The sequence below is a fragment of the Salminus brasiliensis genome, chromosome 1, assembly GCF_030463535.1.
Source record: "Salminus brasiliensis chromosome 1, fSalBra1.hap2, whole genome shotgun sequence".
Taxonomy (NCBI): Eukaryota; Metazoa; Chordata; class Actinopteri; order Characiformes; family Bryconidae; genus Salminus; species Salminus brasiliensis.
This window is the reverse complement of record NC_132878.1, coordinates 64,463,179-64,607,357: the sequence shown is the minus strand read 5'-3', so window position 1 is coordinate 64,607,357 and position 144,179 is coordinate 64,463,179. Positions and strand designations below refer to the sequence as shown.

General features: G+C 38.5%; 8 protein-coding genes across 14 annotated transcripts; 2 read left to right on the top strand and 6 right to left on the bottom strand.

The window, feature by feature from the left end:
* Window positions 1-29,688: 29,688 nt before the first annotated feature.
* gja1b (gap junction protein alpha 1b) lies at window positions 29,689-33,905 on the bottom strand. Its single transcript, XM_072686431.1, has 2 exons — window positions 33,743-33,905; window positions 29,689-32,353 (listed from the first exon to the last, which is right to left on the bottom strand). Exon 2 carries the CDS (start codon window positions 32,335-32,337, stop codon window positions 31,192-31,194), a length of 1,146 nt encoding a protein of 381 aa, XP_072542532.1. The 5' UTR covers window positions 32,338-32,353; window positions 33,743-33,905; the 3' UTR covers window positions 29,689-31,191.
* Window positions 33,906-34,017: 112 nt separating this feature from the next.
* On the bottom strand, window positions 34,018-39,723 carry LOC140534991 (gap junction Cx32.2 protein-like). The gene is made up of 2 exons (XM_072656584.1): window positions 39,466-39,723; window positions 34,018-35,500 (listed from the first exon to the last, which is right to left on the bottom strand). The coding sequence occupies exon 2, from the start codon at window positions 35,475-35,477 to the stop codon at window positions 34,629-34,631; it is 849 nt and encodes a 282-aa protein (XP_072512685.1). The 5' UTR covers window positions 35,478-35,500; window positions 39,466-39,723; the 3' UTR covers window positions 34,018-34,628.
* Window positions 39,724-54,749: 15,026 nt separating this feature from the next.
* Window positions 54,750-58,676, top strand: LOC140534975 (gap junction Cx32.2 protein-like). The gene is made up of 2 exons (XM_072656582.1): window positions 54,750-54,971; window positions 56,377-58,676. The coding sequence occupies exon 2, from the start codon at window positions 56,390-56,392 to the stop codon at window positions 57,128-57,130; it is 741 nt and encodes a 246-aa protein (XP_072512683.1). The 5' UTR covers window positions 54,750-54,971; window positions 56,377-56,389; the 3' UTR covers window positions 57,131-58,676.
* Window positions 58,677-60,923: 2,247 nt separating this feature from the next.
* On the bottom strand, window positions 60,924-63,127 carry gja12.1 (gap junction protein, alpha 12.1). Of its 3 annotated transcripts, XM_072686409.1 has the most exons (3): window positions 63,011-63,127; window positions 62,442-62,519; window positions 60,924-62,359 (listed from the first exon to the last, which is right to left on the bottom strand). In XM_072686409.1, exon 3 carries the CDS (start codon window positions 62,335-62,337, stop codon window positions 61,585-61,587), a length of 753 nt encoding a protein of 250 aa, XP_072542510.1. In that variant the 5' UTR covers window positions 62,338-62,359; window positions 62,442-62,519; window positions 63,011-63,127; the 3' UTR covers window positions 60,924-61,584. The 3 variants fall into 3 exon arrangements, with proteins under 3 accessions (XP_072542510.1, XP_072542502.1, XP_072542520.1); XM_072686401.1 differs by having other exon boundaries at window positions 60,924-62,519; XM_072686419.1 differs by lacking the exon at window positions 62,442-62,519.
* A 1,199-nt stretch (window positions 63,128-64,326) lies between these two features.
* On the bottom strand, window positions 64,327-66,942 carry gja13.1 (gap junction protein alpha 13.1). The gene is made up of 2 exons (XM_072686390.1): window positions 66,787-66,942; window positions 64,327-65,950 (listed from the first exon to the last, which is right to left on the bottom strand). Exon 2 carries the CDS (start codon window positions 65,925-65,927, stop codon window positions 65,058-65,060), a length of 870 nt encoding a protein of 289 aa, XP_072542491.1. The 5' UTR covers window positions 65,928-65,950; window positions 66,787-66,942; the 3' UTR covers window positions 64,327-65,057.
* Window positions 66,943-67,366: 424 nt separating this feature from the next.
* Window positions 67,367-68,493, bottom strand: gja11 (gap junction protein, alpha 11). Its single transcript, XM_072656581.1, has one exon. It carries the CDS (start codon window positions 68,381-68,383, stop codon window positions 67,487-67,489), a length of 897 nt encoding a protein of 298 aa, XP_072512682.1. The 5' UTR covers window positions 68,384-68,493; the 3' UTR covers window positions 67,367-67,486.
* A 1,653-nt stretch (window positions 68,494-70,146) lies between these two features.
* hsdl1 (hydroxysteroid dehydrogenase like 1) lies at window positions 70,147-72,486 on the bottom strand. The gene is made up of 4 exons (XM_072686380.1): window positions 72,072-72,486; window positions 71,514-71,959; window positions 70,863-71,081; window positions 70,147-70,654 (listed from the first exon to the last, which is right to left on the bottom strand). The coding sequence occupies exons 1-4, from the start codon at window positions 72,289-72,291 to the stop codon at window positions 70,583-70,585; spliced, it is 957 nt and encodes a 318-aa protein (XP_072542481.1). The 5' UTR covers window positions 72,292-72,486; the 3' UTR covers window positions 70,147-70,582.
* A 246-nt stretch (window positions 72,487-72,732) lies between these two features.
* Window positions 72,733-121,087, top strand: tbc1d32 (TBC1 domain family, member 32). Of its 5 annotated transcripts, none has more exons than XM_072686343.1 (35): window positions 72,734-72,819; window positions 73,209-73,313; window positions 73,591-73,789; window positions 73,880-74,041; window positions 74,286-74,463; window positions 74,703-74,774; window positions 75,779-75,904; window positions 76,228-76,306; window positions 76,407-76,510; window positions 76,601-76,662; window positions 76,993-77,143; window positions 77,283-77,342; window positions 77,574-77,676; window positions 80,570-80,707; window positions 80,839-80,931; window positions 82,558-82,700; window positions 83,089-83,216; window positions 83,564-83,765; window positions 84,966-85,078; window positions 85,856-85,994; window positions 86,135-86,222; window positions 86,900-87,018; window positions 87,617-87,736; window positions 89,319-89,407; window positions 95,146-95,268; window positions 96,816-96,924; window positions 98,383-98,476; window positions 99,387-99,512; window positions 101,834-101,917; window positions 104,044-104,113; window positions 105,798-105,913; window positions 107,209-107,363; window positions 110,912-111,052; window positions 113,688-113,876; window positions 119,610-121,087. In XM_072686343.1, exons 3-35 carry the CDS (start codon window positions 73,635-73,637, stop codon window positions 119,727-119,729), a joined length of 3,951 nt encoding a protein of 1,316 aa, XP_072542444.1. In that variant the 5' UTR covers window positions 72,734-72,819; window positions 73,209-73,313; window positions 73,591-73,634; the 3' UTR covers window positions 119,730-121,087. The 5 variants fall into 5 exon arrangements, with proteins under 5 accessions (XP_072542460.1, XP_072542444.1, XP_072542452.1 ...); XM_072686351.1 differs by adding an exon at window positions 73,431-73,506 and having other exon boundaries at window positions 72,734-73,313; XM_072686359.1 differs by lacking the exon at window positions 73,209-73,313 and having other exon boundaries at window positions 72,733-72,819.
* The last annotated feature ends 23,092 nt before the right edge of the window (window positions 121,088-144,179 follow it).

Below are 144,179 nucleotides of genomic sequence, written 5' to 3'. Positions count from 1 at the left end.
GTGATCGTGTCCCCAGGGGAGCATAGGCGATGTGTTTGGGGGTGCCGAGCTGCACATCATAGTCACAGCCGACCCTGCTCCTCTTCCTGTTGATCCCATGTCGGATTCCTGACCCGCTGCTTCCCACGTCGACACAAATACATGCAGAGCCACGTGACATCCTGTGTGGAAGTGTCAAACAATAACGGACACGTACATCAAGACTCGGGAACACACCGAACATCGGAGTCACACCTCGGACCAAGCATGATGAGGCCTGAGACCTCGTTCCCATCACCTAGGGCAACGGCTAGTACTTTAGCATACACGGCACACAGTCATTTCTAGTTTGAGAGTCTAACTAGAGTGGGAACAGAGGTTGTGTTTACATTACAAGCCTTTTTTTGTTCCACAATAATTATTTTTTTGCTTCTGTCATTAGTGAGACCACACTGCAGAAGGACAGTGGATGCATCAGATTAGCCAACGGCAGGGATGTAAAAGGTAACACCTGTGGAAGTATGGAACAGAACTTTAAATCTCCAAAACTCAAAACTTTACAGGAGAGAAAAAAAAACTTTTAATGGAAGTCAGTATAAAAAGATTTTGTTCCAGGCAGTTTTGGTCCATTCATCATAAAATTTTGATACAATGTAAATAACAACCAGATGCATGTTTGTTAAAGAGATGTGTGTGAAGAACCTTAACAATTGGTAAAGAACCTTACGTCATGTAAAGATTTGTTCAAATCTTTTCAGATTTCTTCACATTCACACATCTCTCTTACAAACATGATTCTTTATGGAACAAAAAGTGTATGTTTCATGACGTTTACTATTGTGTATTAGCACATCTAAGTTTTAAAGCTGTATTATTTATAGAAATACAAAGCATGGATCGGATTGGTGTCTGCAAATAGTCAGCATTAGGAGACTAGGTAAAAAACCTGGGTCAGAGTATACATTTGGGCTAGTAATACTGAGTCTGTTTCTCCTAGTGAGTGTTCTGTTACACAGAGATCTGCTGGTTGTGGAAAGGTTCCGAATTGGGTTGTTTTTTACCCAAGATTTTAAAGTGTGCAGTTCTACAGTCGAGATACAAATAAGTTGCTCAAAGCAGATGTAGAAAGATCAGATTTTTCAAATAGCTTCGATACGAATCACATTTGTATCACCTTAAGGCAAACACTTTAATCTCTGTAATGTGAACATATTCACAGTGTTAGGTAACACCATGTGACCAAACCAGGAAAACCCATTTTCCTTTGTGTGCCATAATTGCCAGTGTTTTGCTACCAGTGGCACTTTTTTAATGCCTTTTCATGGCTTTGTTGGTTGCTGTGTTTGTTGCCGGTGTTCACAGTTTCAGCCTCATCCCACAGACCTTAACTACCCGATGGCTGGGTTGCAGTTAGCACATTGCACAATCCTCCAAAAACGTGTTAAATAACAGCGTTGGAGCCGAAGCTGTTATGCTTCGTCAAACGTTAGACTTTTTCTCGAGCAATTAACTGCTAAGACCTGCCAAGATAAACAGGCGAGAACTTGATTTGTTTATGGTAGTAGCAATTTCTCTCTCTCTCTCCCTCTCTCTCTCTCTCAGAACTATGATAATGGAGTGACTCTGCAGTGTGACTACCCATCCTGTGTTGTTCCTAAATCTACCTTGGACCACTGACACCAAACATTATAATACCATGAAGGGAAAACAGCTCCTGCGTATTGTGAACTTAACATAGGCCTTTTTAAACTTCCCTCTAGGCCACACATAGAGCTCTCTAAACTTGTTCTCAACCTTCTCTATCTGATGCAGGTCCTGTTCACTTTTCGTGCAGACCATTCATTTTCCTCTGATGAAATCTAATGGGAAGTTTTTTGCTGGTATGGAGTAAATTATTATTTTACTTTGCTACATTCACTCCAGACTGCTTCTTTGTAGAAGCACGACATGTAAAGTATTTGCAGTGCCATTATGGCTTGTAAATACTTTCAGCAATTCTTTTCGAGCTTTCGAGCTCACATGGAGTCACTTGTTGTAAGAAAAACATTGTTCTATTCAAAAATGCTTCGCTTCTTCACCACATGCAATAAATCTACTCCTCAGCTTTCGGAGAAATGGATTTGGTTAGATGTTGTTTTGACATATTTGGGCAATATAAATTGTTTTCAGTGTCTCTTTCAGTGTATTTGAAAGATTCATTCATCTCTGAACGAAGATGCTCTCCAGTGTGATCTAAGACATCTACTGATCAGTGATAGCCCTTGACTATATATAAAATAAGGTTCCAGACAAAGCATATGCATGACTGCCCTCCTCACGGAATGATAATGACATTTTAAAATGATAATGACAATGCTTTCAGCCTGGCAGAAGCGATTCCACATTTTAGAGTAATTAAAAAGAACCTGAGAACCTAAATAAATAAGTGTTCTTTAGTTAATCTGGCTCCACAGGGCCCCCAATATAAATATTTCATGTATCCAAAGTCTTATTAATATCTTACCAAAGTCTAATAAATGGCTACTGTATTTCACCAGTATTGCTCTCCTCTCAATGTGCAATGGGTGGTCCTAAAAGTGGGTCAGATTTATGTCAGTATATCACTTTCTCTTCAAGTCTGAGAAACCCGGTGAGCTAAAGCTCTAGCCAGAACTAGGGTAGTGGCTGCCCCACGTGCCCATCGTCCCTCACGTCCGGCACCTGGCGCCTCTCTACTTCCACTACTACCATGGAATTTAACGGCTGGGTGCCAGGGTGGGCAGGAGGTCCCAACACCATAGCCCGTAGCTATCTGGAGGAGCAGAGAGGCAAAGGGTGCCGAATGTGAGGGATGACTGGGCTCGTGGGGCAGCTGTTCCCCCAATCGCTGCACGAGCTTGTGTCTATATTTGGGCTGAGAACTTCATAACAAATATCTAAACCTCAGTAAACCCTAAAATCTGTGAAATCACAACTGCACTTAAAATGAAAAAGCTTAGAATATTAGAATATTAAGGCCAGGCCCAGACGTGCACAGAGAAGTTTGATGAGTGCAGTTTGGTGATTTTTGAGATGTGTTTTATCATATTTCTGCTTTGTGTTTTCTATTTAACCTTTGCTGAACACATTAAACCTTAGCTTAGTATTCAATATATAAAAAAAATCAGTATATCAAATTTTTTTCCCAAGAGTTTTTTGTGTCACATACTGTTGTAAATGGGTGACCCGTCTAATTTAAGCAACTCTTTGCTAAGCAGTAAGAGAAAAGGCAACAGAATCGCTCACACAAGGTCATCTTCTGTCCATTGTAAACTCTTCACTGCCAGACAGACGCATCTTACAGCAGCAGCATCTTCAAACCTACATTCCCTCCAAGCGAGCCAATACGTCAGTTGTATGGGAACAATGAGGCCAAGCCATCATCAGCATGGCCTCTGTGGGAATTATTGTCTAAGGCCACGATCCAGTGAGCATTGTGGTTATGAGAGGAATCGACCTGGGACCACTATGGAAAAGCATCTGTTCCCTGCTACCGGTCCACACCCCCCACCAGCAGCAGCCCTTTTGCTTGCAGCACAAGCCAAGCAGCTACCGCCACCACCACCAACATGGAGCGCGTTCAAGGATATGCACAATAACTGTTTTTGCAGCACAAGCCAAGCAGCTACTGCCACCACCACCACCATGGAGCACGTTCAAGGATATGCACAATAACAGACTTCACTTTTTCCTGCCTTTATATTTTTAAAAGGCCAAAAAATTCTTGCCTCAGACGGTCAACAGCATTCTGGCACAAGAACTGTGTTTCTCTTGGTTTTGTTGAATAGCATGCATACATGGTTTTTGAATCTTTGTCTGGTAAACACAGGAAAATAAAGCTTTGAATTTCAGTTCAAAGTCGACGACTCTGGGAAACTTGCAGGACAAATGCTTTTTTTCACTCCCCACCCCTTTTACCCAGACCCCTGGCATAGACAATAAAGTGAACCTGCTGCAGCTTCACAAGTCAAAGGTGCTGATGAAAAAAAGAAATGTTGAAAAAAAGTCACAATTTCCCTGAATATGAACATGAACATGACCATGAACCACGACTGAAGACCCTTCTTGCATCCAAGGCTTCATATAGATGCATAATGCAAGCACATAGAGACACTCGTTGTTCTCCCCACAGGATTGCATGGTAATTAGTGTGGATAAGCTGAAAAACAGAGGAAGGCATTTGACTTTTCTCAAGAATGCCCCTTCTGCCACTGCCTCTCCCCCCAATTAACATCTGTGCGTCTCTCCTTCTCTGTGAAGTCAACGCTTTTCTTTAGAGTTTTACAAAGAAGTTTTTAAAGAGCTGCAAGGACTCAGAGGCCCTTGTGACCTGCATGAAGTGTCTATTATGAGACAGAAGAGTTATAGCCGGTTTGGTTTAAAGAAGGATAAAGGTCTTTCCCCCATCTCTGCCTTCACCCCCTCCTCTAGTTCTGCCAAGACTGGCTTTCAAAATTGTTTAGTGTCCTCTGCACTATTTCTTTTTAGATCGTGGAAGAAGACTGTTTTAAGGAAAAGCCATGGCATAAAGGGACCAATTACTGTGTAAAACTAAGCACTTGGTTCATGAGCTTTTATTAAGATATTTGCTTATTAATTCACTTGTTGAGTAGGTCAGTTCTCAGAGAATCAATTCCTGGTGAATTATAGTGACTGGATCGTTTTTATTATATTGTAAAAAAGAGCTGTCAGTCACTTCATATGGTAACACGCAATTTACAATTTACTAATTTACTAGATCTATTCAACTTAAATAAAACTGAGAATGAACTAATGTTTTACTTGACATATTTATTTGAGGATAAAAGGTTGAATTGCTTGTTGGCCTTTTTAGCTGACCATTTTACACTGTATTCAGGTGAATCAATGGTTTCAGCAGCATCTCTTGTCACCAGATTTGTTTACTTAAGAAGAAATTTTCATTCATTCATTTCAATTTTCAAAATTCTTCATTATATGGAGTTATATGACATGCATATGCAGTAGGGTCCAGATGCCTGAGATCATATTGAAGTCTATGACCACATTTATTAACCACTTAATGATCTGTGACTTGTATTACACCTTAAGGATTACAAATGGTAACTCCATGCAAAGTGGCTGAGTTGTTTCTAAGTTATAACAGTGTAGGAAAAAAACAATAACCACTGGTAGTTCTGAGGAGTTTAGGATGTTAATTTAAACTTGGAAATAAAGAACAGAAAGTTCTACTTTTTTTTTTTTTTTAAATCATTGAATTCTGGCAAGGGTAACATGCCTGAACCCTCTCCTTCTCTCAATATCACATTCTAAAAAACTTTACCTTCCATGTGCATGGTAAATGTTGTGCACCACCCACCGCCCCCTCTTTCTTTCATTTAGATCAGTCATTTGTCTCAGTCCTAACTCCACTTATCAGAGCTCAAAGCAGAAGCCACCTGAACTTCAATCCAACGTTCTCAGAGATCCCTCCCTCTTACAGTCTTCTTACAAGCTGATGGCATGGTCTCAAACTTGTGAAGCACATGCAGCTTGAGTGCACACTGTCATTAAAGGGGGGCATCCCACCTAATACTGAGAAAATGCATTTCAAAGATTCTACATTTTTACCCCAATCATTGTGCTGGTAAAATAAGTTGTAATGGAGATATTTTCTGTTACATTATAAAAGAATGTAAAATAGAAGCTCATGACTTACACCTGTAAAAGGGGTTGGGTTAAGGGGTATTTAAGCTTTATTTCTTTAGTCTTTTTGTAAAAGCAGTAGTTAGAGAAACCATGTAAAACCATGCCAAATTGGGGAATGTTTCTTCATATTGTTCTATACAACTTCTATGAAAAAGAGTTCGGGAGTCAAGAACTCCTTTCAGTACTTTGTTTTTTGCTAAGAACTAGTGGTACTGTGGGACATCAGCCCCTGTCTCAGTCTCTTTCTCTCTGCCTTTCTTTTCTCTCTCCTCTCCCTGACTCTCATACCTCACCACACATACACAAACTTACACTCAGTGGGGGGACCATAGGCTTTCCAAGTCTTGCGATTTGAACCATACCCTCTAAGTGACCAATTACTGGGGCCAACTGGACCAGTACACTGACCATGCCGAAGAAGGCCTTTATATACTTTCCCCAGCCCACATCTAGGGGTCTGCATGTGCCATTCTGAACAAACACTGCTCTATGCCCAATTATGAATGTGGCTCTATCTGGGGATGCCTCCCACTAATCACATTGGCATTACACTTCAGAGGCTCTTTAGATATTTGTAGTTGCAATCGGAGTGCTGTTTAATACCACATGAGTACTATACTCAGTTCTTCGTGACTCTGAGGAAACTTCTAAAACCTATGTTTGGTTCTGGCCAACATACGATGCTACAGTGTTTGAGAGCAGCATGTGAGGTCTTGATTTGACATGGCAAGGATGCTGTGTGGCCTACTTTTTTCTGTCTGAGATGCTGTGTCATGTGGATTGCTATTGTTCTCAGTCACTCACCCCAAGCCCGACAAGGCCCGTTAACGAACCCCTTTCTCTCCATATAAAAGTTTGCCCCAGTGTCTGCCTCTAGGGACTGGGAATTTGGGATGGGAGCACATTCACGAGCGGGCCACAGCTGCTTTTTGCTATTGATTGTCACATAAGCCAAAGGCAGTTAAATAAATACATCCCTGGTGAAGAAAATGAGGTGCAATTTGTTTGTTTCTCTTGAAGCTTGTAAAGTGGAACCATGTGAAACGGACCTATATCTCAGAAGCCTTTAGAAGTAATTGGAAATTTCAGTTCTTACTTACAATGTTTCAAACATAATTACAAGCTGCAGGAATAGTCTGTGGTGCCAGATTTGCCCAAACTTTTTTTTTTTTTACATTTGCCTGCATCCCACACCAGCCAAATAAAAGGCTTTATTTTTCATATTTTTATTAAACTAAAACAATGTGTGGATATAAAGTTACACCAGAAAAAAACAACACTAATACCATCTTAAAATTATTTAATGATCTTTCCATTCCATTGTAAATTCTCATGTTAGCTTTGTTCCACCGCACGTTTATACATAACTGGTTGGTGGGGAAATAAATGTTTATACACATAACTTTAAAATACTGTATTTCATACAGAAAACCTTGTGCAGGTTCCTCCACAACAACAGCAAAATGGTCTCTTTAAGCTTCAAGTATGGTTTTCCTCAACACACCATCTTTCAAGACAAGAATCATGACTAACCTGGCTCTGTGTAAGTGGTATAGCATATTTTCACTGGCTTTCCGAACAGTACAGTCCCTGACTGTTCTCAAACACCAATTTAAGATCCATCTTATTGAAAGCATTCAGATAAAGACTAGTCTTGCACTTATTAAAATGTCCTGTTTGTAATGTCTATATACTTAACTGCTGTAAATCCAAATATAATCAAAAAAAGTTTTACGACATGAACAGAGAATCCCACTGCTTCTTCAAATGGAAGCCTCAGAGCTCTGGGGATCTTTTAAGCCTCTGATATTCTGAATGTGGTCTCGTTTACAACAGCATGCACCTCCTCCCTGTAGTGTGGCATGCAATACTTGTGTAAAACCGTCCGACAACATAAAAAGCTAACCAAAGTGTATCATTTTGTTGTATGCTGCCGAAAGAAACATTTTTATAATGGCATCTCAAATAAAATTATATGATGTGGTCAGTTAGGTCTGTAACTAGGCCAGAATATAGCATTTTTACCCTTATCCTAGTGTATTATGAGGGTTCATCAGTGTTGGATGGATGGTCAACGCCTGGTCTGGTTTCACTACAGAACAGTAAAACTGAGAGGTTAAAGTGGTTGGGAATGCAAGCACTTCATTGCTGTGCAAATACTAGAGTGCATCAAACTTTCATTTAATTCCATATGTGTCAGCTTTCCTATAAAGACATAAACACTTTAACTGCAGTTTACCAAACTAGCAATCTTTGAGCATGGGATGGTCGCTGGTGATATTGTGACAGGCCTTGGAGCCTCAGGAGACTGAATGAGCTAATATATTTTGCGTTGTAATTAAACAGTAGGCCATGGATCCCCACTGTGATTCACAAAGGGCTGGTGTGGATCTAAGCTTTTTTTTTCCTATGCAAAAGCTAACACATCTGATTCTACTATGCTGCTTTTTGTTAACCCCTTCAAATCTATGGGACTTGTACCTAGGCTTCCCTTTAAGGCTACCTAAATTAGTTTACCTTTTTAGTCACATTTGGTGTAAACGTGTAAAAGCAGATTTAAGTTTGGGTAAAGCGTGCATAAGCAGTACCCTCACCCCTGACAAGACTGTTGTGACTTATCCCACCTACACATTTGCTTTACCAAAACTGGGTGTTCCTTGTGGCCCCTCTCAAGAGAGCTGCCCTGCTATAAATAAGTACAGCCTAGCCCTCTCAAGCTGGTCAAGCTGGTTGATCAGTTCAGCTATTGACCAGCAGGGGCATGTTTACTAGTCTACTAGCATGACCAACCTGACCAAGCTAGTCAACCAGTATGACCATCCTGGCTGACAAGCTTGACCAACCTTATCACACTGTTTCACTAGTATGACCAGCTTCACCAAACTGGTCAACCAGCTTGACAGAACTAGTGATCCAGGGTGACCAGCTTGATGATCAGCTTGGTCAAGTTGGTCAGGTTAGTAGACTAGCTAGTCCATCACATTCAATTGAAAATGTACTCTACGCTTGTCAAGAGCTAAGCAGTTTTGACTGGATAACCAGCTTTTCTACCACCTTCTCCATTAAAGACTAGCTTAGACCATCTGAAACCTGCTACCAGCAAAGCCAGCAATCTGGTCATGAAAAGGGCTTTTTAGCAAGTTGGCAAGCTGTCTGTCTGCAAGTATGCTCTCTTGGACTGCTGGCCATGGATAGCTGTGGCATTACCAGAGATAGATATCCCAATTTAAGAATCACACATAGTACTCATTTTACTCATTGCTTCCCTCTCATGTTGCTGTGTTTAGTTCAGGATGAGTGTCATATCAAGCTGGGAGAGCTGGAGAGAAGAATGTTAGGCCGAGAAAGTCTTGCAATAGGTTTAAGGAGTTAAAAACAAGGATAAAAGGAAAACCAATTCATCATCATACATCATATAATTCAGACATTTCTAATAAAACATCCAACACCCTCCTCATGTACATAAAAATTAACATACATTCATGTATATTTCATGCAAGTAGGCAGGCTTCAGGCAGGCAAGTTTTCCCTACTAGGAAATGTTCCCCCAAGCCAGCACCATCTTGCAAAGTCCTAATGTCGTGCCAGAGTGGCATCTTATGTAAAGCAACGCAATGCAACATCGTTCAGGTGGACAATCCACTTTAGGAGGATAAACTGTCCTGACAGATTGACAAATGTTCCGTTTCTTCTTCGAGAGATCTCCCTCAATACGAGGAAAGGTTAATGGCGTGTGCAACAGCCAGAAGCACTTTCCGTTAAAAGGATAATTTCTTAGTTTCAGCTCCATCCTGCCTGCATGCAGTCCAAACAAAGATCAGCTCTTTTAAACAACACTCAGGCAAGGCATGGTGTGTACTGGACGTGAGGCAGAGAGCGTGAAGTATGGTGATAGGAATCGAGTACAGCCCGTGCAGTGCTGCCTCTGTCCTGCAGTCGGCGGCACTCTGGCCATCTGAGATCTGAGCAAATCATTTCAAATAACGTTGTGGCAGCACAGATGGGATTCCCAGATTTGTTTCAGTGTTTCACCTTGTCTCTTAGCAGGGACTCCGTATCAGCTAAGAGGACAGAGTTAGGACATTAAAATCTCTCTGTTGTCTGCAACATTAGCAAGAGATTGCAGGTAATAAGGGCCTGGATGACCATGCAATCAGGGGCTGATTGCTTTGGCTGTTCATGAGAGTGGCACTGCTGTTTGATCTACTGACCAAAGAGCTTCTGTCTGATTCGCTGCCTCATCGTGATAGGAGTGTTAAACAATGCTGAACCAAAGACGACTTTTGTAGACCTAAAATGTAGAGACGACACATATCCTCAACTCTACCAGCCCTGGTCTTGAAAACAAAGAATTTGTAGGAAATTGCAAATACATCATTGTGACAAATGCAAAAAAAAAAAAAAACTCTTTTATATATTGGTCAGGTTTCTCAAAAAGAAGTCTGCCTTGTCTTACACTGAACTACTCGGTCACTAATGCATGGGCATTGAAAATCCTGTTTAGTCTAGGAATAGATTTAAATTGTCTCCAAAATCTGGCTCATCGAGTATAGCCAGTACAAAGACTATTGCAGTGGAAAATGGACTTGCTGAGACTAAAATAAGCACAGAAATAAGTGCTAATGTTGTAGTACCTGAAGCTTATGAGCTTAAGCTCCACGTAGGCATAGCTCTTTGGCTGTTGTTGCACATTGTTTGTTTAGGCTGCAGAGCACTAAATAATCCACATTTCTGACTTTTGATACGTCAGACATTTGGCAGTAATACAAGCTCTGTTACGTTTAGATTTTCTAGACATCAGTCAAACGAAAACTATGCATATAATCTAAATATCTCAGAACTTTTTATTTCTTATATGCCATTATTATTATCAATTGATGCTAGAGAATAATATAAATCAAATGTTTAATCCCTCATGTAGTGTCGACTACCTTACAAATGCATCACCACCAGTAGTTAAATGAACTGCTGTCACCAGGGCCAGTAATTGCTGGATACAGAGAGAAGTATAATGAAGCAATGCCAAAGCCTATAATTATTAGAAAGATCATTTCTAGAGGTTACAATGTGTTATTGCACTGCATAGCATCTGGTGAAATGACAGTAATAGGTCATCTTAAGAAGCTGAAGCATGCAGGTTTGGATCCCTTAATGAGTAAACTAAATGTCAGTGACCTTCAAATGTGAGTACTATTGAAGATGACTCATCTCTTGTGATTAAATGATGAAATGTTATACAGGCAGACTGATAAAGACATTTACTCAATTAGATATGTTTTGTGAACAATATGAATTCATGAATTTATTAAACTCTCTAGAGCAAGGTCACCACACCTAATGTAGACGGTTGACTAGAGGGGTTCACAGACAGGGATTATGTCTAATCATGGACTATGTTTTCTTTTCATTTTAGAAAATCTCCATGTAAAATGTTGTGTAGTCCAAAACTAGGCTCCATCCTAATCTGGTAAACAGAACTGCAGTGCATGTGTTAAAAACTGGATGTTGTGAAATTGGACTTGCCTTGAAAAGTTTGGCTATTAAAAACTCCAGGGGTGTATCCAGCCAATTAAGTGTCATACCATATGACGTAAAGAACCGCCACGGGGGAACCTTAGTGCCACAAACCGAGCAACACAAACAAGATAGAAAGTTCAGACACTTTTTCACATGAACTATTAGCAGTTATCCTGTAAAGCACGTTTTTATTAGCCACACTTTTTACTCAAGGCATTTGGCTTGTTTTTTGCAGATTGTTCCAGTTTAGTGCAGGCCTTAATTCATCAGTGTCTCACATTGGATCAGTGGTAACTCATTGAATAAGAGCTGCGCACTGTGAGGAAACACTGTTTTCAAAGCACTGCGCAGTCTGGCCCATCAGTTATGCCGTGCCTACTAATGAGCTGCCCTGTGTCTCTCTGGTTTCTCAGAGGAATGTCCACAGCCAGTAGAAACAGCTCTACTTGTTTTTAAAATAGGACTTTGTGACTGCTAGCGAAAGGGCAAATGTTTTAGAATTCTCAGATAACGCCTCGACTGGTGCGCTATACTTTAAATGGTTATAATTTGGGGATTCCTGTGCAATCCTCATGATTACGTATGATGTTTGCTGTACTTTGTGCTTGCAGCTGAAATCTGTGACTGTGTGTTTTTGTTTTAAAGTGGAGGCAGACATGTCTTTACTCATGCCTGGCCACTCATTTAAAGCCGCATAAAAGAAGGCCTGTGACATTTTATTAAATAGAGGTGACACCGTCCACAGCTTGAGGGAGGCTAACCTGCTCAAGGCTCACAACAGACAGGCAGTTCATGATTAAACATTTAGTTTCTCCAGAACCAGACACCCTGAGAAAGTCACCTCATCTTCAAGAACCATTTTAGGAGTGTAGAAAGATTGTCTCTTTTTGTTACATTCATTTATTTATTTACCTGACTATTCAGTCGATGTAGGCTAGCAGTATGCATCATACCTCTTAGTCTGGTGAGGTCCATAATAGCAGGTTGACAATGGAGCCACTCTGGGCCCTAGACATTACAAGCCAATTTAATTAGCTGTCTGGCCCATCAGTCTCCATCATTATTGCTACCTCATCGCTCAGTCCTATCAGCAGACACAAAAGCCAAATTGGATAATAGCATGTTTTTTTTAAGGCAGCCACTGAATATGAACTGAAAATGAACACGAAAGCCACTATTTTCTTAGGGCGTTCCTCATAAGAGCAGGTTTGATTTAGTTAGCGCTGTTGTAACCCAGCTATAATGGCCTCTTACAGGGGCAGTTGTCTGACTGTTCTGACGGTCAGAGGAGGTGATGTTTACTCTAATGTAAGCATTATTGTCTTTGGTTAAATATTGGTATTTAAAACAATTTCCTTTCAGACAAACAGCATTTTGTTGTCAGGTTAAAGCAGTGTGCTGGAGTCTATTTTAATAGCCATCCTGTACCTAAATAGTTTAGACTTTTTCACTGGTTTAACTTTAAACAGTGCAATGACAACCTTACCCTCTAGCACCAGATTTGCTTGGTTAGATTAGATTAGATTAGCTTTAAATTTATTGTCATTGAGAAACTAAAGGAATGAGCCAATAAAATAAAGTGCAATTGATGTGCAAATGAGCTTACTGAAGTAGAGTGTATGGTACACGTATGGAACAAATAAGGTGCAGGTTAGCACTTGATATTAACCCATTTCAGATTTTATGACCTTTTTACATGGACTACTTGACAAAGTGACACAGCTGCACCATTAACCACATGCAGCCGCTTGGTGTGCTGGTCCAATAAAAGCGCTTGCGAGGCGAGACACGATGTGGGTCAGCACAGTGGGGGGACAGGTGGGAAGACACACTGTGCTCCAGGACCAAAATCCAGCCATCCCAGCAGGCATATGCCTAGCTACTGTTTATTAAGCCATTTTGTGAGCAGTAAAACACACGGGAAGGCTTATTAGCCTTTTTTTCCCCCAGGTCTGAAAGGCCCAGGCATAGTAGTCGAGTAATTACTGCTTATAAATGTTTTAATTTCTGTTCTTATTGCTAAGCACAGCAAAAAGGTAAGATGCTATTTGTACCAGTTGACAATGGCCAGTTATATAAATCATGAAGCTCTTATTCTCCACGCACTGTCCCAGTCCTCAAACCCTCAAGGTCAGACCTTCCCTATAATCTACATAAAGTGGTTTTCTTCAGTGAAAGACACTGATCAGCACTTCTCTGAATGTTATGCACTCACACACACACACACACACACGCATACACACTTGCTTACCATACTGAATCTGTGGGAAAGGACTTCTAGGTCTCACCACGCATTTGAGCTTTAAATCCATGGCTGAGGGGGAAGTGGTCATTAGACAAGATTTAAACACGTTTATGTCAAAACAAGATACTACCCAGTCGACTAACACATCATATATTTTGTGAATAATGAATGATTCAATAATGTCTGGTTTGAAATGGCCAATTTAATGGCTTAGCCGTGTGATTACAGTGCAGTGGCACATTGTCCTTTATTGAAAGCAAATGTTGTGGGTGAGTCTAGAAAAGTGAAAATCAGCACAAATCAAGATTCTGTGGGGTCTCATGTGGCAAAATGATATTCTGATAATTACTCCAGAAGTGGGAGATACCAAATAGCCTCCGTGCCAAGTGGCTCAGATTTGATTAAGACCAGATTGCTTGCAAGCCAAGGTTCTTTACTTTTCATATTCATTAGGCTGTGGTTCAAGTTTGACTTCGAGCTATACACCACCAAACCGGATGGTCGAACCAACCACATTAAGATGCTCACCAAAAATGATGAAAGATGGAAGGGTCTCTCCAGAGCACACTGCTGGGGTGTAGAAGCCCACAGAGAAACTGCACTTACAAGAGGAATTCCACCCATATGTCCACATAATTAAATGGTTAAGATGTAAACCGTAGTGGTTCGAAGTGGTTTGGCGAGAAATGCTTCATTTTAGGGAATTGTTCTCAGTGGCGGTGATAGGAACCAGATCTGAGGTATAGAAGGCCTCTAAAAGTGACCTCACAGAAAGTCATTACTTGCTTAAGAAGGGTTAAGAACACATTTGCCTGATGATTGAGAAATTGTTTTATGACAGTTCTGAAAAGGTTTTGGCTTAAAACATGGGTCGTAATTCATGGTGGAGAGGGACAGTCAGTCCCTTGTGAGGCAATGTGGTCCGGTACTTCTCCCTGTTCACCCACAACTGTGTGCTTCATCATCAAGTTTGCCGTTGACACCACAGTGGTTGGCCACTTCAGCAACAATGATGAATCGGTCTACAGGGAGGATTTCCGGAACCTGGGAGTGTGGTGTTCCTCCAATAACCTCTCCCCTGACACCAAGAAGACCAAAGAGTTCATATAGATCACTCTATATAAAAGTATGGATAAGATTAGTTATTAGACAATATATATATACAGTGCGGTGTATTGTTTCCTGTACCTGAATGAATGAACTTTCTACTAGCGTCAATGCCTTGTTCCTGCTTAAAGTTCGTAGCAAAGAGTGAGTGATTTTTATTCTTTTCGGGCTGATAATAGAGGTTCATAAAAATACACGTAAAGTATAACTGTGTCGATGCTCATGCAATCATTTACACTCAAGGTCAAACTTTCATCCATATGAAAAGTGAGAGGAGAAAAAAATATATGTGCACCTTGAATTAAAAAATGCAGTGTACATGCTCTACTGCTACTGTTTTGCGAAACGTAGCAAGTCTGCTCTTATCATGAATAGGAATGATAACAGAATCATATCAGTAAAATATTAAATATTGCTTCTGACAGATTTTTGGAGCTGACCGATATTTTAAATATTTATTTGTTGTACTCCAGAAGGGCAGAATGTTTAGGTGATTGTATTACTGTGTTTGTAACCCTACAAAAAAGAAATCTTATCTTATTGATCCAGGTGGATTTAGGCCACATTTGATAAATATTTGTGTGTTGACATCAGCAGATATGAAAAATACATTAAAAATAGCAGGTGTCCACATTGGCCCACGATTCCCATACTGGTGAATTACTACTCTACTACTTTAAAATGTTTGTACAAAATTTGAATATACTTAAAGCAAGCATACATACTGGTGATATTCTCAAAACCAACACATTGCACAGTAATATCCCTCTCTCAGTCTCTGTGCTTAGACTTCTATGGTCTAAATGATAACAGAAGGAGTATAAAGCATTTTATGTCCTTGGAAATGTGCTTGAGAAAAAGTTCAATTTTAGTAACACTTGGCTAAAGTACGCATCTTCCAAAGTAGTACCTCAGCACAGTAAAGAAGTACTAAGAATTACTAAGATTTTCTCTTTTTACCCTGGTACAGTGTATATGGGTGTGTGTATGTGTGGACATTCTGGTGCTAAACCCCGAAGAGACCTGCAGAAAGCTTTAAAAAGAGGTTTACAGACAGGAAGGAAGGACATAACATTGGAAGTAAAAGCGGAGGGCCAAATTAAACACTTGTCTGGTGCTGTTGGGCTTTGCTATGGTTACTGTTCTTTCACACATCTCAATGGCTTGTCGACCGTATGCACGAGAAGAATGCTCTTGATAAGCCAAAAGGGAGCAGTAGCCTAGCGGGGAACTGCACACTCAACCCTGCACCCCAGCTTTACAATATGTCGGATTTTTTCACAGCCGTTGTAAAACATGAAATTCAACATTAATGCAATGCTCTCTGGCTGTGGGATCTTAATAGGGGGTACTTAAATCATTATCAGCACGAACAAAAGTGCCCTCTCAGCTGAAGTCTTGCTTTAGCGCGATGACTCAAGCACAGGCATTCACACTTAAATGATGTCAGCTTCTTTCAAAGGGAGCGCAGTTCATTGCTCCTGGGCTACATAGCTAATAGCCTTTTTAGCAGAAATAATTGCAAAAGAAATAGGCAACGCTGATGAAATACATACTTTTGGATTTCAAGGTGTTTCTTTTAAAGTCTTCATAAAAGCACATAGAGCTTGGCACTCTGTTTAAGTACGTGTTGAACTCTTTGTTGCCAGTAATACGCAGCCCGACAGCCAGACCCTTCAGATACATGCAAAGCAGAAGTGAATCCTACGCATAGATCCATACAGTGAAAATCCGAAAAGTACTCTTGTTTTTGTGTAGCTCAGAGGAAAACAATTTCAGCATGCATTTAACAGTCTGCGCATGTGCTACCTTTAGCATCATTTATCTGTTGTTTTAATAGCCATGTCTCTCCACATGAGGTCCTTAAGACTGGTCAGTAGTCACACACCTACACATGCTAACCCAAGAGAAATTAACAAGCTAATTATGGTAAATACTGTAGGTTATAAAATGTGCATTCTGCACCCCACCCCCCACCCCCCTTCTCTTGAAAGCACATGTGTCTGGGATTTGAGTTTGCTTTCTGTTTGAGCTCTAAATTGTTCATTTTTTTACAAGCACATGAGGGTGAACTGAGGGCACTCCAGCACTGACGTCTGGGAGCGTTTTGTTCAGTGGTAGGTACCTATTAGCATGTCCACAATCCGCCAGTGTATTAACCATTGCATCAGGCCCTAATCCAGTGTGTACTTCATTATATGCTCAGGCTCAGTTAGTAGGCACCACCTCATTGGTTACATGCCAGAGTTAAGCTTTTATATAAAAAATATAACATTATGAAAACAGTTCCTCTAACCCTTCCCTGTTTCTTTCCTCTAGATGATCTTCTGTACTGGAAAGAAGGGTAAAAGCAAGCTGCTTTCCTCCATGTGTAAGCTAAAGGGTTGCAAAGTCCACTATGGTTAGCAAGCTATTGTTTGGCGTCCAAGCTCCTCCCTGAGCGCTCTGTTCCAGTGTGAGCTGATTGCTAATTAGCGACTTGTTGGGTTTGTTTGTTTGCTGTTTGTGCTTGGCCTGGATACCCTATGTTCTTGTTGCGTTGGCTACGTTGACGCCTTTCCTGCACCATTGATTGTGAGTTGCACCAACACACTGCAAAAAATTATATCTTAGCAAGTGAAAACTTCTTAAATCTAGTCTAAATATTTATTGATTATTTCTATTATGTCATTACTATCTCATTTTTACTTGTTTTAAGCAACATTATTTTTGAAATTGTCATAACCTTTTGTCATAGTGGTATCTGATCTCTTTGAAATAACATCATCAGCTTAAACCAGGATGTTGTTAAAGCCTGGTAGCTCCAAGATAAAGGACGGCAGGTTATAAAAGTATATTGTGACTACTGGCCGTGAAAAAAACAACAACAGTAGACATGAGTAGATAACAAGAGATAACAATGAAATCAGATGACTACCAGACAGTTAAGGATGCAGGCCCTGTCACTTCCTGCCAGTCTCCTGATTTTTGTTTCTATGACATAACACAGAATTAGAAATTAGTTCTTTCCAGGATATACACATAACAAAAATATGGTACAGAGTGGCGGGATTGCACAGACAATAAAGACAGTACACCAATTATCCATAATAGGAAGAATAGATAATACCAAGAATAACATTTTTTAGGTGAAGACATTTGGAGTAAATTGCAAATCTGACATATAATATATTGAGAAATCCTCAAAAATGGCTTCAGCATGCAGTGTTAGTTTGGCCTACAGTTGAAATCAGTTATGCACAACACCTTGAATTCTTATGTGGTGTGACAACCAACCAAACATTGTGATATTGCACCGCAGAAACATGATAATGTGCATTGTGGAGATATGACAATGCATTGTGAAGAATAGGGGTCATATTTAAGAACAGATCTTCAGTTCTTAAGATCTTTAAGGTCTTCAGACCTCAGGACAAGCTTCTTTTGGAAGCAATCATGAACTACTGGAAACAGTATTGAGCCTATGGGGTAAGAGGCCTTGATTAGTCATTTTATTTGTCTAACTTTTTATTTTGGACTACTCATAAGTAGATCATGCGACAATTGGATCAAGGCATTGTTATGGTGAGAATATCAAATAAATGCCAGAATTAAACCTGAGTTGTAAACCAGTTGTAGGGGCAAATCAGAGATGTGCTTAGAGATGTTCATTGCCAAGAGAGCACAACAGAGATGTTCTCTCTGAGGCAGCGACAGAAATGCTTCAGGCTACAATGACCTGCTTCAGGTCCTAATGATTCAGTTCTACACACAAATCATTGTGTCCACCTTTCCATCATCTATGACCATCTGATATGCATAGTCCACCTCACAAGAACAAGGCAAATTCCAACTCGAAATCAGGACAGTAAAAAAGTTCATCAAGTGCCAGTGCCTCAGGATATGCATAACAGCAGGGTCATGAAGTGTGCTGGCAACCCCTCTTACCCTGGAAACCACCTCTTTCAACTACTTCTCTTGGGAAGAAGACTTAGAACAATAAAAGCAGGCATAACTAGCCATGCTAACAGATTCTTCCTCAAAGATGGCAAAACAAAGTAGTTCTAACTCTAAAGCCAGTACTGTGACTAGAAACAGATTGTATCAAGAATCCAGTAACATGAATTGAATCAAATCAAACTCACAACCAGTATTGTGAATCAAATCAAACTGAACTGTAATAATAACAATAATAATAATAATGATACTAATATTTTATATGGTGCCATTCTTATTGCCTTTTTAAACCAGCAAACCTGAGACCATATGATGTGCAGATGTCCAGGGGATTGATAAAGCGTGCACCTGCAGCCAGGGAAAATAGGGAAATGAGATTGTACAGATGTCTTTAGGGCAGTTGAGGAAAACTGTTCAGAAGTCCACTGTCCTTCAGGACTCTCACATAAAGCTATGTTACATAAATGAGAAAGCCCTCTGTCAAATTAATGGAATTTTAACCCTCCTACATTCTCAAACAGCCATCAATCAGCATGCTTTATATCAAATGGCAGGAGGCACCATTGGGTAAATAATCCAACATGCGGTCGTCTCTGTCTGTTTTTACAATCACCAAGAGCAGATCAGCTGGGCCTTTTGAAGCTCACACATGCTTGCTGAAGAATGAAAACAAGCCCAGCTTGAATATGTGGATGTACATTTGGATTTGTTTGTTGAATGTGTCTGCAGCAGTTAAAGAGGTGCTATGTTATACTCGCTGAGCCCAGCTCTTGCATTGGCAGCAAGTGCACGCCTCAGGAAAGCAAGTTCTGCTGATTTCAGTGTTCCTTACCATCTAAGAGCCACTACTGCTTTGGCAAGGGCACTGTCCATTGAGCAAGAAAAATAAGATCATACACTGCTGCAACCTTAATGAGTTTATTAACAGCTTTTGCATTCTTGATGAGATTGTAGAAATACTTGTGAATTGATCTGGGGATGATGCATGAGCCTCGGGAAAGTGAAACAGAGGATCACTGGGTGTTACAGTGCAGCTCAGGTTCTCATACCAAAAATCCACCAAAAACTCAACAGTATATCCAACCATGTTGAACAGGGCAGCAGCTGTGGATTGAATGATTGTGGTGAGAATGGGAAAGCACACTCTAACTCCAGGCCTAAGCTCTGCTCCCTGGAGCGCTCTTGATGTGATGATAGAGCTGATCTCTTTATCCCAGCCTAGACTGAAGGTTAACAGACTGATCAAAACATAAAGGGATCAGAAATCCACTATACTGCTAATAATGGGATTTCTATTCAGGACCAGACCTGAGTTGGTTTCCTGTAAACAAAGGAAAGGCATGCACACGTTACTCTTTCATTTATTTAATTAGATAGATAGATAGATAGATAGATAGACAGACAGACAGATAGCTAGCTAGCTAGCTAGATAGATAGATAGATAGGGAGAGAGAGAGAGAAAAAAAGAGAGAAATAGAGAGAGAGAGAGAAAAAAAAGAGAGAAATAGAGAGAGAGAGAGAGAGAGAGAGAGAGAGAGAGAGAGAGAGAGAGAGAGAGAGAGTTTAATGATCCCAAAGAAAATTTAGCACCCAGTAGCAGTTACGCAATAACAGCACAGTAAATACGATACAATAATAAGGATCAATAAAATAAATAAAAATGATTAATTGAATAATGGAAGAATAATGATTGAATGACCTGCCCACACTGGCACAGCTTCTTTTGCTGCCCTCTTCTTCAACTTGATCCTCGTGTGACTGGTCCTCGTGCTCCTTCTCCGTTTCTTTCCACTTATGCTCCAAGGGCCAGGTTCCCAGTGCTGGAGTAAAGGGGAATTCCACAGATTTTTAAAAATGTATTCACAATTCAATCATTGAGATGTAAACAAAGTCATTCAGAGTGTTTTGATGTGAAATGATTCATTGCAAAGAAACTTACTGACTCAAATTTCTTTACAGTGGTGGTGATAGGAACCAGAAGTCGCTATGACTACAACACAAAAATAGAGTTAAATGATCCCAAAGAAAATTTAGCACATAAAAATAAAATAAAAAATGATTAATTGAATAATGGAAGAATAATGATTGAATGAATAATAATGTGCAGCAGGAGTGTGTATCAGTGGATATGACAATACTGAGTAAATATGTGCACATATGTGGTATTTAAGTGAAGTGTCAAGTGTCCAGGAGTGTAGATCTACAGGATGTACAGTAACGTGTTCATTTAATACTGTGTGTTGATTAATTGACAATGAATGCTGCAATTATAGTCTAATAGCAGCACTACATTTGATGCCTGTGTTTTACAGGGTAACAAAATGTTCTTCATGCAATTGAGACTTAATGTTACCAATGCAATCTATGACAGTTCAGTTTGACTACACCTACAACCATTATATAAAGACAGTTATTAGATTTGTTTCACACAATATGCCATCAGTGCAACAATGTCAATTAATCCTGCCTACTAAAATAGCAATGCATGCACTGTAATTAGACCATCATGTGCCTCAGGGTGCCTTAACTTTAGCAGATGAGTTAACAGGAAAGCATGCTCTAACTCATGCCCTGGCTAACAGAAATTACAACCCATGGTCAAATTACACCCTTGGTCAAGAATGTATACAAAACCTTTTTTCACCAGAATAGCAACTTTAAAAGCGGAAAATAAAACCTTAACATTCAATGGAAGTCAATGTAAAAGGATTTTATTCCATGACCTTTTTTAAGCAGTTTTAAGCACAATTTATTCATTTTAACACAACTGCCAGGTTCACACAATGTATGAACAGCAAAAACGGAGATGCATCTTTTTGTATTGGGACACCTGCTTATTCATTCGTTTCTTCTGAAATCAGTCAAGAGTTTATCCTGCTTTTGTTGGATTAAGGTCAGGATGTTGAATGACTACCTCTATTCATTCATTAATTAGTTAATTCCAGAAAAAGTTTAAAAAGTTAATTCCAGTCCATCAGTTTTAATGCATTAAATGGTTCAGGTGTTATCAAATCATTCAGGGTGGATTGAGTCAGAATTGTTTACACTTGTGGTAAAGGTATCCAGACCTCTGAAGATTTGAATGTTTCTAAAAGCTACATCACACATGGCTATCACATGAGATGGCTCTGAATACATTGCCTGAACACTGAGATGATATTTCCTGATAGATGTGAGATTTGGCCTAAAGCCTATTTTTCATTTACTAAACATACAAATTAGGTTTACTTTACTTTGGTTTTGGTTAATAAACAAAATAGCCGTATATGAGCTGTAGATGTTGTTATTCCTGGTTCCTGTCACCACCACTGTAAAGAAATGTGAATACAGTGAATAATTACACAATTCATTTCTCTGAAGGATTTTGTTTACATCACAATTTTGTGAAAAAAAACACACTGGCATTGTAAAAAGTCATTGGATAATCACTTTTGACTAAAGCACTAGTGCAATTTGAAATAAACCAGATATTTCTTTAAACTATAGGTTGCAATGAAGCTGGGTAACACGTCAGTACATGATACAGAATGCTGAGCCTTCATTTTCTTGCTTTTCTCTTGAAGGGAAAACAATCTGACTGTTAGCCTGAAAGGGTTAAATGTTGTTTATGTTTTTTATGAGGAAAGAGTTGCCTTTTGGTCTGACCCAGTGACTCCATAAAGCCCCTTGTCCAGTCCTCAGACCATACCATAGGAAGTTACACTGTGTTCCTTCTCTCATAGCAGCTGTGTAACCAGTTACAGACCTCTCGCACTAAAATTACAGCTGTGGCAAATGCATATTGCCAAAACAGACCCGCTGAAGTGATTCAATCTGATGCATACTTCGAATAGATACTGGTTACAATTATGCGAGTGAAATACAACTTTTTCTCCATTCTTAGAATATTCCTGGCTTGATTTTCCTGATTTGGACCTTGCAGTGGAAAACTGGGGCCCATCTGGCTAAATTTAGAGTAATGACCATGGTCTATGTATTGTGCATCGCACTGAGCGTATGCTGGTGTGGAAGTGTCAGGAAAAAACACAGACACATTAAGAAGTGACTGTGGAAATATTTTCTGTATGCCAGTGCAGACCACTATTGTTTTTGGCTGTGTGCCTCATGCTTGCTTTCTTTTGACCTCTTGTGACTTATCTCAAAGCTAATGCACCGGCCCGGGCTCAGCTGGCCTGAACCTCGTTCACCTCACCAGTTACCTGACAGTGGTAATGTATGCTTTAAGGTTCCTCTGTCCAAAAGCTCTGGGGTCCTATTCATTTTAAGCTCTAACGGCCCTGACACTTCAGCAGTGGAGCCGGAGTGTGACTGCTATCAAAAGAGAGGCAGTGGTGAACTGCACAAGTTGAAAGGACAGTGGCAGGACCACAGGCTAATCCATACCACATGCCTGACATCCTGCTCAGGCAATGAGTGCACGCACACTGGAGTCTCAGTGGCTTTGGCCACAGAGAGAGAACGAGAGAGAGAGAATGGAAACAGCAAGACCTGGACTGATTCACTGCACCCATGAACAGAGTTTACGCGCAGGATTATGTTCCACATGTGCTCCGCTGCTATGCTTGGTTTTGTTGTTGTTGTTTTTATGGTCATAGTTTTTTGTCCCTTTAGCGCCTGCTGGCCGTGCTCCGGCATGACCTGCCCACACTGGCACAGCTTCTTTTGCTGCCCTCTTCTTCAACTTGATCCTCGTGTGACTGGTCCTCGTGCTCCTTCTCCGTTTCTTTCCACTTATGCTCCAAGGGCCAGGTTCCCAGTGCTGGAGTAAAGGGGAATTCCACAGATTTTTAAAAATGTATTCACAATTCAATCATTGAGATGTAAACAAAGTCATTCAGAGTGTTTTGATGTGAAATGATTCATTGCAAAGAAACTTACTGACTCAAATTTCTTTACAGTGGTGGTGATAGGAACCAGAAGTCGCTATGACTACAACACAAAAATAGCCATTTTTTTGTCTGAAATTAAATGTGCTGAGTTTTTATTCATTCAGAGTTTTAATGTTGATGATGTAAAAAGGAGGTACATCTGGAAAAATATGTTTTCTTATGAACTATATTGCCTCTGAACTATGAAATCTTCTGCATGCATTTTTAATGATGTGTTTCAAGCCAAAACCTCTTCAAAACAATCATACAAAATGCCTTAGGCATCACCCAACATATTTTGGTAACCACTTCCTTTAATAATGTTCTGTAAGGGAGCTTTAATAGGCATTAAAGATGTCTTTAGACGTCTGGTTCCTGTCACCACCACTGTGAGCAATGTTGACTCAATAAGTGTCTTTAGAACAGAGTACCTAATGCCAAACCACTCTGGATTATACAGGATAAGATGACAAATATTCTGCACCTAATAATTTGGGTTACATATGGGGCCCAGCCCAGCCCATTCCCCTCACCCATACTCTAATCACCCACTACCTTGCAAGCTCCTCAAACGGGTCATCAGGTAGGCGCCTCCCATCGTCAGTGTTTTGTCTGAATTAAGCCCACAACACCTCCTGAAGGCTCAACAGTGAGGTCTGGCATTTCAGACCCTCCCCCCTCTGATCTAACTTCGCAGACCTATCACTTAACCAACTTCATAACTGCAGAACCACACTTGGTGTGAACTCCTTGGTGACTAATGCTGTATGCACTGTTGATGCATGCTCATTGCAACCAGTTCGTTTTGGATTTTATACACTGCATAAAATAAACACTAGATCACCAGCATAAGCTAAAAACAGTCTATATTTCCCACCATGCTACACCTGTGCATTCAGTAAGATACAGCTCCTACCAAACCAACCTGAGCCCTTCTTATCTACAGACATTGACTAGATCTTTCAGCTACTTCTGACAATTTTGTCATGGCTGCCCTTGTCCCAGGGCCTCTAAACCCATACTCATCCAACAAGGACGTGGCAGGCACCTATCTCCACTGGTCTAATTTGTGGCTGTCACCCACATTCTCTCACCTCAGCTACCAAATCTCCATACTTTAACTTGTTCCTTTCAAAAGCTCTATCAGCTTGATCTTCATGCAATCAGTAGAGTTCCCATTTAAGAACTGTATTGGACTAAATGGTAATGACAATTCTTTTATAATTCTTAGCTTATGCTTAAAGCGATGATCTGGCTAAAAGTAGCCATTTAGACATTTTTGGTACTCTTAAGTTTTCTTCTTTAGTTTACAAGTAAGGAATCTCTTCGGTAATCACTAATAGACTTGCTTATGTGGTTTCTGACTTTGTTTAACACACTGTTATCTGTAAATATTAATTTCAGTGCAGACAAAAAATCAGTCAAGATGACTACCGCTTTTTTTTTTTTTTTAGCATGCCATTGATTTTTGGCCAAACAAACACCATAATCTGTCTTTGGGAAATTAGACCCAAATGTCCTTTCACATGACAGTAGAGACCTATTCCAACCTCTTGTTTTTGGGTTCTATGCCTGTCCGATTTGTTCATTTGCATTTTGAGTATGTGCTGACACATATGGAGCTGGAAAGAGCTGAGTGACTCCACAAGGCTGAAAAGCCATGCCTGTCATGCACTTCGTTCCAGCTTCAAAAGTCTGGGAGACAGCTTTTAGCAATCAGTGGTTTATGTGCTCTGAAATAAAAGTGTGTAGAAATGTGAAATTGCATGTGCGCTGATGTGTGATTAAAGGGAGAAGGAAGAGAAACATGGCAAGTTAATAAGAAAACTAGTTTCCAGTAAACATACAGTGAAATATTCATTCTGACTTTACTTGTGCATGTTTACAACAATAGTAAATAGTACTGAGCAATCTAACATTGGGATGACAGCATAAACCGTAAAACTATACTGCTATAAGCACTAAACAGGTTACACACTAATGCTAAAATTGTGTGTGTGGCTCTTTGTGTTTTCTGTCCTTTTCCACGGAAGGAAATGGCAGGATATAGGTCAGCATTAGGCCCCTTTTGCCTTAGCACACACGTCCTGCTGGCACCACAGGGACCTAAGCCTCACATTTTTATGAGGGAGGGGCTCGCAGGGCCACAGGTCATTATCACATTTCTCTTCACGCAGTGAAGAAATGACAGCAGTGAAAAAATGATGGATAAGTATGTGATTAAGTAAAACAAATAAAACACAAATGATTAATGTGAGCAGAAGAAGAAGACAAAAAAAGAAGAAAAAAGAAATGGAGCACAAACATGATCTGACTCCATTCATGTTCTCCAGCTCATTAGAAACATTTGGGAACAGCTCATCCATGTTTAATAAAACCGCAGCTTTTCTGCTCACTTCCAGCAGTGGATGTTTCAAAAGAGGAATGGGACGGGGATGAATCCAATTTCTAACCACAGCGAAAGCTGAGACACCGTTTGAGATCGGGCCGCTCCTGTGATTGAAGAATTGGAAGCACCCTACTGTTTTGATTCACTTATGCTTGTGTAAACAGCAGGGAGCACACAGATTTCTAAAGAAAAGCAACTGAGCATGATATCCTTGTGCACCCAGCAGTGCTAAACAGCCAATCAGAGAGCTCTGGACGTCTGACATGTTCACACCACTTGTGTGTAGTGATTGGTGTCCAGCTCTCTCACACAAAGCACTGTTTGACATATACTGCTGATATACGATGGCCTGTTGTACCCATACTCATTCACAAAGGAAATTGGTCCACCTTAAATGGTATAGCAGGTATTTTCTGGCAGTTGTACAGTAATAAGAAACAATATGCCCGCTCCACCATTTAAAAAAAACTGAACTAGAGGCTAAGGCTAATTCCACTTACCTACATTGTTGGAGCTGGGAATGACGTCGGGTTGACCGAGTTCCAGTTAAATATTTGAATAATTGTACACTATTTTAAAACACTTCCAAAAAACAGTTAGCTAATGTCTTCAGAGTTTACCCCAATGGCCCTTTACCAGTGTTTTATGGCAAATCTAACCAAGGTTTGTCCCACTTTTTATGTCCCAGGTTAGCATTGTCAGCACAGCTTTTATTACTATTTCTGTTCGGTGCGTCCATCTTGGATTTTGAACTAGAGGTTGGTGAGGCTATCCAGACTTTCCAAATAGGAAATCCGACTTGTGGGGGTGTTCCAGTTGAAATTTCCTACCTGGAACTCTGTAAATATATATAATATTTATATATATATATATAATCTACTATAGATTCTCAAAATACCTCTTACATGTAATCTCACAAAGTTTGCACATGCCAATGCATTGGCTGTGTTTCCAGTAACCATGCCATGTTAGGCTGGCTGATGAAATTCAGCTTAATAGAAACATACACTAAACAAACTTTTACTTGAGTTGTGTTGAGCTCTGCAGCTCTGATTCAGTTTTTATGTAATAGCCAGTAAAATCATAGACGACGTATCATGTGATCATTTCTACGAACTAATCTCAACTGACAGATCAAGAAATCAAAACAGATAGTTGTCTTTCAGGGTAAAGCCAAGCGTAGGCCCTGTTTTGTTTTTTGGTCACTCACACTGCTTGTGTAACTCTATGGCCCACGGTCTACATCCAAAGCCTATGATTTATATGCACACACAGTACCATCGGATTGTCATGCTGCGATGTGGGTGCACACTTTTGGACAGTTCTGCCTATTACCAATTTTCAATTGATTGAGTGCAAAGAAAACATGCTGAGAAAGCTGCTGCAGCTTTGCCCTCTTCTGCCACATTGCATTGAAATGTAAACCAGCAAAGGAGAACATAATAGTTTTTTTTTGCTGTCTATTTTAGGAAAGAATGAGAAAAACAGTGCAGCATTAACTATAATTATTGCCTATGTTTGACATAAAAATGACAAAACACGCAATACAACTAGTAGCATTAGTATTCTTCATGTAATGGCAGCCTTATCTACATTTGTACTAACTAATGCAGCAAATGTTAGATACCAAACATGCACTACATGTCCAATATAGACAAACACACAGCTTGTCTAGTTCCTGTACAGAAGTATTACCAATAAAATAGAACTCTCTGGAGCAGAAAAAAAACATATTGGCATCATGCCAAAGGTGTGGGATAGAGGGGTATAAAGCCCCCAGCATTGGAGCAGTGTAACTGTGTTCTCTGAAATGATGGTGCCCCACCCAATACTTTTGAGATTAGTTGAGGATGAGATGGGGTGATGATCATCCAACATCCTGACCTCACTAATGCTTATGTCACTGAATGCAATTAAATCCTCACACCTAGTAGTAATCTAGTAGAACGCCTTCTCTGGATGCTAGAGGCAGTTACTCCAACAAAAGCAGGATAAACTCTTTTTTAATACTCTTGATTTTCAAAGAAACAATGAATAAACAGGTGTCCCAATACTTTTGTCAGTAGTTTTGTGGAATCATCTTTTATGTTTTTTCTGCTCTAACTCTACTTCAGCTTGGGAAGGGCTTAGTAGTTGATCACTTGTACTGGAAGATTTAATATGCAAGATATGCATGCCAGGAAAACTCCAGAACCAGGATTGGGACCACTGGAGTAATGGAATGGACTATATGGTCAAGACAATTCCTTATCATTTTAGGAATCACAACTTTAATGAGCAAATAACTGAAAATGTTGAGACATACATGTTCCATACTTTTGGCTATACTATACTTTTTGAAATAGCTAGCAAGGGTGAGCATAGCACAGCTGGGATCAGTAACCTGCTTGCAGAGGGTTTCAGACAAAAATAAGAACATCATTAAAAGTCAGATTGAGTTTGCTGCCTAGCCAGACTGCTGTCCAATATAAAATATTACGAGAGAAGCGCGGCATATGTTTTTATTAGACACGGGGCAACGTCATAACAAAAGAGTTGATTTGCCATTTTTAGTCAAAGTTAGAGGCTTTTACATGTATTCCCAGAACCACCCTGAAGTTGTGGTCTGGGTGGCTGTACGGGTGGAGGAAATGTAAGTTCTCAGTAGTCTGTGGAGAGGGGTGAGCTTTATATGCATTTAAACTGTCCTCACTTGAATCCTCATCCTCCAAAAATAGATGGAGAAACATGTGGGAGCACTGGCTCGCTGTCTCAGACGTGGTCTGTGCACCTCAGGAGAGAGGGCATTGGTTAGGTTTTCTGACCCAGTGTGTCTCTGGGAAGTTATATAATATGACATTAATAACCTTTTCAACTGCAAGTGCCTGTATGTGGGCCTACACTTGAATTCCTCATCCTCAGGAGGAAGTTACCAAATAATAAGAAAAAATAAGACAGGGTTTAAATGGGTAACACAGAGAAGAACAAGCAGGATTAGTGGTAACAGAAAGTAAATGGATAGGTTTCCCTATTCTTCTATTCTTTATCATTCCTTGCTTACTTTTAAGGGGGACGCTTAGCTGCTCACTGGAAAGCAAAACCAAATAGCCAGCTAGTTTGTCTGAATCTTCAGTCAGATGCATGCAGAGACCTGAGTTTAAAGTTAGCTCTCACGTTTTGCAAGCTGCTTTCCACGAGCTCTCTCTCTCTCTCTCTCTCTCTTTCTTTCTTTCTTTCTTTCTCTCTTTCTCCCCTCACCCCTGTCTCTCTCTCTAATTTGTGTGCTAATGAATTTCTTTTGACAATACCTGCACAACTGAAGTCATTTTCAGGGAGTCTCCCTTTCATAAAATAACACTGGGTGATAAACCCGATAAAAAGCCATTGGTGAATAAAAGATCTGGATTAATTAGCACTAGATCAAAGTCTCCTGCGTTTTTTCCCCCCCTCCTCTCTCTGCTCTAGCCACATGTGGTCCACAGGCTCAGCTCAGACATGTGGTTTTATTTAGCTTTGTGGAAAGGTTAAATAGGAAACTTGGATAAGGGAAAAAGCACTGAATCTTTTTATATGATGAAATTTTCAAAGTTTTGGGGGCATTTTAAAACATACATGTAAAACCATATCAGTCTTTTGGTTCGTAAGTGAGTCTTGGCATTGGCCGATTTTGGCCACAAGGCCGAATTTCTCCTTGTTGCCCCAGTTTATAACACAGCGGCTTGTATAAAGCTAATTCTTTCGAACAAAATGCCAGTACCAGGCCCTGTTTGATACTGGCACCAGACAAATTGTTGTGCATTGTGTCATTTTCTTATTATATGTGTTTAACAGCTTGTAAATGCAAATGCCTGTTTTACTGAAACACGGTCTTGAGAGACTTCATCTTCATCTACCAGTCCTTAAAAGGACAGAATAACTAATCCCATCAGTATGATGTGGCGTTCATTAAATCCTGCACGCTTGAAAAATAAACACATCAAATATTACAAAGAAAAAATCTTTATTGGTTAAAATAGCCTTTTTTCACAGATTTGATTAATGACTTTTTTTGCTATCATGCACTTGTACACTGTACAACAGTGGATTCCCATGGAATGACATTTTCTTAACTCTCTTCTTCAAACAAATGTACAACCTTTTCTATTGGCTTGTTCAGTGGATACTAGATCTCGCTTTGGTCCTTCAAGATCCAGAAAAAAAAAACAAGAGTTCACATGAAAACGCTGTTTTTAGTGTAGTTCTACTTCTGCTTGGTGTGTGGTAAAATAAATTAGTTCCATGCATAACAGAGAGAACATTTGCCACTTATGCATCATACGACATCCTTGCCAAAATCTCAGTGCAAACACCATTGTAGCTGGAAGAAAAAAAATATCCATGAACCTCCAAGTTTGAGTACCGATATGCTATGATGTAAAGTTTTGAAAAACTAAAAGGTCCAAATTGAAATTTCATCTACTAGTGTTTGGTAGTTGTGGAGCTACACTGGCATATATCTTTTAATTTAATTGACTAAATATTAGTCCAGCTCTAACAAGCAGTCTTCTAAAAACTCACATTTGTGACACAGTTAGCTTGATTTACAGTACTAAAACTCTATCTCTCAAGCAGCATGATTACATTGACTTTGAAAAAAAAAAGTTAAATCACTCACTCCAAGGGTGAAACAAAAAACCTAACTTATACTGCCCTCCTCTCCCATTCAAAACGAAAAATAAGGAAAAAATGACATACTTAAAGAAAAGAGAAATAAAGCCTTTCTCTCAAAGAGTTAAAAGAGATACTTCTGCCCACACCAATATAACAAACACAAAATAATCAAACTAACACCACATAGATTCAAAGTTTATCAGGAAAATGACAGTCCACTGTGATTAATAAAAGGAACCTCTTGTTAATGGATGTATTGCTGAAATTTGGATAATTGTCAATAAATATGCAATTGGCTCTGGTGACTTTGATGCGTATGTGACCTTGAGTAGTAGTCAATCATCTAGTGGTGGATATCCTGTATTCTTAATGAATAAATAAATATTACTCCATGAACTTCAGCACTAGGAACCTACTCGCGACCCTGTTTGATTAGATGGTGTTGAGATGGCCATAGAGATGAGGAACATGATGTGGATGAGTATAGGAATGGGGTTATGTGTTTCTGAAGTACTGGGGTGTTTTCAAATGGAATGTCATTGTGTGGCTGTAGAACAATTCAAGAAAAACCAATCACATATCACCAAGGCATATTCTTCCAGGAGAAAAAAATGCAAGACTGTCAGGAAGTGAAGAGAACACGCTTATGGCCTCTCACCCCCCTAGCTGTTCAGCTTGTTAAGGCAAGGTTAGCGCCGCTAGTTTCAACGTCATCATTAATTAACAAATAGTACCTCCAGCAGTGTGAGTAATTTTATGTCTCTGAGTCTAGAGTGAGGATGACCACAACTGGACAGCTGCCTGCCCCCCCTGTGCTCTGAGTGTCAGTTCTCTAGCTAGACATCCAGGTCATCCGGCCTTGCTCGACTGCTCATGCGGCTGCTAGCTCGGCTGCATGGTCGTGGATCCATCAGGGCCAGGGGCTGCAGCTCATGGCCCGGCGTGATTTTCTTGTGCTCCTGCGTGTCGTCGGGGTAGTCGAAGGCTTGGGCGTGCGAGTTAGAAATGGTGCTGCCATTCTGCCCCAGCCGGTTCTGCTCGGTGCTGTAGTTGGCCCAGTTTTGCTCGTTGGCCTGCTTGTTGTAGTTGCGGCAGGAGTTGGTCCTTTCGCCTGTGGCTAGCTTGTAGCCTGGGGGTGACATGGGTGACAGTGGAGCCGTGGGCGAGGAACATCCGTTGTAGTAGGCGTACTTGGTGGTGGACAACTCCTTTGGCGTGGGGCTCAGGGTGCCACCGGATGGATATGTGTTCTGCTTGCCCTTGACGCGGTCCTTGATCCGCTTGAAGAACACATAGAAGAGCTCAATGACATTGAGCAGCAGGGAGACCAGTGAGACCACCAACATGAAGATAATGAAGACAGTCTTCTCGGTGGGCCTGGACAAGAAGCAGTCCACCCTGTGAGGACATGGCGAGCGCTCACAGGTGTACACAGTAGACAGGCTGAAGCCATAGATATACCACTGGATCACCAGGAAGCCAATCTCAAAGAGAGACTTGAATAGGATGCTGACGACGTACGTGCGCAGCAGAGCCCCCTTCATCTTCACCTTGCCATGCTCCTCCAGGCCATGCTTGAGCTTCTTCAGCTCAATCTTCTTCAGAGGAACGTCCACGTCCCCGCCGTCATTCTGCACGGCCTTCAGCTCTTCCTCCTTGCGGTTGAGCTTCTGCTCCTTGCGCATAAGGTAGAAGACATGTGCCAGGTACAGGAGCGTGGGCGTGGACACAAAGATGATCTGAAGCACCCAGAAACGCACATGCGAGATGGGGAAGGACTTGTCATAGCACACGTTCTCGCAACCAGGCTGCTGGGTATTGCACTTGAAGGCAGACTGTTCGTCACCCCAAGCCGACTCCACAGCTGTCCCCAGGACTAGGATCCGGAAGATGAAGAGAACAGAGAGCCAGACCTTGCCTCCGGCTGTGGAGTACGCCTGCACCTTGTCAAGGAGCCTTCCCAAAGCGCTCCAGTCACCCATCTTGGGGGCGTTCTTGCTGCAAACAAGGAAAAAACGTGTTCTGATAAATTATTATAGTTTCAAAAAGCATTTTTTTTTCATGACAGATGTCTCCAGCACTTGACACATTTTGTGAAAACAAGCAAAATCTACCCTTGTAGTATTAACACTTTTTAAACATAAGATTGTAGAGAGCAGAGGGACGTTTTCTATGATAATCTTTTTCAAATGTGTAATTAATACGCCTTTTATCACTTTTGGGGAAAGAGCAGAGTAATACATGCACATTGCAAGTATATAGTACTAGTATGTAGTATATTGCATGTATAAACCCAACACTTACAATAACACACACATACACTTTTTTTATGATAACTATAAACCAGTAGAGATAAAAAGGCTTATTCTAACTAACGTAAATTGGCAAAAGAACAAATACAGCATTTTTACCAACATGCCATTGATTGTAACCTATTAATGTACAGTATGATATAGTAATGTATGTATAATATTTGTGTAGTTATAATAATAGATATACAGTAGCCCACAGGAATGACACACACATTGATTAAATACCACTAAAGCCCAAACGACAGAAACGACACCAGCTGCTCAATACTGCTCAACACGGATGGATAATAATAATAATATTAATAATAATATTAATAATAATAATAAATGAACCCCAGTAGCTGTACTCCATCAGAATTTATGCTATTTATGTATTTGATGCGCAGACGTCAAACGCCCAGGCGGGGAAGACAGTGGCTTTCAGTGGCATTTTTGTCTTGAGGAATGGACTCTGCGATGCTCTGTAAGGAACACGGGTGTTTTCAGGCCTACCCGTTGATTTACCGTGTCAGGAATGACAGAAGCGCTTTAGTAAAATGAGCCTCAGTTGTTTGGACTGAAGATGAAGTTCTCCAGGAAGAGAGACAGAGAGAGAAAGAGAGAGAGGTGGTGGGGTGGTGGGGCTCAGATTAGAGCCCAGTCGGGAGTTTCTGCTACTGGATTAAATGTGCGGATCTCGGGGAGAAAAAAATCGTTTCTTTGAAAGTAGTTTTTAGTCATTAAAGAGCTTTTCTTCTTTCTTCTGGACTTTCTCTCTTATATCCTACTGTCTGAAATCTCTCAACACTCAGTACAGCACATAGCCCAGTGACGGGGGGAAAGGCGTGAATGAAATCCTGAACCCAAACACCCTGAGGCAAATGTGCAATTTCTGATGGTTTAGCCATCTACGCATAGGCAGCTCTGAGGAGCCACACTGTGAGGAGGTCTGAGGAAAAGCAGGCTGTGATCTAGGGCAGTCCGTTTTCTGTTCAGACGGTTAGGGTCAGCGGCTAGTAAAAAGGAAAAAACGGTAAAAAGTGGAGGAAGAGTGGAAAAGTTAGCAGAAGAAGAAGCAGAGGTTTTCTTCACGTACCTGGAGAGTCACCGAGAAGCAAGAAGAGAGCCCTGAGGGACTTTCTCCGTCACTTCTTGAGAGCTCACACCGCTTTCTCCAAAATCCTGCTTCGGGGACCAAGAGAAACTGAGGCACACTTGTCAAACTTTCCTCGCTTATAAGAGTCTTTCGTGCGGTGTTGCGAGGAAAAAAAAAGAAAAGTGAGCAAGCACCCAAAGTTGGAGGAGTCATGTGACCCCCACGTCAGACGGGCTCTTTTTTTTTTTTTTTTTTTTTTTTTTTTGATCTCCTCACTGACTTTTTGAATATTTCCTTCTGGAAAGAAACGTCTAACCTACAGCACTTGTTGATTTCGATCTTATGTATCCTTATTTGGAAATTGATTTCACAGTGTTTGTTCTCTGGAAATGGAAAATCACAATTGTAATGCGGGCATAAACACCCCGACTCTCCATTACCTCCACAGTGTGACCCTTCATCGGCTCACCATTGTTTATCATATACAAGAAGTATGTGTGTGTATACATGTTTATATTGATTGATTGATTGATTGATTTATTTAATCAGAATTATTCGATTTCTTAATTAAAACACTTTATTGCACAAGAATATCAATTATCTTTAACGATATGGTCTTTGAAACACTTTTTTTTCTTTTTGGACATATTCATATTTTTGGACATTAAAGAATAATGATAATAATGATGAAAACGTATGTGCATGAAAGCAGGGCATTGATTCCGAAACTTTTAAGAGCAACAATTGGTCAAAGTGTATGAAACTGATATCCACGCATGATTCGACTGTAACACCGAGGACTTCATCCCACGCAACAGGTGCACTGCGCCCTCTGGTGTAAGACTCCATTAATGCCCTGCAGACGTGTGACTCCAGTGTGACGCTTTCACAGTTCAGCCTTTGCTTCAGCAGGGCTGCTGCTGCTGCTCATGTGGGCCCATCTGCTCTCCATGCTTGTGTTCAAACGGTTCTGCTTGCGACTCTCCACAGCTTCCAGGCCTATTGAAAACTGAGAAGGTGGCATGTAGTGAGGTGCTGCATTGTAGTTCACCATTGTGTCACGTTGGGGTCGTCTGCACAGCCCCTTGCAACACAAATAGCACACTTCCAGCACGTTCAAGGCCAGAGACACGCACGCGACCACCAGCATGAAGAAAATGAAGATGGTCTTCTCTGTGGGCCTGGACATGAAGCACTCTGTCACTAACGGACAAGGTGATTTGTTGCAGAGGAATCTGGGGACCATCACAAAACCATAGAGATAATACTGTCCAATGATGAAAGCCAGTTCCAGGACGATTTTAAAAAACAGCTGAGCCATGTAGCTCCAAAGCAGTCGTCCCTTGATTCGCACTTTGCCCTTTTCGTCCGTGTATTTTGGAGACTTGGCCACCTGGTTTGCCTTCAGCATATCCCTAAGCTTGTTCTCTCGGTGGATGACGTGGATGGCGTGGCCCAGGTACAGCAGAGTTGGGGTGGACACGAAGATGATCTGCATGACCCAGAAACGCACATGGGAGATGGGGAACTTCCAGTCGTAGCACACGCTCTCGCAACCAGGCGTGTTGGTGTTGCATGTCATGTCTGACCGCTCGTCTCCCCACACGTTCTCAACTCCTGCCCCCAGCACGAGGATCCTGAAGATGAAGAGGACGCTCATCCATATCTTGCCAATGACGGTAGAGTGGGACTGCACCTTGTCCAGCAAACTCGAGAGAAACCCCCAATCTCCCATTCTTTACAGCGCTCAGGATTACCCTAGAAGAGGACGAGAGAGATCAGTTACATTGAATTATCTACAATGGTCAGATGTTTGTGGACACCCCTTTTAATGAATGCATTCGGCTATTTTCAGTTGCACCCATTGCTGACACAGATGTGCAGATTGCCCAGTATTTTTGGGATGAGGTGGGGTGGTGAGCATTCAGCATCCTGACCTTACTATTGCCGAATGCCATTAAATCCCCACAGCAATGCTCCAATATTTGGTGGAAAGTCTTTCCTGGACAGTAGGGACAGTTACTTCACCAAAAGCAAGATGAACTCATTTTTAATGCCCTTGATTTTAGAAGAAACGATAAAGGAGCAGGTGTCTCTATACTTGTGTCCATATAGTGTATCTGGTTTCACCCACAATTAAAAAGTCAATTAGAATAGAAAAGACGTATACAATATTTTATTCCATAACTGAATAAAGTAAATGAATTATTGAATAAAATTGCTTTTCTATATGGTGTGCTTAGTTTGTTCTAATGATAGTAAACACACCCGTGTTTATTACAACTGTGCTCTGTCTTTAGTAGCTTCATTAAAAATTACCTGAAAACCCTTGCATACAAATAAAAATTACAAAGGCTTTTTGTTTTCTGTTTATAAGCTGTAGAAATCAATTTCACCTTTAATTTAGTTTTGTTTATCAAATGTGAATAATTGTGTAATTTAGTTTAATTAATTCAATGTAATTTTTAAGTTTATTGAACCTTTTTCACCATCCATTCTTTAAAAGAAAGGTCTTCTTAAAACCTACTTACACAGTTTTCTCGAAGATCCTGACATTTCCCAGTGTTATATTATCTGGGATTTGTTCAGTTTACATGGGCGATGAGATCCATCATTATAAGTGCATTGCTGGGAAAGATTCTGAGCTTTAAAAAAAACGTCATGAATCTGACATAGACTTTCTGTTAGGACTTTTCACAGACAAATTTAAGCAATATCTTAGAAAGATTTTGGTGAATAAGGCCCATTAGTACCCAACTAACCCAAGACAAATATAACTTTCTTCTAAAATAACTTGTGAATACATTTTCAATATGTGAATACATTTTCTGCCTCCCACTCTAAAAATGTTTGTGCATCTGCTCAAAGTAACCAAACTAGGTCACTACTTCATTCATTGTTTAATATTAAAAATTATTACATCATTCTACATTTAAAATATTTAAAATGTTGAAACTTTAGAGCAGAAGTAAAAGTATTTAACTAATCGAGAAACTCTCATCTTGCACAACTGACCAAAAAAGACTTTTATTTTGACAATGGTTTGGCTGGTTCAGTGTACCATTTGACAACAGGAAACTCATGAAAATGTTATTGTAATGGTTAGTAATGCTTGTTTTTGAAATTAAAGTTTTGTAAACTTAAATTCAAGGGAAAGATGTGTAGCCTACACTTGTCTAAAATAAAACATTTTCAGTTGTGATTAAATATAATATTTTGAATTCATGCATGACACTTTCTTATGTTCAGGGTAGTAAGATTTATAAGCTTGTTTTAAAATAAATGTATATCATTATTAAAGCTAAGATTGTATAGATTCTTGTCAATATAAAAAAGCACATCATAGCAGTTTTAATAGGATATCTCTAATTCTATAACTTTTATTTAAAGTCCTAATGTGCCATTGACCAATTTATTTATATTTCAATGTTTATTTAATTAATTCACATTTTAATCTGTATGATCCTATTACTTGTCAAGTAATTTGAATGCTCCCTATGTTAGGTTGTGACATAGTGGACTGCTAGGGGAGGCAATGACATTCCAATCTAGCCTGTTTGTTTGAGCAGATTGTAGCAGTACAGGTGTTTTTTCATGTCTCACATTTTATAGGTGCATTTATTAATCTATGTGCATTGAAATTAACAGCTTGACTGTCAAGCACATGCTCACAAACTCAAAATAACAGTTTCATTTAACTAAGAAAACCATTTAAGTAGTTTTATTTTAGTTGGCTGGACTGGACTATTTTAGGTTTTTGGTGGTGGTAACAGGCTGGGTTGTTGCTTCCCCTGCCAGCCAACAGAGGTCACTCTCTCCTCAATACTGAAGGAACTTTCATACATCTTCTTGTGATTGGTTATTTCCTCATTAATGTAGATGAGTAGATGTAAACTTAGATATCAATAGATGTTGCTGTCATTTTGGTGTACTTATATTCTGTATTGACACATTACTAAACATGAGCCCACAGCATGAGCAAAGTGTACACAATGCATCTTCCAACTTGCTTCCTAGAGATTACCTATTCTAGGTGAGCAAGGGTAATCGTAACTAATCAACAACCTTGATAAAATATATTAGCATTCTAATAGTAATATATTTTTCTTTTAACTTGTCAAATCATTCTAGGCCCTTCAAAAACACAGGCCAGAGGTGGGGGAAGAATCCTCAAGCAAGAAGAAGAGGCTCAAGTTAAATTGTCACTTCTGAGAATTAATAATGACTCAAGCTGAAGAAAATATATTTCCAAGTCTTTACAATAATAACTTCAGTAGAAGTGTCAAAACTACTCAGTACTGAGAAATTTAGAGAACTGCAGTGGAATGTCTTGGCACATCTTCTAACTATAAGCACAAGAAGTGAAGCCCGTTTTCCCATTTGAAGGCAAGTTTAGGCCTAATGCTCTAGAGTGAGAAGTGTCACCAAACATTTAAGAATATAATAATTAAAAAAAAAACAATAAGTGCCTACATTGTAATGATTTGATAATGTAAGTGATTTTATCATCAATTTAAATGCAGTTCATTATTTTTTTTCCATTTTCAGTTTTTTAGAGCATTCAGCACTATAAAAGTACAATATTTAGTTCATATAACACTGTCTCAATGTAACACCCTAAACTAATACACTAGCCACAAGCTAAAATAGTCACAACACAATACACTTCAATATGGTATGATACACTGCACTAAAATGTGGTACAATATGATATGATATATTGTGACATTCGTACTACAAACTATTAGATTAATAATATGAACATTATATTGTGTCATCACCTTGTGAAAGAATTCCAATATTTGTGCTTAGGAAGTGTAAATTACAGTAATTACATATCTTACACTGTTTGAGGACACTACAAATCAGGGGGGTTTCCCATAGTTCTGCAGTTTTTATCTCTGTTCAGTGGAACTGATTAGTACAGTGTAAACGGCTGAAAATCTCGCCTCCTTCTTTTTGGTAGAAAGAAAATGACTGACTTTTACTTCAAAACCATTTCCTGTTCTCTATAATCAGAAGACTCATCCCCTTTTGCTGAGACATGAGTGTGAGATCCTTTTAAAGTGAGGTGACCTTATCAGGGATTTGAATGAAGTAGTCCTAGTCACACTGAGATAAAGAAGGATATTTCTTTGCAAAATAATTAAATTAATAAATAAACAAACAAACAAAAAAGCACATAAAAAGGCACATAAAAACTACATAGACCAGTATTTAGTCAAACATCAGCACCGTATAAATAATAACAAAATCAACAACAACAGCAATAATAATAATAATAATAATAATAATAATAATAACACCTATAATAATAATGAGAACAACAACAATAATATTATTATTATTATTATTATTATTAATAGTAGTAGTAATAATAATAATAATAATAATAATAACAACAACAACAATAATAATAATAATAATAATAATAATAATAATAAAATGTCTTTGTCAGTGTATGTATGTTAGATATATACAGAGGGTTAGACTTTAGTAAGCTTTAAGCGACATAAGCTCTAAGCTGAGAGTGCAAATAAATACAGTGTAGTGTGTGTGTGTGTGTGTGTGTGTGTGTGTGTGTGTGTGTAGTCTATAGCTTTGTAATAAAATATTTTACACTGCTTTCATTTGCACTCTCAGCTTCTCATTGTGATAAAGCACATTAAAGTAATGATTAGCTAAAGATGAAAAACTAGTACAAAAAGTAAAACCAAACTTACCCAACCCAGTGTGTTGAACAGTAAATCGTAAAACTATATAAAAATAAAATTAAATTATAATATGCCAAAAATTCCCAATTGAGTTTAGAATCTCGTCTGCTGAAAAGGACGGAAGTTACTGGGTAAGACACTACAGCTGTAGACTGAACTCGGCAACTTTCTGACTGTCAGTTCCCTATTTAGCCAAACATCCAATCACTCTCTGCACTTATACTTTCATATACTGATGTCTAACACTTCACTCCACCCAACTAGTCATGTGTTCCTGGGTTAATGCGGACATTTTCACACGTTTATACTGGTTGATTAATTTCTTACAAATGCAGTCAAAAGTTGACAGGTTGCAAAAGAACCCCACCCTCATCATACTGGATCTTACTGGATTTATCACTAGAGGGCAGCATTGATTTAACATACAGTATGATATGTTTCTGTGTTATTTATTTTTTCATTCAGTCTCACCCTCAGTCTTATCAATAACAAAGTCTTCAAATGCAGAGAAAACTTCATCCTGATGCTGCTTTATTTTAAAAACTCACTTTTAAAATCATATTCAAGTAACCAAATGTGGCAAAGTATTGAACCTGCTCCCACCACACATTTCCAGAGTGAAGAAGGCTGACACTGGATTATCTTAAAAACAATTTGAAGTAAACTATGCATTTTCAGGCATGTAGAGTTTGAATGTATGAATAAGCTGCACTATATTGAGAAAAATAGTAGCCAAGCTTTCTCATTCAATTGTAAGATGACAGAGTTTTGCCAGTGAAGTGATGTTAAAACTGGTCGAGCATGATTTCATTTCCTGCCGTGCTTCTGTTTTAACTGCTACGAAATGTACATGTTGGTTTGTTTGGAGATCCTGTGAGCATTAACATAGAAAATAAAATAATAATATCATGATATTGTTATGACATTAGAACACACCCATTACAGTAACAAAAATTATAAGAAGAAGATTAGGATTAACTATTGAGTCACAAACTCAAAAGTCAAAAATGATCAACAGTTTCGTGATTTTATCATTCACCTTTTAATACACATTCTCAAACAGCCATACTTCAACAAGTATGAAAACAGCCTAGACAGAAAAACAGTGTACAGAGGATCTTCTGACTTCAGTTAGTGATGTGCAACACTCACTATTTTTGTTAACAGTTCCCTATACAAAAAGAGAAGTACATTACTCACTGTTTCACAACATTCCAAACAATTTTCTATTTGCCTACTTAATCACATTCTTCAGACAGCTGAAGCAGCCATGACCTGTTAACTCCAGTTAAGTTTTCCTGCCATGCCTCAATTAAGGTTAGATATAACTGTGGTATAGTTATTATTCATTGGCGGAGGAAAACTACAGTTCTTATAAAAACACCTACAGAGAAACAACACATAGACATTCATCATTTTATACTTGGTAAAGGTCAAAAGTTTGAAAGCTACTGTTTGGGCGTGTCCTAATTGTGATAAGAGCTACATGTCTGAATAATTTGTGGGAGGTTGGTGACTGTTGAAGCACATCTGACCCTATTATTGCTAAGAAAAAGAAATCTGATTTCTGGCACATTGGGACATCAAGGGAGAATCTGAGCAGCTGCATTCTTGTAGACTTCCTTTTCTCTAGGGAAAGATTTTCCTTTCTCCTCATTCGCCCACTTCTCTTCTTCTTTCTGAGCTTCTTCATTCCAAGCTTGCCTACTACCAGTCAGGTAGAATTGGCAGCTGCACAGCCAGCACAAGAACTGTTAGCACTGGGACCCCCCAGGGTTGTGTGCTGAGCCCCCTGCTGTACACACTCTTCACGTATGACTGCATGGCCTCCCAGGTCAACACCAGTATCATCAAGTTTGCTGATGATACTACAGTCATTGGACTGATCACTAATGGGGACGAGAGGGAGGTGTGATGACAACCATCTTTCCTTGAATACAGACAAGACTAAGGAAATGATTGTTGGTCCCAGGAGGAGGCTGGAGCTACACACACCCCTCTACATAGGTGAGAGAGAGGTGGAGCGGCTGAAAACTTTCAAAAGTTCACATCAGTGATGATCTCATCTGGTCACACAACATGCACCACATCGACCGGAAGTCTGGAAGTTGTATTTTCAGAGAAGGCTGATGAAATTAGGAAATTTAGGAGTCACTGCAGGACATCTACAGGACTAGGGTTAACAGGAGGGCCCATAGCATTATCAGAGACTGTACACACCCTCAACCCAGCCTCTTCACACACTTACCATTGGGATGACGCTGCAGGAGTGTGAAGTCCAGGACAGCCAGACCAACGAACAGTTTTTATTCACAAGCCGCTTGGCTTATAAACACCTCCTCCCCCCTCACACTCTGAACTGGCTGAACTCTGACATGCATCCACTAATATGAGGCCACTAAACATATCGCTGCTACTGTTTTATCAATACTGTTTACTTTTGTACTTGTACAATTACACATGCACACGCAACTCTACTCTGTACTGCATTTGTTTCCTTTTCTGTAGTGTACTTAGTGTAACTATATTTTATTGTACTTATTTTGTTTCTCTCTATATTAATATTTAATATGACAATAAGCTCGTGAATCTTGTATCTTATGTCCAAACAAAATAGGGTAATAGCTTGTCTCCTTTTAGATAGGTTACTGTTATGTATTTGCATATGTGTGACTGCTAATGAATACTGCTGTGTTACAGCTTACAGGAAAAGTATTTCTATAGAATCCAAAAGCAGCTAATAAGCTGAAAAACAGGGGAAACCTGAGAATTGAGCTTATAGCTAATAGCTTATTTTAGTCTGTATGTCCGTCTAAACATTGAGGCTCCCTGAATGCTCCCAAGTGTTGGCCACTATCTTGAAGAGATTGTAAGTTTGGTCCGAGGCTATTTGGGTGTCCAAGACAATATGATAGGCCTCGCTCACTCTTTTGGCTGATGTAGCAGAAATGACAGTTAGCATTCTTATCCATGCACATTCATCTGTACAATTCTATTGGATTAGCAGGTAAGGTGGCTGGCTTCAAATGTCTCTGAGAAAATGTCTCTGAGAAAATAAGCCTCCTAGCTTATTTTCTGTTCCACAGCTCTCATTTAGAAAACATCAAAGTGTTCAGTCACCCTTGATCCTCTCTTAACCTTTATGATAAATACTTGACGTATTTAGGCTTTATTAGACTTTTGAAAATGGATGAAAGTATTTGTCTGTCAGTTCTGTATCCTGGCCTTCTCTTACACGACACATTAAAGCTTGAATTCACTTGTTCTGAGACTATTTTAAATTGCTTGCAGGGTGAGCTTTGCCAAACGCACTAAAAGAGTCTACTGTGGCTACAACTGCATGACTGAAAGTAAGCAGTACCACAAGCAGAGCCTCAGATTCCTTACAGGCAAATATTGAACAGATGGAACATCTTCATCAATTGCAATACAGACTCAGCAAGGTCATCTGTCCACCAAGCAAGACAAATTTATTAGCTTATAATGTTTACATTTGAGATTTTCCATTTCTTCATTTTTTCCAACTGGGAAAGAACCTTTGTAGATATTGATCATAGAAATATTTATGGTAAAGTAACGCTTCAGTCTTGGTTCAACCCCGCAAGCGCTAGAGTCCATATTCAATCAATGGTAATCAATTACTACTTTTAATAAATCTATAATAACTGTTCAGTTATGAGAGTGAGGAATTAAAGTGTGATTCTGCAGATGCATTCTTTTAAGAGGCTTAAGGAAAATCTCACAGATTTTCAAGATGGATGGGAAGTTTACATAGATGTTATAGACCCTTAAAACATTGTAACCTGATCGGAATATCAAAATCAAATAGATGAATTTTCTCTTTCTACAGTAGTTCCCCCATCCCTATTCATAGTGAAGTCATAAAGATTTTTTTAGCTCAGGCTGCTTTTAAAGGACACAATACAGGGCAGCCAATCAGATCAAAGGTCATTTACAAATATGAGCGTTAAATGCACAGTCACAACACAACACTGATATTTGTATCAACCTTGAACAGTGATGTCACTGAAGTCATACAGTTGTGGTCAGAAGTTTACATATACGCATCACAGACATTAATACCATATTGTCAAAATGAGTGTACAAAATTTGTCTTTAATAGAAAAATAACAAAAAATTGAAAAAAAAGAATTCAGTTCACAAGTTTAAGTAAATATATATTTTTATTTTAACACAAAAAATTTATATATTATTAGTTTAGCATAATATTGAAATTGTAGCATTATTTCATAAAAAAGTTCAAAAGTTAACCCAAACTATTTCATAGCAACTGTTGCTACATTGGAAGTTTTGCAGAACGTTAGTCACATCAATTTAATGAAAAATTATACCCTACAACACAATGTGGTCAATATTTAGAGTGTGAAAGTTCAGACTGTTTGGATATATCAGGAGTTTTGTGTAATGCAGCTAATGTTGGCATGACAGTAGAATTAGTTGTCATTCCCAACATATCCTGTTATGATTAGTTTGGTAAAGAGTTTGTTAAGTGGAAACTATAACATTATAGCAACACTAAATTCCAATCAACTTTTTTTCAGTATATCATCTACGGTGTTTTTTTTTTAGGTTTTTTTTTTAACTTTAAGTAACTTTTTGTCCTAATAATAATTTTTGTTAATTTTTGTTTTTAAATGCTGCATTGCCTGTCAATACTATAGGAATTACAATAGAAACACATCTCATATTGCAAAATGATAGATTTACTAGGGGTTTTGCAAAACTTCTTTGTCCTTTTCTGTCAACAGGTGCTATAAAAGCATGTGTTTGTAGACAGAGAGGCGTATCACTCCTAATTTAAAGAGTCAATGTAAAGCTGTAGAAGGCCTAAATCTCCCAGATGTTTCTGCTTTGCTCATTAAAGATGAACACCCAATGCCGAAGATCCACTAATGGTTTGTGAAAGTCATGGAGAATAGGAAAGACACTGGCAGCTGGCAATCTGAGAAAACTCATCACAGATGTTGGTGGTGGAGAGTTTGGGATATATTAGGTAGAAATTAAAAACTTTAGGCATGGTCTTTCTCCCATACTTCAGTTACTGAATTCTTGCATTCCTTAATTCCTGCTGCATTCCTTCATCAGCCTGCTTTAGGTCACAAGCTCCACTGCTGAGATCTTTAGGGCATTTGTCGATTACCTCCATCAAATGTGTAGATTCATAACTAGAATTGTTACCATGTCTCCTCAACTTCTTTAAAAGAAAAAGTCCTTCCAGCATATTGAAAAACATAGACACACACGCAACTATGAGCATGAAAATAAAAATGACAGTCATCTCGTTGGAATGTGCCATATGGCAGTTCACTGAGTGGTGGCAGGGACTTAATCTACAAGTCATATCGTCACGCAAAAGTGTACTGTATAAAGTATATTGTCCCACAATGAAGGCAACTTCTAAGATGATTTTAACAAGCAGTTGAGCAAAGTAACAAAGCTTCACATACTTTTTCATTTTCACTTGGTCCTTTTCCTCATTGTAGATTGCATGCATTACATAAGCAAGGTACAGCATAGTCGGAGTAGATACAAAAATGAGCTGAACACACCAGAACCGGGCAGGAACCACCGGGAAAAAGTAATTATGGCAAGACTCCTCACAGCCTGGTTGTGCTGTATCGCAGACCAATGCTGTTAGTGTGTTCTGCGGTGAGACGCTAGCTTGCACCATCAGCATTAAGACTCTGAAGAAAAAAAGGATGGTCACCCAGACTCTACCAATGACTGTAGAATGGGTCAGCACCTCTTTCATCCACTTTGAGAGTAATTGTGTGAACTCCATCTCGTCTGCTTCTCAGAGCTGCTGCAAAACATATCACATTGATGAAAAAATTAAAAACAGAATAAAAAATGAGTATCCTTTCAAATTGGCACACTGCCACTATAGTCGGCTGATATTACAACCTGGGGGGAGGGGGTATTTCACAAAGGGAGCTAACTTAATTAGCCAAGCTTTTTAAGACAAGCCGGGTTCATTTTGTACATTTTCGGTTCAACAAAAGAGTATAAACTTAAGCCCTGCTGTTACTACAGCAACATATGTGCTTGGACAAGCCCACTCTGTACCAAGTTAGTTGATCAATTTTATTGGACGAGCCGTGTGATGACATAGGCTCGCTGGGGAAAATAATATGTAGAAATAGTGTGTACCACAGAGGTACTGTAAGGACTGAATAACTGTTTTATTACAGCTTATTATTAAAAAGGACAAATACAAACTATAATTTCATTTAGAATGGCATACTGTTAAAAAGGGTTAGGTTATTTAAAGAAAGGTGTATATATTGGTTTATGAAATGTTATTAAATAATATTTAGTAGAATAGTAACAAATATAAATATGAAATATTTAAAAATACTAATAATTAATTTCATAAATAAGAAAATAAAATCAGATACATGTTCTCTGCCTCTGGTGGATTATACTTGCACTGCATGCACCAAAAATACATACATATTTCTAAGCCTGAACTGGCTTAAATATTAAGATGAAATATTAAAGGCTCAGAGAGTTAAAACAATGTTGTGTTCTGTATGTTTTAGTTTGTTAAGAAAAAGTGGTAAATAAATGTCTGATGTAACAAATATGATACATTATTACTACATTTAATTAGATTTAGCCCAATTTAAATTATAATCAAAGTATAAACTTTCATTTTTATTTAATCCTCAACAATAAACGTTGAGTATTTCAATATTACTCCAGTATAAAGTATTAAATATTTGTAATGTTTATTAGCTTGAACATGACAAATCAAACATCTGTTGTTATTTTAAAGAAATTAATTTGGGTCTCTTTTCAGTGATTTTTATATTAGGCACATCACTGTATCTGCATATAACTGTCTGGGTTTCATGTGCATGCCATTAGACATGATTTCTGAATCTGGACTTGACAGAGCTGGAAATGATCACACCTGGATTGTGTTAGTGGAATCTAATGATAATGATAAGGTAAAAAGGGTGGAATTTTATAGCTTGCTTTGTGGAATACCCCTCTGTTGTATTTTGTTTTTGTACATTTCTGTCTCCATAAAGGGTGAACAGTATATTAGAAAGTATGATATATGCCTATAGTTGAACAAAATGCTGCACAACAGTAGCGGCATATTTTAAAGGATAATGAAAACTCATGACAAAGAATGCAAGTAGTAGTTTGGTGTTTTTAAAAAGAAACACAAGGAGTAACATACTAAACACTTACTTAAATCTTAGACACTAAGATTATGTATGGTCCTTCTTTAATCTCAGTGACTGTGTTGCCATGACATCACCTGACCACTTCTCTCTAGCCTAAAGATCAGTTTGACACATGCACATCTGAGCACTTTTTGTTGATGTCAAGTGTGTGTAGTAATTAATAAACCACATGTATTTGAAATGCAACATATCTGGAAGATTGAAGGTCAACAGTGTAGTTACAGTTTAATTGCCATCCAAAAATGAAATGCTGTTTTTCTAACAATCACTGGAAAACACCAAAGAGAACTGTGTTTTCATATTGTTTTCTTGAACTGATCTAAATAAACTACTCCCCACACTGCTGTTCACACACCACTATATCACCCAAACTTCCTCACTACTTCAGTCACTCCATAACTGGATTATCAGTGTGGATCTTGTATTTGCATTTCTTGTTGGTAGAAGCCATTGTTTGTGACTCTCCACCAAAAAAGATGGGATAGATTTCTTTAAACACTCCCCAAACAGCTACTGAACATCATTTCATGACATATGCACATGCTAGCAATTCGGGTTTTTTTTTAACACAAGTGTTTAGAAATTATCAATCACGTACATTTGAAATAAAGAAGATCCAGAAGATATAAGACTAAGCAGGCATTACCTTTTGTTTATCAGTTGATCCTTCTATTAAAGCAGCCACAACTTTCAAAACAAAAAGATCTGCAGAACTTGTTTCTTCACTGCTGTCTTTCTATCATACAGTTTCACTGTTCTCCCTGTAAACATGCACAAGCCTGTTTAGAGGACAGGTTATACAACCAATAGAAATCTGCATGTCTGCTTTCTGCTAACCAATCACATTTCATTTAGCCTTTTTCGTAACAGCCATGGGAGACTGGGAGAAAGGAAGGAAGCAGTTTTCTTGGCAAGAGTCTCTGTTTCCCTTGACTTATGTCCAACAGTACCTTAGAATCCCAGACCCAGTTTCCCGTATGTTCTGTCATGGTTTACTTTAGTTTATAAGCCAGTTCATTTCGCAAACAGCCACAGCTTAACATAAGAAGTGGATGCTTGAGTTCTAGTTCCCTTGAGTGCTGTATGTTACCGTAAAGCACTGCTGATCATTTGGAAATTATTAAAAACTCTCCCAGCAGCAACCCCATCCCAACACTGAAAACATGAACAGTTAATCAAAACCAGATGTTTTTACACTGAGCAATTCAACAGTATGATTTTAATCTACGCATCATAGAGTGATAAGAGCACAAAACAGAAACAGAGTCTTTTGGAATTAACACACATAATTAAACTGGCTCTTTGGTATATTTTATTGGTTATACCTGAAATTCCTGAAAACTATATTGTTAGATGTGTAGTACAACAAGGAGAGTACTTAATATGTTTTAACAGTGGTGTTGTAGAGGGTTGAAGGGCAAAAGGCAGAGAGAGAGATAACTGGTAAATAATGATTACATTACATTAATATGACACAGGCACTGACTGCAATGAGGAGATGATTGCTGGAAATCTGCTAACTTCATTCATTAGCCTGTCAGGCATTAAAAGAAAGGCTAACATTGTACAGAGTTTTATCACAAATGCAATATGCTTCAGGTGAAATAAAATATTTAATAAAAATATTAATAAAAATGTGTACAAAAGTATTGCATATTTACACCCTGGTTTATAATGCTGCTGGTCAGCTGATATCGTAACTGAAGAGAAACATCTGATGAAGCCGTTCAGAACATGCATAGATGTTTGTATGATTGCATGCTGTTTATTAATGTTTTTTCTTACAGAACAAAATTCCATGTCTTTACTTCTGTTCATTTATGATTAGTACTTCTGTTAACTCCCAGAAGTGAACCCCATTTTTTTGTGATCTGCTCATGCATCAAAAAACAACATTACATCCTCGTACTCTAAATGTCTTCCCCTTGTTATGTCGTAACAGCACAGACCACTGCTGTGGAGATTACACTACAAATAAAGGACAACTATACCACATTCAGAATTACAGAACATTTTTGTAATGATCAATGATACGCAAAAGGTCAAATATGAAAATGAATGAATGAATATCTGTTTACTGTTTATTTCCATCTGCAGGTTGGAACTTCCCCAATCACAGGTAATTTACTTTTACATTCATGGCATTTAGCAGACAAAAGTGCTTCACTATTTACCCAAGAATAACCTCAGCTAGTTTGAATAGACTAGAATTCTAAAATACATCTAAGCTTATACACTACTAAGCACAAGTCAATTCAGAGACCACAATAGTCTACTCTTTGCCCAAGTACTCTCAGAAGAGTTGAGTTTTCAGTCTGCGTTTGAAGACAGCGAGCGACTCTGCTGTTTGGACACCCAGGGGAAGCTCATTCCACCACTTTGGTGCCAGGACAGAAAAAAGCCTGGACGCTTGTCTTTCGTGGATTTTAAGGAATGGCGGGTCAAGCCGAGCCGTACTTGAAGCTGAAAGGGCTCGTGGTGCAGATCGGCTTTTGACCATTGCCATCAAGTAAAAAGATGGGCTGGTCCTTGGGTTGGGATGGGATGGGTTTACTTATAGGGCCTTAGGGTGCACATCTGAGCACTTCTTGTTGATGTCCAGTGTGTATAGTAATTAATAAAACACATGTATTTGAAATGCAACATATACAAGGTCAATAGTGTAGTTTGTCAGCACTGTACATCGGCTTTTGACCATTGCCATCAAGTACAGAGGGGCTGGTCCATTCTTGGCTTTGTAGGCCAGCATCAGGGTTTTGAATCTGTTTTGAGCCAGTAAAGAAAATGCAGCAGAGGCTTCGAGCTTCTGTAGATGGAGTGACCAGTAAGTTCTCAAAGGAGATGGCAAGATCATTGTAAAGTTCCTGGGATGTACAGCAGCTCTGTTTTCTAGGGTTTTGCTGGTAGTTTGAGGTGGTGAGCTGTGGTAAAAGAATCCATGGGAGGATATTACTTTACCAAGAGAGACAGTGTAGAGTGAGAAAAGAAGAGGACCAAGGACAGAGCCTTGTGGAATGCCAGTGGAGAGACTACAAGGAGCGGATGTGTCCCCCTGCAATTTTACCTGGTATGAGTGTCCCTGCAGTTACGATGCAAACCACTGCCACTGACAGTTAGTTGTAGACGGAACGGTCGAGAATCTTAGAGTAAAGAGAGAAGAGATATGGGTCTGTAGTTGCCGATGTCCAAGCTGTCTGAGTTGTGTGAGTTGGTTTCTTTAATTGCGGGACATCTCTGGCAGACTTGAAGACGGATGGTACATGACCTGACGACAAAGAGCTGTTTATGATAGAGGAGATGAAAGGAAGGAGGTTTGGAGCAATTGTTTGGAGTAGTGTGGATGGAACAGGGTCTAGTGGACAGGTGGTAGGACTATTAGAGGTGAGAAGGTGTAGGAGGTTATCGGTGGAAAGAGGAGAGCAACAGGATAGAGAAGTGGGAGGAGGAGGACCACAAAATAAAACCACAAGCCAAGCTTGGGTGAATATTGTGACTGGGCCAAAAAAAAAAAAAACAGGAGGGAAATGTTACATGGTAGGGAAATACAAACAAAAACATGAAGCAGAGCTTCAGACTGGTGAGAGGGTAAATGCAGGAATATATAATTTAGACAGGGCTTGGAGGACATAACAGAGAACTAAGTGGAATATAGCGGTGTTACCATGGTGACAAGGAAGAGGGTAATTCAGAAGTAAGGACCACGATGATTCCACGTGGTACAAGCCGGGTACAGGCAGACAACAGAGAATACACAAAATAGCATGGAGCAGGATTACTACAGATTAGGGAGCACTCAGTGATAGACAGGCGCCGAACTACAATAAACCTAGGACATATTAAGCCACAGTCATAGGTGTAGGCCGTCTCAATAATGAGGAGAAGTCGACTGATGGCGGGAGTTTAAGCATCTGGCTTAGCGCAAGTACTACAGATTTTTATGGTCAGTGACCACTTGGAAAGGGAGGCTGGCACCAGTGCCGCCACTCAACCAAAGCCAGTTTCACAGTGAGGAGCTCCTTCTGTTATAAAAATAACACAAGAACAAGTAGACCTATTATTAGACACAATGTATCCAGCTGTTCGGATGCTGGAGCTGACATTTACCTGAAAACATCAGGCTACAACCAAACGTCAAGGGAAAGAGAAGGGTTATTAATACTCTAAACAGAACAAGTAACAACTGAGACAAATCAGGGATGTGGTAAGAGGGCAGAGCTAGGGTGAGACAGCAGGGCAAAACTGAAATAAGGAAGGGACAAACAAGGAAATATTCTTGTAAAATGTCATCATTGGGAGTTTGTGGTTTGTGCTTGCAAGTCAGACTTATCAAGTCTGTAATACCAAGTTTGCTATTCCATACTTGGCATACTGTGTATTATGAAATGGGAATGGGGGACACTAGGAAAGGGAGATAGGACATGGGAAATGTACTCTGATTTCCTTTTAACCTTCCTCTAGTGTTAACTTTCTGTTACTCTTTCTTATGCTAACGGGTCGGGTCTTAAATCACCCTTCAGATACCCTAAAAACAATTATTTATCCTACAATTTGTTTCTTACCTCTTAGTTACCTTTTTAGGCTTCCTCATCCATGAAATGATTGGTTTAAATATTTTTTGTTGTGGCCCTCTGGGCCTTTCTTTTGAGAGAATATCCCTCATAGGTGTCTGACCAAGGCTGCAGCGGCTGGGTCTCGGGGCACCCGTTCCCTTTGCTCAATGTGTGCCTTGACAAGGGATCTTCCTAGCTCCTCAAGAAACATCTTCACTTGTTTTTTTTTTGTTTGAGTTCCACCCTTGGTGAATTTGGTTCCACAACACAAATGTATTCTATGCAGACATATCGAGGATGTTGTAAAATACAATCATTGGCTATCTCCTGGTCATTCGCTGGCAAGTGTAGGTGGCAGCCAGGATAATTAGGGGCTTTTTGTCACTTCCTGATGACACAGCTGCATCTTTGTAAAGAGTGGACATCAGAATCACATTCCGTCGTTTTTTTGGACAGTATGAAACCGCAGTGGTGGTGTCTGTAAAAACAAACTTTGAGGAAAGTGAAGCACTGTCCTTTACCTGCAACATTTCAGGGGACAGCTCAGGTATATTCTTTTTTACAGTGCCCACCATGGTGAGTTTCCTTTTGAGAAGTTCTTGTCAAAGGTCATAGCTGGTAAAAAAAATTGTAATCACAAGTAATGTTGTGACCCTGCAGTCCAGAAGTCATATCGAGGACTACATGTTTTCCTTGTTTTTTTTCAGGTATGCCACTTGCAGACTTGCCTGTGTAAATCGGTAAATTTCATGCATAGCTAGTTTTTGCATCACAGGCTGCCCAGACTTATATACCGTATTTGCCTGGCTTACTGGGCATGTATTGCCAGAAGGGACATTTTCCACGAAAACGTTCATCAACTGTTACCTCTGGCCCTGGGTTGAACATCAGTGGAAGAAGCTGCACCCATTTCTCCCAAACATCCCTGATGGGAGCAAGTTTGTCAGATTTTTCTCTGGTGTCTCTGTTGCCAAATCTCTTGATATCATATGAAAATTTTGAAGTGACATTGTTGCCCGGAATATATTCCTGCCTGTCAATGCATCCCAGAGACTATTAGTGGCCTCATTGCTGGATTTGTACACTCCAGCAAGGAGAAGAACACCAATGTAGGCATCCAGATCCTCCTCAAGAATGTCATTCCACATGTTGCCGTGAACTTTTCTTTCTTTGAGGGAAGGTTTGTCATAGCAATAATAACTTTTTTTTAGTGGCGATGGCATAAACAGATCAAAACATCTTGATGTCACTTACTCTTGTCACAGCAAACCTTGTGATCCCAGGGGTCATTTTGATAACATTTGCAACATCTGCCCTGCCATGAATGTCAGGAGGTACTGCTCCAACAGATACCACTTTTGGATTTGAATCTTTCGGTAGGAGCGGGAGCAGCTTCAGCACCGGTGACCTCCTCATCAGACTGATCAGATATGTCTGTGTCTTCTGGTTGTTACTCTACATCATCTTCTTCCTCAGAAATCTGCTCATCTGTATCAGATTGCTGCTGTGTGTCCTCTGATTCATTATCATCAAATATATGATCCAGAACTTGGCTTACATCAAATCTTCTTTACATTGTTGCATGCTGTAAGCTGGAGATGTATACTCTGCAAAGCACCAACTCTGAACTGATTTGGCTGAGCATGCCTGGGCAGGTCTGTCCAGAAGCCCCTAACTCAACCTCAAGTGTTTGGAGGTTGAGCTGGCTATGGGTTGTTGGTTTACAGTGTGTTTATGATTTCAGTTTTGGAATTTATTATTGTTTTCTAACCTTAAATTAGAACTGGGTCAAAATCGACCCTAACAACAGAAAGGTCATAATTTTATCAAGAGCATTTTGTAATTTAGTAAAATATATTTATATTTATTTATTTTGTTTAAATAAAGTAACAAAAAACTGATGCAGTAAACACATTTATGTAGTATTTTTATGCATTTAAACAAACAGGTCGCTCACGACCCTAACACTAGAGGAAGGATAAACAGCTGATCAACACATATACACACATAATATTTCAGCAATAATAAAACATTCTCAAATAAAATACAGGACAAATTCATGAGACAGATGACATTTTGGTCTCATGTCACTGTGCACACTAAAACCAGACTTAATACTTAATAGTTGTACTCAACAGTTGAAAAGTAATTGATTTTACTTGATTGGTTATGACCGTAGTCATATTGTGTCTCTTACCATGTTTCCTTTGGCTCATCTTAAAGTATAGACCATATTGGCTAAAAAAGGGTTCTGCATATTTGAACAACTACAAAGAAGCTTAAAAAAAACCCCAAAAGGCAGAGAAATGTGATATCAAGTCTGAATTACTGGTCACTGCTGTGCTGTATTAGGAAATTAGTCATAGTCATAAGATGTTTAAGCTAGACAGTGTCTCTCCTCAGTGCTGTATGTCATAACTTCAGAAAAGCCAGTAGCAGACTGCCTTTGCCCTGGGTGATAGAATCCTCTATCACTGCTGGTTCTCTACTCTGAAAGGGAAGTGGTGTGAGAGGAAGGAGCAAAAATGACTTATGAAGAACGTAAAGCTGGAAAAAATGAAAAGCATCTTGCCAGGGGTGACACTGGGCAGCCACACAATAAAAATGGAGTAGTGAAACTCACTTTTCCAATAAATTACATCATAGCATTCGACAGAAAAGAATAAGCATCTGAAACTTTCCCAGGTCTTGACACTCATTACTGAAACCACAAAGGGTTATACAAGTAAAGACTCAACTAGGAACATAATGGGAGCTTGGAAAGCTCAACAACACAAGTACAAAAAGTCCTTTCTTAATAATCAAACACAAATCCCAAAGGTACCCTAAACTATTGGTAGACACTGTTGGGGGCAGTTGTACTGTTGTATTGATGCTTAAATGTTACCTAAACACAAATGGATAAATGAAGTTAATCTATCAGATGCCCTCTTGGGTCTTTAAAGCAATAGTTCTGATCATATTTTCTGCAGCCATGCAGGGACTCCTTCCTATGTGGAAACAAATCCATAGACCCCTACAGATGCATGTAATGCATACAATTCAACTGTTAACTTGTAGGCAAGTCATATTTACATCCTTTGATGAGTGCACAAGTTCTTCCAAATGCCACTTTAATAATTTGAGTAGGATTCTCTTCTTTTGCACTTTTATTATTTTGTTTTGTTTGCTGTATTAATCAGGGTTCTTTGTAGCCAGATGTGGCTTAATGGATTTAATAGTTTGAACCCTGGCAAATAATATTGTTTACATTGTGTAAACATGTGGCCAAACATAAGCAAAATTCAGTATGTAAGCAGAAATATGTTTCATTCATTTTTTATGTTTTGTATTATTTATTTATTTATTTTTTCAAATGCTGTTAAATATAGAAAGAGGAAGACAAATTACCCTGCAATAAGACTGCGCGTCTTATGTTGTCTCATTCTTAACAGTGAAGTCTGTGGTAGTCTGTTACAGAAACATGAGTCCTCAGAGAGTAAAGTGTAGTGAAACTTAAGGTTTAAAAGTGTGTGGAGGAGGATGTGTACGTGCTCATTGGTTGTGTTGCAAAACGACAATTCTCTGAGCTAAGAGGGTGGGTGGATTCTCTTTGTGACGCTGCACCTGTAGTATGAAATTATAAAATTGGTGACCCCAAGGATGATTCAGTGAAGTTTGTTTCAGGCGTTATCTCCAGTTTCAACACTTCCATTTGCTGTTGGATTTCTTCTACTGTTAAAACACTAAACACTAAAGCTTAAAGGTAAGACATGTCAAGTACTTTTAACACGTTTATTTTTAATGTGCATTATCTGGTCAGGAAGATTGTAGTTGTATGTATAAACACTAACTATAGAACAAACATGAATAAATACTTCTACAGTGTTATTGTTGTGAATGTGAATGTGTTAGTTTAACCACTTTCACTTTTTGTGAAAGCCCAGTTTTTACAGTTTACATCTTATATCTGTATTGTTAAGCTTTTTTTCTTTAATGAAACTTCAGGCTACTCGTTGCACTGCTTTTGCACTAATATACTGTACCATATTCATTGTAAATGACTGTTTACTGTGATTTTGCAGTCATTTAGATTAATCAACTTATCTCCTATGTTTTACAGAACAACTATAAAAGTAATGCAACTCAATAGATACTCATGTATAGTACATTAATAAATAGAAGAAAATCTGTAGGCATTTAAATATTGGGACAGGGTATTGGGACATATTGTGACAATCAAGTTATAAAACATGCAGTGGTCTTTAACAAGACCACTGTAGCGCCTGTAAATGCTAATGGGAGACTTGGAAATAAACTATAGAACATACAGGTCTAAATCCCATTACATTTTTAAATGGGAACATCTGTGCCTAGTGATTACAGTGACATACTCACACAAATGACAAAACAATCTCAAAAATCTCAGTTCTTCGATAAAAACATTTTAGCCATGACACAGGAGGTGGTGTTACTCGGCTGTATCTAACTACTGCAAAGTATTTGGGGCTGTTTTATGTCTCTGTTGCAGTTTGCAGAATTACTCCCCATTGGTTCCAGGCATATTGAGCATGTCTTTCAACTTTGTCTTAGATACTATGACTGTGTTGTTTTTCCCCTATAGTCTACACTCTTTTGAGTGTATTCTTCTATTCCCTATATTGGTTAATTGTCCTTGTTGCTGGCTAAAAGGGAAACATTTAATATCTCAAAGTATTTATTTGATTTACATAAACTAAATTAAGTAGCTTGTTCCTATTTAAAAACAAAAAACAAAAAATGAATTCTTAGACTTTCAGTTTACAGCTTTTTTGGCATTTGTCATAGTGTTAGTCTTAAGATTCATCTAGGAACCAGATTATTTGTTGATTTTTTTATCTTTCTCAACAGACGTCTGCACATTCTAAATAATACTTACTCTTTCAATTCTGAAATTTAAATGAAACATTTTTTACTTTTATTTAAATTTATTTTAGATTTTTGAATTTTTGAACTTGTTACTAAATGCATTACTTTGACATTTGATTGATATTCTGCATCAAAAAGCATAATGCTTAAAACTAGCTTTTTTTTGCTTTTGCCAGTGATAACTGTGAAAGTGAATGGTTTTAAACTGGACCCGGTTTTTGAGTTTCATTATTTTTGATAACCCTCTTTTCTTTTGTTTGCAGCTAAATATAAACCATGGGAGAATGGAGCTTTCTCTCCAAATTACTCGACAAAGTGCAGTCCCACTCCACCAGCATTGGGAAAGTGTGGATGACTGTGCTCTTAATCTTCAGGATCATGGTTCTTGGAGCTGGAGTAGATAAAGTGTGGGGTGATGAACAGTCTGGCATGGTGTGCAACATCAATACACCTGGATGCAAGAACGTGTGTTACGACCAAGCCTTCCCAATTTCCCACACTCGTTTCTGGGTTCTCCAGGTCCTTTTCGTCTCCTTGCCCACTTTGGTGTACCTTGGCTATGTCCTAAATGTCATCCACAAAGAGAACAAAATGAGACAGAAGCTCCAGAGCCATGCCGAAAAACAAGGGCTGAAGCTACCCAAATACACAGATGACAAGGGAAAGCTTCGCTATAAAGGAAACCTCTTGTGCGTCTACATAACTTGCATATTTGTGACCATTTTGTTTGAAGCAGGTTTCATTGTGGCCCAGTATTATTTGTATGGTTTCACAATGGAAGCTAGGATTAAATGTGATGGACGACCATGCCCTGAACATACTGTAGAGTGCTTCATGTCCCGTCCCACTGAGAAGACCATCTTCATTATCTTCATGCTGGTGGTGGCCTGCGTGTCTCTAACTTTGAATGTGGGGGAGATATTTTATCTGATTGGTCGGTCTACCATATTCAGGAAGCATACACCGATCAGTCCAGCTGATGAACGAAAAACATATACCACTGAGACATTTTGCTAAGATCGGTGATGAAGAGCCAGTTTATTCTTATTTAGTGTAAATAGTCACATCAGTGGAGGATGGAGTGGAGATTTGCCTGGTAGTATCCAGCTACAGCCCTGCAGAGCAGGAGAAGCCCATGGTTAGCCAACCTTAACTATATTTATGGACAGTTTCCCAGACATGTATTAAACTTAAATTGCAGCACAAATCGTTTTTTTCTACATTTAAAGTTATTCTAGGTCTGGGAAATCGTGACATCGTGAAATCGTGACTGGTGTAAAAGTCATCACACTGGTTAAACAGAAAACATAGTCACCATTAATGCATTCTGTTTTATTCCGTTGGGGGTGTTGTCAGTGTATATAATCTAATGGTAAGGTTTTATTTGTTTAAAGGATGGGTTACCATGCAGGCAATCCTATTTGTTTTAACCACATTAGCTGGTGTGAAATATTCTTTTAAAGGCTTAAGTTGGTCTGCTACCCAGTGAGCTACCTAGGTTTGCTAGCTGAAGTGCAGTAACATAGCTTACATTTGTGTTAGGTTAGTTTGTTAGTGCAAATAAAGTATTTCGGAGAAGGAATGCTGTAGTTATATAATTGCCTATAGTAACTTAATGTTATCTAAAACACCTTCAGTAATTGTTAGCTGGCTAACTAGCTAACATGCTTGTGTGTAGCAAGTGTAGGTTAACCTTTACTTGAACCCTTAGTTTACCTTAAATTGAGACTTGACCTGCAGAAATGCAGTTTACTTAGCAGTTTACCATAAAGTCATGCACTACTGCTGTTTTAAATGACAAAATGATTAATTAAAAAAATTATAATTTTAATAATTTATTTTTCCTGTCTTTTTCATTTTTATTGTACATCAACAAGTAATCATTTGTGGAATAAGATCAAAATTCACAATACACACTTAAATAATGTCTTTCCACTAATCAAGATGTTTTTGAATATATAATTGTAATTGTTGTTTTCATATGTAACTTTTTGATACTTTTATTCCTGTTTTTAGGACACTTTTATCAAAGTCATGTCAACTAATCGAAGCCTACATTTGTTGTAATGCCATATGACATATGATGTCACTGTCATCTGAGATATAAACAATGTGTCATAATAACTAAAGACACAGTTCTGTCTCTTACTTTTAAGCAGTTTATGTGCATTATGCAATAATGACCTGGCATTATAATATGGTAGTACAAAATAAAGCATAGGGGTACCTAGTTTGACTAGAGAAGTGTTTAAAATGAATGCCCTGGTCTACTGTCTCAACTTTCTTACAATCAAATATGGATGTACGTGGTCTTCTACACCACTAGGAGGTGACTCGTGATCAGTGTGGCTCTTCTATTGTGACCTGATGTAATGACATTGTGATATTTCATGTGCTAACAGCGCCCTGATGGGTGTGGAAATCAGTTGTTTATGGGACCTTCAGAGGAACTCTAACAGCCTGTTTTTTAAACCCTTACTAATCTCATTATATCGTTTTCTGCTGTCAATATGGTAAATTGCATACATTTCAGATGTTGCACATGTCAGTACATGCTATATATTAGCACCATTATATACTGAAATAAACATTGAATACACAAGTTTCTATCCATTTTATTAATTCATGAGTCATTACAGACACAGCCTCAGATAATGTACGGTGTGTCAGTATTACTGAGCTCCTAGGAAGATCACAAATGCAGGGCAAAACAGAGCAAAGAAGATACAAAAACAAAGCACCAAAATAACACAGGAAATGCACACTAGCACACAAGAGCAAACAGTCAAGATCTGACAAACAGTTTTGAGGCAAGCTTTCATAGTCCTGTGCAACAGGCCACAGGTGAAAGGAGACAGCATGATTAGGTGGAAAGAACCCAAGGCAGCTCTTACACTGCTGTGCAGGGTGTGATACAGTGTTGAGCAGAAGGTAGAGATCTTCTTTCATGTATCAGTAGACATTTCTGAGATGATTACTATCTATTACTATTCTGCTATTCCACTTCTATAAGGAATGAGAAAGTCAGAGGGAAAAAGGGAAACCAAGGCTTTCTGGACTAAACACTCAAACATCCGATATTAGATTTTGTTGTTGAGGCTTCTGTGGCACTTACAGTATTTTATTCTTGATAATGAATGAATAACCTAATGTATGGAACTGATAAAAGTTGGTCTTATTGGTTGCTGCACAATTTATCAGCCTCCCTCCCTACCCAGTCCATCAATGGAAAGGGACAACCACAGGGCTACCACTAACCAGAAATTATTTGGGCAAGCTACACTCTGCACAGCAGTGATACCTACATGCTAGTGGCATGATAGCGTGTGTGGCGTAGTCTGACATGTTCTTTTTGTGCACTGTTTGTGGTATTTTTATTCTCACTTAACTAAACTGAACTGAACTGAAGAACAATGTGGCCTATAGCCTTTATATACTTGTATATTGACTTTTACTATGGACTCACTAAAATGGAGATATCTTGTAAAATTACAAATATGCTACAACCTCTTTGTGTATCCTGTATTGCTGCTACACATTTTCTGTTAAGTTTAACTTTAATATATCTGTGCTGAAAAATCTGGCTCAAGAAATGTTTGTGCTGGGTTCTACTGGTTTCAGATGGAAGTAGTTAAAAAACCTGTCATCCTGGAGAAAAAAAAAAACATCCTGTGCTGATCAGCACGTTGGTTATGTCGATTAGATAGTGTATGTCTAGGTCCTTCATATCTTTTTGACCAGGGTGGTCATGTTGGTGAACCAGGGTGGTCATGTTGGTCACGCTTAACAAACAGCATGTTAATGATGGCCATATTGGTTATATCAGTCAACCACCTTGTTCATGCCCATGGTCTTACTTATCATGTTGAACAGCAAGTTTGGTCTGACTATACCATCAAACTTAAACTTACCCCATTCTGACCAAAAGCTAAGCTGGTTAACCACCTTGGTTGAACTGGCACAGATGTTTTTTCAGCAGTGATGCTGGGTTATTTATTCTAGGGTACTAGGGTTCTATGTGAGTTTACGTGCTAAAATATCCCTCCCTCCTGAAAGGTCCAACTCAAGACCAGCTTTTGCTAGTAGCCTGTTTTCAGATGGTTGCAGTTGGTCTTTAAAGGTCAAGGCAGTTGAAAAGCTGGTCATCCAGGAAAGCATAAGTTGGAAAGGTTGTTTTTTCTAGGTGCTAGGTTTGACTTGTTGGGTAGTTTTACTGGGGTATTTCTCTCTTTCTGTCACTCCTTTACTCAGAATTTGGGTAAGTAAAGTGAAAGCAGCTGTTGGACAGTTTTATTTTACCCAAGACTTGGGTTACTTCACCCCCCTGCCACTAGTTATCTTTTCGTGTCCACATATTTACACATGTTTACATTTCAGTCCAATATTTACCCAGCACTGGGTTGGCAAATATTGCAGGTTGGGTTGTTTTCTGCCTTTAGAGTGTGTTAGCGAGAATTACAGGCTTTTAAACCCTGTGCTGCAGGTGATATTGCTACTGGTAGATTTTGCAAAGGTACCCATTTAAGGGGCAAACAGACCAGTTTACCTTCTAGCATGAGGTGAGTAAATTTTGTGATTGTTATTTTGTGTCTCTCACTTTAGAATCTGATGACATAAATTCCAATCAGAGTCATCCTGATCAACTCTATCAGTGTAAATGCGGTGATGGCCATTAACCTGTCTGACCAAAACTGCCATTGAAATGATCAGTTGAGGTTTATCAAATTACAGTTATATTAACTGTTATATTATATTAAGTTATTAAGAGATAAAAGCATGCTTTATTAGAAAATGACTTTAACAAAGAGAATGACTTCATATACACATTTATTAGAAAACAATAGTATTCAATGGTATATTTTAAAGTAAAAATGTTTGTATGGTGTATAATACTTTGTGACATGATCCACAAAATAAAGCATTGCAAATCAGTGCCATAACTTAAAGCCACCCCCCTAAGAAAAATGTAGAGAAAAAAATAATGAATCCAATCATCTGTCTTGTTACCTCTTGGTTTTGTTTGTAAAATAATTATGAGTTAAATAAGTCTGATAACTGTTACATCTCCCTGAGTCTCCATGAATATATCTCCTCCTGAAGAAAGTCCAGATTTCTTTTTAGAAAGAACACAAGTTCTTTCTAAAAAGTACACAAGAGTACATCAACTTAGTGATACCATAATTGTATGTTAAATGTATGCAGCAGACTCTTCCAACCTCATCTGTCACATCTGTACAATATGTTTGATTAACATAGAAAATCATGTCTAGGCATGTTCCTATACTTCTGTTCCTGTCAAGAACAAAAAAACCTGTTGACACTTCACATCAGCACCTGCCCATTGGCTTCTAGTCTTAGTGTATTTAAGCTACAGATGTGACAGACAGATTGGCTTGACAAATGCTAAAGCATTCCTAATAATACGTACTAGTTCATTCACTCAGGCCAGTGGTGGCACTGTTTTTGTTCTTTCAGGCTTTGCTACTACTTTCTGGATTTCCAGGAAGATACAATTGCGCCTGCTTTAACCGTAAACTCAACTTAGCGTGATGCTTTTTTGATCTGTAACCAATCAGGTAGAAAATTTCTATTATGTTCAGCAGCAGAGACACACATGACACAATCAACATGAAGACGATGAAGACAGTCTTCTCTGTGGGACGAGACATGAAGCACTCTACGGTGTAGGGACATGGGTATCGGGTGCATTCGATTTTGGGCACCATCACAAAACCATACAGATAGTACTGGCCAGCTATGAAACCTGCCTCAAGCAAGATCTTAACGACCACACTGGTCATGTAGCTAGCCAGTAAACTGCCTTTAATGTCAATTTTACCCTTTTCATCAGTGTATTTGGGTAGTTTGACTCCCTGACGTTCTGCTTGGTTTCGGAGATGCTCCCTCATCTTCTTCTCCTTGTGGACAATGTGTAGAACATGTCCAAGATACATGAGCGTCGGTGTGGCCACAAAGATGATCTGGAGGGTCCAGAAGCGAATGTGGGATATTGGAAAAGCTTGGTCATAGCAGACGTTTGTACAACCTGGCTGCTTGGTGTTACAGACCATTTTGGATTGTTCATCTCCCCACACTTTTTCCGCACCAGCTCCAAGAACCATGATTCTGAAGACAAAAAGGACGGTCATCCATACCTTCCCAATGACAGTGGAGTGAGACTGCACCTTGTCCAGCAACTTGGAGAGAAAGCCCCATTCTCCCATGCTTCCGTGTGTAAAGCCTTATCTGGTAGGAAAAAAATAATATTCAATACTATTTCAAGTAATACTTTTGGTCCAGTGATAATATTCTCTGTAACAATGAATACCTAAGGGGCCTCTGGTGATTAAACTTGAACACCACTGTCAAAAGAAGAACAGTCCAAGGTCCAGTGACAATGAACAACCTGATGATTAAAACATGGTCAACTACGGTTGCTTCAAATCAGTATTATTTCAGATACAGCTTTTCATTTCTCTACCCGTCTCTAATGTCCTAAACAGTTAGCTAACCAACATTGATGGTCAAACTCAAGTTGCAAATGCAATAAATGAGTATATATTGTATATATTGTATTCAAGAATTTCAGCACATGAGCCATCTGCTGATGTATTCCATTCATATGATATGAAGTTATTCATATAAATATAAGAACCGTCATTTCTAAAAAAGAAACATTTATATATCGATAAAGAATTCATCACATTTTAGATTCTCAGCCCTGTTTCTGCAACATTTTTGGGGCAGATACGGACTATGTCAAAAAATGTCAGACAGTAAGTATTGATTCAGATATTGGCATACAACCAAGCCAGCAGTGTACACATGGAATCAGCCGACATATGTTTTAAATACTAGTAAAATAGTATATAGACATACACATAGAAATTTACTTACCTTGTAACTGCTAAGGCTAACTGCTAACTGCTGGAAACGAATGATAAAGTGTCATGGATTGAGTGCCTGCATTGAACTTTAGCTTCCGTGCGTGGTTTCGCAATAGGCCTGTCACGTTGTTCTTCACCACAAATGATAAGTTACCTGTGTGGTAGAAATAGGGTAAGTCAGGCAGAATATTGAAAAATCAATCATTAATCGTCATACGTGTTCTGTGACAGGAGGTCCGTGTGAGACAGGACAGCTTGTGTTTTTTCATTTAAAGAGATTAGAATCATTGCTACACTGTTTAAACTTTACATGGAATAGCAAGTAAATATAGAAAACACATAATAGTAAATCTTTTGCATTTCTTGAACACTTATTGACATTTACATTTACATTTACATTTAAGGCATTTAGCAGACGCTCTTATCCAGAGCGACTTACAAAGTGCTTTGCTATTTACCCAAGAAAGAAACCTTAGCTAGTTAGAATAGACTAATAATTCAATTTAACATTTACCATCATATGCAAAGTCTGTCTAAATATTGTTCTTTTCATTAGAAGACAAACTGGAATTTGCAAATAATTTGGTTTTAAAAACAACATTTTTAAAGTTTATGAAATCATCATTCACTGTTGTTCCTCAAAGGTGTTATCACCCAAGTGTAGTGGTTAGAGGAGCACATCACTATGTTGACTGAGGAGATACAGTGCATATAGTAAAAAAAGAAAAGCTCATAGTAAGCCATGTGCACTTGCACTCACATTAATAAACATTTTTGTTATTATTCCTTCTAATATATTATATTCCTTTTAATGAATAATTGTACTGAGATAAAATAATATAGGCTTATTAAGAACAATAATGGGCAGTTTACATAGTCTGGTTATTTTTTAATGGACCACAAAACACTGCTTAGTTATGTTAAATTGTAGCTTAATTTTTCATTTTGTTATAACACGTCACAAAAAAAATTAAAATCTACATAGCCAATATGTGCAATTATTACTCATTATGGGAATTTGAAACACAACTTACGCACTCACAAATCATATCACAATGTTTTGTTTGCTCATTTTATTTGTATCTATTCCAATGTTAGTTTGAATAAATACATTTGTACTTCCATGGCGATCTGCAGTGATCAGTATAGTGTGCCAATTTTCCATTGTTTTAGTGCTCTTACAGATTATATTTTTATCTGTAACTATACAGTAAACAAGCATGTTGCAAATTTTCTTTTATTGTTATGAACAATTGGTGCTGTTAAAGATGCATTTACACTTTATATAAACAGTAAATTACACAAAGAATAAACAGCTTTCAAATGTTTTAATTAAATTACTTTATTTTAGATGAAAAGATCATATCATCATACTCTTACATGCCAATATCATTCATATTGAAGAATACTGAAATACTTTGAAGCTAAATGCTTCTTTATAAGTTACTTTCAATGAATACATACAATAGCTAAAAAAGACAAAGGTAACAAAATAACACCATGTTGTGCTAACAAAAGCAGTTAGCACTTTTCTAGAAAAATGTATCATAGAAAGCCACCAGATTCATATATAATATCATTCTGTTCAATTAAAGTACATGAACAGTGAGTTCTTGCGCAAACAGAACTACTTAAATTCCATTCATTAAGAAAAAAAAAACACTAGTCCAAATTTTCAAGTTAACTTTTATAAACCAAACCACACCACATCAGTCATGTCAAAAAAGGCATTTGATTTATCTAGCATATGTTTAATCCCTTCTTATGTTTAATGACATCTGTCGACCATCAAATATAAATTCCTGCGGAGCTAAAGAATCCTTTAATTTCTTTTTTAGAGCAGCTTGGAGAGTACTCTTCAGTGTGGCCAAGGTCTGGTTACTCATGGTTTTAATAACATATTCCTGAAAACAGTTTATATTAGTTTTTGATATATGACAAAATAAAATCAGTTCTTGGTAGCAGACGTGGATCTTTGAACCCTAGTGTGTGTGACATTCAAAAACAATGTTCCTCAGAGAAGAACCTTTTTTTATTTGATCTTTGAGACTCTAAACCTAATGGTCCTGTAACATCTGTTTGTCCTCTTTTGCTTCATCCAGGCTCACGGCCATACTCTGTCCACTCTCTAACTGCATGTTCAGCTTGTTTTGTTTCAAAGCGTCCTCAACCCCCAATCCAGGCTGCCACGAAGAAGAGAAGCTGGCTGGGTGTTCGGCCGATGTGTTGTTGTACATGCCTCGCCTTCTGGGCCGACATCTAACCCTGGTGCAGATCAAGTAGAAGACCTCTATCACATTCAGCAATAAAGACACACAGGCCACCACCAGCATGAAGATGATGAAGATTGTTTTCTCTGTGGGACGAGACATGAAGCACTCAACTGTGTAAGGGCATGGCTTTTTAGAGCAGGCAAATTCAGGAATCATAACAAAGCCATACAGATAATACTGCCCCACAATAAAAGCAAGCTCTAAGATAATCTTGAAGAAAAGCTGGGTTAGGTAGCTTCCCAGAAGGTTTCCCTTGATCATGACATGACCCTTGCCATCCGTGTATTTGGGAGTCTTTAGCATTTTGTTGTCACGTTGTTTTTGGATTTTCTCTCTCAGCTTGTTCTCTTTGTGGATGACGAGGAATGCATGGCCCAAGTAGACCAGCGTTGGTGTGGAGACAAAGATGATCTGCAGGACCCAGAAGCGGATGTGGCTGATAGGGAATTTCCAGTCGTAGCACACATTCTCACAACCGGGTTGCATCGTATTGCAAACTAAATTGGATTGCTCGTCTCCCCATACGCTCTCCGCACCTGCCCCCAGTACGAGGATCCTGAAGATAAAGAGGACGCTCATCCATATCTTGCCAATGACAGTAGAGTGGGACTGCACTTTGTCCAGTAAAGTTGAGAGAAACCCCCAATCTCCCATTCTTTACAGCGCTCAGGATTACCCTAGAAGAGAGAGAGACAAGTGTAATGGATAGAATGACAATTAAAAACTATTTTACATTATTAGTCCAGGAAAAGGATTTGTTTAATGTTGATTCATTCATTCAGCTCATTTATTCCATTAACATTTTGGCTAGTAATCAGGAACCATTCGATTTCAATACATTTCAGTTCAGTGACAACTTTCCTAAAAGAATACAAACATACTTTTATCTTTAACTTAGTAATCAATTTTACACAACTACTCCTACATTCATTGGTAGCTGATTCACATCAGTTCAAAGGTCTGCAGTCTTCTGTAACTATTTCTTCTCTATATGTTTTCAATTCATGAATATTGATCATCACAACTGAACACCCTCAGAAAAATGTTTCAAGTAATTTGACATAAACCTGTGATTTGACATGACAGAAATGACCGTTTTAATGCCTTGAAAATTCTAGTTGTTAAATTCACTTGCATTTCTCCTTACCCTAAACCTCACCATAAACATAACACTAACCTTACCTCAACCCAAAACCTAAACCTTACAAATGTCCTTAACCTAGCCCTGGTTCTAATCCTTACCCTTACTCTAACTAAGACATATTGACTGGCATTAACTATTGGCTTCTGTTTTTTCACAAGTTTCTACGCAGCTGTGATTACATTATTAATTAAACTCATTAATCAGTAGATATACAGAGCAGTACGATACTTACCTCTTACCCACTTACCAAAATATGTGCCTAAAGGTTTTTATCTAAAGATCTAATGCAACTTTATTGTTTCTGAAATCATATAAAAACTAAACATTATTTTCAGCAGTAAAACCTACATTATGTTGTTTCTTACTTACCTTAGCACAAAACACTTCCTCCAAATGAAAACTTTTCCAGAAAACAAGCGATTTCTAACCGCGGTTGAACCTTGAGTTTTTGACTTCCAGAGGTTGTGTAATAAATTTTTCAAAGTGGCAAACTGTCACGTTGTCAGAGATCAGCAAATGGCACTGGGTCCAGTTTAGCGCACAGACTCTTGGAGTGGAGAGTTGTATTAATGATTGACAAATCAGAACGTGAACCATGCACTTTATGATGAGCCATTCTAAACTCCTTCACAACTTCACATATTTGTGGGCCATGAAAAAAAGAAAACATTTTATCAAGGGTGAAATGAAGCTATAAATGTATATTTCTAAATGTAATTTTCATTTTTCAATACTAGTCTTGATTGCAGAGGAAAGTGTGATGGGGTATGGCTGTAAATATGTCTGCATTGCAAAAAAGTAAATTAATGAATGAATGAAAGACAACAAAACAACACAACATTTATTCAGACATTATTATTATTAAGGTCCAGCTACAAAAAACACAGAATTGTAGTAGCAACAAAAAGAAAACACAAAAACAAAGATGTTGCAACATCTACGTAATCACCATTTCACACTCAAGACATGGCTATTCAATCATGGTTTAGGTCAGACACACACCAGACAACTTCATGGTTACTTGCACAAATTGGCCTTGTGAACGGCTGTGTTTACAGAGACTTGGTGCTCAGATATGTACCTCTTCCATATCATTGGTGTTGTGGTCTTCCAAAACCTTGTTCTTGGCCAACTCACTGCCAAGCTCATTTGCCTGGAGGCTTAGCTCATGTTTCATCCAGTTCTGGATCACTTGATCTTTTTTTTCAAAGTTCTTCTTGGTCATCGCAGAAGCCACAGGGGTCACAGTATAGTCCTTTTTACGACTTAGGCACTCATTGACCTTCTTGACACACAGGTAAAAAAGCTCAATGAGATTCAACAGCAATGACACACAGGCCACAACCAGCATGAACCAAATGAAGACGTTTTTCTCAGTTGGTCTGGACAGAAAACAGTCAACCTTGTGTGGACAGGGGAAACGACTGCAGACATATTGGGCCTGAAGGGTGAAGCCAAACAAGTAATACTGGCCTAAAATAAATCCAACCTCAAGCAATATCTTGACCAGCAAATTCAAGATATAACTTCTTAAGAGCCGGCCTTGGATTTTGACTTTGCCCTCGTCATTGCTGTATTTTGGAAGTTTGCAGCCTTTCTTGAGAAATACCCTGACTTGTTCATTCTGGGCCTTTTTAATGGCCTCTCTCATATCCTTCTCCTCATGGAGGACGTGCAGGACATGGCCCAGGTAGACCAATGTTGGAGTGGACACTGAGATGATCTGGAGCACCCAGAAGCGTAAGTGGGAAATGGGGAATGCATGGTCGTAGCAAACATTCTCACAACCTGGTTGCTGGGTATTGCAGATAAAATCGGATTGTTCATCGCCCCACACTTTCTCAGCGCCAGCTCCGAGGACAAGAATCCTAAAGACAAAAAGCACGGTCAGCCAGATTTTCCCAACCACCGTGGAGTGTTTCTGCACCTTGTCCAACAGCCGCCCAAGAACGTCCCACTCTCCCATTGTGAGCTATATGGGATTACCTAAGGGAAAAAATAACATGGCTGTAACTCAATGTGAAAGTTACATCTTGACTGATACTTTGCAAACCATACCATGTTGTATCAGTGAATTCAGCTACTATAAGACACACCAATTGTTGATGTTCAAATAGACACAATTTGTAAAATCTCTTAAAACAAAATTGTAAATGAATTATTAAAGAATTAGTAATAGAATAAGATGCTCTGGAGCAGTGAGACATATGCCCAATGCCAAGTGTTGACTAGAGGGGTGTAAATTTCCACAGCATTGAACTGAGCAGTGGAACAGTGTTCTTGAAAGTGGTGGAGCTCCATCCAAAACTTTTGAGATCAAACATCAGTACCTGACCTCACTTCTTGTTTTGTGGTTCCTTACAGCAATGTTTTAACATCACAGAAGAGTAGAGGCTGTTACTGCAGCAGAAAGGGGACAAGCAGGGAACTTCCTATGTCTTTAAAAATGGGTTCTTTAAAACTTGTTTAGGAACCTTGTACATAGTTCCTTATTAAGTGGTTCCATTATGAGCCAAAGAACACTTGTAGCACTACACAGAACCCATTTTGCTTACAGTAAGGTATTACCATTGATTTCAGAATAAGAAGGTGTGTGTTTTAAGACTACAGGCATTAAGCGAACTAATTACCTTATTCTGAAAGAATACAGATATAATGCAGTATGTTTTACCACTACCCCTTAAAGGTTAATTATGGTTATGCTGCAAGCTAATTGGCCTATCAGAGAGAATATGCTGTGCTTATTGATAAGGAATGAGCAAGGTCTTTAACGATAGCTTCTGTAATCTGGTGGGAACCAAGGCTTTGACCTTGTTTTATCACAACACCTACACTGTTCCTGAAGGAAGCAAAAGGTAACTTGCAGTTGAAAGAAGTACTCAACATTATGCTGAAACTGCCACAAGCAGAGAAGCAGTTGAACATTTAATAGTTTGTTTGTGCTAAAATAAAGAAGCAAAAAAGTAAAGAAAATCTTTTACTTAAAGCTGAAACTTAACAGATGAATTTGATGACAATTTTGTCCAATGTTTTTCCATAAACATGTTGGCTTGCTTACTTCACTATTAATGATCTTTAATCTTTAGCACCTGCTTTAGAAATTCTCTTTTAAATGACAAATTAATGGCAAGTTCACAACAACCAGGCTTTGAAATCATGTAATTATCTTAAGTCAAATTGAAACTTTCTACATTATGGACAAATGTTAATTATTCTACCTATAAAAATACTGTTCACAACATACACTGATATTTAAAGATCAAATTTCTCTTTTGTGCTCCAATGACAGCAGACAGACACATAATTTTAGGTCCACTTACCAAATAAGAGAGAAAGCAGACAGGTTCGGCAGCTCAGTGAAGATGAGACACAATTAAAGACAAGGCAAATCTTGTCTGACCCTTTCTCTTCTTGCAGCCGAGGCTCCATCTAAACCAAAACACTACCACGCTCTCATTATCAGAGAGATACTGCCCTTATTCAGTTTGGTGTCTGAGCTCCTACACATTATTGTGCTTGCAATAGGCCTTAAAGAGAATGCAACAGTCATTTTGCAAGGACAAGCGGCTTGGGAATATGATACTAAGCTTAATATTAAGACTTTAGAGTGCAAACATTGTTTAACCATGTTTTACCTAAATTCAGTGACAAAACACTTGTCACTGGACCTTGTTACTTGTTATGCATACAAAATAAAATCAGGCTCAAAAAAAACATCACACATATAAATTGGCAACACGTAGAGTATTTAATGATGGATTTAGCAATATTGCAACAGCAGAATAATAATCTATGCTGGAATAACCAACTACCATAAATAAAGCCAGAGTAGGGAAAAAGTACCACAGCAGAGTATAACCAGCACACTCACCACACCAAGAACACTGATGTATATTGATCACGTTGTTTATAACACAACTATATGTATTTCTGTTATTAAAAAAAGTGCCAAACCACATAATGGTCCAACAAGAGCTGTTTTCAATCAAATGACTGTCAGTGATCATGAAAACTAGGGAAAAGTCTGTAATACCTTGTCTGCATTCTACAAGGACAGCATGAGGTTATCATCTCTGATGTATTTTGATATTTGGATATAGTTCACCTCACATCAGTGGGTATATGTCAAGCCTTACAAGAAGTAAGGTTATCAGTATTTCTGCACTTAGGTCGACCTACACAGCACTCCATACCCCAGCATCCAAATCCACTCCGGAATGCACTGCACAAGTCGAAACTGGAAGGAAAAATGAGACAGGAACATATTTAAAACAATATCAGTTAAAGGTGCACCGATACAGGGACTGTGAGCCAATGTAAATATCTAATGTACTGTATAAATGTATAATGCATATGGATGCAGATACATAACCATTTATAAGATATCTGATATCATTGTGCATCCCTAATTTCAATCTAAAATCTAGGATGATGTTTCATTTCACCTGCAATGTATGAGGCCAGTATCCCGTAGTTCTGTGGGAGACGCCTAAAGTGGACAGAGCATGCCTTGCATACACTTGTGGCTGTGGAACCAACCAGCCAGCACCACTCCTGTCCTCTTCTCCTTGAGAGGCAACCCTACAGGGAACCAAACTCTGCACAAAGATCCCTCGATGACCATATTCATAGTGCAGGGTGCGACTGAAGTGGTCAAGGAAAGCCTAGAGGGAAAAGACAGTTTTCAAAGGCTACTATACACTGCACTGCCAGTTTATTTGGTACACCTGCCTTGTAGCTACAGGCATTGTCCACAGGTGAACAGACAGTGGTAGACCATTCTCAACACAGCAGCGACATTGACATGGTAGTGTGTGTGGTGCTGCGGTGGGTGTATTAGGCAAACTGATAAACACTAATTACTTTTTGGGTAAACAGTAAGTGTACCAAATAAACTGGCACCTCTGTGTATATAGAACAGACTTGAACGCAAATGAACAGCTTAAACCTTAATAATCTGAGTGTTGTCTCACACTCAATACTTCATAGTATAGGTAAAGCCTTTTATAACTGAATAATTTACCAAGGACTTAAGGGTGTTTACAGTGTGATAAGTGATTGCACTATTGTACAACATAAACAATCTGATGTCTGACCATGGATGCAGAGAGCACAGCCTTCCGTGGACTGGGTCTGGAACAGCCTCCGTATGAAATATTAACCACAGCCCCTCTTTGTCTCTCTGCCATGCTGGGCAGAGCCAGACGAGTCACCAGTGTGGCTGTGGTGATATTGTTGTTCAGGATGTGCCAAACCGTGCTCTCAGACAGGTCGAGAAAGTCTCTGGAGACGTCGAGGGACGAATCCAGACAGTTCACAACAAACCCTATGTCCTTGTCTCCAATGGCATCTTTGATGGGTTTACACACTGCGGGACCACGGGTAAAATCTGCCTCAACCAAAACGGCCTCCACCCCATGGACCTCTGAAATAGACTTTGCTACATCATTTACACTTCTGACATCCGGGCTGATCAGGATGATGCACACACCATGCCTGGCCAGTTCACCAGCATATGCTCTGGCTATGGCCTCTGATGCACCTGGATAAGGAAAAAAAAACAGCACTGACCTGAGATTACATCCTTATTTTACAACTTTAATGCTTAGAGTGGAGGACTGATAAGCAGATTCAGTTAATCCGTGTAAACTTACCACTAATGATGGCCCATTTTCCATACTGGTGGACAAGATCTCGGGGATTAACGAACCTGGGGATGAAGTGAAGCCGTATCAAGCTGTAACAGTCCCGCACAAGCACAACAGCTTTGCTCGCTGTATACAAAGCCCCTACTAATGCCAGGGTTTCCATATAACAGTTGCACGATCTGGCGATTTCTCTATACAGAAACTGGAAGCTGTCAACAGCAGCCATTAGGGAAGATAACTAGCCTGTTTTATAGCTAACCGAACAAACTCTACTAAAACCGAGCACACAGCTTAAGAGGCGAAATCGTCTGATCTGAACAGGGCACTTCTTTTCAGTATCTATTTAAAAGGCATGTAGTTAAATTGCTTTACTTCGATGAATGATCCAGACTTTTCCAACACAGCCTCAACACAAACACACGGCTGACCAAGTCACGTGACTCCTCTCAGCGATTCTTTTAAAGTGACCGCTACTATTTTTAAAAACAGCGCTTTTTTATATAATATTCTTAATGGAAAAAATGCTGTAATAAGTTAATAATATTGTTATTGATACCTTGTAGTTATCGCATTTATAACTTTAATTTTTAATATTGGCTATATCTCTGTCCGTGTGGCAGCTCTGATTGGCCAGCATACTGTTTCCATAGTGACGCCGGATGTGTGCAGACGAGCGCTCTGGCACTGGTTAGGAGATTAGCTCCCCTCAAACTCCGCTTTTTCACCTCCATTTAAATAACCTCTACCTTCTAAGGTTTTTGACTTTTCACAGCTTTCTGAATGCAATGAAAATTTGTCAGGTAGTTAGCTAGCTAGCAAACGTCGTTCCAAGCTGTGCCTGTGTATTAATCTAGCCTGCTAGTTCCAAGCCAGCACAGCCTGTCAACGTAGCTAGCTAGCTAACTGGTTAACTGTTAGCACTAGCTATCTTAACGTTAGGCTATCTGGCTACTGTTAGCTGGTCTGGTTTCTGTAACGGTAATCCCTATAGTGAACAACTGAGCAAATTCTGAGATATACTAACTAAGCTATTTAGCTAGTCAGTAGCTAACTAAACAGGACTGAGATTCCTAAAAGCTTCACAGCTGGTCCAGATCATCGTTAAATGGTGTAGCGAGCATCACATGAAACCTTCTCTCATAGGTACGGGTGTAGCAAGATGCAAGGCAAGAGTGATCTCGCTACCTGAGTCTTAAAATGCTGGTTAGTGAACAGTCCCAGTTCTTATTGAAGATCCTAAAAGTGACAGTAAGTAATGATCTTGAAGTGAATATTGTAAATTAATGTGAAAATTTGGTGAAAAAAATATTTGAACAACAATTCTATTCTATTCTACTTTTATGAACAACAATTCTATGACATTAGTAAGGGAAAAGTTTGTAAGTGCAGGACAGTGAATGTGGATGGTTAGTAAAGATGTTGGAATACAATTCAACGAAAGGTATTAGTAATGAGAATACTGGTTTCACCACTTCTGCCGAATGGAAAGATCCCATTTGAATGAATACTTTGTCTGCGTCTATAGGAAGTCCTTGGTAGAGAGGAGTGCATCGCACCCCCTGCGGAGTGATGTCTCAGTTTTCTGCGGAGGATGAGGCCGAGCTCCAGTCCCTGCTGAGGCAGCTTCTAAAAAGTGTAAAAGAGAGAATATCAGGGGCGCCGTCGGTGGAATGTGCGGAGGAAATCTTGCTGCACCTGGAGGAGACTGATAAAAACTTTCACAAGTAAGACGCGACACCTTCACCTTGACCCTTGAAGCGTATCTATCTGCAGTAAACTGAGTTGTGTTTTTCTCCCATGCCCATTTTCATTAGTTATGAATTTGTCAAGTATCTGCGCCAGTATGTTGAAAGCACACTGGGGGCAGTTATTGAAGAGGAGACTGAGAGCTGTACCAAGGGTGACAGTCATGCCATTGGGTCTGGTCAAGACACCCTGGTCCATGCTGTCACCAGAAGAACCAGGGAATCTGCGCAGTATGTGATCTGCTATAACTAAATATATGATAATGCTGATAATAATCAATGGGAGATCAATTATGATCACCAGTTAGCATGGTGTCATATACTCTATGCTTAATTTGGCTGTGTGTGTTTATTCATTATTAGCACTCTTAGCATTGTCAACATTGTCAACAGAACATTTAAATTCATTACTCTTTTTGGTTGTTCATTGTATCTCAAACTTGTTGGTGGAATATAACAAATTGTTGTTCATTAGGTATAAAAAGATGATGCAGACATTAAAGCAGACCATGATGGTGATTGTGGAATCACTGATCAATAAATTTGAGGAGGATCAGCTGAAGAAGGAGGAGATGCATAGAAAAAGCCAACATGAACAGTCAAGCAGCCACTACACAGACAACTGCTCAGACAGTGATTCCTCATTTAATCAGGTAATGCACTATTCAATTAATTAAAATAAAAAGTTTAAATTTTAGCTACAATATATAATAATCCAGACCATCAGTGAATTAGGATTCATCTAACTCATCAGATTGGGATGATGAATAGTATCCCACTAAACACTTTAGGTGTTTTTCCCTTAAGCAGAAATGATTTGTTTATTTCAAATGTCATATTCATATTGTGTATGAATGTAATCTCTAATAGATGTGTTTTATTTGCTTAACAGAGCTACACCTTTATCAAGCAGGAGCAGCTTCAGGTCATTTCTGAGAAGCTTGACCCGAGTAGGCCAAGAGAGGTAGCTGCTGTTGATCACTTGATTTTTTTTTTGTTGAATTAAATGTTTGACAATTTTGACAGTGTTGATACTAGAGATGTACCGATATGGAATTCTGCAGGAGCACCCTCCCAACCTGCACATATAGTATTTAGTTTTTATGAACTTTGAAATATGAAAACACAGACATGTTTTGTGCATTAAAGTTGCTTTTATTTTCCACATATTCCAATTTCCTATTTTCTTCACTATCAAGGGAGGGCAAAAACGCTTATCTGTGTAAACGGTTATTGTTAGTAATTGAAATAAAACTCTTTTAGATATTGCTGTTTATTTTGATTGCTATAACTGCTATGAGAATTGAGAATTAGTTTTATGATTAAATTGCATGTGGTGATCATCGGGGTATAAGCAATATGCACCATTATGGAGCCAGAAGAACACGAATGAACACAATGTTTTTAGTCTTCTCTTTTTTATATAGATGAAGGGTCTGTGCGGAAGAGTACTTTTGAACATGACCTTAATTTGCTTAGTGGTTAAATTCTATGAACTAAATCATTCTGCAGCAGTTGCCCCTGTATTTTAGTCTCAGGGTTTACCATAATTCTTAATGTTACACGTTTTCTTTTAGGTTCTTTTAGAATGATTCCACTGGATTTCTGAACTTGTTACCTTTTTCACTGCTTATGAGTTTTTATATGTAATGGTTACATCTGTAAGGCTGTAAATCTCCACATCTACTGTCTATTTGATCTGTTTCAGTTATCAGCAGTTCTAATTTTCAGTATCTTGGCAAGCATCTTAAATTTGGTCAAAATATTAAATATTTCTCAAGAATATTGAATTTCCTATTTCTCATTTTAAAATCTGTCTATAGAATCAAACACTTTCTCTAAGTAAAATGAGATCAAGAAAAACATCTTAAAATTAATTACTTTAACTTTAAGTAACTTTAAGTAGAATGCTGAGTGTTTAGAGTTGAGCATAAAAAGTTGTCTCTGTATGTCTTGTTCTTATTGCAGGTTCGTTGGGAAGCCTTGCAATCCCTATGCTGTGCTCCTCCCTCTGATGTACTGAGCTGCGAGAGCTGGACTGGTTTGCGCAGAAACCTCTCAGCTGCTCTTGCTGACCCAGATCCTGACCTCAGTGTGAGAACTAACATCTTTTAAGGAGTCCATTCAAATATAATAAGCGTTAAACATATAATGTCAGTATTAGGCTTTCAAGCTTTCAAACAACATCAGAGAAAGCTATCTAGACCTAAAATATTCGAAAACCTTTTACGATGTATCTGAATTCTCTTGCTTGTTACGAGACGTGTAAAATATCTGTTAGGCTGTTAGGATGTTTTGCTACGTTGTGAAGGTGCAATGCTGCCACAATTCTCACCTCTTGCAGTGCCGGCTTCCGCAGGATGCTGGAGAAAGTTGTTATTATTTATTTACTTATTTTCTGACTCTGTTTTTTGCAGGATAAGGTTTTGCGCTTCTTTTCAAAAACATTTTCTTCCTCTCCACTGAACGTGACAAGGGAAATATACAGCAGCTTAGGTAATAGCTTAGTTGTTTTTTTTTTTCCTTCATGCTGAATTTTACAAAACATGTTCAAGTATGCAGCTCACATTTTCTTCTATTTCATTTCCTTGTTTAGTGAAAAGTTTGGAGAGTGATTTTCTGTATCACAAGATTGGTTTTCCCACTGAGTCAGCAGGCATGGATGTGAATAGGCCAGATATTGCTCGTCTGCTGAAGCAAGTGCGTGACACGTACCATCTCCTCAGCAATTCTTTGGAATTTGACTCATACTTGGCTATAGATTAACTGGTCCATGTTCTTTCTTTCCAGATGCGATTAATGAACGACTTTCAGAAAGAAGCGACCACATTTTGGATTCGCCATCCTGAGAAGTGAGCTCTGGTTTTTTATGCACTGTTGTGAAGCAACTTGGGGTGGACAGTGTGACATAAATGTAATATTACTATACATTTTTCAAGATAGACTGTACAAATCATAATCTAATCTAATCATTTTTTATTCAGCATTTCAGTCATGTTTTATGTTGATTTCTACAGACAGTTAAACATGACATATCATAATTATGGGTCTCTGACACTGATAAACTCAGAAAAGCTCTTATTTATTGGAATATCGGATGTTCCCCACCTAAAAGGAGCTCCTACATAGAATAACTAAATATGTGGTTTCTTCAGCAGTTTATCATATGTTCTATACTGTAGGTACATGGAGGAAATCATAGAGAGCACGCTCACACTTCTCTCTCTACATCCCGAACATGGCATAGGCACTCATGGTTCAGAGAAAACTCTAGAGCCAGTCCACTTTCTCTCTCTGCTGGACATCAAAGCCACCTGGTTCAAGACATGGATGGTAAACATCAGTCATAACCATTAGAAAGCAATGAGAGATACTTCATATAAAATGTGATGTTTTTGTTATTGGTGATGACAGTAACTATGACTACCGCTGGTAGTATACAGCTGGTAACAATGTTCCTGTTTATTCCTAGCATGGCTACTACAGCAGGACTGTTGTCTTGAGGCTTCTTGAGCGGAAATACAAGTCAGTGGTGAGTTCCAGAAGCTATCATATACATGCTATCTATCTCTCCTGTCACTTGGGAACTATTTTTCCTGTAAGAGTAGCTGAATCATAAGTCATAGGATGTGTTTTGTCGTTTTCTTAGAATGCACACCCTAACTGTGACTAAGATAGGATCTCTAGGATATCTTACTGACAAATGAACACTGCAGACTTATTAAATGACTTAATGGGCTTAAACATGTCTCTGTTTTTCTAGATTGTTATGGCTGTTCAGCAGTGCCTTCATTACTTTGAGTCATATGATCCTGTCAGAGAGGAAACATTGGAGATCACACATGCCATGGAGCATCAGCAGATTGGTATGACATGGCTTTTAAGCATGGTACACAAATGTAATGCACATATATGCAGTACAGTGATGAGCCAAAATATTATGATCACTTGCCTAACATGCTGTTGGTCATCCGTGTGCTGCCAAAACAGCTCCGACCCACTGTGGCATGGACTTAATTAGACCTTTGAGGGTGACCCGCGATATCTGGCACCAAGACAATATAACAGATCCGTTATGTCCTGTAAGTTCTTATACACTATATTGCCAAGAGTATTCGCTCGCCTGCCTTCGCACGTATATGAACTTCAGTGACATCCCATTTTTAATCCATTGGTTTTATATGATGTCAGGGCACACTTTGCAGCTATAACCGCTTCAGCTCTTCCAGGATGGCTTTCCACAAGGTTTAGGAATTTAGTGTTTATGGGAATTTTTGACCATTCTTCCAGAAGCACCTTTGTGAGGTCAGACACTGATGTTGGACCAGAAGGCCTGACTTCCAGTCTTCTAGTCAAGTTCTTCTACACCTCTCTACACACTGTTCTTGAGCTAATCTGAAGCCCACATGAAGTTTGGAGGTCTGTAGCAATTGACTCTGCAGAAAGTTGGTGACATCTCTGCATAATGCTCCTCAGCATCCGCTGACCCTGCTCAGTCATTTAATATGGCCTACCGCTTTGTGGCTGAGTTGCTGCCGTTCCCAATCACTTCCACTTTGTTATAATACTTGTTGGACAGGTAGCCTTCTATCACAGTACCACACTGAGCCACAATTCACTGAGCTCCTGTGAGCGACCCATACTTTCACAAATGTTTGTAGAAGCAGTCTGCATGCCTAGGTGCTTGGTTTTATATACCTGTGGCCATGGAATTCATTGAAACAATTGAATTCAATGATGTGGATGGGTGAGTGAATACTTTTGGCAATATAGTGTAGATTGAATTTGTTGTTCTAGCACATCCCACAGAAGCCTGATCAGACTGAGATCAGGGGGATTTGGAAGCTTGCATTCCTGAAGAATGTGAGTTCTCACCACAGCTGACCCCACATGCCTATCCGCTTCAAATATTCTCTGACCCAGATGTCTGTCCTTATCTGGCCTTTGTCAATATTTCTCAGGTGTAAATTCCTGTCCATTTATCCTGCAGTCAACATGCCAACTAAAAGATATATCATTGAATATATCTCAGACCTTGACATGCATTGCCATTTGCTTCATCTGTGATTTTTAGGCTCATTGTTCTGTGTTATTGCCCACATGAAAACATTTTTCTCCAAATTGGCACATTCTAAATTTTTAATGGTAAAAAGATTTTATTTTAAGACATTGTGGACCATTCACCATTAAATTGGTCCATTCATCATGAATTTTTTTACCCAGTATTCGGAACAACTGCGAGACTCAAGTTATCTCACAGCTTAAAAAGACAATGTAATGAAATTTTTTGCATGACAGTGACGTTACATATATATGTTATAAGTTATGTTAATATATTTAATGTATATTGTTGCTATTATGTAAAAACCTTGTATAACCTTGTAAAACACTCAGTGTTAACAATCACTCAAGAACTTTGGGAGTATTTCTGTTAGTTCATTCTTTTTTTAGAAAATTGTGTTACAAAATTAAAAACAACAAATAATTGAATGATCTACCTAATATTGTTGTTAGGTAAATCAGTGAGTTGTTGAAAATAAACTGCAATTTCATAAATGTACATATCATCTCTGTGATTAAAAAACCATGAACAAGGAAGCATTTTAAACATAATTAAAATAATAATAATATAATAAAGATAATAAAGAGCATGCATTGCAATGCATTATCAGTTGTCAAATAGTCTTTACTGATTAATTTAGATCAGTTTTTACTGGTACTTTAAGATGTTTGATACCAGTTTAATACAGAGCAATCAATGCAGTATACAGTACTGAGTCTGTTTCAGAAAACTAGATGAAATTCACAAGACACACTGTCTAACACACTGTCTAACAGTGTTAGTTTTTGTGTCCTCACTATCTAAGAAGCCCCTTAAGTGAGAGACGTGATCTCTCTTTGTCCTGATGGATGATGGATGTCTCTATCTGTCTCTGCACCACCCCCTGTGCCTCCCCTCATTCATGCTGAATAAGCAGTCAGGCTGTAAAGCTGTGGCTATCAGACAGATTTGTGTGCATGCTGTTACTGTGTGTTCTTCTGAAGCAGTCTATCGTGTGCCTGTGGAGAGATAACAGATAACATGGAGGTCATCGTAGCTATGTTTTGTATTTGTCATCACAAGTTTTTATCTGGCTGTGCAGAAGCACTCGCACCAGAAACAGCAGTTTGACCTTAGTTTGCATTGCCCATTCCATCAGCTTGGTTGTTGGTCTTTCCTACCCAGCTGGTGTGTACTCATGCTGCACCTAGCAGACCGGAGGAACACTTACAGCTGTAAAGATAATGGAACTGATAATAATAATAATAATAATAATAATAATAATAATAACCGCTCTTTTGGCCAAAAGAAGAGTGGACACCTGCTCATGCAATGTTTCTTCTGAAATCAAGGGTATTAATAGGGGGGTTGTCAACCTTTTCTGCGGTAACAGTCCCTGCACTTGTGGGAGGGCTTTATACTATATTTACTATGAAAATTTGCTGTTTGTGCAAGAACCTGGCAATACGATGAGTATCACGATACGGGGTTCTATATATTACGATATTGTAAGCAAGACGATATATAAAGAAATACCCCATCATATGCTTAAAATCTGAATAAATGAAAGGTTTACTAATCTAGCAGTCTATTAAAAAAAAATATATATATATATTTAATTATCATTGCACTTCAAGAAGCTCTAAAAGATTGAAAGATTTGGACAGTATAAAGAGAAAGTTTTGTGAGTTTCCTTTTTTTGTCTTCTGTCCCTTCAGGCCACTCTCAGAGAAGCTTTTACAGTGCTAAGGAGCTGGAGTACGCTTTCTTTGTTCACTCACTTTGTGTTCTTGGGAGGCTGCTGATGTACACCAACGGGAGGAAACTTTTTCCCATCAAAGTGAGGAAAAGGAGAGGTCAGTAAAGTGTGGGGAATTTCATCATATTTAGCTTAGAACAGTAAAAACCTACATTCATACATGCATGGTTTATGTAGTAAGCCTCATTAAACAGTCATCGTGAGTAACGAATGTGCTGTCTGTTCCAGATCCGGTACCTTTGACCGACTTGGTGGTGACCCTAATTAATATTATGTACCAGCATCCAAACACGTCATACGGCATACATTCTCCTCACACAGGTGTGCCGTACTGATTTACGTCCTATTGTTGTCTGTGTCACTGCCTTCCTGTACGTTTACACACACCTTCAGCCCAGTTTTGATAATTCGTTGGGTGTGGGGTGGGGCAATGGGGTAGATTAGTAGTGGTTTAATGCTCCTGTGTATAACTGTAAGGAGAAGTTCTTTTTCAGAGAGGTGTATCAGCAGACATTGTGACATAGCTGACACCTCCCTCTGTCTGACACACACATTCCTCAGATTCATTAGTAGATTATCTTATGAGCTATTCAGTTTTATTGGTACAGCTCACTGTCTTCACTGTCTTCCTCTGAATCGATCAGTACTGCTCAGTGTATTCTCTCGGCTTCCCGCATTTTACTATTCATTAACCGTTCTTGCTAATCTTTAATGAGATAAAGTGACGCCTATGTTAGCCTGAGTAAAGTTGCTATAAACATATTGATTGCCAAAAGTGTGATTGGGCGTTTTCCGTGTTTGGGTCTGTCTACAGTTTAAAAGGTAGAAATGCCTTTAAGACTGTACTTTGTAGGTTTACTGTTTTGGAACCATCTGATGCTGCACAGGTAGAGTCAAAAGGGGATTCGTTCCTCCTCTGGTCGACACCGGATAGAAACAACACAAAAGAATGAAGAAATAAAAAATGAAAAGTAGTGTAAGTGAGCCTAAAAAAAGACGTCTTTAAATTTACCCCTTGAAAAAACAATAATTCATGTTTAAAGTCTCATCAGGGGAGAAAGATAATTAGATGTATAATTGCAGTGCCATTACCGGAATATGTAAAGAACTTTGTGTAATTAGTTTACGTTAGTAGTAATGACTTGAATGGATGGCAGGCATGCAGGCAGACCTGATCAACATCAATCTTACACCAGCATCAAAAACCAGACAGTAGGGCAGATCGGCTTCCCTGTGGAACCCAAAGATTGTTAGATTCTGTTTGAGGTGACTGGACACATGTTAGGTTAAATAGAGTGAAAATAGTGACTTAGACAACAGCAGCCTAGCTAAAAAACAAGAGCCAAAAAGTAGCACAGACGTAATGAGACATCAGCACCCTTCCATCCACCAGCAAAGCAAATACATTTTCAGCCTAGACTTAAAGATTGAGACTGATTGTCTGATTCTCCAACACAAACTGGAAGATTATTCCAAAGCTGAGGATTTGTATGAAACGGCTCTTTCCCCTGTGGTAGATTTCAGAATTCTTGGTGCTAATAAGTTGGGATTGCATGCATGCTTTACATGTCAGCAGCAGAATTTTGCAATCAATATGGAATTGGACTGGCTGCCAATGTAGTGTTGAGGGATGTGGTCATATGGTCAAATTTTCTACCTCTTGTAGCTGCTGTGTTTTGGAGAAACTGTAGATTGTTTGGAGTCTTGCTGGACTCCAAACCTGACAGCAGGGTATTGCAACATTGCAACCCAGGGTATTGTCCAACCTTGGTTCAATAATGCTAACCTACAAAACACACCTATATGATGGATGTTTCTGATAAATTATCCAGTATGTGTGGCTGTGAAGTATCTGAGAAGTTCAGAGTTTATGTATGAGGGCCAACTCTTCTTGGGGTTCATGTATGTACTGTTGCTAACTGTTGTTGTATGTGTACTGTTGAATAGACTCACTCTCTCCTACTGCTCTGGTGATGGAGGTCCTGAAGACCCTGTGTGAACGTACAGAATGTGCGGTGGAGTGTATCTACCAAACCCCTGTCATGGAGACCCTGCTAGCACCCATCCTCGCTTTACTCAAAGGAAAGCCGGTCAGCAGCAAGTGGCCATTCTGTGTTTGCATCATTGGTAGACAAGTGTTCCAATATGAAATATGTTGTTGACCTTCTTCTATATAGGCTAGCGTCTCACTCAAGTTTTACTGCCTTTTATGAAAAGCTGCTGGATCTCAGCCCAGTGCTGTAAATTTTTATGCTCCATGCACAGCCATGCGTTGGTATTGGAAATATATACTTGCTGGAGTTTGTCTACAGTACCGCTCCAGGAGTTCCCCATAAATATTAATGCTGAGACAATGCACAGTACGGCTAAATGTTTTTTTTTTTTCCATCAGATACTGCATTTTGTACCTGTCTAGTGTTATTCTGTATGCATTGCACAATTTGCTCAAAGCCTTTTCAATTTGTTTTTGTGTCACAGGCCAAATTAAAGTCTCCAGAAAGTAGCCTCACGCATATTGCGGACACACTGGCAAGAATCGCCACCACCCAGCGCGGTTTGGCGTTGTTTCTTTATGAGAGGAAGCTTGTCTTTGCTGAGGGTGAAGGGTAAGCAAATCTAATTTAGCTCTTAGGTTTATGTTTTATTGCTTTTGTCTGCATGTGTGTTCATGCAGGTAATCTACTTGCACACAGCAGAGACGATGGGCTCCTTATCAACTCTATGTTAATTTTCCCAAATGCTTATTAAAAAAAACAAACTCGTATTCCTTCAGCACTCAAAACACATTCATATACAAGTCTTCCCTTCAGATGTTTATCTGAATGGTTTACATTTGAAGCTGTAGCTCCGCTTATCCTAAATGTAGTAGATAATTAGAGCAAACAGGTTGTCACAGGTTTGCTACTTGGCATGAAATAATTGCATGTTGCTGTTTTATTTACTGTTTTCTCAGTATTTCAGCAGCCCATGTCATAGTGCAGTTTACTCAGAGGCTCCTGGCTAAGGAACTGCCTGCGTCCACAGAGCTGGAAAACTCCCCCGCTGTGAAGGGCGCCTTCATCTTTGTGTGCCGCCAGATGTACAACACCTGCGAGGGGCTGCAGGTTCTCAGACCCTACAGCCTGCATGAGTGTATAGCTAAAGCCTGGAGAAAGGTAACTCCATTATCATCAATGCTATGCAATCACAGATAGATTTTCTCTCTCTCTCTTTCTTTCTCTCTCTCTCATATATATATATATATATACATATACTCTTTATCAAGCACAGGTTAAAACTCCATTGGTTCAGAGGTGATTTAAACAGCTGAAAGATTTCACTGTGATGAGGGCATCCCCAAGAGGGGTTTGCATTATTCTCAAGGAAGCACTGTCACTAATACCATACATACAAACTCTTCACCTTTACTCTGAGTAAATGATCATTGTTAACAAGCTGGGCGAATCAGCAAATATTTACTTTTCATCTAAAATTTATGTGGTACAGGCTGATCTTTTTGCAGCTAAGAGTTCTTCAAATTAGAAGTGACAATCATTGGGCCCAAGCACATTGTGCCATTAGAAAACCAGTACTTCACAAACGATTGGCAATGTTTTCAGGCCTTGTTTTTAATAGTGCGGACTTAAAAGGACTCAAAACAAAATATATATGTGTTTATATATAATTTATATGTATATGTATTTTAGTCTCAGAATCCGCCATAATGGCCATGTTTTAAGTTTTCCGCTTGGAATCATGCCACCACAGCCCACTACAGCTGTTTGGTATCTAAAGTTTGTATGTTTTCTAATTCATCTATTAAAATGTCTGCTACAGTTGCTTAATAGACAAATCATTAGTTATACAACATTTAAACCAAATGCCATAAATATAAATTTAAACTAAACATACAAGGGTCAAGTATTACCTAATGTTTGTATATTTATTGTTACAGATCCGGTTCTAGACAAAGTAGAACAGTGACTTTAAGTGGTGCTATATGTAGTTATGTCTGTCTACCTCCCTTTAACTTTTCGACCCTTAATAAGATAAACTTCTCTGTCATTTAAATAAACTTTTCCTGACCATCGATTTGTGCAGGTTGTGGGTGTATGTTCTTTGAGCTTGTGTGAGGAGTAGCAGTGACAGATGGCCAAAGCTGTGTGTGCCTTTCTCTACTGTCAGTAATGAGACCTAGTGAGGCTGCTGTGCTTTGATGGGATGAGGCTATGGAGTGTGAAAAATCAGTGTTACTTTCAGTGTTGCTGTGTTAATGAGCTGAAGAGTGTGTGTGTGTGTGTGTGTGTGTGTGTGTGTGTGTGTGTGTGTGTGTGTGTGTGTGTGTGTGTGTGTGTGTGTGTGTGTGTTGCATGGAGGCTCTGGCTTACTGTGAGACATCTTCCCCACAGTCAAGCTTGCTATCAGAGAGAGTTCCCACTCCTGTCCCTGGAGCAGTCACACCATCATCCTCCCAGGAGCTCCAAAATGCGTGAGTTTTTCTCCATGTCTTTCTGTCCCCCTCACACTCTCATTCCCTCTTGGTCTCTCTCAGTTTAGTTCAAAACAGCATCAGCAATAATGTTCACCTCTGTCTCTCACACTCACCTATCTTTCTCTATCTCTCTTACTCACTTCTCAATGTCTCTCACTCCTCCCTCTTTTATTAATTCCTTTTTCTCGCTCACTTGCTCACGCAGTCGCTCATTAATTTTGCTTATACTCTGAATTAAGTTCTTAAAAGCATTATTGGCATAACAGTCATGACAAATAGAGCCAAATCATGACAGCAACAGTGAGAACACACCTTACTCTCACAGCAATTTAAATAACATCAAAAATGACTGTTTCTCTTTCTCTCTTTCTCTCTCTCTCTCCTTATCGGTTTCTGTATCTCTATATCTTTATGCCCCAGTCTTTATATTACTTTCTCACTATTACCTTCTAGTACTTCTCCCTCTCTCTCTATGTTTATCTCTACAACTCTCTCTCTCTGCCGCTATATGACTTTCTCTCCCTCATTATTGCCATAACTGTATCAAGTACAATAGTACCAAAAGCATGATAACAACAGTGAAATAAAAAAACACTATGACAACAACATAAATAACAAACAACAATGTCCACTCCTCCCTCTCTTACTCATTGTTCCTTCTCTCTCTTTCTCACATACATACTTACTCATTCAAACTTAGTCTGTCTTGCTTGTTTGGAAGGGGCTTATTAATACTGATTATTAGTAAGCTCTCCCTTTTCTCCTGAACTGCAGAGTTGCTTGGGAGGAGGTGCTGTTGGACAATCTGCTAAACTTTGCAGCCACACCTAAAGGACTGCTGCTGCTTCAGCAAACTGGCGCTATCCATGAGTGTGTCACCTACATGTTTTCTAGGTTTACCAAAAAGCTTCAGGTACCATTTCAGGGCACATCAAGCAATGCTGCACAAATTTAAATGATGTATAGCTCAGCTCAGTGTTAGCCAATACATTGAACAAGACCTAGCCCGCCATACATAGTCATATTGATATACTTTTCCACATTCTGCCTCAGGTGAGCAGATGTGAGAAGTTTGGTTATGGTGTAATGGTGACCCAGATTGCAGCTACTGCCCCGGGTATTGTGGCTTTGCACAGCTCTGGTAAGTTAGAACTGATTTTGTCTGCCCTTTTTTACTATTTAGTTGTGTTTAACTTAATAAAAAAAAGCTGCAGTAAGTCAAAAAGGAAAATTAGTATTGTACACAGTCTCTGACTTCTCACTTCTCACTATCTCCTTTAAAGCAGTGTTATGTAGCATTTTTGCCTTCAAATTCATTGCTTCATTGTGATGCTCCACTGATCTGCAATAGGGAGAGTAGTACTGCTGCTGTTGCTATGACAGAAACTGCAGTATGTAACTTTGGTGAAGTGAGAAGGACAATACATAATGCTGTGTAACCCAATTTTAACCCATATTTGTGTAAAATTCTGTAATATTACTCTACCTCAGCAGTCCACATGATTCTTTCTCTTTTAGTGATGGTTCTATATCTCTCAGCTTGTGAATGCACATAAAAAGCATGTTCTTTAGGGCTGGCTTAAAGTGCAAAATCTGCTTCCCAACTGTAGGGGGAACCCTAGAGAGAGAAATGTTTACATAATGCTGCTTTAAAATCCATTTTCGCGAAAGCCTCTTTTACAGGATGTTACAGTACATCTAAATCTCATTGCTTTGGAGACAGTAGACCTCAGCAATTTATTAGATAGAATCAGTGGTGGAAGCATTGCTCACATTGTCAGGGAAATGTTGATTCCTGATCTTTGAATGGCCTTACAGGTTTTATCCAGGCTATTGTGGTTGAGCTGTGGTCAGGGTTGGAATGTGGCAGAGAGGATGTGAGAGTTGTTCATCCCAGGTCTACTCCAATGGATCCAATTGACAGGAGCTGCCTGAAGGTGTGACTATTCATATTTCTCCATCTGTATCTGTTATTGGTGTTACTCTACATTGTCTGAAGGGTTTCCTTTAGATTTGCAGGTGTTTTAATTGATAAATCACGTGGAAAACCACAGGAATCACCTAACAACCCAATAGAAACAACCTGGGATTCAATAGAAAATGCTTGGTTTTATTTCTTTAAAACATTCTAATGCACCTAAAATATCATACATCTTAAACTAAAAACCCTATATTGCTGACTGACACACAGATAAGTATGAAAGAAGTTAAAAATAAATAAAAGTGTGAAGTAATAAATCTCTGTGCATACCACCGATCAAATATTTTTGGAAAACAAGCTTCGGAAGTGTTTGCATTAATATTTTACTTTAGCATGTGTGCTTTTAGTTCAAGGATACGTGGGGTTGTTTTGATCTTATTTCTTGCATTGGAAGTAATTATTGCAAAATATTATTTATGCACACCAGCAGTGCTTCAAAACATTAGCTGCAGGAGTTAAACTGAGCTTTGAATTTGCAGCTGTGATTTGCAGTACCTCAGAGTGACCTGTATTTGAACTGCTGTTTGTTTGTGTGTGTGTTTGTTTGTTTGCAGTCCTTCCTAACACTAGTAAACCTGCTGTCATCTCCACAAGCTGTATGGGAGCTGCTAGGACTCCAAGCGCTGCCCAACAAGACAGAATACAACTTGAGAGAAATGCCCACTTCTGTTATAGTAAGTGTCTCAACACACTGTAAAACTGACACAGTAAAAATACAACATTGACTGGCTTCCTCCTGCGTAGCAGTAGGGTATAATTGCCGTTTAATTATGCATTTCACACTAACATTTTACAGCCTCTACACCATCCTTTATCAGTCCACATTTTGATTAAGAAGTCCATTACACAGCTTACCCCAAACTTGACAGATCAGACAATACAATTTTTGTCCAGACTTTGTCTTTAGTTTTATTAACCATGCAAACTTAGAATCTGTCATTTAAAAAAAAAATATGCAATTCATGTGAATTGTGTAAATTTTTTCATTTTAGGGGATTGGGGGTTTCCTGTCAGAAGAGAATTCTGAGAGAGAATCCCTCCTTGCCTCCCAAACATATATAATATTTTTATTCTTTTGATAGGATAATATTACCAAAATGTAAGGAACAAAGATATTTCTGTCATATATAGATTTAATTGGGTGGGAAATGAATTTATTTATGTAAATTAACATTGTTTCCTTTGAAATGGATGTGGATCATGTTGATTTCTAGAGACCACTTTGAGGGTCGAGCATTCCATTTTAAATTACATTGCAAGTGGCAGTGTTTTTAGAATGACCTATAATTATAGTAGATGTAAGGTCTCTACAGATGTTTTTGCACATGACTTGGATTTGTACAGTTGTTATTTCACAGCAAATATCTCTGTATTTTAGCCTCAGACTGGACCAGAATATGCATCTAAAAAAAATAAAATGTTTATCCTAGGAACAATGCCACGGGGCTCCACTACAGGCACTGGTTTCTGAACTTCTCATCTTTTTCAAAGTTAATGAGTTTTCATGTCTGTTTTATATCCACAAGGCAAGCAATTTACATAAACAGCACTATAATTAAGGAGTTAAGGAGCAGAATAAATAGTAAAGTGTCAAAAAGATGCAAAGTGCCAACGCTTAGGAGGTCTGAAAGGCACAGGTGAAAACATGTTTTCGTCAGTGTGCTTTCAGAATGGAAATCTTTGCACCTTTGACAACTTCTGGGAACATGGCTGTATTTTTCCAGGATGTCAGAAATGCAATTAGATTCTAGGTTTATAGTATTTTGAAATCTATTCTGTAGCTGCCAGTTTAAGGACTTCATTTCAGGTGTTTCAGTCTTGCGTTCATACCTTTTTGTCTTGGTTAATGTTCTGGCAAAGTTAATGTAGCAAGTGATTGAAGCTCAGACCCTACCAATTGCCATTATGCAAACAGCATGCCTAAATTGTCACACATTTGCCACAACATCATCTAACTAAAATAACTTATGTAAGCAAGTTTTAGGTGTCAGAAAGCACCTAGCTCTAGTAGTAAAAGCATACTTCAGACAATCATGTCATGGGTGATTCTATGTATGGGGTGAGAGGAAGAATATAAATGTGCTTCTTGGCCTTTAAATAAATAACACAGGTGCTGTTGCAGCATATGCAGCTTACCTTTAAGCCATAGGAGGGCAGACTTTGACCAAAGTTGAGTTCTAGCATCTGTTTTTCATCATCCTCATCTATCCTTGTTTTATCTTGAAGCCAAATACTCTTCTTTTATTTCCCCCTCAGGATGTGATGGACCGCCTCATTGTTATTAACTCAGATGCAAAGATACACTCCCTCTTCAACTATGAGCAGTCGTACACATTTGGCCTGAGGTGAGATCAATAGTTCTCTTACCCTCTTCTCTTTCACTCAGTGGGATGGAAGAATGGCAAGAAAAGAATGGCAGCACTGTTTAGAGCTTGATTACCTGATTAGCTGTTTTTTTGTGTTTGTTCATCCTCCTACCCCTCAGATCGATGAGGGATTGATTCAGTTCTCTGTGTTTTCCGTGCGATTATACTGAATTACTGCCAGATATAGGATTAGGTAAAAGATCCGCCTCAAAGAGGATGTTAAAGTGAACAGTGTTCATCCAACCATTAAAATGAAGATAGGGTGGAAAAAAAAAAAAAAAAACATATTCACTGGAGTATTTGCTACAGGCAAAGCTCATACATCTACTGCTGCTGCAATTACATCCACTGCAGAGCTTATTTATATTAATAAGGAGTATATCAGTGTTTTTATTATGAGCATGAAATACCATAGTCCTTCACTTTATTGCTTCATAAAGCATGCCATGCCCTAGGTGTCTGAGGCGAGCAAAAATAATGAACAGCGAAGCTCAAGATCAAATTTATTTCTACAGTTGAAGATGCAGGAGATCAAATGGTGTTTTATACAGTAGGGAAAAGTTTAAGCTACGGAGGCACATCATGTTAGAAGCTTCCAGAGATTTCCAATGGTGATATATCACCATAACACCCTCCCCTCCGTTCGCCCATGGCAAAGCATGCTATCATCTCCAGCTCAGTGAGACGGAATCCTCACAGCCCTATTTCACACATGCTCCTTTTGCTAAGTGCCTCCCACAATGCAGGCACATGGCATTTGTGCAGAGTGTTAATTTGACAGCAAGGGTGTTATGTTCTGAGATCGAACTTTGCTGGGTGAGATGCTTAATGAATGTTGTGGGTGTGCATCTATGTATTGATGTATTGATTTGTGTGTGTGTGTGTGTGTGTGTGATGTGCTCATGTTGTTTGTGGTTACTGAGATTGATCTTTTTTTGAGTTACTCAAGCTGTACAGTTTTGGTCAGAAGTTTATGAACAGTTATCACGGACATGAATGTCGGAATCTTCGGACTTTCACTAAACTGCTATTTTTTATGAGGCAGAATGGTAACAAAAGTGTACAACATGTGTCTTTAATAGAAAACAAATTGGTGCACTGGTAATTTTATACCACTCTAGTCCACACCTGGCAATAGGCATGGTGCCAATAGGTTCAAGTTTATTTGCTCCTAAGAGTCCAATTGTATTGGTAGTACTTCTCTACATGGACTAGACAAGCTGTGTGTGTATGTGTATGTGTATGTGTGTCTGTGTAAGTGTGTGTGTGTGTGTGTGTGTGTGTGTGTGTGTGTGTGTGTGTGTGTGTGTGCGTGCGTGTGCAATTGCACATCTGTGTCAGCAATGGGTGCAGCTTAAAGTAGCTGAATGCATTAATTAGAAGGGGTGTCCACAAACATTTGGACATGTATGTACTGCCTCACAGGCATGTCTAGTATGATCAGCTTTTACTATGGACATGCGTGTATACAGCAATCCTGCAACTGGGTGCTAACCAGGCACATGAATAGGACTTAATAAGTGTGCTACACATTTACTCACTGTACGAGTTTTATGAAACTGGCGTACAGCTTTCAGCAATGCAGAGAATTAGCTGGAACAATAGTAGATGTAGTTCGGTACAGAGCTGCACACTGACAAACGTACAACCAGATACTGAAACAGCTACAGAATTCTGATTCTGTTCTGTCATTTACTGACCTTTAAATGAATTCAAATAACCATAATGTGAAATAACCCACTATATTCTTATGGAAGTTCCAGTCTGATAAAGGGCTTGCACTGTTGGATCCGTCACTGCGTATCTGTCTGACTGACTGAATGTGCCGTCGCACTGGATACACACTATATATCATCGTCTCAGGCATTAATCATTTTCTCACAGATACAGCGAACCTCCCACATGCCAATACTACCGTCTACTGCTCCCATCAAATAGACTTGTATTTAAGGTTACTGGCACTCTATGACACACTGCTATATATAATCACGGCCAAAAGAACAGACTCCATTCCGACTATGAGGCTGCTATTACTGTTCTTAGCTAGTTCAAAAGTCTGAGCCCATATTGCAAGTCTGTAATTCTTTGCATCTAAACCTGGAAAGCAACAGATCTTTTTCAGAAGTTTCAAATGTTAGCAAATTTGCCTACATTTGCATACAAAGATGTATTTTGAGTCTACCACAGTCTATTTTGATCTCTACCACTTAAACTAGAATCAGACTACTATAAAGGCCTGTTTACACCTGGCATTAACATGTGTTTTGTATCTGGATAGTATCTGGATCTACTCTGACCAGATTCTGTTCACACTTGTCATTAAAATACGTCCCCAATGTGTGCACACATACAAACTCGCACACATGAGAGAAGGAGATCAAAATCCACAATTATTTTTACTCATTAACATTTTTTTCAAAATACATATTTCCTTTTTGCTGACAGAATCCGATCACAGATTCCATTCACAGTTGTATTAAATGTGGACGAGATCTGTCTCTGACCACCTCCGAATGTGTTTTAAGTGGTTTGAGCATAATGCGTCACAAAGGTGTTTACACCTGACTCTTCATGTGGACAGGTGAAAGGTGCTTCTGGTCTGCTTGTCTGACTTTCAGTTTATGCAACTAATTTAAAAAAGCTGATATTCATGTTCAAATTATCTTAGAAATATGTACTTTTCATTGAAGCTATGCTGATAATATGATCTATAATAAATGTGCTTGTATGAAACTGAAAAGGGATGCAAAGTAAAAGCTTTTTTTACTAGTCGAATTCTAACTTTTTCACCCAACCATAGATGTTTTATTGATATATTGCATAAATGTAGTTTTAAACAGTAGTAGCAGCCTTAGTTTTTTTTCCAGGGTCCATTACAACAGTATGTTGTACAGTGTCAGAAACCACCTAAGTGAGGGCGGCTGGTTAAACGTTATTGATTAAACTCCTGTCATCGGGGGATCACAAGTTCGATCCCCGGCGATACCACAGAAAATCATGGTTGGGAGCCCAAGGCAGCATAATTGGTCTCACTCTCTCTCCTTTCCCCTTATCACTCAGCATGATGCTAGCCAACACGGATGTGTTTTTGCTAGTTCCCCAACATTTTGCAGTTCTGTGCCCCCCTCCGTGGTTAAACGCACCCCCTTCCTCCACACACATGCATATTGCAATGATCCATACGTCTGAAATTTAGCCTTAATATCATAAATGATGTGAAGACAATACACCAGATGTTATACCTATTACACCTGTTTAGCTAAAAATGCTGAATACTGAATAACTAAATAATGTAAGGGATCCTTAGGAATGCATGACTGTGTTATAGGTGTGGTTCTCTATGTGATGCTGGTCAGAACACAGAAGCAGAGGAGTGAATTTCCTTCATTTGTAATCACAGAGGCCGCAGCACAGGGTGTGGATAATAAGGGTAATTGTAGATAACAATAAATAACACAGTTCACTAGCCGTGCCATAGATCATACACAGCACAATAACACTGCCCACTTATCGTTTAACAGAGCTACAGACCGAAACAGCTCAAACATGGACATTTGCCAAGAAAAAATATTAGTAAGACCTGTACACCTACTTATTCATAATTATCTAATCAGCCAATTATGTGGCAGCAGTGCAGTGCGTAAAATTATGCAGCTACAGGCCAGCAGCTTTAGGTCATTTTCACATCAATTCACATAACAAATGTGGGCATTGGATAATTGTGCCAGACGGGCCAGTTTGCGAATTTCTAGAACTGATTATCTACTGGGATTTTCAGCACAACAGTCTCTTAGAGTTCACTAAAGAAGGGTGCAAAAATAAAAAAAATCATGAGACAGGTCAGAGGAAAATTGTGGACAGAAAGGCTATGGTCAGCCAAGCTCAGATCAATAAGTTGTGGCTGCAGTGAGCACAGACTTCCCAAAACTAAACAGCTAGAAAATCTAGAAAGTTGTACCCTGGTCAGAGTAAAGGTTTTTTTTCTGCTGAGGCAGCTGGTGATGGCAGAAGGGAAGAAGACATAGTGAATACATAGATGAAACCTGTAATGGTGTGGGAAAGGTTTTCTTGGCACCTTTGCCAGTCATCATTTGAATGCCACAGCCTATTTGTGTATAATTTACTCATCTTCTGACAGCTACCTACAGCATGATAATGGACCATGTCACAAAGCAAAAGTCTCAAACTGGTTTCATGAACATGACAATGAGTTCTTCAGTGCTCTTTCCAGCCACAAGATCTGAATCCCTGACCTTTCGCAGCATTAGTTAGTTACAGAGACGTCATTGTCCCTATCGCATGACAGTGGAACATTTTAAATGATTTTGAGGTAAAATTGCTGCATACTGTTGTTCTAATTGCCCTCTGTAATCTATGTCTGGTTCACTTCTACTGTGTGGTTCTGTGTGGTTCATTTCAATGTATAGTGGTATAGTTGAAAAGGCAAAGGATGTTCTTGATCTTTGTAGCTTCTGTGCAAAGACATCTGACACCAAGCATGTGTTGATTTTTAGCCAACCTAAATCGTTAACCTCACTGAGACATATATATTAAAATATCATACATATATATATGTGTATGTATGTATGTATGTATGTATGTGTGTGTGTGTGTGTATGTATGTATAATTACTTTGAGATATTGATGATGTAGGTCCTTAAGAGGGCTATTCATGTTGTCTGAACTGACACATGGATTTGTGTCTTATTAATTGGGCTAATTCTGCTTGGTCATAGCCCTTGATAAGCCTAGAAGCAAAGGCAGGAGGGGAGAAATGTCTAGAGCACTGGAATTCTGACAGTGTGTTAGTGTGAGATGACAGATCATCTCCGCCCTCTGCCTTTATAGAGACCCACACCACTGCCAAATATGCAAAAGGAACTAATTACAAACTGTGGCTTTTAGACAGAGACTTCCTGTTTACAAGAACACAGTTATCATGCTCCTCTACAGAGAGTTGAGTTGCTTCGGCTGAGATTATGCCTCTCATGATTTAAATTGGCAATTTCAGAGTCATACATTTACAACCTTTTCTATAGGTTGGTTTGAAGAGGGTCTCCAAACAGCTATGTGGTGTTACATATGGGATGTCAAAACTGAATAGTTCAACATGGAGGCTTTGTAGATATGTAACTTCCTTTTAACTTCAGGGTTCATACGGGTCCTGTAAAACCTGGAAAGTCATGAAAAATAAACATGCTAAAATCCAGTACTGAATAGTCCTTGAAAAATAACAAAATTTTAAAATAGTACTTAAAAGTCATGAAAAATAGTGTAATGAGCTCCTGTTGTCATTTTAAATAATAATATAAAACACTTTTATAGTAGCATAATTTTTCACATGACCCTGTATTTCATATGACCATGCAGTTTCGGTTGTGGTATCATGAATGTGCATTATGTTGTTAACTAGCTAGCCTGGACATTCCCAACAACTAGTGTGGACTAAACATTCCCATAAACAAATTATGGAAAAAATGCTGGCCCTTGTTTTTTGGTATGTGAAAAGTCATTGAGTATGAAAGTGTATGAACCCTCAACTAAACCCCTATTAAATTTCCCCAAACCCTAATTTTAAACTATGCGTTATCTACTATTAGGAGATCCTGGTGTGTCTTCTCACAGTCTGTGGTACTCAAAGTTTCCAGTTGCATTTGTGGAAGTATTTTTTTGTCTTATTTGATGCCTTTGTATCCTGTCTTTCTCATCTCATTCAGACTCCTAAGTGTGATGTGCTGCAACCTGGACTCTCTTCTGCTGCTTGAGTCTCAGTATAAGCTCTCTGACATTTTACTTCAGAGTCAGAAGGACAACACCATAGATTCTTCCTCTGGGGAAGGGTATGTACTTCTTTTTGACATGCCTTAATTCCTCTCCAATTTCTGAGAATGGACAATCTGGCACAACACACTGAGGTGATGTCAGCTAAAAGCAAGTACCAGCCACTGCCCAAAGTAATAAAATTAAATAAAGTAATAAAATCTGTGTACTCTGAGGTAAAGGAAGATGTGTGTATGTGTGTTGCCAATTTGAAGATCTGGGATAACTTGAGGGAAAGGTTAATGTGGCATTTGTGTGTATTTGTATGAAACATGAAATCATGTTATTAAATGTTTTTGTCTGACTATCCGTGAGCTGTAAAACAAACAAACTGTTCATTATTGCCGAAGAGTTCAACCATGCAGATCTCAATCCATGTTCCCTAAGTTCCACCAACATGTGGACTTTGCAACCAGGAGGGCTAAAGTGCTGGATCTTGTTTACACAAACAGTCCTGGCTTGAACAGGGCCAAGCTATGCCCCCACTGAACATGTTCAGGGAGGCAGCAAGTTCCGGAACTTGATGTAGGAGTCCACTGCTGATGTAGGAGACCTCTACAAAGAGCGACCCATGAAAATCCACAGAATCGAATAGCATACCCGGTAAAGTGCTGAGACAATGTGCAGAACAGCTAGGAGACGTTCTCACTGACATCTTTAACATCTCTCTGAGCATCGCAGTCATCCCTACGTGCTTCAAGACCACCACTATCATCCCTGTGCAGAAGTCCCCATTGCCATATCTCAACAACTACTACAATAGACTGGTGCAGAACCAACAACCTCTGAACGTAGACAAAAGTAATGAGATGGTTTTTGAGTTCAGGAGAGTATGAGGGTGATCACCTCCCGCTAGACCTCAATGGCTCTGCTGTTAGTGCCTTGGTGCTCACATTGCTGATCCCCTTAACATCAGCTCCATAGCAAAGAGAGCCCAGCAGCGCCTATACTTCCTATAAAGACTGAGGAAAGCTCATTTTTCTCTCCCTCCATGTTCTATAGAGGGACTATGTAGAGCATCCTGAGCAGCTGCAGGACCTTTATAGTGAGGACAGCCAAGAAGATCATCAGGGGCTCTCTCCCCTCGTTCACGCACAATGACATCATGCGCTGCGCCCGCAAAGCCACCAGCATTGTTTAAAAAGCCATTCATCTCTCATACTGACTCTTCTCACTGCTTCTGTCTGGTAGAACACACACACTTCAAATGCACTCACATACACATCTCTACTGATGCTCCCACTATGTGTCTACTTTCATACCTGTCAGGTTACTTGCTGCTAAATACTGTATTACAAAAAAAAAAATCTCTTTTACCTCGGTAACTGATGTGTTCACATATGTTATGTGCTGACTGCGTATAGCTGTGTGTGTCAGTGCTGCACTGTCCTGACTGTTTACTGTGTCTAATGTTCGATGTATTTATTGGATTGTTTCTATTCCATGTTGCACTATGGCTGTACTCAGATGGAATGACAACGAAAGTCTTGACTTGACTTGGACAAATAGTCTGTTATTTTATGGCACATTTTTTCTAATGTTTTTCCATATTTGTCTTATTCTTTAGAGAGTTCATCATTGATGGTTTGTCAGTGGAGAGAAACCACCTGCTGGTTCGGATGAGTGTGACTGGTGGCCCCTCAGAAAGGATACTTCCTCCCAGAGCTCTGGACAAGGTCAGCTTCAACTCCATATCTCCACTGCAAATATCCTCCTCCCACTAAGTCCATGTAAACATCAGCAACATTAGCGAGTGCCCTGAACACCACAACTAACATTGAGACACAGCATCATATTTCTGTGTTAAATCACTCATCAAGATATAGCGCTAACAGGATCTGTTTCTCAAGATCTTTAACCAAACCTTGCTGAAACAGTTTGAACGAATGCTGAATGAATTAACATTGATTTTTGAGTTTAGCATTTTTAATCACAAACATGAGTAAATCTGCTCCACTGTTCAGCCCTGTGGCTCTGTGTCTTAACTCTCATTTTATTGGTTACCTCGTTAAAAATTACACACGAACAGAGCTTTTCAGCTATATTATAACTTGGCGCAGTGTAAATTCTAGTAAGTGTGTTAGGTTGAATTATTGGTGTGTTTAGGAACATCAGCCATTGATTTCAACATGACCCGAAACCGTTTAATGCTACTATTTACGCTCCAGCATTAATGAACGCTTAAGTGTGATAATGGTCTATAATTGCAGAATGGCTTTAATCCTGAAGGAATCTGTGCTTTGTGCAGTCCAATAGTCATAGTTGTGCAAAGATTTCATCCAGTTTAATCCAGCATGAATCTGAAGAGAGTAGCTTTACTGACAGTAATAACTATGGAGTGATTTTAACCCCTTATGCTCTATAACTTTTCTATAACTTTTACACACTTAGGATTACTCACCCTACTCACACTGGCTGAGCAGTTCCTAAACAACTGGTGGTTCAGAGGAGTAAGAAGGATTAAGATCAATCCACTGGAAGTTTGTGGAGTGTGTGCAGTGTTCACTACAATGTCTGTAGTTTTACAGTCTGACAGTTAGGAAAGTGAAGGGTCTTCTGTAATTGGCCCGAACGTGGAGCTTTCCTCAGTAATAGCAGTACAGTCTGTGGTGTGGCACGATGTGGCAGTTCTCAGTTTTTTCCCATTACAGTTTAGTCACTTTGTGTTTAAACACACCAGATTTACCAGTTAACTGATCAGCGATTTATTATTTTTTATGTGTCATTTCAATGCTTTCCAATTTCAGTGGTGGGGAGCCACTTCCCTCAAAGTATTATCTGCCCCCAACACACCTGAACCAGCTGATTAGCTAATGATCAAACCTTCATAAGCTGTATGTTGGATTAGGCAGAGTATTACAGAAACTGTGCAGTTGATCCCCACCACAGGGTTGGAGCAAGAAAACACATTGAAGGCTGCATTATTTTATAGTAAGCTGTAGGTTCTACACTGCCCTCTGCTGGAGCATAGAGTTTGTCTTTGAATGGTTTCTGAAGGTTTAACATTAGTAGATAAATTGGTAATTGGTATCATTTTTTACAATTTTTTTAACAATTCTAACTTAGATTTTGTAGGGGTTTACAACTTGTATGTTCTTTTCTTTTGTTTGAAGCATTGGTTGTCTTTGTTTCAGGGGAGTGATCCATACCCCTGGCCAATGTTCTCCTCCTACCCTGTGCCAGGCCGTTACGTGTTTGATATGCCAAAGGCATCACGTACTAAACAAGGTAAGAAACTAGTGTGAATTTGTCTTGCTTAATTTTTAGCACTGTAGGTCTATTTTGTTGTATTGTTCTGTTGAGACCAAAACATCAAATTAACTCAAAAAATCTAACTATTTAGATTTAAATGGAATGGTAAGCCTGATTGTCATCCCTGCTTTCTTTTGTATTGATGTGATTTTTCTCTGGCTATTTGACCATATCTTCATGACTAATTTCAATCTGAATGGGTAAATGTTTGCTACAGTTCATGGCTGTATTTGTAACTGGTGTGAAATGCTTTGTTAAAGATCTAGCACCAAACTGAAATTAATTATGGCATTTTGTCATGCCATGTGATTTATAGAAGTCCACAGTTATTACTGTTTTTTTTCTCTCCTGCAGATAATGAAATCAAGTGAGCAGATTTCTATTTTTCTTTCACAGCCTACCTGACACGCACTATTCGTTAATGAGTCGCTTCTCAGTAAGGTCATTGTGAATGTGGAACTAGCGGGGATTTGCATGGCTGCCATTGTATCTCTGTGCATTTGAGAGCCTCCTCTATCCGCTCCCCTGTCACGGCACTGCATCTTTATTTCAAAGTGACAGCTGTCTCCATGACTACATAGCACAGACGCACAGTGACTCCCAGATGCCAGCAAAGACGCTTATTTTTGACACAGGTCTCTGCGCATTACCGTAAGCCTATTCAGTGATTTAACAACACTGATTTATTCAGAGCTGTCTAGCAAAACATTTGTTTGGTGTGAGTAAAGAGCGTGACATTTCTTGTCATGTAAAAGGTCATGGTTGGCCAATCGTGGCAGTGTCAATTCATCAGACAGCAACAGGTTTAAAGTCATCTAGTACAAGTAAATTCATACACATGTGAAAATAAGTTTACCACAGATCTGATTTGTCTTTTCTTCTCTAGATTCAGAGATCTGTGCTTTTCTGGTCTCTTCTAAGGAGTCTGAGAGAGATGAGAACTGGATGGAGAACTGCAGGAGACACTTCTGCAAAGCCATGACCTCTAAATCTAGCATTCTCACTGGAAATGGTAAAACAAATATATAATTCATACTATATATTAGCCATGACTTAAATCACAGAAAATGAATGCTTTGATGGTACCTGACTTTTGATGAATGATCATTCTACAACATTATACTTTAGTGTACTTACACTTTGTACCCAGCAATTTAGCAAATTTTGAAATGTGCTGACAAACTTTGTTTTCACCATATGATCATTTCATCCGAAGTCAAGGGTGTTAATAGGGAGTTTTTTCTTCTTCCCTGTAGTAACAGCCTGTACTCTTCTGGGAATGTTTTACATTAGAGGTTGCAACATTTGTTGGGAGGACTTGATTGCATTTAGTCATGACAGCACTAGAGAGGTCAGGTACTGATTATCAGTTCTGGATTACAAATGATGCTCTAACTAATCCCAAAGCTATTGGAGGGAGTGCCATCACTCCAGATAACACAGTTTCAGTGTTGCACAGCCCAATGTCTTTTTAACCCTTTAACCAATGCTTGCCATTGGGCATGGTGACCTTAGGCTCATTACAACTGCTCCAGTGCATCTCTATACAAGCTTTGTAATGGATGTTTGTCATTAATAGATATATCTCAAAGTAGTTGAATTCAATAATTAGGACTGCCTGGTTACTTTTGACAAATTTATTAATGTGGAAATAATGGTTACAGTGATTTCAGTGGCGGTAAAGTCTGATAAGTTCTTTCTCTGTATGCTAATACAGATGTCAGTTGGCAAACAAGATTTCTGCTTGGTTAATAAAAAGACTTCTTAGCAATGTGGTGCATTTCCTTAAGACAGCTCAATGGAAATCTCAGCAGGTTTAGTTTATTCATTTATTTTACGAAATGTTAAATATACTACAGTTTGGCAGTTGAAGATAAATGCAGTTTCTCTTTCTCCTAGCCAGCTTGCTCAGGCCCTTAAAGGGCTTTCTTATGAGATGTATTTTGGACTCAGCAATAGAGTGACTTTAAACAGTGCTTTTCAAGAAAAGGTCATTTGTTCAGATCTCATCGGTTTCTGTTCATGCTTTTGTAAAGTTTTAAAGCTTCAGAGTGGCCCCTGCTGGTCACAGGAGATGAAAACTTTATTAGAGATCTTTCTAAAAGAACGCAAAAAAAAGAAGATGGAAATGGCTGCTGTCAGTGAGTACTCTCAACAGCAGTGCTTCTTTGTTGAGTCAGAATGGCCCAAAGAGCATACGCTGGGGAAAAATGATGCACTGAATGTACTTGATTCAAAGGTAAGCATTTCCACATGAATAAAATATATTACAGCAGCACTTTTATTGCCAAAAGTAAGAAAACTGAAGGGTAATTCAGCTTTCTTCGGTGTAAGCAGAGTTTGAGGAAAAGCAGACCATCACTGGCTTTCATTTATCGTCTTACAGTGGTCATGATATAAAGGCAAAAATAATAAAATGTCTCATTTTTGTATTCAAGCTTGGACCCCCATTTCTACAGTCTGCCAGAGTCCTGCTGCGTTTTTTTATCTGCTTCTGTTTAGCTAGCTCCCACTTCCTAGCTAATAAAGCACAATAGGTATTCAGTGTTTATTTCTATAGTGTGCTGTATCTTGGAGTTCAAGGTTGATGGCCTTGATGTTGATCTGTCTTTGTGCATCACTTACCTTGAAACTGAAAGCACTATTGTACGAGAGGTGGCACAATACCAGAGTTGAAAATAATAATCATTTTTAAGTTTTAACAAATCGTTCCTGAGGCATGTCACCAATCGTAATTAGGAACTGTCAGCTGAATCAAATTTCCAAGCTTTATAAATTCTCTCTCTTCTTTCCTTGTAATAACACTCAACAACCATGGGCTTTTTTTAGGCAACTTCTAAAGATCTGAAAATCTGTACTTAATTGATACTCACAAGGCAGGGAAGGCTAGAAGTGTTTTAGCTTGCAGTTTTTGCAATTCAGATTGTAGATCTGGGAAGATCAGGGGAACTGTTGAGTTAAGTAAGATCTGGAAAACCAAGAAGTCTCAAAGAGATCTGCTTGTATGTAAATTGATTGTTGGAAGATCCTTTTTTATATCTTACCCTGGAATAGCATTCCAGATGATATAAAGAATACAAGCTCAATAGGTGCTTTAAAATGCAAATTAAAATGTGTTTTGGCTAGCATATTCTTAGCCTGTTGGCACTCATGGTCTCCTATTGTTTCTTATTGTACTGTTATTTAATTTAGACCATTATATATGACCAATGTTTTACTCTTATATCTCTGTGTACTTTGTAATGCAGGGCAAGTTTATCTTTATGATTGGACATGCTGTAGAGGAAATGATCAGGTAAATGAAAGTGGTTTTGTTCTTTACTGTTCCCACAGTTCTGGCTGATCTGCTGGAGAGAGCAGTGCTGCACCTGTCCTCTTCTCCAGCCAACTGCTTCTTCCCTCCTGCAGAATACAAAGGTCAGTGCCAATTAAAGGGAGGGAAATAACTACATGCCTGGTGTGTACTTCAGCTCAGCTCATCTTGGGGGTGACTAAATGCAGTAAGAGTAAGAGTTTTTTTACCACAAATTCCGCACTGAATAAACCCTTTTTCCTTTATGCAGCCTAATAAAACTAAATCTCACTCTCAGGGTGATATTCACCTTAAGTGGCCACCTGTATGAATTCAGTCTCCTGTATTTGCAGCAGAATTGCAGAAATTGCAGAATCACATAGTTGAGGCTCTGTGCTTGGCTATCCTTTTACTTGGATGGTCCATTATGGATACCTCATAGATGCTCACCTAACATTCAGCTGAATGTCTCTTGAATGCAACTGAACTCAACTAAAGAAAAATGTAAATGGTTGTCTGTTGAACGTAACCATACAACTAACTATAACCGTACCCTTGAAACAACCCTTAATCCTCACTCTAACCCTAACCTTGGCCTAAAGCTCAGATCTAACCTGAACCCAACCCTAAAAGGAGTAGGTTAGGGTTAGGTGTAGGGCTATGTTCAATTGACAGCAATTTACATTCAGCTTAGAATTCAACATTTGCATCATTTACAGCATCTACAAGGGACCATCCAAGTCGTGTTGCTGTTTTTTCCCCCATTTGTAAACATTTTCCTTACTGATCAATCACACCGATATTTAGATATTTTGATGAATTGAAAGAAATGCTGCAGAGTTCCGTCTCTGTAACAGATACTGTAAGATCAGAATGCCCAATGCCAGAATGAGAATATGTGTTTGATCATGAGCAACCTGAGTGCATTCACACTTTTACACATATTACTCAAAATACACAAAAAATATGATACATAAGAAATAGATGAATGCTCAGACAACAGTACTCTGACTTGTGTATTGTGTATGGTTCGTTCTGCATGGATTAAAGAAGCCAAAGAAGGTTTTCTCAACACCTCAAGAAATTTCACTGATCAGCCCAGTATAGATTATATTTCTCACTTTCCAACTTTCTATTTTGTTTTCTTCTTTTCTTTTTTCTCTGCCTTGTTTGCTTCTCTATTCCCTCTTTCCTCACCCATCGTTTAACATCTCTTGCTTTCCTTCCATTTCTCCTACTCTTTCTTTCTTCGCCATATTCTATCTCACTTTGTCTTTCTTTCTTTTTTCCTCTCACCTTTTTCCTTTCTCTCTTTGTCTTTCTGTTGTTCTATTTTTTTTTTTTTTTAGAAAATAATTGCATTTATGGCATTTAGCTGACGCTCTTATCCAGAGCGACGTAATATAAGGTTACTTGTATTACACAGGCAGGCCAATGTAGTGTTGGGAGTCTTGCCCAGGGACTCTTATTGGTGTAGCGCAGCATAGTCACCCAGACTGGGAATTGAACCCCAGTCTCTAACATGGTGTAGTAGCTTACTGGCAGGTAGAGGTGTTATCTGTTGCGCCACACCAACCTTTCCTTCTTTCTTTCTGTACCTTTTTACTTCTCTCCAGCTCTCTCCTTCCTTTTCCCTTTGTCTCTCTTGTTTTTTTCCTTTTTGCCTTCTTTCTCTCTTACTTGCACTATCTCTCTCGCATTCTCTCTCTCTCTCTCTCACTGTCTCTCACGTTTCTCCTCTCCTGAGTAATTTGCATTCGCCTTGTTTCTCTTTTACTCTCCTATTAGTAATAAACATTACCAGGCGGAACTGTGATTTGGCGTTTAGGGGCAGAGCTATTTGCAGAGCATTAAGCCGTGTTCTCCTGTCATTCGGGCCGACAGACATTTAAGGCTGGCTGCGTCAAGAGACACGCATTCATCTGCATTATGTCATCATTACGCTGCTGCCATTGTTCTCATATTAATGAGGATGGAGGAGTGGCCCTATAATCACATCTGCAGCCTCATTTAACTCTCACCAAGGGCATTTAGCCAATTAATCCCTCCCTTAACTATGATGAATGGACACTGTACAGCTGATCTTAATTGAAGAGTGATGTGGTGTGGCGTTGTGATGAATGTATTATTCTACAATACTCTTTTGCCATTTCTGCCATTCTGGGCCACATTCACTGCAGTCCAATCAGCAGGATGGCTTGAGGGGATGATGTAAATGTATGGTTAAATGATTTTATGGTGACTTTTATAGTGGTGGATCACTACGTAAAGACTCGCAGCCTGACATCTGTGGAACAGCTGGGCATCAACATTTCTCTCAGGTAAAGAATTCAGAGTAAAAGCTGTTAGCATAAGTATTTTGACCATTTTTACTCTCATTCAAATGTTTAAACAATGTTTTGAATTGTGTCTCCACATTCACAGCCTTTCTACCTCACTCCCTCAGTCAAAACATATACTGTATGTTCAAAAGTATCTTAACGTCCCTCCTAGAATATCAGTTGAGCTATACTCAGAATGTACCTATTGCTGATGCAGGAATTCAATTAAACACGCACACAGATACTACTATCAATATAAAAACACTAGCGATAAAATGGGACGTTCTGGAACAGCCACACAAGAGTGTAAGGTCACCATCGCTGATGCCAAGTGTTAATTAGATGGGTATAAAGCACTGGACAGTCTAATTCCTTTGGGATGAGTTTGAGTGGCATTCATGATTAAGAACTAATGGTTCAGCCTTAATGCTCTAATGGCTGAATGCAATCAAATTTGTGTTCCAACATCTTTTTTAAAACCTTCCAAAAGTGCATCTCTATTAATACCACAGACTACATTTCAGAGAAATGTCAAGGAAGACATGTAGTAGCTTAAAAAGCTGTGTTGGGTGATTTTGCAGAAACTAGTAAGTAAAAGCTCATTTTCATAAGAAATTCAACTGAAAAATCTACTTTCAGTTCTCCTTCCAGAGCCACACGCCCCCACAACACATGAACGCATACGGCCAAAGTAGTCACGGCAGAGAATACGGAAGTGGAAAAATCTTTTTCATTACTACAAATAAACAAAAGATTAGCTACATCTCCTTGTTTGTAAAACGGCCAGTTGACAGCAATATTGACTAACATAAGACAAATACCATCGAACAACACTTGCTTAAAACTACAGATCAGACACTGATGAACATATACAAACACAGATTACACAAAGATAAACACAGCTAGCTGGTTTACACATACAGCTTTGCTAACTTTTGCATTGGACTAATACAAAATGTAGCTGCGTGATGCAAGAATATAACGCATTTCCCCATAAACAATACTTGTGACCTCCACGGATAATGATTTCTAAAAAATTAAAATCACCCAGGTGCTTTACAGCCAACAGGTTTGTTTTTTTTTGTTTTTTGTTTTTTGTTTTTTTTTTACAAAACATTTTCTTCAAAACTAAACTTTCTTCAAATTTAAATTCCATCCCTACTGGTAAGAATCACCCCCAGGAGTAATGTATGCTGTGTGACTTCTCCATAGCCAATGCAGATAATCAAGAATTCATTACCCTGCACATCTGCAGTAGGAAATCCAAGACAAGTTAAACTTACTGTGAACCCAGTTAAAAATCATCATATATAGTGTACATTCACTCCTGTCTGCACATTCACTTGGGTGCACAGTTAGGCAACAGTAGGTGTCCATTAACCTCTATTTCCCATATTCAAATTGGTGATTCACAGGACCTGAATGTCTGAAGATATGAGGTTTTTCCCAGCGCATATATTTTCCTCATTATTACAGAAATAAGGAGAACTTTTCTTCTTCTTCTTCTTGTTCAAGTAGTTACAGTGTATCGCTTCTGTTAGTCTTAGTGTTGCGTGCCGAGAGTTTTAATCTCACTTTCCTGCTATTGCGTGGCTGTGCTGAATAGACCAAATTGCCTTGGGCAGGTGGTAGATTGATCTCTGTGTGTGTGTGTGTGTGTGTGTGTGTGTGTTTGTCTTTGTAGGTATGGTTTATTCCTGAAGTTGCTGAGGGAGGATTCAGAGCAGGATCTCTGTCTTCTCATCAAACACAGTCAGGAGTTCCTCTCTCAGCAGCGTGTCACATCCCAGTCTGAACTCTGTATCCTTTTTGCTCAGCTTTGCATGGTGGTATGTGTGTCAGGAAGGAATATACAGGAGTTCCTATAAGCTCAAGTTCATTTTGATTGATTACAGAGTGACAGTTAATGAAAGAGTCAGCTCTAATCACCTTTTAATGACAGTAGAACATATCAGTATGCGCATTGTCTGTATGAATATTAGATGAAAGCTATCACACACTAAAATTGTTTTCATTGAACAGCACATGGAAATTTCAAAATTGTAGCTGTTTCGGCAGGAAATGACTGCCCATAATTCCCTTTTCATTTAAACTCACTTAATAAATCTTCACTTGCGTACAAAAGGCATTACCTAAGAGAGATTAACATTTGTGGTTTTGGCTGATGATCTTAATCCAGAGTTGCATTTGAATCATGTCACACAGGTAGATGAATGTAGAGTTGGGAAACTTGCTCAAGGACTCTTCGTACTGTAGTTAGGTGTGCTTCTCCAACCGAATAAATAATATAAATCTAATAAAAACAGGTTTCAGAGATATACATGCAATAATAAAATTAGGTAATTATATAATTTATTTAACAGTTATAACTAATCCTTCATTACTATCAGAGAGGTACCTGTGTAATTGGGCAAAGTGCAATGAAGACTTCTTGATGTACCCCAAGAGTTGTTGATCAGTTTGGGAACAACTGATGGCCGTATTAATTCTCACCATCACACAGCAAGATGCTAGCCAACATGGGTGTTTGTTAACTGACATAACAGAACTGTACACTTAATGTTCTTTTCCAAGGTTGTTGAACTGGCCAATAATATGTAAGCAGCAGTTCAAAAAAGATTTTACCTTTCATGTGTCTTTAAGAAAGTATGTGCAAGCTTTCACCATTCAAGCACTTAGTGACATAGTGTGATAGAGGGAGAACTAAGAGTAATTGGCATAGACTAAATTATGGAGAAAGATTGTGAAAAAAGATACATATGTTAAAAGAATGGAATGGATTTTTTATACCTTATAGTATTTAATTAATTTGGTTTGCCTATTTAAAATGTGACCGCCCTAGTAGTGTTTTGAAGAGACCTAAGCCAGTGGTATGATTAGAGTAGACTGTAATAGAATAGAAGTGCTTTATCGATCCCAAAGGAAATTGCTTGCCTTCAATAGCTGCAGGTGTTAAAGATTGCAGGAAGGTAGATGTGCAGGAGCGGGGCTGATGACAGCTGACCTAAGCAGTTTTCAGCACGTAGTGCATGTTAGGAAAGTAATGGCGAGAATAAGGAGTTGCGGTGACTGTTCCTTGACCCGTGCTGTGTGAGGTTATCTGCGAGGAGGCTACCCTGGCCATGACTGGTTCGCCTCCACCGTGTTCCTGCTCATGGGTGGAGACGTGGGTCGATCTCTCAGTCTGCTGCTGCGTTTCTCACGCCTGCTACCCTCTGCCTTCCTCTGGCCACCCAGAGTCTACAGCTCTGTGAGTCTGCGCTACAGCCTCAGGCTGCGTTAATAGCATCGCAGCAGTTGTGCTAGCTGGAGCTGACTAGTCTCTTTCATTTCTGCTTTCAGTCATGCTCTTCATACCCTCTTCCCTAACTTTACCCCTGCAGTCTTTCTCAACCACTGTCTCCACTTCCCTTCTGCGTCATTCTGTTTTGCTCCTTCTTACTTTCCTCCCAGTGACTTTGGAAAAAAGAAAAAAAAAAAAAAAAACTTGAAGCATGAAGCAACTGAGTGACGTATGCACGTTCGGAAGCACATCACACTTGAACCATGAGTTCTGCATGATCTGCTACACCCCCCTTGTGGTATTACTGCTGTTTTTTATTTTTGGATAAATTACCAATCAAAGTATTAAAAAACTGGAGTGGAATATCATTAAATCCAATATTCATCATAGGACCAGAAGAGGCTCAGATCTTTTCTTTTTAATGGCCTGTCTGTTTAAAACGAATGATAAATCTCCAAAGACAGGCATGCGGTCAGTCACAAAGCCATACACTTGCTGTCACCAACAAAAAGAATGAAATTAAAGACAAAAAAGGAAATTAGTAACTCAGTGTACTGAAACACACAACTCTAAATAAACAAATACATATTGGAGTAAAAGTATTAATAAAAAGTGCACGTAACACGTAACGTTACTTTATGTTACCTAACATTTAAAGGGTAATTTTTTAACTTTAGTCTAGTTTTAATCATATACTGATTATATTAGTTTATTTTACTCTAAAATCTTCAAATGATTTATATTTTAGTTAATATAATTTACCAGTAATTTACAAATTGTAAACATTAGCTAACAATTATGCTAAGAAAGCAGCTGTACTGTAACTATGCTTTACAGGCTGTTCGTTTAAATTATTGTTTGACCCAGTCAGTTTGCAGGCAACATTTTCCAACTGTAGTACTATTTAGGGACTGGCTGGCCTTAAGTCACTGTAAAAAGTAAAGAATGTTTACAAGCTTCAGATGTCTAGTTTTAGGTTTTAAACCCAGCATTAAATCCAGTGTGGGATTAACTGAATCATACATCTTATTCCTCATTAAGCTTCAAGGCAGTGACTTGCTGTAGTTTTGGACACAACTGTATATCTGTGGTTAGATTATTAGCATTAGGCAGGATAAATATAAAATAGTTTGTTACTTTATTTTCATTATTTTGTTAACAACACATTGAACTTAAAATGATATACTTACTGTACTTGATCAAATAAAAAAGCCCTTTGTCAGTGAACATATTCATTATTCATTTTGCTTAACACTGCCCACTAGTGGTTAAAGGTCTGTGAACACCTAGCCTTTGAATTTCAGTTTTCTAATACTTCATCAAAGTGTCTTCATCCCAAAATAATAATAATAATATTCTTAAAAGCACAGATTAAAATTATTTTGGTGCGAAGGTGTTGAAACGGTTTGAGGACTGATAAGCTGACATCACAACAATGAGGTTAATGAATGTATGATCTTTGGCATTATACTCAAAACAGCTCTATTATTAAGGTTACATTTACAATACAAGCCTTGTACCATTGTTCAAATTCCATTTTCGCTCAGATCTGATTGTTCTGACTTGATAGCTCACATTCCTGTGGATAAGTGGTCTGTATCTGGCTTGAATATCTATCAACTATCTGGCCGTATCTATCCACTAGATTGGATTAACACTATTTCACTCTGGTACTCTGAGTATTTTACATGTGTGACACTAATTATTTTCTTCAAATATAAGTATTTAATATGGAGTACTCACTCAGAAAAGACTGAGTTCACATCATAATATGAATCTGTAAACATAAACACAGTCCTCAGCATGTTCGCCACCAGCATCACCGTCAACAGTGTGAGCACAGAGACAGATAATGAGATGTGTGGGTTTCCCCTCTGAACACTGCATGAAAGATGTTTACTTTCATACTTCACTCTAGCACAGCACTGGCAGTGAAGTAATGCTCAGTTTATTAATAATGCTACACATAATGAATCACTCATAACCTGCTAATCTGCTGAAAAGGTGCTTTCTACAAAACTGTTTGTTCCACTTGAATTTGTGAATGTTTTTACTTCAGGAGTCAAAACATGTTTGGTGTGTAGTGTTTTGCTTCTTTAGTTTTAATACAATGTATGAAGCATTAATTCTGTATTCAAACTTTCCTGTTTGAGGGTTCTCCATCCTTTTAAATCCAAGCCCTAACCCTCAATTTTTTTACCCCTCCCTCATCTCTCTCTCTCTCTCTCTCTCTCTCTCTCTCACTCTCACTCTCACTCTCACACACACACACACACACACACACACACACACAGTGGCTCCTCTCTTAGCCAGCTTAATCCAGCCCAATGACTGATCATCCTTTTATCTCCTAAAGTTGTTGAAGCATTTTCTCCATTAAAGCTTCTGTGTCCGAGCTCCGTCATGTTTGAGGCTAAAGTTTTCAAAATTACACTGGGATATTGTAAGAATTTTCGAACAGAATATTGTTGTGATTTAATGCAATTAAACCTTTAAATAGATTGACACCATATCTATATATATTCGTTTTTGGGTTATTCGAAAATCAACACGTTGATTAATTTAAATGAACAGGATTTCAGTTGAATGGCGCAGGAAACGCCCACATGCGGCCAGATAAGAAGAGGGTGTGTGTTTACATCTGTTGCTGCACCGGAGCAGTTAAACAGCAGCATACACTGGAGCTATGCAGCTACTGTAGTAAACATGTATTGAGATTATGCCACAGTGTCAGTAAATTATTATATTTTGAGCCAAATGACGACACCGCTAAAACAAATAGTTCCTATCTGTGTGTAAGAACTGCATAGTACTACTGTGGAAGGGTCAAACCCTCACTGCTCACTGTTCTTCAGCAATAGATATTCACCAATCTATTCATCCTCTTAAGATTTTTTTTGTTTTACATTTGTTCTTGAGGAAAGTCTCAACCAAAGTCTGTCAGATTCATGGCGTGTTTTTTAAGCACAAAATTGTTCACAGCTGTGCTCTTATAATGATGGATCACATTGTCCTCGTGAATTGAACAATTTCCAAACCAAATAACGTTGGGGATCGTCAGAATTATTGTGAAAACTACATAAGTGGGGTTTAAGAAAAAATGTCATCCTAAGAATGGTTGGTTAATAAGTCTCAAAATTTTTATTCCGCTTTCCAATGCTTGCATTGCTAGTTGTTAAGGTCTTATGTGTTGTAGTTCTTCTTGGCAGGTTTACTTGTAATTGTTTCTACATCACAGGTAAATAAGGTTGTCTAGCAATTAAAGAATGAATTGTATACCCCAACAGTAGTAGGTGTGTTAGAATTGGGAGTTTGAGACCTCTGATCTACTGGCATCTCTCATATGTGTGGCGAAACTAATTGTAACTGTTTTAATTGTGCATAAAAGCACAGATCATTTCAACACTACTCTTTATAAGAATAGTGTGTACTGCTCAGATTGTGTTGCTCGCCTATCTCAGGTCTTTTGTTATCTTTTTTTAGTGATGTATTGTTGTCTTTCTTTACTCATTTAGGTGCATCTCCCGGTGGAAATGGCTCAGTCTGGAATCCCCCTGCTGTACTCATGCACTGCTCACTATGTCGAGATGCTGCTAAAAGCAGAAGTGCCTTTAGTCTTCTCAGCCTTCAGGATGTCTGGCTTCACGCCCTCTCAGGTACACAGTCTCTTTAGCACCATCTGATGGCTGTCGTTGTTAGAACACATCACCAATATGCTTGGTAAATTATATCAAATCAAGAACAGAGGGTTGTCTGAATTTACACAATGGGCAGTACTGGCAGTATCTTCAGGTATAGCAGAAAATTCACTCAGTGGCATTATACAACAGTTTTATTACTTAAATGTATTCAATTTTGAGATCATGCACACTCTACCATTTCAGTCTATGTACAGTCACTGCATAGAAATGCTGAGGAAGGGTCATGCAGCACCCTGTTCTCTACCACATAGATTACTTACTCCTCATCTGTTGTTTAGCTACTTTAACCTTGTTTGACCAACAAAAGATGTGTGGTATACTGCAGTATGTTTTAAGGTGGAACATCAGTGTGATACAACTTAGACAACAATAGAAATCCTAAAAACAACGTTTTTAGTCCTAAACTTGGCTGTTACTTATTAACGTCTGATGATTGCTGGTAAATATTGGACAGAACACATGGGTTATTGTAGCTGAGTAATGTTATTAAGTTAATGGTTGGTTTTTGGTATGAAATGTAACCATTACGCTGGGTGGTTACATACATACACTCCCACACTTTCTCTCTCTCTCTCTGAAACATTTTTTATAGCTTGTTTGTGACCAAGCTCCTGTCAACACAGTCACACATGTACACAGTACATTTAAACAAAGCCAAAGCAGGCATCAGCTTCTATTCAGATTCCACCTTAAATGCACATTATTATTGTGTCATTTAAAGCATCATTATCCAAGAATTGGTATGCCTTTTTTTAATACTGGGCTAACCCTACCGTTGGAGTGTAATTTTCTATCTCACAATAATACAATACTGAAGCTGGTAAATAAGAAGCTGTGTTTTTGCCTTTCCGTTGAAAAACGTTATTTTGTCTTCAAGAGCTGCTGGCCAGCAGTAGTCCAATTCCAATTCAAAACCAAAGCTAGAAACCTGCAGCAACAAGGACGTTGTTGAATGTGAGGAAGAGGAGTGACCTGAAATTGAGTTTCACCTCCATCAGAGAAGGGCAGCTGTGCCTGCATCCCATGAGTCTTTTTCAGATTCCAGACGAGGCCGGTCAAGAAACTTCGAGAGACATCCAGGAACTGCAGAGACGGCCTGCTAGAGTGACTCAGAAACAAGCATAATAAGGATAATAATTAATCAACTGTGAGAGAGAAGGACTAATATGACCTGGCATTCTGTTCAGCCTCCGAATCGAGAGAGGATCAAAGTGAATTCTGTATGTTTAGAATCATAAGATGTAATTGCTTTGTTGTATAATGCAGCTCTAGTTTTTGCATTAGGCATGCCTTATGCATACCTAATTGAACTCGTCCTGCAGTGCGTTTTTGATTGGGATTTGTTTTGCTATTAATTACAGAGCTGCGATTAGGCTCAGTATTGACTGCAGTCAGCTAGTGAAGTCTGCAGAACTTCACAACCCTCTCTGAACTAGTGTCTAGTAGTCATCTAGTATTGATTAGATTTAATAATTTATGGAGCTAACTTTGTGAGCTTTACTGTATGTTCTCATTCTCTCTCTTTCCCGCAATCTACAGAACTCAAAGTTTTAGTGGAATGGCCATATTAAGATACCGAGGTATTATCGCACAGCAAATAAAATTAATCATTCAATACATGGTCCAAAAAGCTGACATTTCTGCCCTATAGCAATAGTAATAAAACTACTACTAGCTTTAGTCTACTCTCTTTTCATATTTTGGTTTTAGCTTGTTTCTCAAACTACCATGAATACACTCTTTGGAAAAGGATGCCTTTTACTGATTACTCAATGAAACAGTGAGAATAAGTGATCCCATAGCGATGTAAACTGTGTTCTGAATGTGTGCATGCACGCTCAGCAACTATAACACTGCATCCAACAATAAAGGCAGCATAGAGCTTCTTTTATACAGTGCTAGAAAGCACTGCAGTAGCATTCATGAAGCTATAACTCCACATGCTGATCCTATGTGCACATGCTTTTAATTACTTTATACTGTGATGGATGGAAGACAAGCAACCAGACTTTTTTTCTGTCCTGGCACCTAGGTGGTAGAACAAACTTCCCCTAGGTTTCCAAATGGCAGAGTTGCATTTTGTCTTAAAACATCAACTGAAGACGCATCTCTTTCAAGAGTACTTACATCAGCACCTAAATTGCACTTATTAAGGCTTGCAATTATACTCATGTGATTGGTTTGGCTTTCAGGCAAAGTGTACGATGTGAGCTTTGCGAATCTAGGTATCTGTATTTCATAACTTTTAATAAAAAGAGTGATAAAAAGAGTTATAATATAATTTATGGTTATTTTTGGTATGAGAAACGTATACAGACAACTTCAGGCTTAAATATAAAATACCAAAAAATATATGAAAAATGGACCTCTTCAAATGTCAAATGTCTAATGCTTATAGGGTAATCCCCGCCCCCCATATACATACATTGACATTCAGCAGTTGGTAAACAGTTTAAAATAAGAGGTAGGCCTATGTGAAATCTTTTTTTCTCCTTTTCACTCACTTCCAGCAGTGTACATCACAGTCACAGTATGAAACAGTATTAAACAGTGTTATTTTGACTATTAATTTCTTTCCACGTCTGTGCAGATGTGTATTCAGTGGCTCGGTCAGTGTTTCTGGAACTACCTGGACTGGCCTGAGATCTGTCACTATTTGGCCACATGTATCATTTTGGGTCCAGACTACCAGGTGTACATGTGCATCGCTGTGCTAAAGCACATGCAGCAGGACATCCTTCAGCACACACAAACACAGGACCTACAAGTCTATCTCAAGGTGAGGTGTTCCATACAGCATCTCAGACTTGAATCGAAGTCTGAATGCCATTTCCCCCTTTACCTCAAGTGAATGCAATCAACTGAGGCATGTTTGGTGTCTCAAGGCTACTATGAGAATGATGAGCACTAAGTTACAAGTAATGAAAGATTATGCAGACCAATTAGCATCATGCAAATTGTAGGCCCAAATAATCACACACATGCCTTAAAGCATGCCAAGTTGTTAGAGCTTCTGACACTGTATTATATACCGATATCTATAGACATGGACAAAAGTACAGGCAGATGGCTGCTACTACTGTAATTAGATATACAGTGAACATTTTTCCTTTTTTTTGGACATCAAACATGTCATGGCTGATGGACTATTTGATCGTTTTGAAATTGAGCCAATGGTGCCAGTACTGCATTGCATTGTAGGGTAGCACTTAAATATTGCAACAGCTACCAACTTTCAAACATCCAAGGTGAAAAAGCAGAACAACAGAGTGGAGCTTTCACACCAGTGCCTGGAAAGTGCCTGACAGCATTGTGAGGATATGTGCATATCCAAGAATTCCAAATGTATCTGTCTACATCTTTAATCTTAGTTAAAGACTGAAATGGAAATGACTTGCCAGAATTGCTTTTGCTGTCACTCTGAAGTTGAATGCAGCGGAAGACTCAAAGTGAATCCATTCAGGATGAATCTAACTAAAATAAAGCCATCCTTTGTTGTACAAATTGAAGGAAAAAAATGCCTGTCAGTGTACAATACTTCACGCTCTCTTGGTACTGTTTATGTGGGGAGTTCGAAAACTCCCATTGAACTATTTTAAGGCTTTATTTTCTTTTTATAATTAACAGCGCTTTTAATGTCCTTTAATGTTTAATGATTCTCTTTTTACTAGGCTGAAATATTTCATTTAAAAACAACAGCAAATCTTTTCTATTAGATGCCCTTGCCCTTGCTATTTTATATTGGGGCCTCATGGGGTTTATTAATCTGAAAAAAAAAGGGAAAACAGCTGTATGTTTCATTTTCTGCAGTTATAACAATTCTTTATAATGGTATCTTTGTTCGTCGTGATAATTGTTTTGATATTTTAAAGCAATAACTGACAGTGCAAACAAATTCTAATTACCCCATTATTTGGAGTAAATTCAGAAATGTTCATTTCACTCACGTCTTGGTTGGATGGAACTGCATTTCATTAGGGGTCCAAGCATATCTCTTTGGAATTGCTGGGATTTTTCTTCTTCTTCTTCTTCTTATTATTATTATTGTTATTATTTGCCTTAATACGAATATACAGTCAGACCAAACTAAAGCACATACAAGCATAAGATTTGGTCAGTTCTTGACTCCCTGGTGCTGTAGTGAAGAGTACTTGGCAAAGTGTAGTGTATGTTAAGTATGATAATGACTTTTGTAATGAGCATAATTTAGCATCAAGTATGTTTTGGATCCTAGCCTATACAAACTAGCTAAGAATATTTCAAACAATGATGCCCTTTTGTAAGTCACTTTAGATAAGAGTGTTTGCTAAGTGCCTTAAATGTAAATGTTAAGCATTTTGACATGAACTGTATGGTGAGAACTGTAAGTTCTTGTTTCTTGCTCTTGTTTCATGCTCTGTGGAAAAAGCCTCAAGAACAAAACTTCACAAGCAATTCAAACATGAGCGCAACTGCAATACTACGTAACATCTGGACATTTTAACAATATTGAGAGATGGAATTAATATAACTAAACTAAACTGTAAACTTTGTATATTTCAAAACCTACAAAATTCATTTGTTGAATGTAATTAACAGAAATGTAATTAAACAGAATTAACAGAAATTAACAGAAATAACAGAAATAATTTTTTTTGTGTGTGGAAAAAGTGATTACAGAGCTGGTTTCCCTTTTTGATAGAGCTGTTACAAGAATGTGGGAACCATTCTATTGTTCCACCATCTATTGTTCTACTGCATTGTAGAAACCCCATGGTTCCTCTAAACTGTACATGGTCTCCCAGGCTGGACCTCCCTGATGAAAAAAAAAATGTTTACAGGAAGTTAAAAAGGTAATGATGTATGTGTTGTAAACAGTGTAAACAGAATAACATAAGATATGTTAAAGACGGTTGTAAAAAGTCTCTAAGTGTCTCTTAGGTAATGTTACCTTTGGTGCAGCTGCATTACTAGGCAGCACTACAACATTCAAAGGACAGTTCCTCACCAACTATTTATGTGATTGTGACTTTAAGACTAATAATTTTCAATGATAAGTTTTAATTTGGAGTGTTTATTTGACTTCCTAACCAGTTATTACAAATATTAACACTGCATATATGATGTTTTTTGTGTCAAAAGTAGTTTTAAACATAGAAATCTGTATATAATGTTATGGTGCATCCAGTGGGAGCAGAAATCATGTATCTATGTTTATTTACTATTATTTATTTAATTATGTATTGTTTTTACTGATTTTTTTGTATATTATTTCAGAATTATTTAAGGCAATTATTTAATTAATTAGGACACTGTTGCACTATAATTATGGTGTTGCAGATTAATATGAGGATTAATATGAATTATTTACACATTACAAATACACTAATGATACAGTACAAAAGCTGTTTTAAATGAGAGCACATGGGGGTCAGAATGGCTAAAAGGCAGGAAAGTAAAAATACGTCATATACATCATGTTTGTATTAAAACTGCAATTTCCAGACTCTGCTGTTAATTAGTTCAATCTGTGTAGCATGGCAGTGTCCACTCTGTATTGCAGTGAAACACACTTCATTATAAACAACGCTGTTTATTAAATGAGTGTTCCCTTATGGCATGTTTGCTGTCAGCATGCAGAATTACCATAGTCGTGACTATGTTTAATTTATTGTTGTTAAAAACAGGGATGACTGTCACGCGCCAATGCAAAGTGATAACGTGGTAACAGAGGTTTTACGAGCACAACCCACCAATAAAGCTAGCCCTCTTGGCCGTTGGACAGAATGTGTGTGGGCCCAGAGCCACTGCTTGCAGTTTTATATTATGGGTGTTATATAGCCTTCCTGGATGGTTGTTACAGATCCAGATATAGACTGTGAAAATCTGCAAAATCCATAGTCATTTTTCACCCGTAATAGACAGTGGTTGACTTATGGGGTGGTGTGTAAGGATTTGCAATTCATCTCTAAAACAGAAACACAAATTGGTGGAATAGAATGGAAGAAGATACAACCTGGAACCACTTGCACACAGTTTCACATTGCTGGTTTTAAAAATCTAAAATTAATGAATTTTAGACCTGCAGCAATGTTCATAATATGAGAAGATGCACTGTGTGCACAGGCAGTATCCAGGCAAACCTTCTAGCAAGGGAATTTAACTACTTTAACATGCACTCACTGCTGGGAAAGCAATTCAGTTACACACACAGAGCCATAGAAAAGCTTTGCCGATAGAATGAACTCTGCAGCCACTGCACATGAGCCTGCGCATGACCATGCCTAATGCCAGACATCAGCTCGAGGGGTTATAAAGTCCCCCAGTTTTGGACTGTGGAGCAGTGGATTTGTGTTTTCTGGAGTGATGAAGCTCCATCCAATGCCTCTGGGATGAGTTTGAATGTCATTTGAAATCCAAAATGAATCATTCTGACCTCACTCATGCTCTTGTGGCTCTCACAACAATTATCCAGCATATAATGTAAAGCTCTTCGAGAAAAATAGAAGTTGTTACTGCAGAAAAAAGGCGACAAACGTCCTATTAATACCCTTCATTTCAGTAAAAACTTGGGACAAGCAGGTGTTTTTGGACAAAATATTTGCCATAACATTAGATTATATATCATTATGTATGTGTTATGTATTGTTCTGTTGAAACGCTAATCGTTTGCCATTTTTTAGAAGAAGTGAACAGTTTTATAATACTTTAATTATATTTGATACTTTATGATTGCTTTATACTAGTTGCAACCAATTACTTGCTTGGGTTTCTGCTGACTCATATGGCATAATTAGCTGGCTAATTTTGTATGTCATTGCCAAAAGACTAATTGCTTTTCGGTGCTGTGGTCTGCAGTTGTGACCACAGTATGCTTACTCTGCAGTCATATTTTATTTAATATACCAGCTGATAAAGATTTATTTGTCCTTTCTCTCATTTCCATATTCTGTAGTGTCCTTTTGTAACTTGAGGAGTAATTTTAGGGCATTAAATTCATCTGCTGACTCCAAGGAAACAATATTAAATAAATTTTCCTCTGTCTGAACCAAGCAGCTTATGCACAGTGAAATGTCACTGTGCATTAGGCAGTGCCCTGTTGAGAGCACACATGAAGTGCCGGGCCCGCCTGGCCTTTTACTGCATTTGTAACGACAGGCAAATGATTGCTATTTCACAGAGAAGTTGTATCTCCAAACATAATCTTTACAGAATTAATGAAAGCTTGTCTGTTGGGTTTAGTTTGTGCCATGCTACAGGATGATTTATGCTTTCAGAGAATATGTAGGGAATAAAAGCAGAGATCAGAATTGTCGGAGTAAAGAGCTTTTTTGTGGCGTAAAGGACAATCTTTTGGCACTTCACAATCATTTTGATACGTCACTATTGCATTTTTTTGTTTCTGAGTAGAGCTAGGTACAAGCTACAGTTACAGTTGGCACATTTCAATCATATCTAAAAAAAACTATTAGTAGTAAGGCCGGATATTCCACCAGTCTTCATCTCTTTATCAGGTACATGTGAAGCCATTGAAACACCATCAAAATATACTAAATAAGTCACCTTAACTTACCACAACATTCTTGTATTTCTCTACAGTTATACATAATTGTACAGAATTTCTATAGATGTTTGATGTAATCAAATCATGCAAAAATCATTGTTTAATTTTTTAATTTATTTTTTTTATTTTTTAATTTATTGAGCAGAATTATCCAACATTTAATATATTTTGTAAACCTGTGAGAGTAGGGGTTTGTTTAAGGAAGATATTTGACAGGTGTTTCAGTCAAGAGAATGGCAACCAGGAAATTGCAAACAAAAAGCCACTACTCTCCAAAACAACAGTGATGCCCATCTGAAGTTTGCTCAAGATCACATGGGTAAACCATGTCCAGGACGACCTGCCATCATCGATCAACCTTTGAATTCTGATCTGGTTTAGCAAATTCCACAAGTTAGTCCACCAAGAAATGGTTAAAGCAGAAGAAATGCAACATGTTGGAATGACCAAGTCAAAGTACAGACCATAACCCAGTAAAAATGTAGTGGGAGGGCAGTTCATGCAAGGAGGCTCACTAACATCACTGAGCTGAAGCAGTTTATTAAGGAGCAAAGTTCCTCTAACCCAGATTGGAAACATTTACTGTCAGGACATACATCATCATATTTCTGGGGAAATTTATACAGAAAGTTTCTGCCCATCAGATGTTTGGAGGCATCTTGCCTTTTTTTGATATTTGAAAGTCTTGTTGACATAAAATGTCTGGTTTTATAATACACTCAGTTTTATGTTCAGCAATATTGTCTTCCTTGGTATGAAGAGCAAAGTTTGCCTAAATAATGATCTGACAGTTTTACCAACCAACTCATTCCAACATAAAAAAAAAAGTGTCAAGTTTTTGAGGGGCAGTGCACTAATGTTAGACTTTTCAATTACCTGAATGACTAAAGAACATTGTTATTACAAAAACCCAAAGGCTACTGTAATCCATGTGTACTGACCATGTCTTTCTGCTTCTTCCCCTTGCAGGAGGATCCCATCCACGGCTTCAGAGTGAGCGATTATCTGGAGTACATGGAGGGCCTGGAGCACAGTTACAGAGGCATGGTGCTCACCGACATGAGGAGCATCTTACTGAAGAACACCTAGCATTTCTAAGTCCATACGGAATATCGCTGGACTAAATACAAATAGTGGTCATGTGAGTTGCTGACTTTGGAATAGGCTAGTGGATGCTGTTGCATTTGTACATATCTGTTGATGTTGATATACAGACTATATATAGATACCTAATATACAGACCTGAATGTATTGACATTATAAAATGAATAATGGCTTTAGAAAATAAACATGCACCTGGATTAGCATTACAGACTGCAAAACAAAATGAAATATTTTAAAAATCTAACCAATAAATTATATCAGTATATTATGTCAATATATAACATTTATTTTGAAACATTTATGGTGTTTTATTTTTTTTTTAGTGTCTAATGCTTTTGGCAGATATTTGTGAATTTGTGAACTTTTTTACCACAAAAACAAATCCCAATAGAGTAAGACATTCACTGGATAAAATGACATAAAAATATAAGGAAGGGGTATTTAGAATTTTTTTAATGATTCCACTTGCCAAGATACATTTATTGTGTTGCAGGAAAATGTCAAATGTATTTGCAGAGGGTTATGAATGCAGTATAATGAATATAATGTGGGTATTTTAGCTTGGTAGAACGTCACCTTAACCAAACTATTGGTTTAAAAATACGGGTCAGATCTGCCTAACGGAGAGAATATTTAAACATATCCCTGCAGATACTGATATATACTGATAGCATCTTGCATCCCTAGAATTCTGTATTTCCTTTCCTGCTTTTTTTTTTCTTTTTTTCTTTTTAAAGGTATAAAAGGAACATCCTGTCTTCAGTACAAGAATAGAAGACAGGCAGCACAAGCAACATGCTGTGTGCAGTGTGACAGAGTATTTATAACTGTGTGTGTGTGTGTGTGTGTTGGTGTGTTATTTAGAATAGACAGGACTATGCTATTTTCTAGCATGCCCTGTACAGTTATATCTCATTTTAAATATCATGTAAATATTTATTTCAGTTTCGCCTCAGTGAACATTGTGAAATTTCGTCTCTGTGAGTAAACAGTGACTGCTAACAGTGATTTGTATTGAAACCGTGCTCAGATATTTCTGTATTCCACTGCAGCATTGCTCTCTTACCTGAAAATTGAGGCTTCAGTGATTCTGGATCTCCAGACTTTTTCTATGTATTTTCTGTCAGTTCTTTACAGCAAATTCCACCCATATTCCACAGTGTACATCTGCATACAACTGTGAGATTCAGTATCTATTGCCATACCACAGTTGTGTGCAATTTGTCTTAGCGGGTCAAAGAAGGAAGATAACAAGAAATCCTTATGGGCAACTCACTCCAGCATGATGGTGCAATATAATGCAATACATAAAAAAAAAATGAATAAAGGCCTGCATCATTAAACTGATTTACTTACATACATATATATTTGGGACATTACTGGATGCTACAGTAGTATAATCAGTGGTGTTTTTCACTATAGTTGAACTTCAGTGTTAGTACAGAATTCTTTATCAAATCTTTTCCCGCCCATAACCCATTTGATCGGACGTGTGAGAAAACACGTTGTTTAGCACTGGCACTGACTCGAGCTAAAAGCTTAGCCTTGTTTTGTACGAACATCTGCAGTCTTATAGGCAGCTGTATAATGCATATCACACTGACAAGTCGTCATTAGTACACAGAAGCAACTCCTTCACACATACCATCTGTAACTCCCACAGTGAATAATGAATGGGATCGTTAAAGAGGTGTCTTTCTCCTTCACAACAGCCACTAAATATAACATACTGTGTACTCTGTAGGAGGACGAACCCGGCTTAATTTGACAGCTTGAAGCGTTTTTCGAGTATTCTTGGTTTTTCCTTACTAGACGCAGGATAGACATGTCTAAAAGGCCTTCTGTGGACTTTTAATTAATGTAAAGGATGAAAAAGTGAAATAGTAATCATAATAATCAAAATAAACACTCGCTTTAGCATTTTAATAAGAGACCCTGTACTCCTACTTCCTATAAGTTTGACCTTGTGCTGATTTATTTAAAATGAGAAAATTAAGCTTGTGCACAATTGTTTTCTATTAGGAATGACTGTTGTACACCAACTCTGTTCTAATTTAAATATAGTTAAAAAATAACTAAACAAAATACAAAAATGTAGAGCTACTACAGAAAAGCAGCCCCAAACCATGACATTTTCACCTCCATGCTTCACTGTTAATATGGGTTCTTGTGCTAAAATGCTGTGTCTGGTTTACATCAAACATGTCCTCTGTTACCATGTCCAAATAATTCCACTTTGGATTCATTAGTCCAAAGCACATTGTTGCAGATGTCCTGGTCTTGGTCTAGGTGTTTGTTTGACAGTAAGTCTTTCCTCCTTGCTCACCTCTCATGAAAATCAAACGCGTGTGGCCTCTTTCTTATGGTAGATGCTGAACTTTGACTTCAGCTGTGGCAAGAGCTATGTGTAGATCCAATGATAATATTTTAAGATTGTTGGGGACGTCTTTACGCATTTTGTGATCTGCTGTTGGACTTGCTAGGCCGGCCTGACCTGGCCGTGTTGGCAGTTGTTGCACATGTAAATTATTTTGCCAACAGTGAAACGGCTGATTTCTAACTGTTCTGAGACCTTTTTCAATTCTTTCCCAGACTCATATACATCTACAACCTTCTTTCTAAAGCCCTCAGGGAGATGTTTGGATCTCACCCTGGTGAAAACACTTACTTTACCAATCAAGATCAAACTAAATGTCTGAGGTTTAAATAAGACAGGATCCTCCAAAATCCCCACTGATGATGTTCTAATCATCTGCAGGGTAAAAAATATCAAGGGATGCAATTTTCAAAGCTTTATAAATAACTCAAATCCTGACTTCTCAAACATTTGTCAGCAGTCCTGGTCTCCTCTAGGCAGCTGCCGAATGCTATTAAAATGAATAAAACTGATTCCCACAAAGCAGAAGGCGTCAATAAGCACAATCACAAAGCATTCCACAGAAGTATACATTTCCTCAGTTCATGATGTAATGAAGAAATGGCAGTTAGGAACAGTGGAGGTTAAGTTGAGGTCTGGAAGACAAAAAAAAAGAAACGAGAACTGTTAGGATTGCTAGAAAGGCAACTCAAAATCCCTGACTGCTGGTGAAGATTTAGTAGTAGAGTGGTGGAGCGCTGTTTTGTAGTGCAGCCAAAGCTGCACAAATGTGGCCTTTGTAGAAATATTAACAGCACAAAATGTTTCTGACATTTCTCATAAGTCTAAGCAAGCCTGATGCATTTTACAAAGAAGTCCTGTGGACTAATGAGGTTAAAATAGAACTTTTGGATGCAATGAGCAAACCTAAGCACCATCACAAATCTGTAGATACGCCTCAAAAGAGCAGTGTATGCAAGTCATCTCAAAAAGTTAACAGAACTTTTGCAAGCTAGTTTTTTTAACAGAAGTCTTTTGCAAGCAAGGATGGGCAAAAATTCCCCAAATGAGAATTGAACTGTAGGGGGGCTTTACAAAGTACTGACCATGCACAGTTCACAAACTTTTCTTTCTGGTCTTTGTTTTGAAATGGCAAAAGATGGTCATAAAATCAGCTCTTTCCTAAGTGTTGCAATGTGTCATCTTTAACTTTATGCCTTTTGGAAATCAGGTCATATTTACATTTAAGGCATTTAGCAGACGTGCTTATCCAGAGCAAATTTATTTATATTTTACTCACTTAGCCATTCAAAGTACTAGATGTTGACCAGGGCTCCCCACTGTATGTATCTTAAATATATCTTTAAATAATAATAATAATTTAAGAAATAATTTATATTTACACGCCCATCAGTCTTCATAAATCAATTTGTAAGACAGCTACATGACTGACCCAAAATGTATTCAGACAGGCTGTGGCTGAAGGCAGAGACTGATTTTATATATATATATATATATATATATATATATATATATATATATATATATATATATATATATATATATATAGAGATAGATAGATAGATAGATGGGGAGAGAGAGAGAGAGAGAGAGAGAGAGAGAGTGTGTGTGTGTGCGCGCATCATTTAAGCTCATGTAGTGCTCTAGCATGTTTTTGAATAGCTAATTGCTTTGAGCATGGACTTTAAACAAACTCTGTGATAACAAACCAGTTCACTTCATCAGTATTTCATGCTGTTTACATCAATTATGGTAAGATGTGATTACAGACCATCAGCATTCTAGAGAATTCTGTTTGGTTTGGCTCAGAAAATGATAATGGCAACCCTTTTTATGTCTCATTTGATTGCCTATCTAATAGACCTTAATAGCAGAAGGTAATTTGAGATGGCTAATTAGTGCTAATTAAGCTGATTACATGCTAATTAAGACCTCTCTGTTCCTGTATCTGACTCTGGGAACAACATTAGCCTTGTTCTTCTGTGTGAAGGTGCTTTATTATTACCACAAACTGCTTCGATATATCGGTCTCTGCCTTCAGCCACTGCCTGCCTGAATACATTACGGGTCCGTCATGCAGCTGCCTTGCAAATTGATCTTCAGGCTCCAATCAGGGAAGACTGATGGGCGTGTGATCTGTACTTCTTTGAAGTTGATGTCAACAGCATTATTCATCTGATCGAACAGTGCTGTTGTAGTCGGTTCAGCTCGCCCTCTTTACCTCAGCCTTTCCTAACCCAAACTGATTATTGCTTGATTGGAATGCAAGCCCACTTCATGTCAGCAGCAGGCTGATGGTCCAGCTCTGTTAGAGCAGCCTGAGAAAGGAGAGAATCTGGCTCCTCCTGGAATAGAGGAGGCTGAAAGTGGGCAGTGGGAGACTAAAGAACGATGGAGAAAGGAGTCTTTGATCATAAAAGCGGTGCTTTACTTTTTCTCCCCCAAAGCCAATGTCGAAACATGAGGCATGGGGAAAAAAAGAGCGTACAACGGTCAGTCTCTATATAGTCAACTTTTTTTTTTCTGCAGCTTTCTAAATGCGCCAGATAAGCTCAACATGCTGCGATTGGCTGTCATACAACTGTGTTAAATATGGCTGTGCTCTCTTGCAAAACAAAAATAAATAAATAAATAAATTCTCCTGGCTGAACCTTTTCCAGCACAATGCAGCCCTGTTTGCTGAATCTCTAATTTGTATCCATTGGCAGTGCAAAGCCATTTGACTCTCTGTCGCTGTGTGTTAAGGGACTATAGCTTCTATTGTCGAGCCTTTAATTGAAGCAGAATGCAGTCTCTCCTCAGACTCACCTGATGATGAAAACATCAGGATAATCTCCTAATCCTCATTAGTGTCAGCATCCCCACAGCAGAGCAGAGTCTGTTAAAGAGAAACACATTTCCAAGAGCTTATGAAGAGACCAGTCAGTGTGTTATTAAGGGATCATGGTGATAACCCAATGAAGCTTACACTGCAGTGTCAATCACAAGCATTGCATGTACCAGGGGGTCACACGTTATGCTTAGGATATCTGGTTGTGAAAGTATCAGTCATTATAAATGAACTTGATTAAGGACATAAATATAATGCTGTTGACATACTGGGATTTTGTTCTTCCAGCTTTAGCAATAAAACTGATAAATAATGTACACTCTCAATGTGCTAAAACTATGATTACAGCTAGGATCATTGGCAAACCTACCTTGTGCGGACCTAGAAAACAGTAACAGTACTTAGGGATTGGCTCATTAACTTTATTAACTTCATTGCTAATTGTATAATTAGCTGGTACTACGATCCCGTAATGCATTTAGAAAATACTATAATTTCAAATGTGTTCAAAATCTGGATCAAAATGTAAATATGGGTATAAAGAAATGTTCAACAAATATTTCAAAGAAAAATATTTTTTTGTCTTTCAAAACATTTGTGACTAGATAACATCAAACGTTTGATTTTCCAACCTCTTTTTGTCCTTAGAGTCCTAACTATGTAGAGTTAGAGCGGCATATGTAAATATGTCCTTTTTATACCGACATATGTAAATATGTCCTTTTTATACCGACATATGTAAATAAACTTTTAGTGTGATTGGCTGTCTTGTAATGTGAGTAGACAGGGCTGAACAGAATATATGCCTATATTTCTGACTTTTCTGACAGTCAATTTAAATCAAATATGGGTGATGAAGTATGCAGAGTTTTAAATGTTAACAATGTTTCTATCAACCTATTAAAGAAAAAACTATTATGAAATGAGAATGAAATTAAAATGAAATGCTGTTAGTTCATCCACGATGGAGATGTTCTCTTTTGCACTGTAACCTGTTTCTTGGTAAATGTGGTGACAATGTGAGCATGAAATATTAGTCAGTACAAGCTAATAAATACTATGTTCAATGAACAGATAAGACAAATACTGAAAGCAGATAACTGTTTGGATAACTCTCTTGACTGTAACCATATTTCTAATATGCAATCCAACGTTGTCACAGTCACAGTCATGAAGCTTCGAGGCTGTCCAGGTATGTTATGTATTTTATCTTAAACACACCTGATGCAACTAAAAAAGCCCTTGATTTGACAACTGATTTGCAGATGTGTGCACTTATGAAGGATTCTATTCATGTGGTTGAATAATTTTTAAATTAGTCTTGTTTTATTGATTTATTGCAAACAGCTGAGCATTAGTAAACAGACATCATTTACAATGGGGGTTAAATAATTTGATTGCAACTGTATAAGACCTTAGCAGTGCCAATAAAAGCCATTAGCCCTCCAGACACTAAAGAGCTAGAGGTCGTGTCCAGTGTAAAAATATCCTGAGATTCAGTGCCCTACACACACACACACACATAGCAATTCCCCTCCAGTCCCAGTCCCATTGACCTGTAGGCCTGAGGTCACTGTTAAAGTAAAGCAATCATAGGCAAAGTGTAAATCATGGCCACAGCCAGATCAGGGAAGGTGGGGCAGTTCCATGCCTTGTGCAGTGCTTCATGCTGTTCTGACTGCTGCCCATTGACTCCTTCTGGAACACAGCTGTAAGTGGACCTGCGGCTGACCCAAACACCCACAGCACGCTTCGGAGAGGTGAGCAAATCAATAATACATTAATCTCTCTGTCAGCTGTGCTCTTACAACTCCCTGCGCCATACAGCCTATTATGTTATTTTACCAATTTAACCCATGGTTCATTGCCACTGACTGTATGATACTTCATATACAGAAATACACTATATGTCCAAATGTTTGTGAACACCCCTTCTAATAAACCCCTTCTAAGCACCTATTGCTGACACAGATATGCAAATGTGTCAAACGTGATGGAGACTTGGGGAAGAGGTGGGGTGGTGATCATCCGGCATCCTGACATCACAGATAATCTTGTAGCTGAATGCAATCAAATCCTCACAGCAATGCTCCAAAATCTAGTAGAAAGCCTAGGGAACAGTATACACAGATACCCCAACAAAAGCAGGATAAACTCTTATACCAATGTCCCAATACTTTTGTCTGGGACATGAAAGCGTTCTTTCATCCTGTTCTTCAATGGTCAGGACACCACAGGACCACCACAGAGTCGGTAATATCTGGGTAGTAGGTCATTTTCGACTGGTCCATTCATCTTGATATTCTGATGCAAGGATGCAATGTATATGCAATGCATTTTGCCAGGATTTTGTATAGGATCATTATGATCAGGATTTTGGATGACGGTGATAAAAAACAAAAAAAAAAACAACAAAACAAACAAACAAACAAAAAAAAAAAATATATATATATATATATATATTCTAGGGGTGTGCTTTTGTGCTTACCTGCATTCTTGTTCTCTAAATGTGTGTCACATGTTCATGGTTCTGTTGTTTTATGGGGTCATTCACATTTAGCATGTATCCTTTTATGGGGAGGCCCGTCATACGTATCTTGCTATACGTGTGTGTGTGTGTATGTGTGTGTGTTAGAGCACCTCTGATTATTGTATTCATTCAAGTGAGGCATTCTGCCCAGCTTCACAGTAAACAAGCTCTTTGTTTTCTAAGCAGGATGCTTTCAGCTTCTTCTTCTGTGATTCTACAGTGGTATCAGAAGTCGGATTCATCTCACAAGCTAGAAGAAGACGAGCATCATATCAACAAACTCAAACGTGGGTGAAGAAGATGGAAGCCCAGAGGCAGGGGACCAAACACTACTCTTGCCTCCTTCTGGATGGCTTTGGCAAAAGAATACTGTACAGAGAAATTCTGCAGTGGGGCCCAGCTGGAGCTTGGCGAGAGAGAGATTTTGGCATTTTATCAGGAACAAAGTCTGAGTTTATATCAGTGTAAAGATCCATTACCACTATCCAATAACCTCTGTTGCTATTCATACTATTCTCTTTACTGAGATGAGGAAATTAAATAAGTGTTTGTGCTCAGTCTGTTAGTCAGTTTAGTCTTTTTCCCTCGTCTTTTTTTTTGTTTCATTTAGATCTTTAGGAACTTTAAATAACCACAGCTCGATCTTTACCATCACAAATTTGGGCATTTATTAAAAAACAAACACGCAATGCTTGCATCTTGTTAGTGTGTGTCTTGATCAGGAGTTGAATTAGTAAATGTAATTAGAGGAATTTATCCTCCAAATTGGAAGAACAGCAAGGTAAAGGCCTCATTCCCATCACAAATTCAAATAGCATTAGAAGAGCTTACAGAGATCAAACCTGGATGCTGTACTGTGAGAGCAGCTGAAAGGTTTACCTGTTTTAATTATCACAGTAGTGTCTCTTCTGGCACTCGTATACCAAATCCACCGTACATCTGGTGCTAACTGATGAGCCTAATTAGCTGAGATGTTGGCTTCTTTTCTAGCCGGCTTTCTTTTCTGTTCATTTGTATCTGTAGAGAGCAATTCAAATCTTTATCATTTGTCTTCTGTTTTCATGTTTTAAAGGACTTATAAACACGAATCACAATTCAAACAATTGGGAATAGTCTGATCACTACATTTACATTTATGGCATTTAGCTGATGCTCTTACCCAGAGCGACTTACAGGGTTACTCGTATTACAGAGGTGGGCCAATGAAGTGTTAGGAGTCTTGCCCAAGGACTCTTATTGGTGTAGCGCAATTAAATCATGAATGTGGTCGAATATATACTACAACATGAACTTCATCCACTACTGCATCATTCAAGTTGGCATGTAAAGAGTAAATTATGATACTATTATACTATGAAACTATGAAATCAGTCTTGTTTATCATATAATATGACTTAATTGTTATCAGATTTCGCTATCTGTGTAATAATTCTGTTTTTGAAGTTTCTGGTCAAGTTAAGATTATTTCACTTGCTTATTTCAACAGACTACAGTAAACCAGTCCTTCAAACAAAGCAAATAAAAAAATAAACTGTTACACAACTTTTACAGACAATGTATTACCTAAATAAAAAAACAATGCACACCACTGCCACTTGGGGAAACATACCAGTTGAGATCACACTGTGATAAAGTAGGCAATGAGGCAGGAATCTAGTGTGAACTGATTTTACTGATATCAGATCCACTATCAGATTAAAGTCTCTTAAAGTACTCTTATGCTGAAGTATAGTTGAGGTGTATTTACTAGAGAAAACAGGCATGAGAAAAAAACAGATCTAAACACTGGAAGTTAAAAACGCTGAGGTAGATCATTAACTAGAAAAAAAATCCTGTAAATGGACAGAAAATAAAAGCTCACATAAAGTCGCATAAAGCAATGCATCAGTTTTTAAGCTGTCCATCTGACTGAATGGACATTATAACAGTCTTTCAGTTACGCCGGACATGATGAATATGTCTAATGTCCACTAAAACACAAGACGTCTGACCTGCTGTGTTTTCCCTATTCCAAATATATCCACACACTTTGTATAGCATAATTAACGTAAGGTTCAAAACAAAGACAACAAAGACAAGCATTGCTGTCATACAAAAACCTTTGAAAAAATCTTATAATGTAACTTTGAAAGGAGATCAGTTTAAACATATTTTAGGATCATTTTGGTTCATATCTGTTGGTCCCTTCATCATAAAACTCTGACCCAATATAAAGAACAAATGCCAGATTAGACTACAAATGAAGATATAAGATTTTTGTGTAAGATTTTTTTAGTGTATTTACATACACTATACACTATACAATGTTTTTTTAAACATGTAAATATATGCAAAGTAAGGTAAAGAAAAGGAAGGTAAGAAAAGCATCTGTGTTACTCGCAGCTTTTTTCTACAGAATGATTCTGCCATTTTTCTTCCGCAACACGATTAGGTAAAAATAAACATTGACCTTGTTTGTCTGGAAGCTGCCGGGCTGGGCCCAGCCTGAGATGAATGACAGGTGTAAGCTAGAGTGCCAGCAAGCTGTGGCATCCTCCACTGAGCATGTCAAGCAAATTCTAACTCGATGCTTTCCATTCATCAGTGTCCCTCCTTCAGGAATCACACAGTCTCCAAGCTGCACTGCAGGAATATCCAAGTCACACATGTCACAGTGTGAGCACTGATGAGGGAGGAGGCAAACACAAGAGGTGATTCTCATAGATCTGATTGCTGATAATAGAACTATTTTATACACACAGACAATCTACATCTACATAAATCTACATACATTTAGAGTCGGGAAGTTGATACTGATCAGTAGAATACACCTGCTGATGTTGGAGAAAAAATGGTATAGATGTAGTTACAATCTAATTCAATCTAATTTAATCTTATGCACAAGCCACGTACGTTTTACATGTCTGTGTCTGTCTCTCTTTCTCTGATTCTCTCTACACCAGTGTAGCTATTTAACAACATAAATCACATGAGGACCATTGACCAATGAGAGTTCTGGCTGGAGTAATTGGGGCGGAGCATATCATTTTAAAGCAGAAACAAGGATAACTGAAGTGTTTTGTGCTGTGTATCCCTTATGTTGGGGCTACGTTAGTCTGGGTGTTTCATCTAACGCTCTCTTATTTTGTTTTACCATAGTTTAAGTCTCTGTGCTAGGGATGTGCTATGTTTTAGGTGTCTTACCTGTAGATTTTTCACATGGTGAGAGATTAGCTCACTTGTGTTGCTGTGTGTTTTAGTTTGGTTACCTTACCGGTACACTTCCTAGCCAGTTATTTGAGGCACCTTGGGTTTCAAACGGGTAAGAGGTGTGCCTGTATACTTTACACCATGTCGGTATCTGGTCTGTTTAGTTCCTTAGGCTATTTTTAATTATGCACCATGAAAGTTTGTAGTTGGCCTCACTATTGTTTTTACATTTTGTTTATTCTTTGGTCCACAGTTTGATTTCTTGCAGTGTGGAACTAATACACTGGTCTTTTTAATAAAATGGTTCTTCTGGTAATTAAAGCACTCCTGTTCCTCACACCGGTCTCACTGACTCAAATGCTACTTTATTGAGGAGCCAGTACTCAAGACCGAAGGTGGTACACATTGGCTTTCAGGTTTTCAGGTACACCTACCATGTGTAGGTCTACTTTCTGTAGCCCAGCACCACTGCTTAAGCTGAGTGTACTTGTACCAGCACCACAGTATCACTTGTGTCATTTTTGCTATGAAATGGAATGCAACAGACCTAAAGATGATGCTCTAATGTTTCTCTTACTGGTTTAAAAACCTGTGGCCTTGTGTAATTCTGATCTGGAATTAACTGAAAAGACTGCTAAATAGTCTTTTAATGAGATGTTTGTGATTTCCATCGCACTGCTTCTGGCAATGCAATGTTTTGGTCTGCTTTTGCTGTTTAAGGCTGACCTTGAATCACTGCAACAAAGGCCTTCAGACAGACAGCAAGTCACAAGCTTATGTTCGATGTGTACCACATTGTTGGCACACTTTTCACTGGGAATAGTTGACTGTATGGGTGCATATTTAGCCAGTTTTGACTTGGTTTAGTATGAGTTTGGTTAGTACTTAAATACATGTAACTTGGCTACAAATTCCTTCCTTAAATATAGGCCTCATTTATCAACTGTTAATGTTTGTAATTAAAGTGTGCTTCAAACCCACTTGCAGTTTTCTGACATTAACCAAGGTGTTATTTGGGATTTGTTCAGTTTATGAGGACTGTGAAATGGGAATAAAGTAGTTAGAATGTGCTGTGAAGTTGGTCAGTACAGTTCTTGACATGTTGGTTACATTTCTGACAAGACACTTTTGCTAGATGCCTATAATGGATATAAAGGAAGGTTGATGAAAGGATGGTTAAATCTGTAGTGGGAATTATTGTAACTTGTGAAATTATAACTGCAGTGAAAGTCAATTAACTTCTTACTGTCTGGAAGTCAAAAAGTAGAGATATTTTTCTTACAGGAATAAATTACATTTTTCAGCACAGTTTAGAACACACACTAAGACCTAGAGGGGACTATGGGGGACCATGGCATCATGCTTTCATTCTAATTGTGTTTTCTGTAAAGGATGTAAACTTACTTTATTGTGTAGGCCTACTGATACTCTCTAATATAATCTAATATAAAATGATAATGCTTCAACTCAAATGTGTGACCAATCCCAGATCTGTACAAATGCTGAACCGAGCAAACAGAACTACTGACTACCCCCCTCTACACTCAACAGTGATAAACAGTAATGATCTATTTAGTAAATGTAATGCCATTAAAACCTTCATACATTTACATGCACATTCCCACCCTGACACACACAATTACACATGCTCTTGCTGCATTGTGAACACACACCCTCCAGAAACCTGTGCACAGCCCTGCTGAGAAACTACAATGTCGGGTGGATGAAAAGGGTAAGGTGGGGGGTAGTATGTGTTACTTTAGGAAGGCCTGAAGCGAATGCCTTTATCGAAGTTAGTTTTGCTGGCTTGAGTGCAGTCGGAGCAGCTGAAAAGGATGTTCTGGAATATAAGTAAGTGGAGACAATGATGAAAAACGGGTGGAAATTATCATAGCCTGCTGCTAGTATTCTAGCTCAAGGTCAATATTAAAATTACAGTAATTATTTTAAAATAATAATATAGTTGTGGCCGAAAGTTCATACCCTTATCATGAATGTCATGCCAACACTAGGCTTTCAGTGATTTCTTTGAACTGTTCTTTTTCTGGGGTAGAATGAATGTTCACCATACATCTTTAATAGAATAAAAAATGTCTTGGTATAACCAAGGTATCTTAACTTTCTGTTGGTTATCATGATTGAATACAGCTGCTCATAGCTTCTCATTTGTTGCTCATTTGTGCTCACATTAGTTTGACAGCACTCACTGAATAGGAAGTTTGTGTGGACAGTCAACCCAAAAACCACAATGAATTTGAAGCTGCTGAAACCAGAGTGTCACTGTATACAACCAAAGCCATTTTTACATCACCATGAGGCTGACTGAGACTTAGACAGAGAGAGGCTGTCGTTCAAGAAAGAAGCCCCTGCAAGTCTGTCTAAAGTTTGCGTCTGAACACATGGACAAAGAGGAGAGAGGTGTAATAGAGGTGTAATAATGGCTAGATGAGACAAAGATTAAGTTGTTTGACCACAGTGACCAGTTTGGAGGAGTAAAGGAAGGACATTCAACTGCAGGAACATTGTACCAGATGTTAAGCATGGTGGTGGTAGCACAATGCTTTGAGGCTGTTTTGCTACCAGTAGAACTAGAACATTGCACAAAGTGGATGGAGTAATTGAGAGGTCTACCACAGCATTCTTAAAACAAATGTTGGTTGAAACTTGGGCACAACTGGTTGTTCCAACAGTACAATAAACCCAAACACACATCAAGGGTGGATGTGAAATGGACAAAGCAGGCTAACATTAAGCTTTGGAAATGCCTTTGCTGAAGTTCAGACCTCAACCCTTTTTAAAACAGCAGTGTATGCAAGACAGCCCACATAACTCACAGAGCTAGAAGGAAGAACAGACAAAAATCCCCCAAAAAGAATGGAAAGACTTTTAACTGCTACAAAAAGCATTTACAAGCTGTGATACTTGCCATAGGGGGTGCTGATCATGCAGGGTGCCGAGAATTGCTTTAGGCCCTTTTTTATTTTGAAATCATAAAAAATGGAAATTAAAAAGTAACCATGCCTAAAAGAAAAATAAATGGTTCTTTTGCAAAGTTTGCATGCCACAATAGTTTTTTTTTATTTTGCTGCTGATGAAATGCAAGAAAGCAAGTCCAGAAAAGAGTGCTGACAAGCTGTTTAGTAATGATGGGTAATTTTCAGTAATCTCTAAGCAGAGGCAAAATCTGCAGAAAATGGTACATGTTGATCATCTTATATCTATAATTATAATAGAAACTGTCATCCTCTTTCTGTTCCAGCCTCATTAGTATTTCCTCCAACATTCATACATACTTATTCAGTGCCCTAATTTGTAGTGTATTATTATCTTTTTATTTATTTATTTTTTTTACTTGTACTTGTATTGCTTTCTGCTGCAACAAGTAATATTAAGGATTTACTGTGGTGTGTGTATGGTGATAGCATTTCTTAAAAAGAAAGCACTGCAAATAAATGAATGCTTGTACATTCAGTGTGTAAGGGTTTATACAGTGGCAATAAATGCCAGTTTGTCCTATCTTGGAGAAGCCTGTGTGTGTGTTTAGAGAGAACATATATTATGAGCAGTTCTCCATGCATTAAACATGAGTTGCATTAAGGCCAAGCTGCTACCATCACACAGCAGGTGATTCTGTAGAGGAATGCTGTGTTGGCACCTGATGAAAAAAGAATTTATATTCCATTTCTGTTTTCTTTGTTTGGGGAATAATCAAATTTATACAAATATTCCCTTAGCCCAAATGTAACTAAACAATAGGACAGGCTCTTCTTGTTTAGTTCTGCACTCCAGCTGTGAAGCTGGTGTACCTAACAGGAAATGGAAAATGCTACTTTACCAATTATTAATAACCAAAGCATGGCCAACCCCTGATTGTAAGTACGCAATTCATTTTCAGACCTGACTGCATTTCACAGATGCAGATGGTGCATTTAAAAAACTGAGATGTGGATTGAAATGCTCTCTGTTCTCTGTGTGTCGACAATGGCCTTTCGAGTCATGGCCCTCCGGTTTTAAAACCCTCCACTTCCCCTGTAAAGCAAATAAACTTGACAAAATTAATCTGGTGCCAGGGCTGGGCTAGTTAGCTGCCCGCTTCCACAGACCACACTGAAATTAGTCCTGTACCACAAGATATTTGGATGGGTAACTCACTATGAAGGGAAAACGGTCAATAACGTTTAGTTCTCTAGACATGTAGCCTATATTGTATAACAGTTTTTAGTTTGTAGTAACCCCACCACTTACAATCAGGCACCTAGGGCTAAATTAAAGTACTCTTAAAGTAATATATACAAATCTAAGGACATTGTCATTAATTTCATGGCTAATGTCCAAATCATGGAGGGTTTTCAAAGGTCAAAGCATGGCACTGATTATTCCATTGTTAATTAACAACATACCCCAAGCAGACGAGTGGTCACAGCTTTAACAAGCTCTCATATCAGCCCTGTACCAGATCACACACATACACATACACAGCAGAAGCCCTTTGGGTCACACTCCATTTTGACCAGCTGATGTGGTGTCAGAGATAAAAGACAAGGAGTGAGTAGTCCTTGGGTACAGAGCCAGTTTTTAGCTCACTTTGTTATTGATAAGTCTGATAAATTCACATAGTGGAATTCACAAAGGCAATAACTCAGGAGACTTACAACTCTCTGCAGGTTCTTTGGACTGGAAAGACACAAACTGAATTGTGAGGGGCTTAAAATTCACTGTCTCATCCTGGTAGAGTTTATGGTTGAGAAACATTCAGTGCTGTGACTGCAAACTTGAACATATGCAGAAAAACTGCAACTCCCAGATACTTTAAAATCCCTTTAAAATCCCTGTGTAGGCAAAACCTTCTTTCAATATCATGCAATTATACCACAGTACTGACAGTTATTATATTTGTAGACAATGACTGAAAACTGACTTACAAGAAAGTTTACTTACTTCCACAAAGACAAGTAGCTCTGATCTGTAATCCAGCCCTGCTGCATTTAAACACTAATCATTATATAGCCTTCTAACCATGTTTGGTAAGCTTAACCATTATGAGGTATGACCATGCATCATGTATGATCAGACCTTCAGGGTCTGTAATGTGGGTGTTGTAGCTTGTTGTCAACACATGGTATTGCTTCATAATGAGTTTGTACTTTTTGACAACCTTGCCCATGATCACATAGGCGAGGTCAGAACTAACTGTGGTATATATGCAAGTTTATATATGCAAGTTTAGAAGCAGTATAAGTAACTTATTGTAACCATGTGTGTTCTGAATGATCCTTGAAGTTTTAAATAGGTCATACTCAGCTGGGTGAAGTGGCTGGGTGTAATGGCTGTAAAGTGTCAACAGGTAAGTAAGATATGCCAGAATTCAAATATTAAGGGTTTTAAATGTCAGAAGCAAGACCAGGTAGTCAATGCAGAACTAAACCAGAAGCCAGTATATACTGAACATGTTTACAGTATTTAGCTCTACTAAACTTACCCCCACTTTCATTACAGAACAACATTCCAGGTTCACGAGGTAATTCACTTCAAAACACTTTCAGTCTAAAAATCAGTAAAAGTACACAGTAAATGCAGTAAAAGGAATGTGATAGCTTGAATACTTGATGTCTAAAGGTATTTTGCCTCTTTTCTTTAAGCATAGTATTTATTGCGTGTAGATCTTCATTCTGTCAATCAGACTGAATCTTTTTCTACAATAAAAGTCTCATTATTTAATGAAATATTAAATCTAACACCATCGTTAACCGCCAAAGTCCTGAATTAAGTTTTATTTTTATGTTTTTGTTCTTTGGTTGAAATTTCATGAGTTTTAAGTCTTGAGTCTCAAGCTACGAGTTGTGAGTCAGTCAACAAGTGACTCTCATTTCCAGTGCGAAGTTTTTCCCAAAGACTTTTATTGGTATAGCGTAACATGTCTGAATCGAACCCTGCATTGCTGCATTGAAATCTGTAGTGTTACACAGTGATCGTACAAACCTAACAAATAAATAAATAAAAATACCTTATTTATTTATTTATTCTAGGTGAGAATGGGCTGTGCATTCAGAACTGTGTAAAAGAATTACAATATAGATGTATAAATATATTTTAAATTCAATTATCAATACTGGTATTGGTATCAAAAAAGAAAGACTGGTACAATATCAAGTTTTATGTTAGTAAAGAGATTTTATAAAGTGATTTTGGACCATTTCTATTGGTTATCATGGTTTACGACAGTTTTAAAACTAGTTCTGCTTGTTTTAGTGGTTTAAAAATGTATGACATTGACAGAATGTAAAAAGTTATTTGAATGAAAACTAGAGAAAATGAATTTTCACATTTTTGGGGAATATATGACTTCATCTCGAACATGAATAGCGGAGCTCTCGCAGTGCACCACAGCCGTCCTATCATATATCACTGATCCTTGAAGGTGATAATCGCAATCAAGTGCTGCACTGAAAAGCAATTTTCTCCCCAACTAAGTATTGATTGCTGTAGCGTACTCTTTTAATTCCTAAAAAGTGCCACAAAAAGAGATATCAATGAATATCTAGCTGCGCAAGCAGGACTGATAAGAGCTTTGCAATTCGGCTGATTTAAATAACACATTCAGCGCACAAATTTGCATGTGCACAATATAAGTAATTACAGAGGAACCCAAGCAAGCAGATTATAATTTCAGGCTTTCTTGCTGAATGACACACTCTCACTCTGAAACTCTCTATTCCATGCCAGTCTCATGTAAGCATTTTTTTTCCCCTCAAGTTGAGCGTTTCTCTATTCATTTAGGTCAGTAATTATAGCAGAGCATGCTCACATGCAGGCTCAAGCCTGCAGATATGGTCACTCTCTTCACGACAGATGGTGTAATTTTCCTGGAGTGATTGGTCGAGAGCAAAGTGTCAAGTTGTTTAAATTATGCAGTAAAACTATTTGCTTTGAGATCAACCCGTAAAAGGCCATCAGTCACAGTGGATTAGGGTGGGTATTTGATGGTCATTAATTATTTCAAGTATGTGCTGAAGATGAAAGTCATAATTACAGTTCTATGTAATGCCTGCTCTTTCTGTACCAGGATTTGCAATGAGATTATATTTAAGTCCAACTAATTAGGCACAATGGCCCTCATTCTATTGTCAAAGGATTTAAGCATGATGTGAAAAGTATGCACCAACAGTGAAGTCTGAAAAACAGTCTGAAAAATACACACTATATGTCCAGATGTTTGTGGACACCCCTTCTAATGAATACATTCAGCAAGCTGCTTGATTTCAGAAGATATGTGTCCCACTACTTTTGTCCATATCTATACATATTTTCTACCTATACATATATAAGTAGACTTCCACTATATAAGTAAACTACTTACATAGTTTGATAACATTCATTTTCAAGTCCAAAGCAAGCAGATCGTAGGCCTTTTCATAACGATGTGTAAATGCGATGTAAAGATTCTTTATCAATTGAAATGATTGTCATTCTTAAACATCTCTAATACAATCATGGTTCCTTATGAAAACAAAAAACAACGTTTTTCTTCTATATCTGGTTCAAATAACCATTTTAAAACTTTTTTAAAGAGTGTATGATGCCTGTGCAGTGGAATCTTTTAACATAAACACAAAAAATCTGATCTGATTTGTGCCACCTTATAAACACAGCCCATGCTCTATTAAACACAGCCCTTGCCCCCATGTTGGGAGAGAAGTGGAGTGTTTCAAGGTGCCCTGCTCAGCTTTTTGACCAACCTGACCAAAACGTTTTTTTCTCAACTCTCTTGGATCTATATTTATATTTATATACATTTACATATCTTGACCTTTTTGACAAAACACTTAATAATTATTTCATACTTGGATGTTTTTGAAAAATATTGTTTTATTATATTACACATACTTTCTGTTAGGTATGAGCTTAAAATGGCTGGCCAATCACCTGTCAGAAAACCTCAGGGTGAACAAATGCACATGCTTTTAATACAATCTACTTGTTGTGTGTGTGTGTGTGTGTGTGTGTGTGTGTGTGTGTGTGTGTGTGTGTGCGCACAGTCATTCTTGACGCTTTAATTGGCTTTGGTGGTGTGATTTACCCCTCAGTCCTGCTAGAGGAGAGATTACAGGCAATCCAGTGAGAAGTTTAGAACTGTCATTGGATCACTGTCCTATGCTACAGGTTAATATTACTGAACTGCAGAGAATTACATCACTGATCACGGATAAAAACACACTACTAAGTGATTGATGATTAAGTCGTTTCAGAGAACTAGTGTGACCACCGGAGCCCAAGTTTAGCTTTGAAAGTTTAAAGTATGTGTTTTACATTTAGCAGGCCTGTGTTTTACATGTAACCCCCTCACACACACCTTTAATTTTCATGTGGCTTCATTTACTAAAAGTAATACATTTTATTTATTCCTCAGAATTAAACCTGACGCTTTTGTTTCTGTGCCTTTATTGCAACATTAGAAGAGCGTAATGCTGCATAACCCAAGTCATATTTGTAAACACTCCTGTACTAATTCTCAACTGCCTCCGTCCATATGATTCTTTCACTTTCAGTGACGGTTTAGTATCTCTTAGCTTGTCCAGAAATACAGTACTTGTCTTTGGCACAAAGCGCAAATGACACTTTCTGACTATAGGGGGAACCCAGGAGCAAGAAATGCCAAAATCTTGCATAATACTGCTGATATATGACCTCTTCAGATGTATTATGCTTTATTCAAAAGGCTACACTACCGAATAATCAAACCTCAGGCACTGCTTTTGGCCTTCAATGATCTATTTGCCTCCCAACAACCAGGAACAGCTCAACATTTAATCATATTCCACTTTACTAATTTTGCTACTGACTGAAACCATTTAAGCTAAATGCTTTAGTTTGAATGGATGATCATGTACTGTGTAAATGTGGTTCTGATTGTCACATAACCATTAGGAATTCAAAATGGGCTTCTGGGGGTTAGTTTCCACATGAGTGGTATTTTCTTACCCTTGCACACTGAAAACATTTTTCTCAGAACATTTCTTTCCAGCAAAGTACAAAAGATTCAGTTTTCTCTGATACAACTCTATTAAATTATTTAATAATTCAGTTTGTTTGGATGCAATGCATCTTGTCCTTCAGTCATTGGGGATATGAAGGGCCTTTGTTTGATGCTTGCTGTAGCAAGGGGGAAGGAGATCACCATAGCTGCCATTTGTCTTACTGACACTAATGCAGAATTAAAAGAACCCCAGAATGCACCTAAACTGCACCACTACTGGCCATCTGAGAGCTCCACACACCCTAACAGCAGTCTCACCTAGTCGCCGGTAGCCCGATGGGATCTGTTCCACCTCTGCCGGTGATATTGCAGATTCAAATCACTGTTGCTTTTGCTATTTTATCATTTTAGTCATAAATCATCCAGTGGTTGCTTTGGCATTCAGTCCCAAGAACATATCTAGAAGCTGGAGCAAAGCTAAGTGCAGGGGCGTTCAGAAAAGCTTTAAACCTAAATAAATGCACATTATTAGTTCAAATACATTTTCTCATTATCCCTTATTCTGCAGTGCAATCTCCTCATTTCCATGGCATCGGAATGTCTTGTGAGGCAGTCAAGAATTACCGAAGCTGTGAGAGGATGTTGATGATGTAGATTTCTGAGATAATTGTTTTAGTGTACTCCACAGTGAGTGTGAATGAGCTATGTTATGTTCTATGCTGAACATAAATCTTTAATTAGCATAGAACCTGTACATTGTCTGAAGGTAAACAAAACCTTTATCATATACAAAATGTATTGGAAAGCTGGAAAGGCAGGGATTCTCAAACTTTTTAATGCCAGAACTATTTCCATTGTACCAACAAGTGATAGAGCAAAGTGATTTTGTAGCATATCTCATGGTTCAGTTGGTTATGTCAAAGTATTGATTAGCTTGTGGACTCCCTAGCAATGTCAGGGTCCCTGGTCCCCATTTTGAAATCCATAGCTTTAGGCAAACAATTCTCCAGACTGGTTTATATTGCAATGGTTTTGCACCGGGGTCATACTGGTACTCTTTAACATTACTTACTTCAATCTATAGATCATCTATAGTATCTATGCAAGATTTAAAAAAATAAGGTCATCTGTGAATTAATTTAGTGTATTCTGGTGTTTATAATAAATTGATTCAAAGCTATTTCAGATATTTAACCCTTTACCAAAGACAGTCCCACTGGTGGGATTTTCTGTGGTTGGTCCGTACCTAGTATAGGCCCACTGGCGGGATTTCCATGTTCAGCATTCAGCTTTAATTCTACAGGTTCTTCAGATCTATCTGCTGAGTAGCCAAAATGTGTACTGCTATAATGTTTGCTTCTGGCCTTTTCCCTTCTTTGCTATTTTGAAAGTGTAAAAGCTGGAAGTAAAAATGCCTTCTGGAAATCAGGGCGTCTTATACTCACATAGCTATTCAAAGTAACATATTTTGTCCTGGTGTGCCCAAACCTTTGCATGCCACTATATAGCTGCTAATGAAACTGGGTCAATGGTGTTTACCGATGATATATCTACTGATAGACTTATCAGAATAAATTCTGAAGCGTATAGAGCAATACGTTCTGCTCAGTTTCAGTGAAATGCTGCAGAACTGATAGGATTCAGAGTACAGATGGTTAATGACACAAAACATAGCTACCGCAACGGCAACCCAAGAACATCTTATTGCAAAGAAATTGAATGTTCTTAAATGGCATCTGACCTTAACTCAGTAGTGCAACTTTTTCCTCAGGATAAAGGCTTCAAAGACATGGAAAAGCATGCCCATGTGTTCCAGAAAATGGTGAAAATCATCCATGCAGCAGATTGAAAATGTTGCCTGAAACTGGTGTTTTTGTGTATTACCAGTATCTCTCAATGGGAACTTTAGCTCTGGAACTTGAAACATTATTTTGCTCTGGAAGTGGAAATATTCTAAAATGTAAACTTTCCATGGAAATTTTGGGAACTTTGGAAATGTATGGGAATGTATTAGAATTCTTAGGAAATATTGTATAATTTAAAGGAACTATATCATACACTATCATCAATGTACCGTTCTTGTCAGCTGTAGACATGAAGATTTAACAATACAAATAAATTTACTTTTAATTAATTGGAATGATTGAGTTATTATGGGAATTGATGGGAATAAAATGGGATTATTCAAAGCTAAAGGTGAGAAACTTGCTTATAGTTGGTAAAAAAATATACTGAATAATCTTGGCTAAAATAATTAGACATGATATCAAAACAGTTGAATAGCAAAGCTGCCAGTCTCAATCCCAGGTACATGGCACATTACACACTGAAGGGCTATTGAGACCACAGCCCCTGCATTCACTGTTCATTCCTCCATCACATGTACAGCATATGTCCAGATGATTTCTAGAAACCTGACTCTCAGCACTACTGAAAGCACACATTTGGATCAAAGGACTACCTAGTCAGGTAATATTTTGATGAGGATAATATTTTTATTGACAGTAATAGCATTGAAACATTTAAGCAACTAATAAATCAAGGTGGAATCTCACAGTTGCTGTCTGGTAAATCAGAGAAGCTTCATGAGCAATTTCATTTGAGACTAGGTTGCCAAGGAAGTAACTGTTTTGGCATCATATCTAATTATTTTAGTCAAGATTATGCTTCAGTATATTTTTTACCAACTATATGCAGGTTTCTCACCTTTAGCTTTGAATATTCCCATTTTATTCCCATTTATTCTTGTTAATTCCAGATAATTCCTGTTAATTCCCATAATTACCTGATAAATCCTTTTCATTCCCATGATACATTTCAGCTATAAGGTTGCGAAATTCCCCAAATTTTGCAACCTTATAGCTGAGCATGCTACAATTGGTCTGTCAGACATGTATTTTACACTCAGATGACTTTGCAGAGCTTAAAACTTCAGCCTGAAGGTAAATAAAAGGCCACCTGGTTTGAGTTCTGCTATATTCTTCCTACTCGCTGCGCACAGCTGACTGGTTGTTCAACACTTGCTTTAAGGCTGGGGCTGGGTGAAGAAGCTTCAGCTCTGCTGGTTTCCTCTCAGACAGACAGATGTCATCACAGCTGCTCAGTCAAACGGGGGAAATTCTGACACTGTGCCACGGTGATAAACTAGCTTCTCCTGTGTGATATACACCAGGGTAAAAGAATATTACAAAAAGAATGAAAGTCAGACGGAGATCAAAATGGAGTGAAGCCACACGTAAGACTTCAGAGAAACCTTTGTTCAGCTTGAATGTGTTCTGTGGCACTGCGCCACTGAGAGAGCCCTCCTGAGAGTGAGAGCTAACTCTGACACAAAAATCCCCAAAAAACACCATCCGGTCGACACTACTCCGATCTCTTCTGGATTCAGCACTCGTGTACATGTTGATGAAATTTCTCACCTCTCACTCACCCTGCATAATAGAACACAGAAGATCGCGTGTGAGGAAGAAAGCCCAGAATTTCTTATTAGCATAACAGAACTGAAATGTGTGTGATTGAAATATCTCTTTAATGTCACTTAATAATTTCTGAATATTAAGCTTTCAAGCCCGGTTTTAATTATCCATCATGATCCTTAAAGTGCCCCTGAATAGTACTCTGAATTTATATTGCAGCACCAGATTCATCTTCATTTTCACTAACCCCAACCCTAGCTCTAATCTTACCTTTAGCCTTAACTGTAACCCCAATCTGAACCCTAACCTTAACTTCAACCCAAAATCTAACCCAACCTTATTTTTTATTTCCTATTTTGGCCCTAACCATTATAGGACCCTTGATCCTAGTTTCTATCCTTGTGTCTGGATTTGACCTTCCCTTATGTATATCTGGGCCTGGCCTGGTCGATACCCTACCTTGTTCTTATTCACCCCTGCTCTGGTCTTGATCCACAGTTTTCTGGTTTTCATCCCGGTGTTTGGTTTCCCCTGTGAAATTCCGGCCTCACTGACAGTGTGATCATGTTCATCACCATTTTAAATGTCTCTCCCAAGACAACATGAATATTCAGGAAGCTGCAGAGATGGTTTAATGAGGTGGAAAACAGTTTGTCCATTCGAGATCCACACCTGCCAAAGGAATTTGGGGAATCTGTGCAATTCATGGTCTGACTATAACACTCAGTGTTTTATTAGGGAGCTTGTTATCTAGAGTGCTCTAACAGAGGTAGGTCTTCAATTGAAGACAACTGAGGGTTAAGGATTGGTTACATAACCCACAGTTGTGGTTTTGCAACATTTTCCCCAAAATCCACCCCGAAGCAAAATATGTAAAATCATATTGTTTTATGGATGATGGCACCCCTTGGGATTTATTCTTCTTTGGATAATAATTGTCACTAGGTACTAAGGATGACCTATTGACTGAACCTGAAGTGCATCATAATGCACTGCTTTGCTTTTCAATGAATATATTATGCTACTGTGGTAACTACAAATGTCCTAAAACTAAACCCGAAGATTGGATTTAATTTCAGTGCTCATGTTATTCATTGAAAAAGTACTTCTACTAAGCAT

Coding starts and splice junctions, on each gene's coding strand:
- gja11 (XM_072656581.1), bottom strand. CDS start 68,383: ATGGGAGAGTGGGACGTTCTTGGGCGGCTGTTGGACAAGGTGCAGAAA.
- gja12.1 (XM_072686401.1), bottom strand. CDS start 62,337: ATGGGAGAATGGGGCTTTCTCTCCAAGTTGCTGGACAAGGTGCAGTCT.
- LOC140534975 (XM_072656582.1), top strand. CDS start 56,390: ATGGGAGAATGGAGCTTTCTCTCCAAATTACTCGACAAAGTGCAGTCC.
- tbc1d32 (XM_072686359.1), top strand. CDS start 73,635: ATGTCTCAGTTTTCTGCGGAGGATGAGGCCGAGCTCCAGTCCCTGCTG. Junction 76,511..76,600: donor TTGCTCGTCTGCTGAAGCAA/GTGCGTGACACG, acceptor CTTTCTTTCCAG/ATGCGATTAATGAACGACTT. Junction 77,144..77,282: donor CCTGGTTCAAGACATGGATG/GTAAACATCAGT, acceptor GTTTATTCCTAG/CATGGCTACTACAGCAGGAC.
- gja1b (XM_072686431.1), bottom strand. CDS start 32,337: ATGGGTGACTGGAGCGCTTTGGGAAGGCTCCTTGACAAGGTGCAGGCG.
- gja13.1 (XM_072686390.1), bottom strand. CDS start 65,927: ATGGGAGATTGGGGGTTTCTCTCAACTTTACTGGACAAAGTGCAGTCC.
- LOC140534991 (XM_072656584.1), bottom strand. CDS start 35,477: ATGGGAGATTGGGGGTTTCTCTCGAGTTTGCTGGACAAGGTGCAGTCC.
- hsdl1 (XM_072686380.1), bottom strand. CDS start 72,291: ATGGCTGCTGTTGACAGCTTCCAGTTTCTGTATAGAGAAATCGCCAGA. Junction 71,960..72,071: donor AAAATGGGCCATCATTAGTG/GTAAGTTTACAC, acceptor TTCCTTATCCAG/GTGCATCAGAGGCCATAGCC. Junction 71,082..71,513: donor CTGTGCTCTCTGCATCCATG/GTCAGACATCAG, acceptor TTTTCCCTCTAG/GCTTTCCTTGACCACTTCAG.